Here is a 144,179-nt window from a genome sequence, read left to right on the forward strand (position 1 = left end):
CTAAGTTTAATGTTGTTCTGGGTCTCTGATAGCAAACTAGAAAATAAGTTATATAACTAGGGTTGCCAACTGTCTAATCACACAAACCCAAACACCCCTTCCCCGCGGCCCCATCCCTCTGCTCACTTCAGCCCCCCTGCCTCTGTCACTCGGTCTCCTCCACCCTCACTCATTTTCACTGGGCTGGGGCAGGGGGTTGGCGTGTGGGATAGGGTCAGCCTCTGGGCTGGGGGAGCTGCAGAGTTGGCATTCGGGGAGGGGGCAGCGTGCAGGGGACCTCCTGGCTGTGCCTCCTACGAGCCGCTCCTGTTCATGTCACCGCTTCCGGGAGTGGCACGGAGCCAGGGCAGGTAGGGAGCCTGCCTTAGCCCCACTGCACTGACGGACTTTTAGCGACCTAAAATCTCCCCGTTTGGCTTCAGTAGCCACCAGGAGATCGAGCCCGATTCCAGGAGACTCCCGGCCAAACCGGGAGGGTTGGCAACCCTATATATAACACGTTTATGATTTTGTAAATTCAGACTTGGTGGATGTGTGGGCACATCACTGCCCTCTGTTGGAAGGAAGCTAGCAGAGGGGTTTGGTTTTGAAACTAGCAAGCTGTACTTCACATTCCCTGCAGTGTATCTTTGGCCATGGGCTTGCAGCATTCCAAACTGTAGATGGATTTTGCCTCCCTGCTCCTGATGTTTTAGTGTCTTTCCACTTATTAGCTCATGTTGTTAATTTCTCATAGGAGGAGGAGGATTTCCCATCCTTTATTCATCAGCCTGACCCAGCAAACTTTCTCCCTCTCCCTAAAAGAGCTCCCTTGATTAAGTCGTTCCTACTTCATGGAACCTCCTGGGGAGGAAACGCTGCCAGGTTTAATGAGCAGAAATGGCAGGCAACGTCAGACTATATTGGCCTCCTGAAAGGATCTCATTTCACCTTCATTTCATCATTTGTCTGTTGCAGACGAGCTTGTTTAGGGTTGCATCTGATTTTTAAGTACGACATTTTCTGCAGCATGGTTATGAATGTGCAGAGGTGTGGGGGTGGGAGGCCGACTCACGAGAGAAACACCACGGTTTCTGGGGATGTTTAACACTCACCCCACCCCCCTTTGTCTCTTTTGATGTGCTGCTGTTGGGAAAGCCTTGCCCATGTTCTGTTCCTCCTTCGCCCAAGGCCACCCGCACTCCAGTAATCATAGGAGGTTTTAAAAAGACCTGATTCTGGGCAACAAGAAATCATGATTATGGAAATTTGAATGTCTCATTCAGTAATCAGAACATGTATTTATCCACCACCTGTTCAGAATGCTCTCTACAAGCTGCCCGTGTGTGAGCTAAAGGAAATTTAAACTGAATATTACTTAAAATGTGCTTGCTCTGAGATAAATGACTATGTAAAACTGGCACCTTCACACTTACCATCATAATTTTTGTTTATTTGCACACGAATAGCATGAAATAAAAGTCCCTGTCTTGTCCAAAAGGAGCATATGGTCTAAATTAGGTTGATAACATAAAAATGATTACATAACAAGGGGTCTTATACAGTAGATAGATTAGATTCTGTTTTTTAATATAGGTGGGGCTGGTAGCGAAGTCAATTATCAAGGTTTTAATGACACTTCCTATTATTAGACCCTGTTTTCAGCTGCTTATAATTTTGCCAACCTCAGTTAACCAATTGAGCTGGTATTTTCCATGCTGGGTGTCTGCCTAAGGCTGGACGTTTTTGGAAAGATTCATCCAAAACAGTTCAGCCATTTCCGAGAATGAGGGTAGGAATTTTTTTTTTTTTTGCAATGTGTTTTAAAAAACAAACAAACTCTGCCTTTCACTTGAAAAGCCCTAGCGTTCCCATGATAAGTCTTTTGCTGTTCCTGTGAACGTTGGCCAAAACTTGGCTGTTTATAAACCTTTGCAAAATCTCAGTTTGCACATGCTCACTAGAGACTTCTTAGAGTTTAGCAATTAAAATCTCCAAAGATTCTGTGGACCCTGGGCATGCTCCATCCTCTTACAGCTCCTAGTGCTGACCCGACTGCTCATGCACCATCCCCACAGAGCAAGTAGGCATGCCCCATCCCTGGGTGTGGGAGCTGAGAAGGACTTTCCCTGTCATTTCTGCTTTGGAACAGCGGGGAGCTGGACACTGGAACAGTTAGCAGTGAGCCTGTCTCACCTGTGCTCTCAGTGACCCTCCAGGCAACATGAATGAGGAAGCTAGTGATTAGGAATAGGCTGGTAACTTTGTCTCTGTCCCATATGACATCGAGGAAACTGGTAACAGAATACTGTCTAGTTCTGGGGTCTACATTTTAAAAAGGATGTTAAAAAAATCAGAGACTTTACCATAAACAACCACAAAAAGTGGAGATAGGGTTGGAGAGCATGCCTTACAGTGGGAGATTTAGGAAGCTCAATCTCTTTAATTTCTGAAAAAGAAGATTGAGAGGTGACTTGGTTACAATGTCTTAATATCTTCATGGGGAGAAGATACTGTGTACTAAAGGGCTCGTTAATCTAGCGGAGAAAGGGAGAACAAGAACCAATAGCTGGAAGCTGAAACCAGACACATTCAAATGAGAAATTAGGCACAAATTTTTAACTGTGAGGGTGACTAACCATTGGAACAAACTACCCAGGGCAGTGGTAGATTTTTTTGGAAGTTATGCTTTAGCCAAACCCAAGTTACTGGGCTGAAATATAGGGGTAACTGGGTGAAAATTAATAGCCTGTGACACAGGAGGTCAGATTAGGTAATCTAATAGTCCCTTCTGACTTTAAAATTTATGAATTATTTGTATTACAGTGGCTCCTAAAAGCCCCAACCAAAATTGGTATTCCTCTGTCTTAGGTGCTGTACACGCCCCGATAAGAGAGAGTGTGTGTACCCCAAAAAGACAAATAGACAAGACCAACAGAATTTGGGAGGAAAGGGAACTTTCTTATCCCCGTTTTATATATGGGGAAACTGAAGCATGGAAGTTAAGTGAGTTGCCAGGGCCTAGAATAGAGCCAGGACCTGAGCCCTGATTTTGTAGGTTCCATTCTAGAGCCTTAACCACAAGATTCAAAGCATCTTGGGAGGCAGCGTCTGAATATGTTGGCCTATGCAATCAGGGTTGTTTCATTAGGATTGCTTATGAACACCCGTCTCTCTGTGCACTGGTTTGGTGGTGTTGGGCTGCTGGACTTAATTTATTTCCCCCTCTCTCAAAGAAAAATCCCATAGAACCATTTTTGGTTTTGAAAGCAAATTACATGATGAATGCTGGGGAGTTTCTTTTTCTACAGATAAGAATGCTGAGATTTTTTTTTTTTTTTTTTTTTGCTGTCTCTTTCCTTCATATTTACGTACTGCACCGTAGACGCTTCACTGGAAATTTAGAGTAATTTTCTTTAACAGAAGCGTTGCTGCTTAGACATCTTTGCGGCATTGCATTGCCATTCTCTCCACTTTTATTATGGAAGACATTTGAAGCGAGCGGGACTTTGGCCTATGTGTCTGCTTTGCCTTAATTGCTGCCCATGTCGACCATCCCCTTCTTAAATCCTAATCCTTTGTGTCATCCCAACTGGTGTAACATGGCAATGATTCGTAGTGGTGCAAAAAGTGGATTATGACTTCAGGTGAGGAGGAACAAACAGTGAGAGAGGAACTTAAAAATCCAAAGATCCTGTTCTCTCTAAATAGCTCCTTGAATCTGAGCTGCGCATGTGGGTGGAGTTGTTTCTTTGTGAAAGCCTTTTCCAGGCTTTTCCAGCTGGCACTTGGTGACTGACAAATCCTAGAATTAGATCTAAGCTAATGGGTTTCTTTAGATGTTCTCTGTTCTCTACATCATCTGTTCTCCCCATCATCGTCTCCTCTATCCTCCTGCACCTCAGGTGCATAAGGTGTCCACCAGTTTCCACCATTTATTTCGGTCTTGTGCTGGTCTGTTCAGGCTTCTGAGTGTCATGTTGATGAATTTGGCTTCTGTCCCTATTGTTCTGCATAATGCTTCTCTAGGTCTCCCTCTTTTTCTCTTCCTAGATGGGGTTCATATTATCACTCAAAGTGGAAATCATCCTTAAAGTGCAGTAGCCCTGGCACTACCACCCGCTGTAGCTGTGGTGCAGGAGCATAGAATACTGTCCTGGGGAGAGAGACAGCTGGGAAGAGGGCTTGGAATCTGCCTGAAGGGGGCACTTGGAAGGCAGATAGAGAAGGAGGTGAAAAGAGACGGTGCTCAGGTGAGCAGGGGATTGTCCAGAGGAAGCTGGACTGTGAAGGGCTGTGTGCAAGGAGCCCAGCCGTGAAGTTGACTGTTGGGACACTGACAGAAGAAATACAGTTTGGGTGTCTGGCTGTAGCTATCTGGGTGAAGAGCTGTTATTCGCAGGTGGACCTGCTGGAAAAAGGCGCGCTCATTGCGGTGTCACAGCAAAGGAGCATCCCCAGCTGGAGTGAGAGGCAAGCAGGACAGCTGGGGTGAAACTGGACTTTGCAGCCAGGCAGAGGAGGAGTTGATTCCCTCGTGGGGCCACACAGTGTGGTGTTGAAAAAACGTCTTTGATTGTGATGGTAATTTACAGTTTTATTACTTTCCTGAACAATATATTATTCTATTATTTATATTATTTTATTATTCCTGCCAAGTTTCTAGGTTTTTCCTTTATAAAGTTTAACCTTTTAAGGAGGACGTACTACTTGGTAATACCATGGTAACTCTCTTCTGCTTCCCTCTTCTGCTCTCATCTTGGGGCCATGATGCCTCCCTTCTTTTCTTATGCCAGATGTCCCCCCTCTCTTATTGAGATTACCACCTGGTAATCTAAGTGGCGAAAGCGCTTGGGGAAAATTTAAACTAGATTGGGGGATATACTGTAGGGAACCATTCTGTGTTAGGAGTGGAAGGACTAGACAACCTTACAGACCTTGTCCCAGTTGGATTCCGTGAAACCATTGCTCTGTGATATTTCTTCTGCAAGGAGCTAATGGTTTGTTCATATTCTTCAGATTTTTTTTTTTAAATGCCTTTCATAGTGTGGGATCAAAGTCTTTCATTTGCTCTCTATTCTGCAATAAGGGAAGCAGATTTTAATTATGTTTTATCCATTCCACTCACTGGGTGGAAACTAAATGGATTGTTTGCTTGCGATGTGTACAGTGTCTCATTCTTGAATAATGAAGGACGCAGCAAACACTCTCTGTTTCTAGCTCTATTTTGAAGTGTTCTGCTAAGAAATAGTAATATGCTGGGTGACCTGTATGTTCAACTGAAGCATAAACATTCCAGACCACGAGAGCTAGAGAGCAAGCGTAGGTAATGGATCCAGGCGGTTATGTTGCCAGTTGTGTGTGAAATTGTTAGCATTCGCCCAGCAAACTTTCTGCTCTTGAGAGCTTTAATGTCTTGCTTTCTCCAGCTTTATGTTGGACTTTAATTGCTCCTAATGGTGCTAGATATTTCAGAGACAGGAGCACTAGATATCCCTTAGCTCTGACCTTGTTTGGGATCTCCTATGGGGACCATACTAGCTTTGGACAGCCCAGGAGCCCACTTAGCTGCATCCCTTGGCAAGATGCCAATGTGCATAAAACGGGAACTGGCTGTGGCATCTGTACTCTTTGTCATGGATGAATGGCCCATAGAGGCTACAGATCCCCTCTCACCGTGACTTGCATCTTGATCATGCCTGCGTTCAGCTCAGATTGAGGTGGGTGGAGCAGTGCATCCTGGGAACTGTAGTTTCCAGAGGGTGGATATCGGTATTAAAGCTCTTGGAGGGCGCATTGTATGATATCTGTATGTACCTGTAAGCTATTGGAGGGTGCATTGTAAATACCTGAGTAGTAGCAATTTTTTTGTCTAGAGTGGGAGAGTGAGGAAAAAACCTTGAGCTACAGAATCCAGTGCTGTACGATGTAAAAATGTCAGGCAGATGGATGAGAAAAATAAAAAGCAACTTGAAGCTGTTTGTTTTTGTTTGTTTGTTTGTTAAAGCGGAACGTGCCTTGCAGGAGAGAGAGAACAGATGGGAAGGAAAGGGAGGGGTGTCGCAAGTGTGTACAATAACCTGGAAAAGGTGAGTTTGAAGAGTGGAGTGGGAGAAGGCTTTGTGATCAAGAAGTGGGAAGATGTTTTCCTGCATAGGGGAGGGGCAGCCTCAGAGTAAGCCAAGAAAATGGAGGGGGATTATGAGAGTGGGAGTGAAGGAGAGGAGAAGAAGAGGGAATAAGAGCAGACAATTGCAGTAGTTAAACATCCTGTCCTATGATGCTGTAGTGTGGAAGTAATTGTCTCTTTCTTTTTCCCCTGCTGAACCCTGGGAACGTAGAAGGTTCCAGTACTGATTGGTCCAGAGAATTCCGAGCCTGTCACCCGCTGCGGGAGAAAAAAAGTCCGTCCATGTACATAACCTAGATGCTGCTGTTTTTAATTTCCACGTCTGACTTGTTTTTGTTGGAGCAGCAAATCATCGAGGCTGTAAAGAAAAGGTGCTTAGGGTCGCAGCTGGATTCTCGGGGCTTGTGATCGTGTAGGGGTGGAAGGCAGATAGATAGCTGAGTCGAGTGCAGAGGTGGTGAACGCAATCAAGGTAAGACCCTAGATGGGCTTTGCTCTAAACGGTGCTGCTGCTCTGGCAGCTGATGAAGATGGCCCAAGAAAGCGTCTTCCTGTGGGAGAGGGTTTCACAACTATTCTGGGGGAGAAGGGCCACAAAAACTGTCCTGTGAATTCAGTCATTATACTCTACATCAGACTTCCTGCAGAGCATGGAAGGACTCCTCTGGGAACTCTTCCTCTTCCACATCACTCTCAAATCCCCAAGTGCGGAGGTCATCTCTCCCTTTCAGACAAGGAGGGGCTGGGTGTGATGCTCTCCAGCACCACCTGCTGCTGTGTGGACTGGAGGGGTCACTTGAGAGCAAGTCTCTCATTGTGCATGCACTCGCTGAGCTGACTGGCTTCTCCGCACCTCCACGCCCTGCTGGCCAGGGAAGTGAGGTATTGAGTTTGGATATCCCTCATGGTGGCGTTTTTAAATTTCTCTGTCGTTGAGATCAGCTAAACCCATTCTCATGTCCACCTTCTGAATGTGAGTGACCTAGATGCTAAGGTTCTGTAGTCTCTGGCTTCTAGTTGCTAAGCTCTGTAACCTTGTACCTGAATCTGAGTAATGGGGATCTGCTTGCTCAGGGGGAAGCTTGTTTTTCTCTCTGTAGAGTAATTCTTCCATGAACATGATGCTCGCTGAGCTTCTTTGCTGCAAACATCTGTCATTTGCCTTTCTCCTTTGGACAATGGAGGCGAGGCGCTTGGTTAAAGGTTGACACTGGTGTGAATGACAGATGTCTGTAAACATTGTCTCTGCAGTGTGTGCAATTCCTTTCTGGTTTTGTGCCAAACATAGCCCCCGTTTGCCTAGCAAAACAACAGAGAATAAAGACTGGAGCAGCAAGAGAAACGTAACTTGAATGTCTTTTTAAAACTTTTGTTTCACAATGTTTTTGTAAAGCTGAATATCTCTTCTCCCTCCCTCCCTTCCCCAAGATTCCTATAATCTTTAAAGACCTTTGGGAATGCCGCCACCTCAAACAGTAACACATCAAAAGAGTAGCAGTAGGACTGTGGAGTTCAAATATGTAGTATCCAGATGGTGTAGGGAGTTCACAGGGCTCTGAGACTGTGCCCTGGGAACAGATACTGTCTTGCTGAGAGACCATCTGACAGGCTTTCTTTCTTAGCTGAGTTTTCACATCTTACAGGTGACCTGAAAATCTTTTTATAACCCCCCCCCCCCCCCCAAACTTAAAAATCCCAAGACTAGTAACAGCCGCAGTGTGTGCATAAACATCCCAGTGTGTTTGGAAAATGTTTCATTTGTCTTCGTGGACACTTAAAGCACACAAGCAGAAGAAGGGATTTAGGTTCTGGCTGTCTCTGTAAGGGAAAGTGCAGAACCCTGAATTCTGTTCTGGGCAAGTGAGTGAGTGCACACGTGGTGGACTTTGTGGACTGACTTAGAAGTTCTTACTCTGGTTCCTAGTGAATGAGTTTCCACATCACACAAACCTCTCTGCTACTGGCACCAGTCATCAGCCAGGGAACCCAAGGAAAATGTGGGCAGTAGAGAATGCACTATCTTCTCCTTCTTAGTAGGCAGTTCTTCCTCATTGAGGTTGAGACAGATTTGCCTGTTTCATATCTAGGGTGAACCCATTGATGTCAGTGGGTTATGTTTAAAGGAATGAATTTGGTCTATTAATATTAAATTATGCAACTAAGGCTTCCTTCCATCACTGTAGCACAGGGGTTGGCAACCTTCAGCATGTGGTCCACCACGGTAATCCGCTGGTGGGCCGCGAGACATTTTGTTTACATTGACCGTCCGCAGGCACGGCCCCCTGCATGGGCCTGCGGACGGTCAACGTCCACAAAATGTCTCGCGGCCCACCAGTGGATCACCCTGGTGGGCCGTGGGCCGAAGGTTCCTGACTCCTGCTGTAGCATCTGATTAAATACATTCAGAACATCAGTTCCTTCCACAAAACTCTGAAGCACCCCTCCCCTCCAGGTTAAAGCCAGTTGTACTTCATAGGAAACAAATACAGCTGCTTTACTTCCCAGGCCAAGTGCCTAAGGCTGTTTTGCGATTTGGTTGTTAAGCAAAGACCTGCAGAGGAGGAAATCCTGCATTGTGCCTACAAGTGGCAAGACGTGGATTCAGCCTCATTTTCAGCGGTAGTAAATTCTATAGACAAGGACTGTCTTCTGAAACTGCCTGGCAGCCTGCAGGTTCGAGCCTGGGAGTCCCCATCACTTCCACTGCCCTGCACTGTCCATTGGTTTTTATTAATTATTTGTGTTCTGGTAGCACCTTGAGGCCCCGCTCAAAATCGGGGCCTTGTGCGAAGTGCTTTGCAAACATAAAGACAGATGCAGTCCCTGCCCCAAAGGACTTGCAATCTGTATTCACAGGCAGATGAGCAATATAAATGCAAAATGCTAAAGGTACAAAGCTGCCTAGTTGCATTTCTGTTTGTTTGGAGTTTTTGCTTTCTCTTGTTTTTTAGTTTCCCCCAAACCCGTTCCCCCTTCCCCTCTCTTCTTAGGAGCCCACGCCAACTTTGCTGCTCTGTTTCTGACACAAAGTGCTCCCTTTTCACCCTGTCCACTCCCACAGTAATAGCTCCTCTCCATTTCTCTCTTTGATAGCTAGAGCTTTAAAATCAGGATCTGGAAATAGGACCAGTACTGGGGAAGCAGCCAGGAAAGAGTGCTGAGCATGTACTCTGTCCCTCTGCTTGGCTGAGCAGGCAGCTGCATATCAATCTGTTGTTTCTAGGTGGACCTCAGGGTCAGCCTGAAGTAGTGTCTTGCACTAGTCCACTCTAAATAAGAAGAGCACAGATTGATGGCCAGGGATGATCCCTCATCTAAGAGCTAAGACATTAGATGATGATTTAAAAAAAAAAAAAATCAACCCTGGGGACTGCTGCTTTTCGGACCATGAGCCAAGAAGAATCCGCAAGAATCCTGAGGTGATGCAGGCCACATGCTTGCTCTCAAGGAAGAATTCACCATCTAAAGAATCGGATTGATTCTCCCTGCCTGCCAATATCATCCTGACCTCTTCCTGGATTCATCTTTCATCTACAGGATCATCTGTGCATGATTGGTGATGATGAGCCCTGTAGTTGGGCTATAGTATGTTGATGGCACTGTACCCCATAATATCTTATGGTCTCCCCCAGCAGCCTTCTTGATCTGACCTAGAGAAGTCAACTTTGTCCACCCCTGCTGAGTCCTTCAGGCAGGTCAGCAGCACCTCATGGTCAACGATGTATAAGGCTGTCAAGAGAGAGAACAATGTTAGTGTAGACATTTGATCTCCATTCATAGCCCTGAAAGGAGACTGTCCAGCAGTCTCTGTTCCATATCCTCCAGATCTTGAAACAGACTAGAAGGGACTGTGGTATCCAAAGCACTATGATGAAAGGCATAATGGTCTAAATCAGCTTATCTGTATTCAGTTTTCTTTTGCATATGGGGCTGAAGTTGGAGGAGAGATTCGTTTGGAAATGAATTTATGTACAGTCTTCTCCATCTCCGGATACTGATCCATTACATCAGAGTCCATCCCCTTGCAAGGCTATGCCGTGATCCAGCCGATGAAAGGCCCATCAATATTGAAGTAGATTAAAACTTTTATTAGAAAATATTTCAAATTATAAAACACATAAATTGTTGAATGCATATCCCAAATACCCCCAGCCATGTCACTTCATGTGCATTAAAAACGATATAACCATGAATAGGGAAAAAATGTATGAACCGATGATTGCCCACAGAATGTGGGGTAATGTTTCATTCTCATCGCTGCATATCCAGCATACTACATTTGATCTTAGCCGGAAGGCTGAGAAGCCGCATGTAGGCTGTATTGTCATGTCACTGCAGTTACAAGGCAGAACCTTACTGATTTGCACTAATGACTGGGAGAGCCACTATAGGATTGGGGTCATTTAAGAGCTAGGAAAAAGCCAGCACCTGCTACTTGTTGCCATAGTTATTTCCTTTTCTGAATACAGGGGATGACTATGGTAACTTCAGATTTAAAAATTTTATTAAGATGTTGATTAAAAAAAAGTGAACAGAGTTTGAGCATAGAAGTTTCTGGTTATCAGGGAATAACGTACAGATTATCAAGGGTGCTAAATTTGGTTTAAAATCGGGTGGCATAAGGAATACATAATCTGCAGTATCCTAGATTGGGAGTAAAAAATTGATGGGTCAAAGTACAGGCATTGAGATATGAGGGAATGAAGTTCATGGAGTGGCTATGTTCAGGTGTGGAGTATAATGAGTGGATATGATGATGAGGATGGATTGACCCTCATTTGGTGAGATTTAATGTTCAGGGAGCTTATGGTTCCAGTTCATATGATCCAACGGAGGAGGTCTCTTGGTCCCTTTCTCGTAGTGGGAGAACGATGTCACTCTGGCTCACGCCTCCTGGTACTGTCGGTGGCCGGTGATGTGCTTGATGTAGATGTCCCTGGATCATCGGATATTGTCTGAGACCATGAGGTGCCGCATGAGCCCAATTTGTCCCTTCAAGTTAGGCACCCAAATCACTAGTCACTTCTGAAAACTTTGGACTAACATTTTTTTAAAAAAAGAAGTAATGCACCTTTTTAAAGCTTACAGTGCAGATACTTTTGCAGACTGCTGGTCAAATAGCTGCTTAAGGCTGTATGCACATACATGGATACATACAGTGTTCTTTGCTTGTTACCAGGGTATATATTATGCAGTGAATATTGAGTTAAGTTCATCAGCTTTGCTTAAATGTTGAGATATTTTCATAGAATATCAGGGTTGGAAGGGACCTCTGGAGGTCATCTAGTCCAACCCTCTGCTCATAGCAGGACCAATCCCCAACCCTTTTTTTTTTTTTTGGCCCCCTCAAGGATTGAACTCACAACCCTGGGTTTAGCAGGCCAATGCTCAAACCACTGAGCTATCCCTCCCCCTTGTCAAGAACTCCTGATTGTGATCTAGAAATCTGCCTGGAGGACTCTGCAAAGATCTTTTCAATTTGAAAAAGAAAACATGGCTCTTAAGGTTCCAGATTTGCAATCACGCTGTAGTCTTATGCAGATGGAAATCTGCCATGTCTTGTGTTTTGCCAAGAGAAAGAGGGGCTAAGTTTACCTTGTGTTTACTTGGGAGAGTTCTTTCTTTGTAGCAGGAAGGCCAAGCGCTCTATTGAACTTGGGAGCTATTTATCTGCGAGTGAGAGAGAAATGAAGTGGGGGGAGCCTTTATAAGCAGTTGTCAGTCTTGTCACCAGAGTCCAACATCAGCCACCAGACCAAAGATCGAAGCTCCTGCTTTGCTTTTCTCCTGTCAGAGTACAGGGGCAGGGCTGGGACCGTGTGAAAGGCTGTGAGTATGGAACGTATTAGTGAAAGTAGCCTCTCGAGAGTGCCTCTTCGATTGGTATGGGGTGAGGGAGATGAAGATGCTCTGGCTCTGATTTATGTGCTGCAGTACCATATTTGGTATATCAGAAGTGTCAAAAGCCTGTGTGTAGGAGGGTGAAGGCAGGATGTGGATGGCCCTGATGCGCAGCATTGTTACCGTTTTTTAACAAAAGGAAATGCCGTACAAAGCAAAAGTGTCAGCTGCTACACAGCAATCCAAGCCGCACTGGAGCAGGGTTATTAAAGGGCATTTGTATCAAATCTCTCTCTGCTTACCTGCTACGAACCGGGGAGATTGTTTGCATCCGCAGCATGTGTAAGATGGAGTCATGAATTGAGTTTGGGGAAAACTGATACAAAGAGGTACTGTAAGTTGTTGGGCTCAATGCAACAATTGGTAGGGGAAATTCTCTGGCATGTGCTATGCAGGAGGTCAGACTAGCTGGTCCCTCGTGGCCTTGAAATCTATGAAAGAAGTACTCAGATTATTTTGTGACAGGAAATAGCTGAGAAATCAGGTTTATTTGGTTATCAGTTACCACTTAATGGGTGTATTGTTCTGTAAAGGGAGTTGACAAGCTAGAGGAGTTCACTTTTGAACTAGACGATTGAGCATGGAGCTGGGAATATGGAGCCCTGGGTTCTATTCCTGACTAGCTATCTAAGGTTTTATAACCTCCCATCTCCATGGTATCTGGATAAGACACAGATGTAAATGCCATACACCTCTACCCCGATATAACGCTGTCCTCGGGAGCCAAAAAATCTTACTGCGTTATAGGTGAAACCGCGTTATATTGAACTTGCTTTGATCCACCGGAGCACGCAGCCTCCTCCTCCCCCCCGGAGCACTGCTTTACCGCGTTATATCTGAATTCGTGTTATATCGGGTCACGTTATATCGAGGTAGAGGTGTATTTGTGCGCAGTGTAATGATTGCTTACTTCTTCTAACGCTTATCAGTTCTTCCCCTGTAGCTCTCAAAGTGCATTACAAAGTGGGTGAGTCTCCTTACCCCTCATTTCATGGGGGGGGGGGGAATACGGTTTGGTGAAGTGACTTACCCAGGGTTACACAGCAAGTCAGTGGCAGAACTGGGGACTAAGCCAACTCTCCCGACTCCTAGTTCTGTGCCTTTTGCTGGACCATGCTGTCTCTGTAACTGGGCACATTGCTCTTTCATAAGGCTTGTGATCCTCTGACTAAAAATGTTCATTAGTTTTTTTACTGGTCTAACTATGGCAGTGAGAGGGATTGGGCTGGGCATCAAAACTTACCACATGGCCAGTTGGCATCCAGCATGCGAACCGTCTTTTCCGGCTGGGTTGGTATTTAGTACTAAAGCTCTACATTCCCCTTCAACACTCCGGTTTGTTAAGAAATAAACAGGACTGTGTGCTCTGTCCCAGAGCTCTCTGCATCATGTCACCCACTGAATTACAATTCACTCTGGGCCTGATCCTGCGAGCTGCACAGTGTTCTCCGCTGCCATTTCAAGTCATTGGGAATTGAGTGCACTCAGCACTGCAGGATGGTGTCAGGAGAATTCCAGGCCGTCCTTTTGCCTTCGCTAGTCCCTTCTTACCCAGGGGTTTTGCCCTCTAGCACGTGGGAGTGTTCGGGCTTGGAAGAGACTGTCTCATTTGATGGATCTCTTTGCTGTTTGGAGACTTGGGAGCCATGCTTTCCAGCCAACATGCTAATAGCTTCCCTTGCACAATGCCTCCAAGCATTGGGTAATACGTTTCTAAGTACATGTGGTTTTGTTTGTGTTTTTATTTTAAAGGAGAGGAACCCTTGGGAGCAGCGCTCAAAACAAAAAGAAAATGAGCGCGGGAGCCGGTGTATTCATAGCATAGCTCTGCACAAAGGAGCAGAACCTAAGGAGGTAACTTATGAATGAGCACTGCAGAGTTGATTTAATCAGGGTCTCAGCTTATATTTTCCTTTTTTTCCTATAATAAACACGGAGTTTTTATATTACATACAAAGAAAAACTATGTTAAAAGAACATGAAGGTTGCCAGCTCATCTACTGAATTCAAATTGCCTGTGCACCCTTAATTCAGCCCCCTTGTGCATATGCATTATGACACAGACCTTAATTACATGATCACATACAATTAATATACTAGTCAGAAATGGCTGAAACTCCAAAATCAACTCAGCTGGAATGGAAAATTTTAGCTTAAATGTTTAAAGTTTGGCAGAGTTGTAAACAACTGAAAACTAGGTCTTAGTAAGGTTGCCCAGCACTTCCCACTGTAATAGAGAGTGCTGCCAGCGCCACCTGTTTTAGGATAAACTTTTCCAAAGCGCTTAAGTGACTTAGGAGGAGTGTAATTCCCAGTGGAAGTAAACTGGATTTAAGCTACTTAAGTCACTCAGGAACTCTGGAAAAATGTACCCATAATGCCTTTCATCTAGAAGGATCTCACCCCCAAGCCTACTACTGACGTAGATAAACTATGTAAGGGTCATTCCATCGGCCGCTGAAAGGCAGCCATCACTGTAGTGGAATGTGGTGAAAATTTTGCTCCATCTGTGTTACTCTCCACTTCCCCTTCTAAAAACAGGTGGGTAAATTCCCTCCCCCTCCCCCCCACCAGTGAAAGTTGCAAGTGGAATTTTTGTCAGATACAATGTAACTACTCAAGTTGGAATTTGGACAGTACGCTGGGGTTCACGCCCCTGCTTTTCATAGATTCATAGATTCAAGGACTGGAAGTGTGAGTCTTCATTCATGGCTATAAAGTGTTTTCAGCTCTTCAGATGAAAGGTGCTTGAAACAAGGTAGCATGGTCTTCTATTAGCCCATTTCAACTATCCCCATATTGACTGGGTACATGTCATCTCAGGACGGGGTAGATTCATAGATTCTAGGACTGGAAGGGACCTCGAGAGGTCATCGAGTCCAGTCCCCTGCCCGCATGGCAGGACCAAATACTGTCTAGACCATCCCTGATAGACATTTATCTAACCTACTCTTAAATATCTCCAGAGATGGAGATTCCACAACCTCCCTAGGCAATTTATTCCAGTGTTTAACCACCCTGACAGTTAGGAACTTTTTCCTAATGTCCAACCTAGACCTCCCTTGCTGCAGTTTAAGCCCATTTTGTGAAAATTTGGGTGAGATTAATGGTCTGTGATAGGAAGTCAGACTAGGTGATCTAATGCTCCCTTGTGGCCTTAAACTCTACGTGATTCTATGCACATCACTGTGATATCTTCAATGACAAGCAATCAGATCAGGGCCTTGCTTTTACTTATCCCCAAAATGGCATCTCCAGGAGTATTGTGCATCTGCATGCCATCCATGGGCCATCTGTTTGATACATTCTCAGGGAGTGGAATGTCTTCTACTGACTCATCAACAGGGCTGGCAATTTTCTTGAGCAAATCCGTCCCTGAACAAACCAGGCCTGATTGTGAGTGGCTTACGGGATCGTGGTAATATAGCCATAATGGCTTCCTTTCAAGTAACATTTCCTTGAACCTAATAGTTCACTTCTACGCCCACCGCCATCTTTGCCTCTTTTTGTTTTCCCCCTTGCTCAAGGGAAAGAGTAAATGCTTTTTGTTTTATTCCAGGGTAGCCCTGGCGCTCCGTTCTTGTGAGAGCTATGCTGACTTTGAGTTCAAAGATGTGACTTCTTTGAGGCCAGATTGTGGTCTTCCATCTCTCCTCATAGTTAAAAATGAATAAGAAAATACTTCCTCACAAAAGAGGGAAAGAGCATGCTGTGTAAAGTGAAAGGGAATAAATCTTGCCTCTGGCTAAGGAGAGACCCACCTCACAGAATTTCAAGTGGAAATCTTGCTTGTTTGGCAAAGGTTTTATTTTTAAGCACCTTGTATGTTGTTCTAGTAGACAGAAAACACTTCTTTAAACTGACACTGGCTGAGATCCAACCCCCGATGTACCCCAGAGTGCTCACAATACAATTCTACCGCGGGTAGAGTACAGAACTGGGAGTTGGAAGTTGTGGGTTCTGATCCTGGTTCTGGCACAGATAACTGATGGAGAGTCTGTACGCTAATTATCATCCGCTCTAAGGGTCTGATCCTGCAAACGCTATTGAGTGCAGTAATTACTTCCATGAGGAGTTCCACTGACGGAGATAGTCCTGCTCATGGTGATAATCACTCTGCTGGGTAGGAAGTGTTTTCAGGTTCAGGCCTTAAGAACTACAACAAACAGGGAGTGAGGAGGACAGGTAGGGAAGAGGCCAATATGAAAGCTTCTCAACTGGGCACATAGGGCACGTGTCTAGCAATTTTGTCTAAATTCTTATGTTTATTCTTAATATTTTATATATTCAAATATAATTTTGGAACAAATATTTGTCTATAAAAGTCCCTGCCCTGAAGAGCTTATGATACCAGATTATGAGTAACATGTGAAGGGTGGAGGGAGAGCTCTAGAATCAAATACTTATTGTGTTTATATACCCGGATTAATACCTTTGCAAAGTAAAAAGTTATAGCTAGAAAAATAAAGTGTCAGCTATTCCCCATTTGCCTTCTCAATGTAGCCATCATTAACTAGCCTGATTTCTGATAGTTGTTGCAAGATGCATGAGTGCTGAGGACTGACGGACAGGAGAGAGAGAGGATTTTTCAAAATGTAGGTGTTCCCTCCCTTTAAATCTGGTTATCCCCAGCAAAGTAACTTTGCTCCAGACATGTGAAATCCAGAGCTGGTTGACACTGTGGCGGCTAAGTCAGTAGTGGAGGATATGACCAAACTTGGGTTCATCAAGAATTTTAACCAGGGACTGGTCAATCAGAGTTGCAATGTATTCGTGTGTGTCTGTAAATCTCTCCCCATCTGATACACATTTCTCAGTAATGTATTTATTGTATATCTTTTTAAAAGCTCCTATTTTGACGTGACCCAACAGACAAAGAATGGTTTTCCTGACTGCCCAGCATGCAGTTATTAGCTAGCTTAGGTTGCTTCTTCTAGGTGACATCACCTGTGCCTACAGCCAGTGTCATTGGTGTGAGTGAGCGAGTGCCAGCCCAGGTAGCTCTTGCAGCAGTGGGAAGTCTCATATGGTGTTTGCAAAATACAGAAGAGCAAATCTGATATGGAATGAAATACTTTATTTTCAAGTATTAAAAATCCAGGGAATGGGAGGGTGGGTGGATGGATGTATGGATGTTGGGAGAGGTGTGTGAAGACATACGTGCTGTCTTTCCTCCAAAAAAGTTTGATTACATCTTAAAAAACAGCTAAAATTGCAGTAATCTTCTGACAAGTCAAAGTACAGTAAATCCAGGGACTTCAGATTACAATACAATCACATGTAATGGATCACGTACACTTGCGCACTCCTGCACCACTTTACAGGCTGGCTGTTCATCAGACAAAAGCCACGTGTCTTTCTTTTCCATCAGAAAACCGAACAAACACTAAACACCCAGCAAACCTACACTTGAAATCAGTACTGAAGTGGGGAAATGTTTTTTTCCAAATCTAATTAGTAATCTGATGATTGGACCATTCTTCAGCAGCTCCATCTTAACAATAAAGAAACTTCAGACTGTACTTGGCAGAAGCTTTTATACATAATTTAGATCATAATTAGGTGCATTAGCACACTTTATATGGCTCTCGGGGGACCAGAAAGTCTAGGTGCACTGGTTAATTTCTTTCTTTCCTGATTGTTTACTGCTCTTGGGAGATTTCACTTGGAGTCCAGATGCCACTGGCTGAATCCTCAACCTTCATGTGACTGCATTTAGAGTTGAGTTGCAAGTCTTTGGATAAGCAGGTAGTATCTGGAGAGCAATTAACCTGGTGGGAGGGTTTATCTCCAGGGAGAATGTGCCAGAGGGAGTACAGAATACTTGGAAAGAAGGAGAGATGAGATAATGGAACAAAAGTAAGGGCCTGATCTGGCATGTTGCAGAGTTTCCTCCACAAGTAGTGACTTAATTGGGAGGTGAGGATGCTTAGAATGCCTAGTGAGCGGTGTACATTTTATCTAAAATCATAAGCTCTTATCAGAAAGAGCTGTATTTAGGAGTATGAAGTATCGCTCCAGGTAATTTTGCTTAAGCAGTTAAACATAAGCAATCCTGATTTTTAAAAAGCTGCCGGAAAGCTTTCCAGCACTCCATCAGAATGGTCTATCATATATCCATCAGTTTGCTTTGATGTTTGGTCATGAATCCGCTCCCGCTTTGTCGTGTAATCTCTCCCTTGAAAGAAGAGCCTGTTACTGCTTTTGTAAACAATTGTTTTTACTCAGTTAGTTCAGAATATCACCTCTTAAAAGTTTGGAAGTAACATTTCTAGCCTTTTCAATCACTCCTTTGGCGACATGCATAACCCCCCTTCCATGTTCATTGTATATTTTTATATTAAATATGCAAAAGTGTAAGTTAATTTAACATCATAATTATTAGTAGTATAGTAAGGTCTAGAAGCCTTGCTGAGATCAGGGCCCCATTGTGCCAGGTGCTGTACATACAGACAGACACAGATTGTCCCTGACTCAAAGAGTTTATAATCTAAAAAGACAAGCCGGGCAAAGGGCTGGAGGAAGGAAGTATTATCTCTATTTTATAGCTGGGAAAAAATCTAATGACTTGCACAAGGTCACACATGGAGACTGTGGTTGAGCCAGGTATTGAACCCAGATCTCCTGAGTCCCAGCCCAGTGCCTTAAACACAGAACCAGCTGTTCTTACATTAGGGTTACAAATTTAAATGCACAAAAGTTAGGAAACAAGTTAAATTTGTGATAACATAAACATGCCCACACTGCACATCCTGTATACTTAGGGTCCAGCAAAACAAACCGATCTCTGGCATATAACAACATAATTAACTTTGCCCAAGGTTGCAAAATCTACTTTGATTTGACTTCAGTGGCAAAACTTTCGTGACTGTTCTGTCTCAGCATTGTGAAAAGCCTTAGAAGGCTGATGCCGTATTGTTGTGATAGTGGCCTGCAGCCTTCCTTTGTGCTGTGATCCTGTCAATTCTCCCAAGCTGGGTAGGCCTGGTCTGTACTGGGATGGGAGACTGTAAAATCAAACCAGTGTGTAGTAGTTCTTGTGTTTGTATAGACCCAGATTCTGCCACCCTTGCTCATACTTGAGTAGTACCTTGCTGTACAAGTAGTCCCATTGCTTTCCGTAGGGTTATTGGCAGAGTAACATACTACTTTGCAGGAGTAGGCGTGATGGAATGTTTCCTGCACCGTGCTATTCTTTCTGAATTTGTGTGACATTATAGGTGCTGGGCTGCTTCTCGCATGGAATATGAAAAAGACTTTGATACTTGAAGTTGGTGAAAAATCCCTTGGCAATTACGATAGCACAGAGGCAGTGGTGTTTTGGGGTGGAGTGTATTAACTGCAGTGTCTGAGCCAAATTCTACTTCCAGTAGTTACATGCGCTCTGTCTACATTCCTCCTTCAGCTCCAACTGGACATGGTAGCTGCTGGCTCCTGTTAAACAGCAGCTACGTTTCAGTTCAGAGGTGGCTGCACTTCAGGGATGGAAGAAGCTAACTCTGCTTTGGGAGCTTTCAGGAGGAAGGACACTTCCTCACCCCAGGACAGGTTAGGTTTAACATGCATTGTATGGATCTTTCAAAACATGCAGGGGCACCAAACCCAGGCATGGAGTAGCTAGGTGGTGATGGGGAGCTATGGGAGTCTCGCCCTAGCTGGGCAGTTTGAGCTGCAGAAGTGAACCTTGTGGTCTTCAAAAGTTTGTCTCCTTCAAACACTCACCCCTCAAAAAAAAAAAAGGGGGGGGGGGACAATGGATTGGGACTCTAGGTTTAGATCTGCAGGCAGTTGTAATCTCAATGCCTGGCTCTAGTTTTAAGATCAATTTGGAGGGAGGGGGGGAGAGAAAAGCTTTCATTATGGGGTTGCTAATCTTTTCTTTATGCTCCTGAATAGACCCTCCTCCCTCTCTCTAGAACAGGGGTAGGCAACCTATGGCGGCACGCGAGCTGATTTTCAGTGGCACTCACGCTGCCCGGGTCCTGGCCACCGGTTCGGGGGCTCTGCATTTTAATTTAATTTTAAATGAAGCTTCTTAAACATTTTTAAAACCTTCTTTACTTTACATACAACAATAGTTTAGTTATATATTATAGACTTATAGAAAGAGACCTTCTAAAAACGTTAAAATGTATTACTGGCATGCGAAACCTTAAATTAGAGTGAATAAATGAAGACTCGGCACACCACTTCTGAAAGGTTGCCGACCCCTGCTCTAGAAGCAAACTAGTTTCCCTGGGCTTGATCTGGCTAGCAGACTGTATCTATCAAGCACCGTGCTGCCCACTTTCCCTCCTGTCAATGGTAAGGGGGAGTGCGCATGTGCAATGCCCTAGAGCTGTGTTACTGAACAACCGGTCCATGGTCTGGCGCCAGTCCCTGAGATCTCCCTGACACAGTTTAGGAAGGCAGCAAGCCGGTTCCTGGTATCAAAAAGGTTGAGAAACGCTGCCCTAGAGCTTCACTGAGTCACCACTTCCCCATAAATGCAAAATCGCAGTTTTCCCCCCTGTAGTTTGAATCTTTCTTTCTATTCTGCTCGTGTTGCCAGTACATGTGGGTTTCTCTTCATATCTCTCCACTACGATGTCTGTCATAGAATCATAGAATCCTAGAATATCAGGGTTGGAAGGGACCTCAGGAGGTCATCTAGTCCAACCCCCTGCTCAAAGCAGGACCAATTCCCAACTAAATCATCCCAGCCAGGGCTTTGTCAAGCCGGGCCTTAAAAACCTCCAAGGAAGGAGACTCCACCACCTCCCTAGGTAACGCATTCCAGTGCTTCACCACCCTCCTAGTGAAATAGTGTTTCCTAATATCCAACCTAGACCTCCCCCACTGCAACGTGAGACCATTGCTCCTTGTTCTGTCATCTGCCACCATTGAGAACAGCCGAGTTCCATCCTCTTTGGAACCCCCCTTCAGGTAGTTGAAGGCTGCTATCAAATCCCCCCTCATTCTTCTCTTCTGGAGACTAAACAATCCCAGTTCCCTCAGCCTCTCCTCATAAGTCATGCGCTCCAGACCCCTAATCATTTTTGTTGCCCTCCGCTGGACTCTTTCCAATTTTTGCACATCCTTCTTGTAGTGTGGGGCCCAAAACTGGACACAGTACTCCAGATGAGGCCTCACCAATGTCGAATAAAGGGGAACGATCACGTCCCTCGATCTGCTGGCAATGCCCCTACTTATACGGCCCAAAATGCCGTTAGCCTTCTTGGCAACAAGAGCACACTGTTGACTCATATCCAGCTTCTCGTCCACTGTGACCCCTAGGTCCTTTTCTGCAGAACTGCTACCTAGCCATTCGGTCCCTAGTCTGTAGCTGTGCATAGGATTCTTCCGTCCTAAGTGCAGGACTCTGCACTTGTCCTTGTTGAACCCCATCAGGTTTCTTTTGGCCCAATCCTCTAATTTGTCTAGGTCCCTCTGTATCCGATCCCTACCCTCTAGTGTATCTACCACGCCTCCCAGTTTAGTGTCATCGGCCAACTTGCAGAGAGTGCAGTCCACACCATCCTCCAGATCATTAATAAAGATATTAAACAAAACCGGCCCCAGGACCGACCCTTGGGGCACTCTGCTTGAAACCGGCTGCCAACTAGACATGGAGCCATTGATCACTACCCGTTGAGCCCGACGATCTAGCCAGCTTTCTATCCACCTTACAGTCCATTCATCCAGCCCATACTTCTTTAACTTGGCAGCAAGAATACTGTGGGAGACCGTATCAAAAGCTTTGCTAAAGTCAAGGAATAACACATCCACTGCTTTCCCCTCATCCACAGAGCCAGTTATCTCATCATAGAAGGCAATTAGGTTAGTCAGGCATGACTTCCCCTTGGTGAATCCAGGCTGACTGTTCCTGATCACTTTCCTCTCCTCTAAGTGTTTCATAATTGATTCCTTGAGGACCTGCTCCATGATTTTTCCAGGGACTGAGGTGAGGCTGACTGGCCTATAGTTCCCCGGATCCTCCTCCTTCCCTTTTTTAAAGATGGGCACTACATTAGCCTTTTTCCAGTCATCCGGGACCTCCCCCGATCGCCATGAGTTTTCAAAAATAATGGCTAATGGCTCTGCAATCTCATCCGCCAACTCCTTTAGCACCCTCGGATGCAGCGCATCCGGCCCCATGGACTTGTGCACGTCCAGTTTTTCTAAATAGTCCCGAACCACTTCTTTCTCCACAGAGGGCTGGTCACCTTCTCCCCATATTGTGCTGCCCAGTGCAGCAGTCTGGGAGCTGACCTTGTTTGTGAAGACAGAGGCAAAAAAATCATTGAGTACATTAGCTTTTTCCACATCCTCGGTCACTAGGTTGCCTCCCTCATTCAGTAAGGGGCCCACACTTTCCTTGACTTTCTTCTTGTTGCTAACATACCTGAAGAAACCCTTCTTGTTACTCTTAACATCTCTTGCTAGCTGCAACTCCAAGTGTGATTTGGCCTTCCTGATTTCACTCCTGCATGCCTGAGCAGTATTTTTATACTCCTCCCTGGTCATTTGTCCAATCTTCCACTTCTTGTAAGCTTCTTTTTTGCGTTTAAGATCAGCAAGGATTTCACTGTTTAGCCAAGCTGGTCGCCTGCCATATTTACTATTCTTTCTACACATTGGGATGGTTTGTTCCTGCAACCGCAATAAGGATTCTTTAAAATACAGCCAGCTCTCCTGGACCCCTTTCCCCGTCATGTTATTCTCCCAGGGGATCCTGCCCATCTGTTCCCTGAGGGAGTCAAAGTCTGCTTTTCTGAAGTCCAGGGTCCGTATTCTGCTGCTCTCCTTTCTTCCTTGTGTCAGGATCCTGAACTCGACCATCTCATAGTCACTGCCTCCCAGGTTCCCATCCACTTTTGCTTCCCCTACTAATTCTTCCCTGTTTGTGAGCAGCAGGTCAAGAAAAGCTCTGCCCCTAGTTGGTTCCTCCAGCACTTGCACCAGGAAATTGTCCCCTACACTTTCCAAAAACTTCCTGGATTGTCTGTGCACCGCTGTATTGCTCTCCCAGCAGATATCAGGGTGATTAAAGTCTCCCATGAGAACCAGGGCCTGCGATCTAGCAACTTCTGCTAGTTGCCAGAAGAAAGCCTCGTCCACCTCATCCCCCTGGTCTGGTGGTCTATAGCAGACTCCGACCACGACATCACCCTTGTTGCTCACACTTCTCAACTTTATCCAGAGACACTCAGGTTTTTCTGCAGTTTCATACCAGAGCTCTGAGCAGTCATACTCCTCTCTTACATACAACGCAACTCCCCCACCTTTTCTGCCCTGCCTGTCCTTCCTGAACAGTTTATATCCATCCATGATAGTACTCCAGTCATGTGAGTTATCCCACCAAGTCTCTGTTATTCCAATCGCATCATAGTTCCCTGACTGTGCCAGGACTTCCAGTTCTCCCTGCTTGTTTCCCAGGCTTCTTGCATTTGTGTATAGGCACTTAAGATAACTCACTGATCGTCCCTCTTTCTCAGTATGAGACAGGAGTCCTCCCCTCTTGCGCTCTCCTGCTTGTGCTTCATCCCAGGATCCCATTTCCCCACTTACCTCAGGGCTTTGGTCTCCTTCCCCCGGTGAACCTAGTTTAAAGCCCTCCTCACTAGGTTAGCCAGCCTGCTGGCGAAGATGCTCTTCCCTCTCTTCGTTAGGTGGAGCCCGTCCCTGCCCAGCACTCCTTCTTGGAACACCATCCCATGGTCGAAGAATCCAAAGCCGCCTCTCCGACACCACCTGCGTAGCCATTCGTTGACTTCCACGATTCGACGGTCTCTACCCAGGCCTTTTCCTTGCACAGGGAGGATGGACGAGAACACCACTTGCGCCTCAAACTCCTTTATCCTTCTTCCCAGAGCCACGTAGTCTGCAGTGATCCGCTCAAGGTCATTCTTGGCAGTATCATTGGTGCCCACATGGAGAAGCAGGAAGGGGTAGTGATCCGAGGGCTTGATGAGTCTCGGCAGTCTCTCCGTCACATCGTGTATCCTAGCTCCTGGCAAGCAGCAGACCTCTCGGTTTTCCCAGTCGGGGCGGCAGATAGATGACTCAGTCCCCCTGAGGAGGGAGTCCCCGACCACCACCACCCTCCTCCTCCTCTTGGGAGTGGTGGTCGTGGAACCCCCATCCCTAGGACAGTGCATCTTTTGCCTTCCAATCGGTGGAGTCTCCTTCTGCTCCCTGTCCTTTTCTTATGGCCAGGGAGCCAATTCCTCTGGAGCCATTCACCTCTGCTCCTGGACTAGATGGGGAGTGCTGACTTGAGCCACGTACAGGGCTTTCTTATCACTTGCCACCAAGCATGATGCCCCCAGTGTGTCCCGATGCCAGCAACACTCGGAACCTGGACTCGAGGGGGCACTAGACAGGCAGGTGTCCAGATACGGCTACTCTTGCAGTTCTTTCTATATTGCTCCTCCTGGATTTAATTGTAGCCAGAGATGGGATGGGATGCGGTAGCCCTTTAACAGTGCACAGCACAGTAGGTTAGGACGGGAAGTGTGAAACCTAATGCAACCTGTTATCTAGTCAAGGGCCACAAGTGTCCTTGGTGCTGTACAGGGCATAAGGGAAGACCCTCTGTCCCTGTCGTGAGGAGCTTATAGACCAAACAGGCCATGTTTGGGCACAGAAACCCATTGGAGGGCTAGAGGATGGTGATTTCTGTTTGTCAAGCGTGAGCCTGAGCGGCCCAGGCCAGCGACGTAGCTTTCAAAATGGATTCTACAGGGGGAAGTTGGCTTAGTGGAATGTACCCCTTATGAAAATTATGCTAGTATAGTTAAAGGCCAGAGGTGATGAGGACCTTGGTTTTATATCTGGCCTGAAGAGAGTACTTCCAGCATGAAAGCTCCCCCATGCATCTGTTTGTGATGCTTCAGTGCTTAGTTGTGGGGAGGCATGTCAACAGCTGAATTGCCCAACACTCTTGATATCTGGGTTTCCATCCAAGCACTGAGCCGTTTTGCTTGCCAGATGAGTTGGAAACTCAGCCCACATGGCATGGCCGCAGCCATAGGTCTGTGTTTCTGAACTCAACTCCCCTGGTGTTATTTTGTTCAAAAAAAAGTTAAGCTGGAAGAGAACATCACCAGGCAGGCTGGTACAGGCTCTGCTGGGCTCACGTAGAAAGCTATAATAACAGGAGTACTTGTGGCACCTTAGAGACTAATGGAAGGGGCAAGATTAGGGTTGCCAACCCCCCAGGATTGTCCTGGAGTCTCCAGGAATCAAAGAGGAACCTTTAATGAAAGAGTACGTAATGTGATGAAATCTCCAGGAATTCAGCCAACCAAAGTTGGCAACCGTAGGCAAGATACCGCCCAGCTCTTGCTATTTGTAGCCAGTTCACAGGCAGCTTCCTCACTACCTGTGCAAAGCTCTGGTGAGCTCTGAGTATGTTGCAAGCAACCATTTCTCCTCGTTCCAGCTTCTCTGCCGGTTGCACCATCCTTGACCTCTTTGCTAGGAGCCCTGCTGCTTTACAGCGTTTGATCAGAACATACTTGGCCATTGAATTTGCTCACCCTTATTGGGGGTCTGTCTCTTTAACAACCCGCAGAGCTGCATGTGCGAAAATCCTGTCTTGACAAGTGTGTTTGGGTTATCGCTTCAGTCAGAAAACTTGGTGATCCATCCTGGGGCACGGCTCTGACCTCACTGTGATTTGGTCAAGGGACAGAGACAATAGCAGACACACTCCATAGCTGCTCTGGCGGTGCAGAGGGTTCTGTGAGCTACAACAAGATGATATAGGAAGAAGTCTTTGATTTTTGATTCCCTGACAATCCACCTTTACTAGACTTCATAATTGAGCTATTGATTAGCGGCTCATGTTTGTACCGAAACACTGGGATTGTTCAAACGACTGCTCAGTTGGAACTATTGGATTGCCTATGCCAAAGCGTTATTTGATTTGTACAGTTGTACTGTCAAGCTTGTAAAGTTAATAGTTGTGTTTAGTTTTCAGTCTCTGGATTGTGGTGTGGTAGCTCGTATATGTGCATCAATGCTCTCTCTGTGGGATGAAATCAATATTGCTTAACTGAGTGGCGTAGGCTCTATACTGCTAACTGCTAATAGAGATTCTCCTTTAGCTCAAGTGGGAGGAGCTGTGCTTTTGGAGCATGGACTTTTCTTGGTGTTCTGAGTGGCTCTGGATTTGCTTCAGTGCAGTCATGAGTGCTACATAGATCTGTATTGCAGAAGTTGAGAAATATAATACTGAGCAATTTAATTATTTTAATGCAGCATCTTCCATATATTGTGCATATTCCTTAGCTGTATGATCTGTTCACATGCCTGAGAACTGCCCAGTGCTGTTGTGTCCCCGTTAAATTACATGTGATGCTTCTCTGGGTAAATGCACAATATGGCTATCTATCTGCTTATGGCCTTGATATTCAAATGCAGCTCCTTATAAATTATAAATAAATTAAATAAATTAATGGAGATATCCTATCTCCTAGAACTGTAAGGGACCTTGAAAGAGTAGTGTGGAACTGCAACCTGAAATGCTTATGACACAAGCATCTCTGGATAAGCAACTAGTGAGATTGTTCAGGAGATCTTATCGGCTAATCAGTCTTCTTCTGAAACATACAATTGAAAGTATCACTTTACAGATGCGTTAAACGGGCATGAGGTGTGAATCCCTTCACTGAAATGGTGAGGAGGGCATGAAAAACACGAGTTGAGCAGAAAGAACAGGACTGTTCAGGCTTTCTGCGTGCCTAACTCCACGTCTCTACACACTCAGCTTCTGCGTTTTTTCAGGGGCTGGTGCTCCGATACCATGGTGATGGGCATGGTATAAGAACCTAAACAGAATGGAATTGGCGAGGCATACAGGCAGCGCGGTCTGTTCTCCTGGGAATGGAGATAGAGCTAGTTCCCTTTCTGAATAGGGTAGTAGGATACTGGTAAAATAATGTGCATTATTGCCCTCGACTGGATGAAGTCGAGGTGCCTGACTATGGGTATATGTACATGGGGATAACAAATCTGTAGCTGACCCTGGTCAGCTGACTCAGGCTCGTGCGGCTCAGGCTCCAGGGCTGAAAAATTGCTGTGTAGATATTCGGGCTCAGGCTGGAGCCTGAGCTCTGCGTCCCCCCTGTGTAGGTTCTGGCTCCAGTCTGAACCCAAATGTCTACACCGCCATTTTTAGTGCCGCGAGTCCGAGTCGGCTGACCTGGGCCAGCCGTGGCCGTGCCCGTGGGCTTTTATCCCCATGTAGACGTACCTAAAGTGGCTTAGGCTCTATGCTGCTAAGCGAGAGCAATCTGATTCTTACAGCTTTGCAATAAATTGACTAGGAAGGAGGAGACAGGAAGGGACCAGCTCAGATGTGGGGAGGGGGAGTTCTGAAACTGAGCCGGAGTGGGGGAGATAACACAGTCTGTGCTAGTGGCGACCAGGTCACAGTCGAAGAAGAGAGGATATTTTTTTTGAGCTCATCTTTGAAATGATTAATGAGCTGATGAGGGAGTAGAGCTGCTGCAGGGGTCAGCATCTGCACAGAAGAAGGCTCTTGCACCAGGAGTGGCAAGGGTGCGTGGAGGGACAGAGGAGTCTAGTGCTGCACTGGTGGAGGGGGATGGCAGGGGAAGAGGAGAGATCTATGAGGTGGAATGGGCTGAGTTCCTGGGAAGGTTTTAAAAGCAAGGAGAGTAGTGTGGAACTGCAACCTGAAATGAACAGGCAGCCCAGTGGAGTTTTCTGAGGGATGGGGAAAGTGTAGGAGGGAGAGAGGCAGCATTTTGCAGTGACTAGTGTCTAGCTAGCAGGGACTTTTGTGGTTCTCTGTGACCCCTCCAACAGATGCTGCTGCAGGAGACAGCCTGCGAATTAACAAGGCCCTGTGACCTGTAGGGCACATTAGAGCTAAGTTATGCAGCAAGCCTTCATCTTCCCCAGTCTGTTCAGCAGAGCTGTACAGTAACTCCTCGCTTAACGTTGTGGTTATGTTCCTGAAAAATGCTACTTTAAGCGAAACGATGTTAAGCAAATTCAATATCCCCATAAGAATTAATGTAAATGGGGATGGGGGGGGGGGTCAGGTTCTAGGGAAATTTTTTATCAAAGGACCACACACACACACACACACACACACACACACACACACACACAGTATAAGCTTTAAACAAACAATTTAATACTGCACACAGCAATGATGATTGTGAAGCTTGGTTGAGGTGGTGGAGTCAGAGGGTAGAAGAGGGTGGGATATTTCCCAGGGAATGCCTTACTGCTAAATGATGAACTGACACTCGGCTGAGCCCTCAAGGGTTAAAACATTGTTGTTAATGTAGCCTCACACTCTACAAGGCAGCACAAATGGAGGGAGGGGAGACAGCATGGCAGAGAGACTCACTGTGTGTGTGTGTGTGTGTGTGTGTGTGTGTGTGTGTGTGTGTGTGTGTGAGAGAGAGAGAGACAGAGGCCTGGTCTACACTGGGGGGGGGGGGGGGAATTGATCTAAGTTACGCAACTTCAGCTACGTGAATAACGTAGCTGAAGTCAACGTACTTAGATCTACCACGGTGAGTCAACTGCTGCCACTCCCCCGTCGACTCTGCCTGCATATCTCGCCGAGCTGGAGTACAGGAGTCGATGGGAGAGCACTTGGAGATTGATTTATCGCGACTAGACACGATAAATCGATCCCTGCTGGATCGATTGCTGCCCACTGATCCGGCTGGTAGTGAAGACATACCCAGAGAGAGAGACGCGCGTTGCCTATTTAAGTACGCTGACCGCACTCTAAGTACACAGCCTTTTTAAGTAGATCAGCAAGTTGAGACAGCAGCTGCTGCCAGAAAGCTCCCTCCGTCCTGAGCCCTGTCGTGTCCCCCCCGCTCTGTGGAGATGGGGTACAGCAGCAGGGGGTGAGGGACACCCTGACATTAGCATCCCTCTTCCCCCTCCCCCCCCCCCGTGCAAAGCAAGCAGGAGGCTCCTGGGAGCAGCTCCAAGGCAGTGGTGGGGAGAGAGAGCTGAACTGCCCGGCAATTGATAGTCTGCTGGGTGGCTGCAGCACAGGGAACTCAGGGGAGCTGATGGGGGGGGGGGGCTGCCAGTCCATCCTGGTTCCAAGCCCCCACGACTAGCTCCAGTGGGCTGCTCTTCCTGCAAGCAGTGGACAAAGCAGGCGGTTGCCAAACAATGTTATAAGGGAGCATTGCGCAATTTTAAATGAGCATGTTCTCCAATTAATCAGCACCGTAACAACGAAACAACGTTAACCGGGATGACGTTAAGTGAGAAGTTACTGTACCTAATTATGCATTAGAACGGGAATTATATAGCAGTGTTAATTACTAAACTATTTGATAACCTTTGGTTTTGTGGAGATAATCTAAAAACGCACCACAAAGTAGAGCCATTAGTGTTTGCATTGCGGCAGCGGGACATCACTCCTGCGAGACTATTGGAGACATGCACAGAGGGAGGAGCCCTCTTATTCTGCAGGGCCTGCTGGGGAAGCAAGCAGCATGCAAAAGGGACTGAGACGCTCTTGCATGGGGCTAGATGCAGGCTCCCAAATTGTGGGGGGGTTGTGCTGCACTAGTGGGCTTAGGAGCTCCATGTTGTACCTGGCTGTCCAGTTCCAAGGCCATGCAGGAATGGAGCTCCAGGTGGCAGCCCGTTCCAACCTACAAGCTTTCATTTGCTCCCTTCTGAACTATGTCTTCTTCTGCCCTGCTTTTCACTGAGAAAGGCCTGGTTTGGCAGGCTCCTGTCACCCCTACTGCTCCAAATTGCCAAGCACCTCCTTGTCCCCCTTCCAGCCATGCAGGAACAGGCACAAGAAACATGCTCAGCTCCCTTGTGTGGAGGAGTAAGGCAACTAGCTGAGAAGCTGGGAGAGGCCAGCAAAATGGACCAAAACACCTAAGTATGTGGCTTAGACTTGCAATGGATAAAATGACACAAGTATCTATGTATGAGGAGCTAAATTTAGTATCGAGGACGCTCCAGTCATGGATCTATCTGCCTGGAGCTGAGACCACTAACTGTATAAAATTAGTGGTGTATATGATTTGATTTAGTTGGGGTTGGTCCTGCTTTGAGCAGGGAGTTGGACTAGATGACCTCCTGAGGTCTCTTCCAACCCTAATCTTCTATGATTCTATGGCTGGGGAAAGGAGCAAAGCCACCAAACGCATTGTCTTCTGCAACCTCCTGTAAATCAGGGTGAGACTCAAGTGATCTTGAAAGCCCTTTTGAGTGCCTTGGATGGGAGGCTCTATATAAATCCAGTTCTTGCTGGTTAAGGCTGACCATCTGAATGAGAGAGGGAAGTATTAGTCCCGTTTTTCAGCTCCAGAAGTCTTGCCCCTATGCATCTCTTCCCCATCTCAGAGCTCCAATCTCCAGCTTTTCCAGGTTAAAATCCCATTTAAAGAATCATCTTCCACAAGGGCCACAAATACTAGCCCACTTTAGTCTAAGGACCTCTCAACTCTTATTTGTGCATGTTTTTTAGATTGTGAGCCCCTTGCAAAAACAGGAAGAGAGAGAGACTGTCTTGCCAATTACAAGACTAGACCAAGTAAGAAAACCTCACCCTCTGCTTTGAACTCTTCTCCAGGGTGTGTATTAGGAGCTATAGATTTTTGTCTCGTATTGATTTTGGGAAGACAAAAGTTACAGTAAATTTACAAGAAAATGAAGCTGAGATTAGCTTTTGAATTTGTATAAGCTCAATACTTCCATTGTTACTGGAAAGCATAATAGCTGAATTCCCTGGTTGTCTTGTGACCTAATAACTGAGTGGGGGAGGTGTTCGGGGGGTAGGGTTAGCAAGTTAAAGAAGTACAAATTCTACAATATATTCATCCATTGAAAGAGAGCATCTAACCCTTTCTTGAACCATAGTAAAGGAAGATGGTTCACAAACAGCTGTACCATGTGAGGGGCTGTAGTCCAGTGGTTAGAGCAGGGAAATGGGAATGAGAACTCATGTTTTATTTTCCGGTTTCTCCACTGCTTCACCTGGGGCGTAACCTGGTAATAGAACTCTTTAATACTACTTATGTATGTACCTCAGCAGTGTAATAAGGTAAACTTACTACCTGTAAATCTCTTCGCAGTCCTCCATGAAAAATTATAGGTAAGTGCAGATTATTAGTATTACTTTATCCTACTATAGAATCCTTGAAGTAAGAGATGGAAAAGAGAGACCGTATTGGTCTAGTCCATCCCTTCTCCAGGTGGCTATGTGTATAATTGTTAACTAATGTATTATCTCTAATGCTTTTCCTAGTCTAGTTTCCAATAATCTTAGAGGCAGATCTTCCATCTCTTCCTTTGGGATTCTATAGTCCAAGGATCTCGCTGTCAGCATAAATAATATCCAAGTTGTTGGGTCAGGCATGTTCAGTCTTTCAAATTGCCTTGGCAGCCTCCTTCCTTTATTTTTACCTAAAAGGTAAAAATATTCTCAAGAGTGAACAGGTTGTCATTGGTAATCCCAGAGATGTGCTGCTGATAACCTTGTCTTCATCTTGAGTTCTTGGCTGTCTGTAGGCTATTGGCTTTCATGCCTTTGCTAAGAGTGCCAGTACAATTACTCAAAGGCACCTGCGGCTGTTAAAAGTTTAAATGAAGATATTAGTGCCAGGTATCTCATTGCTAAACACATACATTTGAATTTTGAAAAGCTGCATTTTCCTATTAGGTCTGAATAGTGTCTCACATTTGCCAATTTTGCATCTACTGGGTGGATCATAGCTCTTTATTAGTAGCCATTACGCTCTTCCATATCAAACTTATTGCCTTGCAAGTGTGAAAAAATTGTTTAAGATAGTTGGTTCTATGAATAGTAAATAGGTAGGTCTAGTGGAATGAACACAGGACTGCGTGCCAAGAATGCCAGGGTTCTAATCCAAGAGCTGTCGCTGACTTCTTCAGTGTCCTTGGGTAAGTCACTTTACCCCGTGCCTCAGTTTCCCCATCTGTAAAATTGAGTTAGTGCTTATCTCCATTCCTTTCAGGGTTAGTGAGGACTGATTAGTTACACTTATAAAGCACTTTGAAGGTGGGATACGATGTAAATGCTAAGTTTTATTTTATTTTTTGTGTTCGTTAAAACTTTTCTGCTTTATATTTTGAATCACACACAGTGGAAATAAACTTGATCATAACTGGTACAAATCTGTTAGGTCCCATCCACCCTGCTGTGCTGGGGCCAAGGCAGGATTGTTGCCCATGTTACATTTTTAAAGTGTTTTATCTAATTTAGTCTTCAAAGTGTCGAGTGATGTTTTATTTTTCACTTTTCTCAGCTCTCTTCATTGCTTCAAGCGGGAAGGGTTATTTTTAGGCCTTCAGAAGTAATTGGACATTGAGCACCATATAGAGCAGTGGTTCTCAGCCCTTGGGGGTACGCAGAGGTCTTCCTGTGGTACATCAACTCATCTAAATATTTGCCTAATTTTACAACAGACTACATAAAAAGCACTAGCGAAGTCAGTACAAACTATACTCCTGGGGGAATTCTGCAAAAAATAAAAATAAAAATCCTGCACACAATATTTTAAAATTCTGCATATTTTATTTGTCAAAATAACACAATATAATCACACCAGTTTCAATTATTTTTGATCATTTATATCAAAATACCTGTCAGCAAGTATGTCTGTAACAATACAGATGACAAAAAAGATTGAGGAAATGTTTTTTGACAAATAGATTCCTTACTTGACATATTAATGCAGAATTCTGAGTAATAATTCATTTAAACTAAAGTACAGAACTGCATTTCCCGCACCCCTCAGAAGCAGTGCAAAGGCTTGGGGGAGTCCGGGGTAGAGGGAAGTAAATTGCTGGGAAGGAGCCTGGATGTGAACTTGGAGGGTTGTTGGGGATGGGTGGGAAAAGTATGGAACAGGTGTGGGGGTTTTTTGGGGGGGGGGAAGCGGGGAGGGATTGTTAGTGAGCTTCCCCCATGCAGACTCTGGCTGACCCCTAGCCTCTCCCATTCAGTCAGGCACATCTGCCCCTGTCCCCATGTGTTCCTGCACCCCCATGTGTCCTTGCACCCCCTGTCCATGTGTCCCTTCCCCCCCACTCAGGCACCCACTCCCCACATCCTTGTGTCCTCGCACCTCCTCCTCCATCCCCATGTGTCTCTGTGCCCCCACCCAGCCACTTCCTTGTCCCTATGTGTCCCTGTACCCCGTCCCCATGTGTCTCTGTGCTGCTACCCCCTGTCCGTGTCCCTGTACCACCTCTCCCTGTCCCCCTCCCCCTGGATCCTCTCCCCCTGTCCCCATGTGTCTCTGCACCTCCCTCCCCCATGTGACGCTGTGCCTCCACTCCCATTCAGCCCCTGCCCCAGTCTGTCCTCCCCCACTAGCCCTTATGAGACCCTATCTGATCCCCCCAGCACCCCACACTGTCTGTCTCTCCATAGCCTCTGTCTCCTGCCCTGGCCTGCGGTGAAGAAGGCACTGCAGGCTCTCTCTCTCTTCCCCCGCTGGCAGGGAGCTGCTGCTTTGTTCTAGCACCACAGCACTCTCTGGTGGGCAAAGTCAGAACTACAGAAGTTATTTTCTGCTGGGAGCTGCTGCTGTTCTTGCATCATACTACCCTCTGGTGGGCAAAAGGTGGAACTGCAGCAACATTTCGGCAGAAGCTTTTTTCTGCACAAAAAAATTAAAATATGCAGGGCTCAGTAATTCTGCGTGTGCGCAGTAGCTCAGAATTCCACCAGGAGTAAAACTAAAATTGCATACAGACAATGACTTATTTATACTGCTCTATATACTATACACTGAAATGTAAGTACAATATTTATATTCCAGTCAATTTATTTTATAATTGTATGGTAAAAATGAGAACGTTAGCAATTTTTCACTAATAGCATGCTGTGACACTTTTTTTTGTATTTTTATATCTGATTTTGTAAGCAAGTAGTTTTTAAGTGAGGTGAAACTTGGGGTATACAACACAAATCAGACTCCTGAAAGGGGTACAGTGGTCTGGAAAGGTTGAGAGCCACTGATATAGAGTTCTCATTATTTTTGGAAAGCCAAAAAAGCTTGTGCCATGTTACTGGCCCGCAATGCTATGACAGGATGTATTGATTTTTATCAGCGCTTGGATAGTTTCTCTCTCTCTCTCTCTCTCACACACACACCTACACACACACACACGTACACGTACACGTTTTGATGTGCAGATCGTAGGGTTTGTTTTCACTGCCACAGTTAACTTGAGTTACTCCTTTTGAGTTGCTCCTCTTGAGTGAGCCTAACTCAAGTGACAGTGGCCACAAAGAGGGTATGTCTACATTGCACTCGAAGGTATGATTGCTGCCCGGACTAGCATACCTGCTGTAGCTTTAATCTAGCTAGTATGGCTAACAACAGCAGTAAAGATGCTGTGTTATGGGTGTCCGCACACGCTGCATAAGCCCCCGCAGGAACCTGGGTATGTAATCACTTTGCTAGCCCACAATGAAGCCTGTGATGCTGTCTTCACTGCTATTTTTAGCTGTGCTAGCTAGATTAAAGCTAGGGCAATTGTCTGTCTGTGCTGCAGTCACACCTTCAGTTTCAGTGTAGACGTATCCTGTGAAAAAACCCTCAGGCAATACAGAGTGATTGGGTTAGCAGCTGGTGAGTTGTGCTAACTGGAGCCGTAGCCTGTCGCTGTGTCCGCATGCATCACTACCTTGAGCGTCAGCAACACTGCAGCTTCAACCCATATCTCCTGACGGGTCAGTTTTGAAGCACCTCTTAAAACGAGCTAGAGATTGTGTGTGGATGAGCGCTGGGTTAGGGGCAATAAGTGCATTATACCTTGAGCTGACTGCTGGACGACAAGCCCATCGAGATGAAGGCTGGCCTTGTGGTTCAGGCACTGGACTGAAACTCAGGAGATCTTGGTTCTGCTCCTGGTTCTGCCACAGACTCCTTGTGTGACCTTGGATTCCATGGCTCAGCAAACTCTCTCTCACTTCCTGTTTTATCTATTTAGATGGTAAGATCTCTGGGAGAAGGATTCTTGTGTACGGTGTCTCACTGATCTCAGCTGGAGCCACTAGGCAGTACCGTAATACAAATAATTTCTAGCTGAATGTCAAGGGGAGCAGCAGGAGACCTGCCACGCAGGATACTCTACAGCTGGCTCCGATTTTAAAAGCCCAACCAGCAAACATTGCACATGTGATTTAGTTAGCGTGTTGTCTCTCTCCCATCCCTTCACTCCTCCCCCTAGCACAAGTCTGATTTCAAAGGCTAGAACATCCTGTCACCTGGGTGTTTGTTTCAGAATGGTAGCGTCTTTTGTGTCTAGTTTGAAGGCCATTATATAAAATTAGCTTGCTGCTCCGAGCCGGCTGATATTCACTCTGTACTAGGGCTCTTACAAAGCCCTTGATGGTGATTTTACTTGATGGACTCTTATTTAAGCTCTGAGGTACAGGGTAGAGAATGGAAGACTAATCATCTCCAAGATTGCTTCCACACCGAATAGCAAAATTGGGTGGGCTTTTGGCAGCTTTCCTGCTTGCCTTGCACCTAGGTGATTCTTTGAAACCTCTAGTGAGCATTTTCCAGGCAGACCCACTGGCAGAAAGGGAGGGGTTGTTGTTTTTTTCTTCAGTAAACTTGCTGATGATACAAACTTGCTGGGGAGGGATGGGAAGAGGGATGTGTGGTTCTGACAGTGAGCTTCAATTCTAAAGCATATTCAGATCTGCTAAGCAACAGCATTGACAAGTCTAAATCTGATATTGAGTAATGTAGAGTGACACATTGGGAGCAAAAAAAACCCAAACCCAGCACAACTCAGACAATGACTGGAATGGAAATAGAACATAAATGTTGCAAAGGACCTTGGAAGAAAGACAAGGAGGCGCCTCTCCGCAGAAAAAAACACTGAAAAAGTGTATAGGAGAACCAGGATATAGAACAAGAGCTGGGGGACAGCAGGGCAGGCGGATGCTGGGGTTGTCTCATGGCATTAGCGTCTTCACGTTTGGACCCTTTGTGGATGTCTGTATTAGGAGAGATTGAAAAGATGAATGCTGTGTCATTCGGAGAGGAGATGAACAAGAGGTGGGATGACAAATGTATTTAAGATAGAAAACAATTTAGCGAAGGTAAATTGAGAGCATCCTCATTGTTATTGTTCATTTGTATTTGTAGTGCCTTGACTAGACCCAGCCGTACTGTGCTAGTTGCGGTATAAACACAACAGTATTTAGAATAAGGGGGCATGCAATGAAATAAGGAGACTGATGCTTCTCAGGGGTACACGGGATTGTGAGGCACCTCACTACCACCTGCTTTTAGAGTGAGAAAGTCTTCTCTGTGCCTGCTGAGGATCAGCTCCCTGACTCCACCAGCATCTGGACTAGATGACCTCCTGAGGTCTCTTCCAACCCTAATATTCTATGATTCTGTGATCTGGCAGCACAAGAATTGCCCTCCAGGCCTGTGCAGGCCTCGCTCTCTCTATACAGGCCAGTGACCGGCACAAGTCCTGAGCCATCCCTCTGGGGCACCCAGCCCCTGTTCCGCAGAAAAGTCACAGAATCACTACTCCCCAAGGAATAGTAACCGCCAGCTTATTATTGTAACTCGTGATCACCATGCCTCATAATACGCAGCTCTTAGATACATTATAGTGACAACAAGAATACGTTTATTATCGAAGAACAGAGATTCAGCTGATCGTAAGAATATTGGAAACAAATAGTTACATAGAAAACAAAATCGTAACATACTTTCTAGAGCCTAAACTTAACTCACAAGATATTCCCGAAGTCCTTTCCCCAGCATTTTCAACCAAGAGGGCTAAGAGCCCCTTTTTGTAAGATCAAACCTGCTGGAAGCTTGTCTTCACAGATTGAAGCAGGCCAGAGCATCCCTCTACACTCCCAGATATGCCAGACTAGACCTTTGATCTTCACCTCTAAACAGGATTCCCACCTCCTCCTGCTGTTTACCTCTTCCTGTTAATTTGCTTCTGACGTCTCCACCAGCTCTTCATTATTAGCCGTATGCTAATTGTCTTATTTTGTAAGATGCATAATACCTTTAAGTGACCTACCTTTAACTGCAAGGCCTAGATAATATAATTTTCAGCATATATACATTGTTCCTCACATATTTTCCCTATATATATCTCACAATGATTGTGACCACCAATGGGGGACAGATGTTCATAAGAGACCTTACATGACATTCTGTTGGTTAAACCCAGGGGAGCTCAGTATCTCTGTGCCCTCTGCCAATTGGCATCAAGCGGTCTTTGGGTCACAGAGGCAACACATTTGAAACTGACATAAGGAAATGACTTGTGCTTAGTACAAAAGATTAACTGTGGAACTCACTGCCACAAGAAGTTACTGCGGACAGGTGCTTATCAGAACTGAAAAAAGTTTAGACATTTTTATGGATAACAAAATGTCCACAGTTGCATCAGATACATTAAAAAATGTAAAAGAAAGAAACCCTCATGCTTCAAGTTATAAGCCAACTACTAAGTGCTTGGGGTCAGAAAGAAACTTTTTCTCAGCAAGTTACTCCATAATTGTCCTCTGAAAGGTTTTTTGCAGCAAAAGTAGCTGGTACTGATCACGATCAGTGACACAGGATACTTGGCTCTTTGGGCCAGGGCCTGTCTTTTTGTTCTGTTTGTACAGTACCTGGCACAGTGGGGTCCTGGTCCAGGACTAGGGACCCTGGATACTATGATAATACAAATAATGTATAATAATAATAGATGGAGTGTTAGTTTGATCCAGTCTGGTAGTTCCTGTATTCTCTTGTTAGATTCTCAATACAAATATCAAACAGGATTGTGATTTTTTGTTTATCTTAATGACTTTATAGCAAATCTGTTGCAACTTAGCGACTTCATGGCTGTCGTGTATGGTATGGCCACTTGGAACTTCATGGTGCCACTGGGCATATAACTTGTATCCTTCTAGTCCATGATCACAGGCATCTACCACCTGAGTTATGGAAAAGGCTCATTTTGTTGTCAGCAGTACAGGGCTTCAGACATGCACTCAAGCAATTTGGAGTCTCTGCATTTGAGAGCAGCAGTTCACCTACATTCTGGCGGGTTCGTTACAATGTTAATAAATAGCTGTGACACTGGGATTGTGCAGGTTCCATTACTTGATACTTGCACGCTGATTGTTACGTGTTCACGACTACCAGAAATAAAAACATGCCGGGGATAATTGTGCTGAGACTGATCTGTAGGATTTGAAGCATGAGTGACGCATAGTAACTGAAATGCACCGACTGTCGATAGCCCTAATCACCTTGTGCTTTTATCTTCTTGGGAAGTACAAAGTAAACAGGGTCAGGATGACTCAGCACTTGAGTGGGAGACTTCAAAGGAACACCTAGGTGCTGCAGGAAGTGGCAATGGTGAGTCACTAAGTGCTGTGCGGTGGATTATGCCACTGGAGGGTCTGTCTGTTGAGGAAGGAGGATTATTCATTGTTTTCTCTAAGGCAACACTGAAAGGCCCCAGTCAGAACTGAGGCCCTATTGTGCTGGTAATTGTACAAACACCAGTGGAAGACAATCCCTGCTCTAAAAGGTGTAGGCAGGCAGGATGGCCTAGTGGATAGAGCACTGGACTGGGGCTTGGGGGGCATGGGGTCTATTTCTGGTTCTGCCAGTGGCCTGCTGGGTGACCTTAAGAAGTCATTTCATCCTGTGCCTCATCTCCCCATCTGTAAAATGGGGAAAATGATACTGACGTCCTTTGTCAATCACTTTGAGATCTACAGATCTACCAGTATTATAAATAAATTATTATAAATTAAAAACAGTCTAAATGATTCACTTGTAATGAGTAAAGATTGCATAATCTAAGAGATACAGAGCTTAATTCTCATAAGAACGGCCATACTGAGTCAGAACAATGGTCAGTTTAGCCCAGTATCCTGTCTTCTGACAATGACTGGAGCCAGATGCTTCAGAGGCAATGAACAGAACAGGACAATTATCAGGTAATCCATCCCCTGTCGTCCAGTCCCAGCTTCTGGCAGTCAGAGGTTTAGGGACATCCAGAGCATGGGTTTGCATCTCTGATCATCTTGGCTTAATAGACGTTCATGGACCTACCCTCCAAAATTCTCCACTCCATGGCGAGTGGAAGGAGGGTTGCAAGGCTTCCTGATTCGGGGTCTCCCAATCTCGGTGAAAGTTACACCCCAGCCAGGTGACAGGACAAACATTAGAAATGGGATAATCAAAGAGAAATTCTTTCGGAACAGACCACAAGGTTTGCACGTTTCTTGTGAGGGTTTTTTATTTACTCAAGAAATAGTGTCAATCAAAACATTTATAGAACGGCCTGCACGGCAATATTGAGGCTAAAAGCTCGGTTAGATGGCATCATGAGGCAATCAGCCATCCAATCACCCTGCATTCTTTCCCCAGGAATTTCCGATGCTCTGAGATATTAAAGGATTTGGCAAGAGAAATTTTCCACTTCTTTTTTTCTGTTTACCTGAAGCACTTTGCAGTGTGAGCAGGTAAAGCAGCAGTTATTTAGAAGCAGAGGTGAGCTGGTTCAGGGCTTGAGTGAGATTGCTGTGTATTTGTGTTGTGGTAGGGCTCAGAGGCACCAGCTGGGATTGTGGCCACATTGTGTTAGGTGCTGCATGTGTACATCCAAAGACATGGTTCCTGACATGAGATACTTACCGTCTGAGAAGACAAGTGACATTTACAAAGTTGTAAAATAATTATAAGTAGATAAAGCAACTACCAGCCACCCCATGTACTCCTCAAGCCATCAGCACCTGGCTGAACTATTATAAGCAGAGATGGGTCTTGAGGTGAGCGTGATAGCCGTATGGATCAGTCCTTGGAGGACATCCTGTGCATAAATGGGGCAGCACTAGAGAAGCTGGCGTCATTGACAGAGCAGAGGAGGCAGAAGTGATGCAGTAAAAATCAAGAGCAGACAGGTGGGGAGGGGGCAGATTTGTGACGGGAAGGACAAAAGCTTCACATTGATGTACTGAAATGGGAGGAATCTGTGGTGGGATTCAGATAGCAGGGTCTGAGGAGTGGAGGTGTGTTGATGTGGCCAAGGGATGGACAAGGAAGATCATCTTAGCAGCTGCATTTCATATGGATGCTCTTGTATCTTGCAGATGCTCATTATAAATTCTGTTTATGCCACGGGGCGTTTACTAATCTGTGAAACTGATACAGTTTTAATAGACAAAGACATTTTGAGTACAGCACATCTGCTTTGTGATGCCATGAAGCAGTCTCCATGCTGCAGTGCCACTGGTTGAATTGTTTCTTAATGCCCCCCTTTTTTTAGACCACATATTTTAATCCTAAAAAGTACTTGACAGTCAAAGTTGCCCATGGTTTGCAATGGCTAAGTAATCCCGTCTTACTGTCAGAACATAAGAACGGCCATAGTGGGTCAGATCAAAGGTCCATCTAGCCCAGTATCCTGTCTTCAGAGAGTGGTCGGAGCGAGATGCTTCAGAGAGAATGAACAGGGCAGTTATCGAGTGATCCATCCCCTGTCACCCATTCCCAGCTTCTGGCAAACAGAGGCTAGGGACACTTCAGAACACAGTTTTGGATCCCTGCCCATCCTGGCTAATAGCCATTGATGGACCTACCCTCCATTAACTTATCTAGTTGTTTTTTGAACCCTGTTATAGTCTTGGCCTTCACAACATCGTCTGGCAAAGGGTTCTAAAGGTTCACTGTGCATTATGTGGAGAAATACTTCCTTTTGTTCATTTGAAACCTGCTGCCTATTAATTTCATTTGGTGACCCCTAGTTCTTGTGTTATGAGAAGGAGCAAATAACACTTCCTTGTTTACTTTCTCCACACCAGTCATGATTTTATAGACCTCTGTCATATCCTTCCTTAGTCGTCTCTTTTCCAAGCTGAAAAGTTCCAGTCTTATTAATCTCTCCTCAGACGGAAGCTGTTCCATACCCCTAATCATTTTTGTTGCCCTTTCTGGTACTTTTCCAATTCCAATATATCTTTTTTGAGATGAGGTGAGCAGATCTGTATGCAGTATTCCAGATGTGGGCGTACCATTGATTTATAGTAGGGTAGCCAATTTTGGTTGGATGTATTCCTGGAGGTTTCATCACATGACATAATCTTTAATTGAAGATTAATCTTTAATTCCTGGAGACTCCAGGATGATCCTGGAGGATTGGCAACCGTAGTTTATATAGAGGCAATATGATATTTTCTGTTCAATCTGTCCCTTTCTTAATGATGCCCAACATTCTGTTCGCTTTTTTGATTGCTGCTGCACATTGAGTGGATATTTTCAGAGAACTATCCACAATGTCTCCAAGATTCATAGATTCTAGGACTGGAAGGGACCTCGAGAGGTCATCGAGTCCATTCCCCTGCCCGCATGGCAGGACCAAATACTGTCTAGACCATCCCTGATAGACATTTATCTAACCTACTCTTAAATATCTCCAGAGATGGAGATTCCACAACCTCCCTAGGCAGTTTATTCCAGTGTTTAACCACCCTGACAGTTAGGAACTTTTTCTCTTTCTTGAGTGGTAACAGCTAATTTAGACCCCATCATTTTATATGTGTAGTTGGGATTATGTTTTCCAATGTGCATTACTTTGCATTTATCCACTCTGAATTTCATCTGCCATTTTGTTGCGCAGTCACCCAGTTTTGTGAGATCCCTTTGTAACGCTTCACGGTCTGTTCTGGACTTAACCATCTTGAGTAGTTTTGTATCTTCTGCAAGCTACAGGAGCATCCATATGAAATGCAGCTGCTAAGATGTCTGGAGGCATATACAGACTGTGACTTAGGGTCCAAAGCCCAGTAACGTCAGTGGGAGGCTTTCCATTTATTTCAGTGGTTATCGGCTCAGGCTTCTGGAGCAGAAGGGGAGTGATGCTCCGAGAAAGCTGGGAGGCACTGGTTTATTTCCTGTGTAAGATGTTTGGTCTTCTCCAGGAGCACCCTATAACTAAAATGTGCAATGTGCTTTGGGAAGGAAAGGATACTTCTCATAGTGACCCACTAGGTTAGAATAGATTTCTTTAAACAACTTTCACTTCAGGCTTGTGGGCATGTCTGTGCTATGCCAAGAACATTTGCTTTTATTTAGTATAAGTGGGATTGGACAAGGGAGCAGTTAAATTGAGGGTCACCTCTGGTGGGTCTCTCAGCGGGCAGCTGAACTCAGAGCTCATAGGAGGTTGAATCAGGAGTATCTGATCAGAACGGTTGGATTCTCCTCCTCAAATGGTGCCTGAGGCAGTGCGAGCATGAGGGAGAGCAGACTGATCTAGACCATGTTACAAAGGGCCTGTGGGAAGTAAGTTTGGACACACTCCCATTGCCCGTGGGCAGGGTTCATCTCACAGAAAGCACCTGGCCTAACTACACCCTTGTTAGCAGTCTCAGCAGAGAGACGATGGACTGAATGGTAAAGGTGGCTAAGGGCTGAACTAACCTCCTGCCCTAAAGTTGGTTCCTCCAAACTGGGCATTGAGGTCTGTTGGTGGTGATGGTTTAACCAATTGTTGTTAACCTGGGCTGAGGCTAAAATCTCCTCCTCCCACCCATTCCACCTAAGGGCAGGAAGAACAAATTTTTGTGCACTGCCAAAGATACTGGCACCAAATTCAGCAAAGGGGCAGAATTTGCTCTTAATGCAAGAATGCATAGGCCATACTATCCATGTGATGGGGGTGGGCTATAGTGAAACACACAACTGGCCCAGATCAGAACAAGAAATGAAGAATTTAGTGAAAAATATCTCTCGCTCGCTCGCTCTCATTTTCACCACTGGACGTTGCCCTTTGTTTTCTGTTGTTCTGGATCTGGGCCAGAGATTAATATCTCCTGTGCTACTCCTGCCTGGGCTGTACCAGCTGTATGGCGAAGTAGAGAACTTCCCTCTTTAGCACTGTCAGTTTCCAGGCACTAGAAATTGTCTAGCATGTTTTTAAAGTGAAACTTAGTGTCATTATGAAGTCGGCTATCGTACAACCGTCAAATTCGCCCAGGGTTGCTTCTAAAGCTCTGTCATTTGATTTCCTGTTCTGGGATTAGCAATGTAGTGTAATTTTGTGTCCAGAAGCTGTTTCCACCCTCAGTTCTGCAGAGCATAAAAGGATTTTCTTTTATGCTGTTATTTCTTTGTGCACAAAAATGTTTCTGGGCTTGCAGCTGTAAGAAAAAATAAATATAAAAAAAAAAGAGTGGTTTATTAACACAATTGTTTTAATGCATTCTTGTAAATCCTAAAGAGCTGTATATGTGAAGCAGTGTATTGGGAAATCTATGGAAAAGACCTGAGTGGGAAAGGAGCTTTGTCAAACTGGTCAAATGGGCCACTTCACCTTGAGTGGTCCCTTGAAATATGTGTTAACTTCTTATGGTAAATAATCCATTCCACCTTGTATTTAGCTATGACACTCTGAGTACCTTTCCCTGACCTGAGGAAGAGCTCTGTGTAGCTCGAAAGCTTGTCTCTCTCACCAACAGAAATCGAGCCAATAAAAGATATTACTGCACCCACCTTGTCTCTCTGGTCAAATAATGTCAGTTGACCGCCTGTTATTTAACCACGGTCAAATATTGTCAAATACTCCAGCAACAATGCCCTGAGGTAGGCAGCGACCTACTTTTTGATTGCATCATGGTGCCATTCTTTCATATATTTTTTTTTTAGCACTTCATTTCATTGTTTCACATTTTTCTGAGTTAAAATAACGCTAAGTCGTTATTTTTTTGTAATTACACATAAGTCTCTAGCTAAGGCCAAGTCTTTTGGAGACCATAAAGACACTCTCTTCTTTGTTACTGTTGTTACTGTTCTAATTTATTAATGCATTAAAATATTTGACATTATTTGACAAGTCAAATGCCCAACCCTATAGGAAAGTAACTGAAACACAGGAATCAAGCTACTGGAAAATGCACATTGAAGGAAGGATGGTCTTGTGGTTAGGGCACTTAGATATGGGTTGAATTCCCAACTTTGTCAGACTTTCTGTGGGGCCTTGAGCAAGTTACTTAGCTTTGCTGTACCTTGGTTCCCTATCTGTAAAATGGTGCTAATGACACTTACAGCTCAAAGGTGGTCATAAGGATAAATTTAATTAATGTTTGTAAGATGATTAGATATTACCTTGATGAGGGGAAAGTGCCTGGAAGAACTTATGAGGTTGCGCTTCACCACTGAAAACTGGGGGAAGAGAGGGTCTCTGAAATGACTTCTACTAGAGACTCTTGATTCCCACTTTTGCAGACACCAAGTACTTCTCTGTCCAGGGTCAGATTTCCCCCCTTCCATAGTAAAACCCATGTAATCTGCACAGAGAGACCATGTTGCACCCTGCCCCTCTTTCATCACTCCCACCAGTGACTTCCTAGCAATGCATGGTACCTGGGACATCCCCTGGCCACAGTGCCCCCAGGGATCTGCAGGCTGTGGTACCTTTAGTGAAGACTCCCATGCAGTAGAAGGAATGATATTGTCTCTCCAGCTCCGCCCAGTGTTGGAGCTACCCACACATGCAGTCCCTGTCCCTTCCTCCTGCGTGGATCCCAAATTTACAGGAAAACCTTTTGTAGCATCATAAGGGAGAAGCGGTGCCTTGGTACCAGCTGCTCACTATTCAGTGTGGGAAGGATGAGATCTCTGCGTGGAGGGACCCTTCTGAATGTATATATTGGGAAAGGGTGGGCAGGGCAGGTATGACTTAGTTGTGAGATCTGAATTTATTAAATGCCTCCTGCTTTGGTTGAAAACTGGGTCATGATAGAGGGGGGGGGGGAAATATGGCTGCACCTCGTCCCCTGAAGTTACAGATTACTAGGCTTTTGTCTGTTGCACAGGTAGCAGTGTTGATCTTAGCCTGGGAGAATTTACTCTGTACTTACTAGCTCCTGAGATGGCTCAAATCCATGGTGATGATCCCTGAGGCCATAGCATGTAAGTCACTTCAGAATGAATTTTCCATCTGCTCTTCTTTAAGCAGAACTTGCATGCTGGGCGACTTTCCAAATGTACCTTAAAGCACACACCAAATAGGTTTACTCTCCTTGTTCAGCTGCAAAGGAAAATCCTCGAATGCCTGTATTTGCCAACAGATCGCAGATTTGGGATGTAATCTTTTCTTTGAGAGCCCTGTGAATGTATTTGTCACACAAGCTCCTAAACCTAAATACAGAGGTGGGTGAGCATATTTCCTTCCTGTGGTTACACTCCAGCCAGTTGTCTTCTTCCCCAAGAGGTAGAGGAAGAAGGTGTATTTCTTAATTTAGGAGCAATATAGAAGTTTTTGATTTTTCTGTCTTCTCTTTAAAAAAAATAAAGTAATGTTAGTGCTGGTGAATGATACCATATTGACAGCCTTGGAGATGGAAGCCATATATTCAGGTTAGAACAAGTAGAGCGGAGGCGGTGCCAATGAATGCTGCCAGCACGAGGTACTTCAGTACCAACCACGAGAGGTTCACATCAGCCTTGTCTGAACAAGAAGGAAGTTTGTTCATGCGCCATGGCTCATTAAGTATGTGGCTGATAGTAGCAGTTGTGGTGATGGAGGTTGCAATTTGCTTTATACCTGGAGTAGAATAAATTGTATAATTCAGCATTTTTTGCAGAGCAGCAATGAAATTCCATGGTGGATTGGTTAGTCGAGAGTAGATAAACAGAAATAGGCGAGAGGTGGAGAAGACGGAGATGGGTGTGCAGCAGAAGAGTGTTTGGGTATGTAACAGTAGCTCAGATCTAGTAGAGGAAGGAGCCATGTAGATTGTTCCTTCTGGAAGGTTTGGTACATTCCCTTGGGATTAGGTCAGTTGATCTCCCTGTGTTCCATTGATCTATTCAATAGAGAGTTATGTCTAATGGCAATTCAAGATCTGCTTTCCCTGAAGAGCTTGAAGTTTCCAGAGTTCATTTCAGAAATGTGTTCGGAGAAGAATGATGTCTCATTAACAATGTGTGAGGGTAAAGGGGGAAAGGGAGATGTGTCAAAGACCAGGTGTGTGCAAGGGTCAAGTATGTGCAGGTGGAACTTGGCGACTTTGAATAGCCATGAGCAATGATGATGGCTTTCCACCAGTACCTGAGCATAAAACTGTCCTAGTACATGGAACTAGAATTCAGAAGCAGAGGGAACTGCATTTGACTATGTGTTCCTTGTGCTTTAAAAATAAGCAAATTGGGAAAATATCTGTGGATCAGGTCCAAGAAAGGTGCGGCAGTGAAATAGGCCAACAATTTAGTTTTATAGCCTAGTACTGCAGGCCAAAGAACTTCCCAGGAAAGAGATCTTTGTAACTGAGAGAAGCCTTTTTAAAGCAAAGCTATCCCCAATATAATAGAAATGACAAAGTAGGTTGACTGGTGAGAGGTGGTGGGGAATGTTTGCAGGAATAATCATTTGAGGAGATCAACAATTAGGGAGGGTTATCACCATTACACCTTCTGATCCCTTGAGAAATTTACCTGCCCTTTTGTGTAATTAGGTGTGTCAAGTACCAGTTGTTACCTTAAAATGGGAACATGCCTTTTCTCTAGACAGGATTCTAGAGCAGTTCTTTGGAGTCAGATTGTGTTGTCTGTGGAGTTAAATGAATTAATACATTCTTCCTGTTCAAGGATCCCCTTTCTGAAGGGGAAGCAACAGTCTCTTACCTGGACAAAAAAAAAAACTGGAAGCTCTCATCCTAAAACCACCAGATTAGGCTTTTTCTTTTCTTTTTTCTTTTTTAAATCCTAACAACAAATGTGTGTCTTAATAAAACCAAAAGGAATGTCCAGCTGCATCTATCCGGTGGGGGATAAAACCTTTGGTAAGGAAGAGCAGCCTGAAAGTGTGTCTAACATGCTTTCATTATCACTAGCACATATTTCAGACTGACAGTCGATAGTTTTAACTGATCCCAAACCACATGTGTTGCATTTAAAATACCTCCCCAAACTTTTTTAGTTTCTGTCATGTGGCCTTGGAGTTAGCATCAACAGAAACAGCTGAAGTTTCAGGTTTCTAAATGCACAGAGTTCTTTTACTCTCATGCTTCATGTTTTAGGACAGGGGAGGGTGGGCTTGGTTGATTTGTTCTGTGTAAACAGAATTTACGGAATGGGGAGCCGCTGGAAGGAGCAGGAGGCAGAAAAGTTGTAAGCAATCATCGTCAAGGGTAGTGGGCCAGAGTGTAGCATTTCCTTGATACTAGTGCTGTTTTAGGGTCCTAGTCCTGCCTCTTTGCCACAGGATTCGGCCCTTAAGTGCTCTGTCTGTTTATGATGGAACCTCACTAATTATGTTTAGATCCAGGGCAATTTAATGAAGATTGCTTTTAGCAAACTGTGGGGATGACTCCAGCCCCTGAGACGTCAAGCTTTCCTCTGGCCATTCCAGGAGCACCAGGCACTGACTCCCCACACAGGGCCCCCTTTTTTGTTTTGGTACTTCAGTGGCTCCCATCACCATGGTATTTGAGGGCCTCGTGGTCTTTAATGTATTTATCCTTCCAACCCTCTCATGATGCAGCACTGTGCTATTATCCCCATTGTACAGATGGGAAACTGAGGCACAGGAGAGACTCGGTGACTCTCCCAAGGTCACGCAGGAGATCTGCGTTGTAGCACGGACCCTGACATTCACAAAGCCCTTAAATAGAGCTGCTTGAATGTGCTTCTGTAGCTGCTGCTGTTGAGTTTGGGAGACGGTGCCTTACGTGCTCCTGTGGCTCGGCTCTGTCTCCCAAAGGGGAGGAGAAAATAAGATAATCCTAGTTCATAGACTGTTACTGGGTTAACCACCGTAAGATGTTCTGGAAACTGAACTCCAGGCCTCTGGGGCCAGCAGGAGTGCGGGCCAGAAGAGCGGCAAGAGGTGTTGACAGGACTCTGATTGAAGTTAGTTGTGGCACAGATAAAACCTGATGACAAAGGGGAGAGGGGCAGCAATGGGACTGAAGGCTAGAGACCTCCAAGGAAACCCAGAGTGTGGCAGGAACTCTCTTTGTAGTATTTCTTTTGTCATGCCCATCACCATGGCAGACAGCACTCCCCCTTTCTGAACTGGCACTGAACCAATGCTCTAGAATAATACCAGGGGGTTCTGTGCCGCTGGAGGTGCCAGATTTCTGATGCAAGGTCCTGTAGTGCTTGTCACAAGAGTTAGGAGTGGTGACCTATTACAGTCTGCATACCTGAAATTCCACCTCTAGTTTCGAGTGGTGTACGTGGCCACAGCTCCACTGACCTCAATTGAGGCTGTGGATCTGCCTCAATGTTCTTCACTTCCCATCCTAAACATTTTGTCACCCCTGTTTAAATGGCTGCTAGCGCTCATCCCAGAGACAGCTGCATTTCAGTGATGGAAAGAGCAACACATGGAAGTTTGGAGAGTGCTTCTGAAGCTTGGAGGCTGAGGTGCTGTATTTATGTGAGTTGGTGCTAATGGCCATGAGTCACTCTTTCCTATGGCAAATGGAAGCGTTTTTAAAATAACGAGTTTAAATAAACTTTAAAAACTTTTTTTGCCTTTAGTTAATCATTTGCTTCGTACATTTGCGCATAATGAAATCTTTCTGGTCGGTAATACATAGCGACAGCAATGTGGCCCCGGGGCACAATGAAAGGATCCTGTTGTTATCAGTGCTCTCTGTGCATGACTGACAGCCTCATGCAGAAAAATGGGAGATTTGCATTCACTGCCAGCCCTCCACCTCAGCACATACAAATGGAAGCTGGTGTGCAGGGAATGTTATTAAAATGTTCTGCTAGGAGAGCCAAGGCCTCCCACACAGATTGTACTTACCAGGAAGCAAGAAAGCTGATTTAACCTTTTCCTGACCTTTTAGCCCTTTTATCCTTCCAGCCTTTTGAGATTTCCGCTGATGCCCTTTGCTGGGCAGCATTATGAATTTGTGATGTCCCTTGATTTTCCACTGTCCTTGCTGCTTGTTCAGCTTCTAAGTGTTGCTGGTAGGGGCTGGGGAGGATTCCCATTTAATCATTAGCACAACAGGTGCCCTAGTGATGAAAATAGGTTTAGGAATTGTGGCTGTATTATCAGGAGGGATTATTCCCCCACACACACACACCCACACACACACTTTTAATGATGGTTTGGCTGGTTAAGATCTGAATTCTCGATTGATTTTTCTGGTGGATGCTAACGTTCTAAACTGAAAATTACTCCTGATTTCTCTCCTACCCACACCCTGCCAAAGTGATGTCTCTCTTTACAAATTAATAAGTTATAAATAAATAGGATATCTCCATTAATTTATATTTATCTCCTAGAACTGGAAGGGACCTTGAAAGGTCATTGAGTCCAGCCCCCTGCCTTCACTAGCAGGACCAAGTACTGATTTTGCCCCAGATCCCTAAGTGGCCCCCCTCAAGGATTGAACTCACAACCCTGGGTTTAGCAGGCCAATGCTCAAACCACTGAGCTATCCCTCCCCCCTACCTTTCTGCCAGTTGGATCAGTTTGGGACAAGCTCTCCTTGTGCCTTTATTTCTTCTTTGTTAAATGCCCACGAATGTACTGGAGCTTTAAATGGGCTCGGTGAGATATTAGTTGGTCATCTTCAGCACTGGAGAGTAGACTCTTGTAATGTTTTATCTATTGCCAGTGCAGCCTTTCATAGACTTCTGGTCAGAAGGGACCATTATGATCATCTAGTCTGACCTCCTGCACAACGCAGGCCACAGAATCTCACCCACCCACTCCTGTAACAAACCCCTGACCCATGTCTGAGCTATTGAAGTCCTCAACTTGTGGTTTAAAGACTTCAAGATGCAGAGAATCCTTCAGCAAGTGACCCATGCCCCACACTGCAGAGGAAGGCAAAAAAAACCCCAGGGCCTCTGCCAATCTGCCCTGGAGGAAAATTCCTCCCAAACCCCAAATATGGCGATCAGCTAAACCCTGAGCATGTGGGCAAGACTCACCAGCCAGCATCCAGGAAAGAATTCTCTGTAGTAACTCAGATCCCACCCCATCTAACATCCCATCACAGGCCATTGGGCATATTTACCGCTAATAGTCAAAGATCAATTAATTGCCAAAATTAGGCTATCCCATCATCCCATCCCCTCCATAAATTTATCAGGCTTAGTCTAGTGGATGAACTTAGTACCAAAGACAGTAAATAAAATTCCAACTAACGCTACGAGGATTGATGTGTGACTCCCTAATCTTGGCACAGTTGCATTTTCATAATGGCCATAGGGCCATTGATAAAGCAGTTCATAAAAGTGCTATAGTATGTTTTATTTATTTGCATTGTGGTGTCACCTAGGAGCCCCTGTCACAGACCAAAACCTGATTGTTCTAGGCGCTGTACAAACACAGAACAAAAAGCTGGCATATATTTTGTGTGTCTGCTTATTAGTAGCAACTCTGTCTACTGGATGCCAGCTAGGACTTGCTGAAACAGGTTGCTGGCTGGCTGGCTAATGAAATTGGATTACTACTTTTTATTGTGGGAATTGCTTGAGAAACATCTCAAATCTTCCCCTTGTTTAGGTAATCACGGAAGATTTGTTTTCACTGGTGTCTAAACTTGTGTATCTTGGGCCAAATTCAAATTGGTGGAAGTTAGTGACATTTCACCAAGAGTGACGATGGTCCCTTATGATTGATTGAGTTTGATCAGAGCAATTTTAAGATCCCACAGGTTGAAAGTTTGCCCTTTACAATGTAAAGGTGAATATCAAATCAATAATTCAATATAGCATGTCTTTATGACCCTCATCCTCATGATCATGTCTTTTTATGGTTTGTTTGCTCCTTATGATAAATAATACTCTTTATACAGAATCCTAAGAACATCCATCATATATGGAAAACACAAATCAGTTATTTAATTCCCCACCCCAGGCATATTTTATAAGGCCAACTGAATTCAGACAAAAGGTGGTCATAGGAAAGTAGGGGTTGCCAGTGCAGCAAGTTGAAGGTATATCATGCATGCCTGCATTTGGTCATAAGTAAAATTAGGCTGACCACATAAAGCTAGTCCCCCAAGTGTTGCTTGTCCAAATCGCAAATCCTTCATGCAATTGTATAAGATGATCAGTTTTTAATTCAGATGGGGCCCAAGACTAGAATGGGGTATTTTGACTCAAATATGTGGTGGTAGTAATAATTTGTAAATCTGTAGTGCCATTTATCTAAGGATCACAACATGCCATAAAAAGATGGGTTACTATTAGTATCTCCATTTTTACAGGTGGGGAACTGAGGCATGTAAAGTTTAAGTGACTTGTCCAGCGTGTCACAGCGAGTCAGTGGCAGAGACAGGAATAGAAAATCTGATTTATTGACTGCTATTCTCTGTTCTGACTGCTGGACCATGCAGCTTTTATCAAGTCCTTTGATAGAACTGCCCTGCAGAAAGCTATGCATGTCTAATGAATCCTGTCAGTTCCTCAGGTTTGTAAGTACCACACAAGGAGGTGTCAGACATTCAATAGTGAATCAGAATGCCGATGATTTTGACTGTACAGCTCCTTTTAGTAAATGTCTTTGTTGTTTTATAGCTTAGTAAGGTGTCATTTTTGCCTTGTCTGACTCTATTGTTCTTTTGTAGGCATGGCAGAGTATCAACAGGGCAGAGGTGATGAGAGAGACTGATGCTTATCCAAGTCTCTTCCAGCTTGTTTTCAACTATGGCTGTTGATTCTGCATATTCATTGGATGGTAATACAGGATGTCAAGAGCAGCAGTAAGAGGTCGACTTGATCCCATTGTGTTTTTGTCGCCATGACAACACCACACTACTAGCAACAGCCAGTTAACCAGCGATCAAGGGAGGAGTTCGATGATTGATTCTAATTGGACCAAAAGTTGCATTTGCAACAAAAAGGCTGGAGGCAGCCATCGTCACGACAAGACGATGAAATTTCCATTCTATTGGCCCCTTATTAAGCAGGCACAATAACATTTTCTTTCAGAGACTTGCTAATAAAAACTGTTTTGGTTATGGCTACTGATCCAACGTGATTGGGCGCGCACCGACTCTCAGACTCATGACTGGGTATACCATGTTGCGGAATGGGGGAGTGGGGAATGGCGGCCAACCCTGGGTGTTACGATGGTCCAGTCGGATCCGGCTCACCTGGCTTAGCTTTACCCTGTTCATCATCCTCGTCTTCTTCCCCCTCATCGCCCACTACTACTTGACCACCATTGATGATGCGGATGATGCCGGCAAGCGCATCTTCGGCCCCCGCACCGGAAATGAGCTGTGTGAGGTGAAGCATGTCCAGGACCTGTGCCGCATCCGTGAGTCAGTCAGCGAGGAGCTGCTCCAGCTGGAGGCCAAACGACAGGAGCTCAACAGCGAGATCGCCAAGTTGAACCTGAAAATCGAAGCCTGCAAGAAGAGCATAGAAAACGCCAAGCAGGATCTCCTGCAGCTGAAGAATGTCATCAGCCAGACTGAGCATTCCTACAAAGAACTGATGGCTCAGAACCAGCCAAAGCTCTCCTTGCCAATCCGGCTGCTGCCAGACAAAGATGAAGCTAACTTGCCTTTGCCAAAATCCAACAGGAACTGCAGGCTGCACAACTGCTTTGATTACTCACGCTGCCCACTGACATCTGGCTTCCCAGTGTATGTCTACAACAGTGATCAGTACCCTTTTGGTAGCTCTTTAGACCCTTTAATTAAGCAAGCCTTTGAGGCAACTGTCAGAACTAATGTTTATGTTACTGAAAATGCAAACATTGCTTGTGTGTATATAATTTTAGTGGGGGAAATGCAAGAGCCCATAATGCCAAAACCTACTGAACTAGAGCAACAGTTGCACTCTTTGCCATATTGGAGGACTGATGGACACAACCATCTCATCATTAATTTATCGAGGAAATCGGAAACTCAGAACTTCATCTATAACATCAGCACAGGGCGTGCCATGATTGCCCAATCCACCTTTTATGATGTACAGTATCGGCCAGGTTTTGATATGGTGGTATCGCCTCTAGTCCATGCAATGTCCGAACCCAACTTCCTAGAGATCCCACCCCAGGTGCCAGTAAAGCGAAAGTACCTATTCAGTTTCCAGGGAGAGAAAATAGAGTCTCTTCGATCCAGCTTGCAAGAGGTTCGTTCGTTTGAAGAGGAAATCGAAGGCAATGCCCCAGCTGACTATGATGATCGGATCATTACCACCTTGAAGGCTGTCCAAGACAGTAAGTTGGACTTTGTCTTGGTGGAATTTACTTGTAAGAACCAGCCTAAGGCAAGTCTGCCCACTGAGTGGGCCCTTTGTGGAGAAAGGGATGACAGATTAGAGCTACTGAAGCTATCTACTTTTGCACTGATAATCACACCAGGGGACACCCATCTATTGATCTCTGCTGGGTGTACCATGAGACTCTTTGAGGCTCTGGAAGTCGGAGCCATCCCAGTGATTCTTGGAGAGCAAGTTCAGCTGCCCTATCATGATGTGATCCGGTGGAACGAGGCAGCCTTAATCATACCAAAGCCACGTATCACAGAAGTGCACTTTCTTCTGAGAAGCATTTCTGACAACGATCTCCTTACCATGAGGAGGCAGGGCCGCTTCTTGTGGGAGACCTACTTCTCCACCTCTGACAACGTGTTCAGCACAGTCTTAGCCATCATAAGGACTCGAATTCAAATCCCGGCTGCTCCTATTCGAGAAGAAACTGCAGTGGAGATTCCTCACCGCTCTGGCAAAGCTGCTGGTACTGACCCCAACATGGCAGACAATGGTGACTTAGACCTGGGGCCTGTGGAAACAGAACCACCTTACGCATCTCCCAAATACCTTCGCAATTTTACTCTCACAGCAATGGATATCTACAGGAATTGGAATTCAGCTCCAGGGCCTTTCCACCTCTTTCCACACACACCCTTTGATCCCGTTTTACCTTCAGAAGCTAAGTTCCTTGGGTCTGGGACTGGATTTCGACCAATTGGAGGAGGAGCAGGTGGTTCTGGGAAAGAGTTCCAAGCTGCCTTGGGTGGCAATGTCCCAAGGGAGCAGTTCACAGTAGTCATGTTAACCTACGAGCGGGAGGAAGTGTTAATGAACTCCCTAGAGAGACTCAATGGACTCCCTTACTTAAATAAAGTTGTAGTAGTGTGGAACTCCCCCAAACTTCCGTCCGAAGACCTCTTGTGGCCAGACATTGGTGTCCCAATCATGGTAAGAAATACCCAAATGCTTAATTTGGTTTGACATTTTTACAGTGGGAAATAACGTAGACATTTTTATCAGTTCTGTAACTTGGCGCGTCTGCCTAGTCATCCAACGTTGTGCTGAAGTTTGTTGTTATACTGTGGGCTTCAAACTGCTGTCAGGACCAGGATTTTCAAGAATAGGAGAGCCTAAAGTTAGGCTCCCGAATAAGTGACCTGCTTTCCAAAGTGCCGAGTACCTAGTGGCTCCCATTGAAGTAAATGGAAGATGCTGGGTGTTTGGCACCTTTTGGAAAAACAAGTTGCATATACAGGAGCCTAAATAGGAATTTAGGAGCCTGAAGTTAAATTCCTGTTTTTGAAGATCTTTCCTCCAGCTGTTTGTTCATCACCGCTGTTGTTTGAATCAGTCATGCTTAGAGGACAAATAAAAGAATAATGCTTTACAAATGTTAATTTAAAAAAGAGGGGGAGGGGGAGGAAGATGGCACTTAAATGCACAAACTAAATGTGGGTTTTGTGCCAGGGCAGTTCTGAATGTAATAGCACTTTAGAGTGATGAGGGCATTATGCTGCATGCAAAAAGATTCATTGATTTAATATTGATTTTATTATTATTTCTGACAAATCCTGCTGCATGTGTTTAAAAACCTTTAAGGTCCAGGCAGAATAAGGAGAGAAAATTGCTCAGATAATTGCAAAATAAGCTTTCACATTAGTCCTCTCCAGTGCTTGCATTTTGGGAAATTCTTGCAACAGTTCTGCTTAAGTGTTAACCCTTTCATAGCTGGGCAGTGGGGGGTGGAAATTTTTCTCTTTTGACTTGCTAATGGGTGTCATTTGTGAAAGAAAAAATGTTTTTCTCTGGATCAACCTCTTTTCTATATTATTCCTGCCATTTTTCTCTCCTTGCAAATATTATTTTATTTATTACTGATGCAGTGCCAGAGGCCTGTTTGCACTTTACAGACCATTAGAGGACAGGGATCCTGGTGTGACAGATTTACAGTCTAAGGGTACGTCTATACTTACCTCCGGGTCCGGCGGTAAGCAATCGATCTTCTGGGATCGATCCCGGAAGTGCTCGCCGTCGACGCCGGTACTCCTGCTCCGCGAGAGGAGTACGTGGAGTCGACGGGGGAGCCTGCCTGCCGCGTCTGGACCCTCGGTAAATTCGAACTAAGGTACTTCGACTTCAGCTACGTTATTCACGTAGCTGAAGTTGCGTAGCTTAGTTCGAAGTGGGGGGTTAGTGTGGACCAGGCCTAAGGCAGTGGTCATCAATCAGTCGATTGCGATCGACTGGTCGATCCTAGAGGATCTCCCAGTCAATCGTGATCTCCGGCGGTGCAGCGTGGCTGCCGCTATAGCAGACTCCCTGCCTACCCCGGCCCCACGCCACTTGTGGAAGTGGCCAGCGTGGCCGGGGGGACAGGGGTCTCCCTCCACGCATTGCCCCTGCCTGCAAGCACCGCCCCTGCAGCTCCCATTGGCCGGGAGAGCTGCGGGGGCGGTGCTTGCAGAGAGGGGCAGCATGTGGCACCAATTGCCACACACACACACACCCCCCGCAGGGGCACGTTGGCCCCTTCTGGGAGCAATGTGGGGCCGGGGTAAGCAGGGAGCCTGCCTTAGCCTCTCTGCGCCCACCACCGACTGGGAACCGCCGGAGGTAAGTGCTGCCTGGCGGGAGGCCGCACCCCAGTCCTGAGCCCCCTCCCAGAGCCAGCACGCTATACCCCCTTCTGCACCCTGAACCCCCTCCTGCATCCCAAGCCCCAGCCCTGACCCCCCTCCCAGAGCCAGAACCCCAAACTCTCTCCTGCACCCCAACACTCTGCCCCAGCCCTGACCCCCCTCCCAGAGCCAGCACCCCATACCCTCTCCTGCACCCCAACACTGCCCCAGCCAGAGCCCCCGCCTGGACCCAAACTTCCTCCCAGAGCCCGCACCCCCTTCCGCACCCCAATCCCCTGTCCTAGCCCAGAGCCCCCTCCTGCACCCAAACTCTCTCCTAGAGCTTGCACCCCTCACCCCCTCCCAAACCCCTACCCCAGCCCGGTGAAAGTGAGTGAGGGTGGGGGAGAGCGAGCGATGGAGAGAGGGCAGGGGATGGAGCGAGCAGGACGGGGCTTTGGGGAAGGGGCGGGGCCTTGGCTAAGGGGCGGGGTAGATCCTGGGTTGCCCTTAGATTCAAAAAGTAATCTTAGGCGTAAAAAGGTTGGAGACCTGTGGTCTAAGGAGTAAAATGTTCATAAATCCTTTTTGAAAATGTACCTTATATACTTAGGGGCCTGAGGGCTTGTCGAGAGGAACAGTTAGGCTATGTCTACACTACGCATCTTTTAGCGACACCAGCCGTGCTGCTACAGCTGTGCCACTAAAAGGTGTGCAGTGTAGCCACTCTTTGTCGGCAGGAGAGAGCTCTCCTGCCGACAAAAGAAATTCCGCCCCCAACGAGCGGCGGTAGCTTTGTCGGCAGGAGAGCGTCCCTGTTCGCACCAGCGCTTTTCGTCTATAAAACTTCTGTCGTTCGGCGGCGGGGGGCTTCACATCCCTGAACGGCAAAAGTTTTACCGACGAAAGTCCAGTGTAGACAAAGCCTTAAGGCTTGGCTACACTTGCAAGTCAGAGCGCACTAAAGCCACCCAGTGTGCTCTAACTCACTCCCCGTCCACACTGGAAAGGCATGTAGAGCGCTCTGACTCCGTGGCTAGAGCGCTCCTGGTACTCCACCTCGGCGAGAGGAATAACGTCTGATGCGTCTTGGCTGAGACGCCCCAGCGTCAATGTGAATGAGGTGTTGCATTACTGTGCTCTGATTGACTTTCAGAAACGTCCCATAATCCCCTTAAGTCAAGTGGCCACTCTTATTGTTGTTTTGAACTCGGCTGTAGGAATGCGGATATGCCCTTTCAAAGCTCCGTTTCTGACAGCCGGCATGCTTATCTGCTCCAAGAAAAAGCAGACATTACTTAGGAATGTTGCTTGCTGTCAGTGTGAGAGAGAGAGAAGGGGGAGAGGGGGGTCTGAACTTACCAGAGAGCATGCTGACACACTCTCAGCACCCCAAAAACCCACTCTCTCTCCCCCTACATACACACAACACACTCCCTGTCACACTCCACCCCACCCCCCGCATTTGAAAAGCACGTTGCAGCCACTTGAACGCTGGGATAGTTGCCCATAATACACCGCTCCCAATGCCGCTGCAAGTGTCGCAAATGTGGCCACGCCAGTGCGCTTGCAGCTGTCAGTGTGGACAGACTGCAGCGCTTTCCCTACTGCGCTCTCCAAAGGCTGGTTTAACTCAAAGCGCTCTACATCTGCAAGTGTAGCCAAGCCCTTAGTTTGCAGAGAGCTGGGGGTTGAATCTACCCCGCAGTAGCTTGCCATAGGCTGCGTGAACCCTGCTGACATTCATTAACAGTTTGTTAATGGGCTTTGATGTAGTCATTTCAAAGAGGACTAGATCAGAGCCCATTAACAAACTGTTAAGGAGCATCAGCAGGGTCCACATGGGCTGTCAGTTCGTGCAGGCTAATGTGGGGTAGATTCACACTCCAGCTTGCCACACATCTATTGTTCATGTACACGAGCCTTAAGTCTCATTGAAAGTCAATGGGACTCTTAATAGTGTGTAAACTTAAGTACGTGTGTAAGGCCAGGTCTACACTAAAAAGTTACGTCAACCCAGCAACATCACTCGGGGTGTGAAAATCCCCCGGGTAGATGGCGCTAGGAAGAATTCTTCTGTTGTCCTAGTTACCACCTCTCAAGGAGGTGGATGAGCTACAATGACAGGAGAACCCCTCTTGTCGCTGCAGTGAGTGGCTACGCTGAAGCGCTACAGCTGCAGTGCCGCTCTAGCAGTTTCAGTATAGACATAGCCGAAGTCTTTGGAGGAGGAGGCCATAAATTAGAAGAATATTTTTGTTTCAGAGTAGCAGCCGTGTTAGTCTGTATCCGCAAAAAGAACAGGATGCATCCGAAGAAGTGGGCTGTAGCCCACGAAAGCTTATGCTCTAATAAATTTGTTAGTCTCTAAGGTGCCACAAGTACTCCTGTTCTTTTTGAAGAATATTTTTGAACTTCTTAGCCAGTCTGTTTCCTGACTTCATATTTAACTCACATTGGGAGTCTGTCACAGTAGTTAGCTTTATAAAATCCCCCTTCTTCTGTGGGGCTAATGAAATAAGAGCATAAACCCAGCCAGCTAGCTGGAATTGAATCTCAGACGTTAAAGGTGGAGGAGGAGGGGAGAACCTATCAAGATGTATAGTTCATCCCTTTACAAGGGAAGAATATCCAAGAATATTGGATTTTCAGTTTATGAAGCAGCGTAGAAATTCTTTACTGCGGTCTATTGAGCATATAGCCCAGTAAATTCAGAGAACCAAGAATTGGCCTTAATTTAAATTACAGGTAGAAAATTGTGGTTTTTAAAATGTCTCTCTTCCAATGCAAGCAATTACTAGCACTGTATGACTGCTAGGAACAGAGCAATAATGCAGCTGTGCCAAAGCGATCACTGATCAAAGCACCTAAAACCAGAAGGCTATTGAAGTAAAGTAAATTACAGTGTAATGAGACAGAATGCAGCATGCCTAGTATATCCTGGGCTGAAAGTCTAGCCACTGATAACCTTGAACTAGAAGTCAATGGGTCAGCACATATTACAGGATGAAGGAAAGCATCCTGAAACCTGTGCATGCAGTGCAGATAATTGGTAATGTTTGCTTCCATGTTGTGTTTTGTCACAATTGGTTGGGAGATCCTTCCCTCCCAAATGATCCCAAAATCTCACCAGTAGTGCTGCTAGAGCAGAGTAAATAATTGATGGTGAATAATTTGCTGTGATATTTTCTGCTTGCAGGAAGAAGTTGCCATGTCCTTGAATTTATTCTGTCATTTATTTTTTTTCCTGTATGGTTTGATCACAAACAGTTCATTGAGTATTTGATACGTGGTGTTTGAGCTGTACTGCTTAGCTGTGGTTGGTCTCACAAAGTCACGTGGTATAATTTGTTTCCCAGTGGAGTGTAATTTACAATCAAGAGCAAGGCTTGAAGGAGCCTCTGGGGCTTTGAATCTTTCATGGAGAGGGAGAAGGTAAACAAAGTTAAGAAACACATTTTACTTTTAAACCTCTTCCTTTCTCTCTGAGCCATATATTCCATGTCTGAAGCAACATTCCTAGAAAAATCTGGCTACTGTGAGGTCTATAGGCTGTGTGCAGAGCTGAAATTATATTTTTACCTAGTCTCAGTCATAGAGAGTAGGGGTGTATGCACTGTATGTTCCCATTTGGAAAGGATGTGAGCAGATCCCCATGTAATTTAAGTGTGTCTGTGCAAGGGCTCTGGTGGGGACTTGAGAGATTGAGCCCTCTCGCATGTCAAAATAGTTCCCCATCCCATGTAAAAATATCATGTAAGAATTCTCATGTATGTGAGTGTAAAATATGCTTCCTTCGAGCATTTGTATGAGTAGAACTGTGAATTCGCAGAATTTTCATTGAAAGTGAACTTGGAGGGGTGTGAATTTGCCGTTGCAAATGCGTCTAAAAATTTGATTATATTCAAACATTTTTCTGCATTGTTTTCCCAGCTCTGGATATCATGCTGTCTTTAGCATTAGGCGTTATCCAGCAAATTTGTCTGATTCATTTGGCTAAAGCCTAGTTTGCAAGAGGGATTAAATCTTTCTGGCAGCCATCAGCACTGATTCAGCTCTACTGCATTAGCAATGTTGGGACCCCTAGTGTAGACAGCTCCTGCAGTTGCCACAATTTTTAACACCATGTCAGTTGCACTTAGCCACAGAGAATGCAACTGCTATTTCTCTGCTTCGGGAAAAAGGGGAAAAAATAAACATATTCAAATTAGATCTCCTTTATTGGGAGACACGGATCATTCCTCTGACTTTAGGTAAGGAGCAGCCACTCTGTGCCATTCAGTTAACTCCTTAAACAGGGACAAGTAAATAACTTTTCTTACAGGTGGAACAAAAGCTAAGAACACAGGAGAGAGAGAGATTGATGATGAGTTAGCTTTCACGTTCTATCCATGCCCCACATTCATGGGTGTGCGCACACATCCTGAAAAGATTCCCTAACGCAGAAAAAGAATTTGTCATTAAGGACACAGTATTGCCGAGGTTGTAGAGGAGGTTCCCAACTTCCCCTTTCAGGATCTCCCCTCTCAGGAATCCCTAAACAGTGAACGGCAAGGAATAACATTCCCTGCTTTGCAATTCCCTGAGAGCCCTTTTCACCCAGACAAGTACAGGTTAAGGGGGAAAAAATAAACCATCTCAAAAAGACAGGCCACCCACCCAACCCTTGCAAATAGTAATAAAAACCAGGGAGTCAACCTGAACCTGAGATCTGATTCAGAGAGGTTTTTTAAGGGAACCCTGTTATGCCAAGTAGAGGACTGCCCATGGAAGGAAATTAAAACTCCCAGAACACCTCCCTCCCCTCTCCGTCTCCTCCCAGTTCCGTCTGAGTGCTATTGTCCATCAACTCAGGCCTCAGACTTGGTGGGTGAGACAGGCGAAGTGTGGAACACTGGACCTTTTGTTTTCACTTGAGGCAGTAAGGCTCCACTGCACTTTGTTTCTGGCTTTGTGTCCCTGGCACTGAAGTTCCTCCCTGCTGCCACCACAGGGTAAGTTATTCTGTTATGCTGGGGGGAGGGGCACCTGGAGGGGAGAGGCCTGAAGGAAGTAGGGGCTGGGGTTGAAGGAGGGACTCTGGGGGGCCTGAATGAAGGAAGGGAGTGGACTGAGGGGGCTAGGGAAGGGAGTTCAGTCTGAAGGGGTTGGGGTTCTGTAGCAGTTCTTGTATGACTAATGACCCCATTGTCACTTCACCTCTCTGGCTGGGCCTAGAACATCTCCCCGCTGCCCACTATGCAAGAGGAGGTTTTTTCCACAATAGAATTATCGCATATTGCTTGATATATATGTGTGTGTGTGTGTGTGTATATATATATATATATGTATATATATACACTCTCTCTCTCTCTTTCTCTCTCTCTTTTAAGATTTGCAGTTCCATGGTGTAGAATCTTCTATTGTTAAAATAGGCAAAGAAATATTAGGGGGGGGGGAACCCTAAGGCCTATTGCTGTCCTTTGTTACTTCTTTGGGTTCCTTTATTTCAATGTCAAGTACTTAATAACTTTCTCTTTCATTCTTAATCTTACAAGACTGTTGGAATGTTTTCAGTTGCATTAAATCTTTGAACTGATTGGCTTATACAAGTAGAACCAACTAAACACAGTCCTTTGCTCTTGCCCTACTGCTGGCCCAATTGCAGAATCATTCCCAGCCCCAAACTGAGGCTGTTCCTACCTAGTCCCTGAGGTGTGTCCTTGAGAACTGTCCCCACAGGAACATAGGCCCTAACTCCATTTTCCTTCCACTGATGACCACGATACACTGGGGATATGACCATCAGGCTACACATTCAAACGGAAGACAGCCTTCAAGCAACTATGGGTAAGATTAAAAAAAAAAAAAAATCCTGTGAGGAAATTCTTTTCATTAAACTGGACCAAGAATTTCTACTTGTAAAGGTGGTAATTGCAGGATTGTTATGATGGGAATACACGCATCAGATTTAGAGCGGCACATACAAAGACATCGCCCAGATGTTACTCAAGAGAAGCAAGCCACAAGTGAGACAAGTTCACATGATGATGATGATAATCCTAACCTTCTGTGCAAAAGAATTAATCTGCCCTTAAACCAATGTACTCTAGATTCTATGTTGAAAAGCGAGGTGATAAAAGTGAAGATTGTGTCTACTTCGCCTGAAGCTTGCCTTGAATTAGTAACAGTGAATGGTAGACCTTTTAAGTTGATGCAAGTTTCAGGCTTCTGAAGAATTCTTAACTCTCTTCTTGAAGGTTTTGGCAATAAACTGTTAATAAATGCTGAAAATATTCAAGACAAATTTATTGCCCTTGCATCCTGAATATATCACGAAATTAAGCAGGCGGTCAAGGGCAAGTTTATTTCTTTGAAAGTTGATTGTGTTACTTGTTTTGGTAGATCTGTTCAGGAGTTAATATGCTGTATATTACAGATGGAAAACTTATTTTGCGCACACTTGTTATGAAGCAGATCCCTGAGAGGCACACTTCTGAACACCTGAAGGCATTGATAATCATAAGCTGTAATAGAATTTATCTGAAGCAGATCTATAGCGTTACCACTGATAATGCCGCTACTACTATGGTCAAACCTGACAAGTGTGTGATTGCAAATCAGGAAGGAGAGTGGGGAAAAAAGATGAATCTGATAACGAGAGTGAAGAGGAAGAGGAAAATAATGAGGACTTTCTTGTGGAAAAGAGACTCCAGGAGATGTTACACAACAGGACCAGTTTCAGGTGACTGAAGAGAGAGAATTCAACATGGCTGGTGGTGTTGCTGTTCTTCATGGAGCCTGCTGTTCTGCTCATAGCTTGCAACTTGCTGGTGAGGATGCTATGAAAGAACGCTTTGTGAACCATACAGATGGAAAAGCATATCTAGTTTGCAAAAGGCTTAGGACCCCAGCAGTTATGGTGATTATGAAAATGCATAATTTAAAGAAGCCAATCCTAGATTGTCAAACTAGATGGCATTCCACATGTGATATGCTTGAAAGACTCAGAGAACTCAAGGATTTTTGTGAGGATATGGCAGCCACTTCTGCAAACCAAGACCTTTATATGAGTGATGGGAAATGGAAGGCCACCAAAAGTATTATGGCAGCACTAATGCCTGCTAAATTAAAAACAAAGGCATTTCAATGAGAAGAACTTACTCTGAGTGATTTTTACAGAGCCTGGCTAAAATGCTGACTAGACACATCAAAGTTGTTTTCTTTGCCTTTTACTGAATCACTTTTCACCTCAATGAAGATCCATGAGAAAATGTTGTTGGACAGTGATGCATTTCGATCCTGCATTTACCTGGACCTCATCTGCTTCTCTCAGATGAGGACAAAGAAAAAGTTAAAATTCATCCACCTAATATGGGCTAATTGGGAATTACTACAATCTGATATTCCAAATGATGAACTGACCGATTTTCAGTCAGACATGTTTGGACAGTCAGGTGATGACCTTAAGCATGTGAGAAGTCCAAGAGACAAATTTTGGTCAAAGTAAGGTCCTTCCTGGATTCTTTTATTGATAAGCCTCATCTCAATAAAAGTGAAAGTATTCTTCACTACTGGGAGCAACAAAGAATGAGACCTGAACTATATAAATTGGCATGCATCTGACGAAGTGAGTATTCACCCACGAAAGCTCATGCTCCAATACGTCTGTTAGTCTATAAGGTGCCACAGGACTCTTCGCTGCTTTTACAGATCCAGACTAACACGGCTACCCCTCTGATGTTGTGTTTGCTGTTCTTGCTGCGCAAGTCAGTGTAGAAAGGGCATTTTCTGGGCTGAAATATGACTGACAGAGTTCTGGAAGATGTTGTACTAGTGCATGCAAATAACTTGCTTAAAAAAATAACTTTTCTACAGTGAGAGAAATATTTATCATTGTAATCTTTTGCTAGTGTTTACACTGCAAGCATACAAGTGTGTGACATTAATCTGCAGGAAATGTATCTGAACTGGTTCAAAGTGGTTGAACTGGTTACCAGACCACCATTCTAACTTAGTGTCTGAACCAGAACCAAACTAGAGAATTAAGAAATACTGAAGAACCTGAACTGGAACTGAACCAAAATTTTTAACGGTTCAACTCTTGCTCCAGACCAGACCATCTGCGTACTCAATGCCTTGAACTGATCCTCTTTTTCTGATCACTAGAACACCTTCACACTCTTTGGTAGCATTGTATATGAAAATTAATATAGACTGGATACTGAACAAACCAAGCAAGTGGTGTTTGCAATGTTTCAAATGTGGTCCTCCAATATTGGCACATGCTCTGGCTTGCGTAATCCAGCTCTGCTCACCACATATCTCCCAGATCTCAAGCAGGTTGCAAAGGCTGTTTTCTGTCCAAGAACATGGCGGAGAGGAAAATAGAGATGGACTTCAGTTCCCCTTTCTCTTCCAGTGTGCTGTTAATTCTGAAAAATTAAAAGACATGGAACACATTGGATTGAGCAGGCATTAATTAGCCTTCCGAAAAGAATGGTCACTGTTTGCTTTAGAAAGGGGTGGTTAGCCAGTTTTGGAGATCCCCAGGTTTTGGTGGGCTAACCCCAAAGGCCCAAATATAAATGAAAATGATGGTTAAACCTTGGACTAGCTTGCAGACAAACAGCCACCAATTCTCTAAGGCAGCAATTAAGTGATCGATTTCCCCTTTGGAAGTATACTTGAAACCAGAGGACCAGAATTTAAGATGGGAAAGCAGAGTATGACTTGCAGCCTTCTCAGTTAAACTTTTTACCCCATTGTTTCTCAACCTGTGAATCATGACCCCCAGTGGGGGTTGTGAAAGGCAAGCAGGGAGGCCACCAGGTGTTGACAATTTTATTACAATATAAAACAAAGAATGTGTCATTCCCTCCACTCCTTGCACATCCTTATTCTCAAGTTCCAGTATTCTCTGTCAACCTGTGAAACATACAAAATTATATAGGCTTATCGTTATCCTTGATTTTTTTTTATAGTAAATGTTAAGGGGGTCGTGAAAATGTTTTACTTTGAATAAGGAGTCGCCAACGTGAAAAGGTAGAAAAACACTTTTACCCTAGTGTATTAACAGCCTCAAGGATCTTACCTCACCAAAGGTCATTGGAGAACCAAGCAGCCCATCTCAAAATTCCTGAAAGAGTAAAGTTGCCCCTGCTTTGTTAATCACCTTGCTGTGTTATTGAGTTTAACAGTAATCTCTGGTGGGCTCCAAATAATGTTGGTTTCAATTATTTTTTTATTTTATTTTAATTTTGGTCATTAGAAACCTACTTGGATTGCAGCAACTGGTTCACTGCGAGTTGACTCCTGTTGGTCTGATCTTCTATGAGGGAATACTTCAGCGATGTATCTTGAGAGGAGTACTTGAATGGCTAGAACCTTTCACCTCTTGGTTATCAGTTCCAATCCAGACCAGGCCATTAGCAATAGTAATTTTCTAACCATTTGATGGCTGCTTAGTGGTCTGTGTGAAAGGCTTAGATCAGTGGTTTTCAGCCTGTGGTCTGTGGACCTCTGGGGTCCACACACTATGCCTAAGATTTCCAAAGGGATCCACAGCTCCATTTGACATTTTTAAGGGGTCCGCAAATGAAAAAAAGATTTGAAAACTACTGGCTTAGACTCAGTCCAGTTCCCATTGGCCAGGTACCTACATTATTATTTATGTATTAAAATAGTATTAATCATGTTTGTTATAGTAGTGCTGAAAGACCAACCAAGAATGGGCCCACATTGTGCTAGGTGCTGTACAAACAGAGTTCAGGGCAGGGACTGTCCACTAAAACTTACAATCTAAATAAACGAGACAGGCACAGGGCAGGGGTGGGGCAGAACACACAAGCAGAGTAAACAATGATGGCAGCCATAGAACCTCACGATTTTTGGAGGTGGGGGCTAGCTAGGAGGCTTCTAGAGGTTCTAACCCTATTGTTCTGGGCACCGTAGAGATAGAGTAAAAGGCAGATATGCTCTGAAGAGCTTACAGTCTACATTCTGCGCCCCTCTAAAAGTTTGGTTGTGTTACCACGTGTGGATTTTGGGCCAGGTCCATCTCTGTCACCGACAATATCTACAACCCTCTACTCTGTTCAGAGCCAGTTTAGCGTAGCACCTCTCCATGTGCCACAGCAGTGACTGGTAGAGCCCTGCAGTGGGAAAGGGATCCCGCAGGACCTGCTGCCATAATAGCGGGAGCATGTAAAATGTACTTTGTTGCAGGCAGGATTGGGTGGGCAAAAAACACAGACTGCGGTAATTTGCGGGAAAACTCTAAATCTTTTTAAATAAAGGTTTAGATACTTAAATTTAAACAAAAGATAGAAAGAGGTTTGATGTCTATTATGACAGGAGTTAAAGTATTTTTTTACATGGTTTAAGAAAGATTTGTTTTCTTCTTTGAGTGGTAAAAATTTGTGTCTGAATTTTGTTATAAAAATACATTAACAGACTTTTTTTGTTTGTTTTTTTAGTAGCATGAGGGAACCTGTCTCGTGGGATTTGCAGGATCTAAGGTTTTTGCGGGTGAGAGCGGGATAAAAATGCAAGAAACAATGCAGGAGCGAGGTATGGCGGGGTGGGACAGAAGCGGGATTAGGCCCATGTACTAATATTTTTGCAAATTACTCACTCGTTCTCTGAGATTATACCCTGATCATAAATAGCTTTTAACGCCCGTCTCTTCTTGTGAATTTCCAGCCCCTCCCCTCCCCCCCAAGGAATGATCAGCATTGTGCAGACTGGTCCTATTCATAGTAGAGCGGCGGCTATCCTAGTGCGACAGCATTCTTCTTTCCCCTCTTCCTCTTGGGTTTTTGTGTGCACTTGTAGGCATTTATGAGCAATTTAGCTGCGTTCACTGCTGATGCCAGCTACTGTAGCTCTTGTCAGTGACTAATCCTTTCCCTCAGCTTTGTTATAGAATAAGTAGCTAGCTTTGATCTGTGCACCTAGTTCCAGTGGCATAATGTCCTTTTCCCTCTGGCTCAGTGGCTGGCCTGGAAAATGTATTCAGTTTAGATGCTAGTTTAAAAAGAAATAATCCCCTGACAATTTCTAATCCAGAGGCGTCACTACAACGACAAATCTATCTGCTTGGTCACATTGACCCTCGCAATGGCACTTGTTAAACTGTAGGGGGAAAGATTTCCAAACCTCTTATTCAGAGAATCCCTGTGCCAATGCTGCATACTATACAGTGCAGTTGTTGTAATACTGACATTTTATACCTACAGCACAATTCTGCCACAAGGATATTAAAGTGCTTTGCAAATTACATATAGGCAACACCACCGCCTATGTTGTACAACAAGGATGGATGCAGATTTTGGCCAAGAACAAAAGGGGTGAAACTTTACTTCTTTAGCTGCCATGATGTCTTTCATGGACAGACCTCACCTAACCTTGCGGAGTGTCTCTCTACTCTGGAAAAATGGCTGTAGAACTGGCCTTGTAGGGTTCCGTGTTCATCTTTCAGTGACTCCAGATCAAACATGCTTCTTTGACAAGTAAGATGCCAGCCCTGCAAACTCAACCGGGGTATGAGACGGATGTGCTCTTACTGGCTTGCACATCATCACTAGTAACTCTTACCAAAGTGAAGTGTGTTATATAGGCCAATTGAGGTGAGGAACTTAAAGTAAAATAACTCAGTCTAGGTCAGTCACAGTGAGTCAATGACAGAAGTGTTCCAGGAGTCCTGATTGCACTATTAGGTCAGTTTTTTGACTGTATCACCTTTAGACTTCTTTGTAGCCTTGCATAAATACCCAGCTAAGTCCCTGATTCAGCAAAGTACTTAAACGCATGACTAACTTGAAGCATGTATGTAATCTCATTGAGTTTGCTGGGACTGCTCCCATGCTGAAAGTTAGATGTGTGCTTAAGTACTTTGCTCAACCAGGGCCTTAAACTGGGCTTTTGCCCTCCTGCTTTGGAAAAGCTGATCCCACCCTCTGAATGAAACTAGTTTTAATCTGTTTCTTGTTCATGTGTGAGAAATCAAAGCCCAGTAGAATGTGTGAAGAAAGAGGTTGTGTAAACATAGAGTACCTTTCCATTCCTTGGAGGTAGGGCAGTGATGTCAAAGGGTTATTTGAGTTTTATTCCCAGCTTTGCCACTCTCACCCTGCAAGATCTCGAGCAAGTAACTTAAAGCACAGCTTTACTCCAAAAAGTGGTTTTGTAATAACACCTGTAGGCCAGAAGCCTTATTATTTCTATTAGTGTGTGATCAGGAAAGAGCCCAGCTTATGTGCCAGATCCCAGGCTGCACGAGCAGGGTTGGTAGTTGGGAAAACTAGCTTTTCGCTTGTAAACTGAGCAGTTGTGGTCTAGAGTCACTTACGGAACATGGACTAGACAATGCCTTTTTTAAATTGTCATTTCGGAGTAGATCCGCACTTGTACCTCTCCTTTACCCATTTGTAAAATGGGGATAATACCCTTTCCCTACTTCTGCAGAGGTGTGGTCCTTGCTTAAAAGTTTGTAAAGACCTTGAGATCATCTGATGAAAGGCAGTCTAGAAATGAGTAGCATTATTACCTTTACATTTGTCTGTTCCTTTGTTGTGTACAGCGCTACCAGCTGCACACTGAGAGAACACAGTGCTGCCATATACATCAGATTAATTCCTCTCAAATCCCCATTAGTTTACTGTCTTGATTTATTTTTAAAGGCTCCACAGTGGACAAGGAAGAAACAAAGCAGACACTTACTCTACCTGAGCTGCAAAAGTCCAGGTGCTTGTCACTACAGGGCTTAAGGAAATGGGCAGTGAGGCATGAATGTACACTGATAATTTAACAAGCTGCACTGACGTTTTAGGGATACATCCACTGAGCATTAAGCCAAATGTCCTTCAGCATCCCAGTGCTGCTGCCTAAAATCAGCACTTAATTCTCTTGCATGCCATATGCTCTTTTTGGATATCTTTGCATAGACACGTATGTGTATATTACTGTAGTTTTGGTTCTCAGAAATCTGACTTGAAATTGAACTGCAGCTAACAGGATCGGTAACCCAGAGGGGAGTAATAATTGCTGAGATGGTGCAAAAGGAGTACTGGGGAGGAAGACTTCATGGCAGGTTCTTGCATATAAATCCAGACATTCTCTCACATGTGGAAGCCTAGTGTTTGTACTTAGGAAGTAGTAGCAAGTGTCGGGTCCCTGGGGAGTAATGTGCAGTCTGGCATCCAGTATTAAAGGCTATATAGTCTTTATATTTTAAAAGCAGTCTCTGCTCTTGCGCACAATATATCACAATTGCTTGCTATAGAACAGGAGAGGCACTGTAGGAAATTAAACTTGAATCGGAGTAGGGGCAGAAACCGCATTGTTTACCCTCTGCCGGATGTTGTACTGTTTTAGAGATTGTGTGTGTGTGTGTGTGTGTGTATGCATATTTAAACAGCTAGAGGACATTTTACACCCTTCGGTGAACATATGCAATGGAATGTGGAACAAAGGCCTAATCTGTGTGTGCATTTGCTCCATCTTTTCTCCCCTCCCTTTCCCCACTCATCTTCTCTGTCTCCTCTGCCTGCCCAGTTTTTTTTACTGCAGCTAGGTGTGGCGACACCCAAAGCATGTTCTGAGGCAGGGTGGTCTTGTGGCTAAGGCACAGGTCTGGGATGTCTGGGGTTCCCCTCCCACCCTTACCACAGACGTCTGTGGGCAAGTCATTATAGACAAGAGGTGTGAATGGTGCTTTACACATTGTGTAAAGACGCAGTCCCTGTCCAAAGATGATTAAATATGATACAATACAAGGAACAATGGACAACCTTCTACCGGGGTTGCCATGGCCTGGGATGGGTCTGAGGATGAGCTATCAGTCCCTGTAAAAAGAATGTTCCAAATGGCCAGCATAACACACAGCCTCTGACCACCAAACTCCTCCTACTTGCCTTCTCATGGCAGAGATGTTCCAAACAAAAAGTGGGAGGGAAAGGGAGGGTGAAAGGCAAATGCCTGATGCCTTAAAACCAGGCTGCTGAGGGCAGGTGGGGCCAGTTAGCCATGGCCGGCAAGTCACCGAGGAGAAGGAAAACTCCAGTTTAAACTCTCTCGAGATGAGAGAGAATGTTTAGAGTTCTGGGCAGTGGCAGTACTGTGATGGAGCTCTGGAGAGACCAACGAAAACTCCTGAGAACCAACTGAATGGCATAGGACTCCAAGAGGGGGCAAGCAGCTCCGAAGCTGCAGGTCTGGCTGGCAAGGCCTGACAAGACACCTAGATCATGGCACTAGGTGACCCACTGGATCTTTGTTCTTTTCAGCTTGCACTTCACTGGCAAGAGTAGTTAGCTCTTTTAAGGGATGGCTAGTCCGGTCTGTGTCACCCCACCAGGGACGCTCACAAATGGTGGGAGAACTGTTCAGCCTTTGGGTGGGAGTTCATCTGTCTCAAACCTGACAGCCCCAGGCCAGTAGGATGGCCAATGCCCGGTTGTCTCCATAGAGTTGGGGAGAATAGCCCAAAAGGTGAATCACCAGACAAAAAAAATAGATTTGTGAAACAAAGGCTTAACAAATCTTTGCAAGTTGCTACTCTTTGTGCTGTCCTTACCAAGTGAAGGCATGGAGTTGGCTGAGATGATGGTCTGAAGAAACACCGATACACGCTCTGGCCTCCTGCACCCGTGCTGCCTGAGAACTGGGTCCTGGAATCATAGAATCATAGAATATCAGGGTTGGAAGGGACCTCAGGAGGTCATCTAGTCCAACCCCCTGCTCAAAGCAGGACCAATTCCCAACTAAATCATCCCAGCCAGGGCTTTGTCAAGCCGGGCCTTAAAAACCTCCAAGGAAGGAGATTCCACCACCTCCCTAGGTAACCCGTTTCAGTGCTTCACCACCCTCCTAGTGAAATAGTGTTTCCTAATATCCAACCTAGACCTCCCCCACTGCAACTTGAGACCATTGCTCCTTGTTCTGTCATCTGCCACCACTGAGAACAGCCGAGCTCCATCCTCTTTGGAACCCCCCCTCAGGTAGTTGAAAGCAGCTATCAAATCCCCCCTCATTCTTCTCTTCTGGAGACTAAACAATCCCAGTTCCCTCAGCCTCTCCTCATAAGTCATGTGCTCCAGCCCCCTAATCATTTTTGTTGCCCTCCACTGGACTCTTTCCAATTTTTCCACATCCTTCTTGTAGTGTGGGGCCCAAAACTGGACACAGTACTCCAGATGAGGCCTCACCAATGTCGAATAAAGGGGAACGATCACATTCCTCGATCAGCTGGCAATGCCCCTACTTATACAGCCCAAAATGCCGTTAGCCTTCTTGGCAACAAGAGCACACTGTTGACTCATATCCAGCTTCTCGTCCACTGTGACCCCTAGGTCCTTTTCTGCAGAACTGCTACCTAGCCATTCGGTCCCTAGTCTGTAGCAGTGCATGGGATTCTTCCGTCCTAAGTGCAGGACTCTACACTTGTCCTTGTTGAACCTCATCAGGTTTTTTTTGGCCCAATCCTCTAATTTGTCTAGGTCCCTCTGTATCCGATCCCTACCCTCTAGTGTATCTACCACGCCTCCCAGTTTAGTGTCATCTGCAAACTTGCTGAGAGTGCAGTCCACACCATCCTTCAGATCATTAATAAAGATATTAAACAAAACCGGCCCCAGGACCGACCCTTGGGGCACTCCGCTTGAAACCGGCTGCCAACTAGACATGGAGCCATTGATCACTACCCGTTGAGCCCGACGATCTAGCCAGCTTTCTATCCACCTTACAGTCCATTCATCCAGCCCATACTTCTTTAACTTGGCAGCAAGAATACTGTGGGAGACCGTATCAAAAGCTTTGCTAAAGTCAAGGAATAACACATCCACTGCTTTCCCCTCATCCACAGAGCCAGTTATCTCATCATAGAAGGCAATTAGGTTAGTCAGGCACGACTTCCCCTTGGTGAATCCATGCTGACTGTTCCTGATCACTTTCCTCTCCTCTAAGTGTTTCATAATTGATTCCTTGAGGACTTGCTCCATGATTTTTCCAGGGACTGAGGTGAGGCTGACTGGCCTGTAGTTCCCCGGATCCTCCTTCTTCCCTTTTTTAAAGATGGGCACTACATTAGCCTTTTTCCAGTCATCCGGGACCTCCCCCAATCGCCATGAGTTTTCAAAAATAATGGCTAATGGCTCTGCAATCTCATCCGCCAACTCCTTTAGCACTCTCGGATGCAGCACATCCGGCCCCATGGACTTGTGCACGTCCAGTTTTTCTAAATAGTCCCGAACCACTTCTTTCTCCACAGAGGGCTGGTCACCTTCTCCCCATACTGTGCTGCCCAGTGCAGCAGTCTGGGAGCTGACCTTGTTCATGAAGACAGAGGCAAAAAAATCATTGAGTACTTTTCCACATCCTCGGTCACTAGGTTGCCTCCCTCATTCAGTAAGGGGCCCACACTTTCCTTGACTTTCTTCTTGTTGCTAACATACCTGAAGAAACCCTTCTTGTTACTCTTAACATCTCTTGCTAGCTGCAACTCCAAGTGTGATTTGGCCTTCCTGATTTCACTCCTGCATGCCTGAGCAATATTTTTATACTCCTCCCTGGTCATTTGTCCAATCTTCCACTTCTTGTAAGCTTCTTTTTTGCGTTTAAGATCAGCAATGATTTCACTGTTTAGCCAAGCTGGTCGCCTGCCATATTTACTATTCTTTTTACACATCGGGATGGTTTGTTCCTGCAACCGCAATAAGGATTCTTTAAAATACAGCCAGCTCTCCTGGACCCCTTTGCCCTTCATAAACAACAAGGAGTCTGGTGGCACCTTAAAGACTAACAGATTTATTTGGGCATAAGCTTTCGTGGGTAAAAACCTCACTTCTTCGGATCATTCAAGGTGAAGTTGCATGTTAACATCCCTGAAGTCATAGGACTACAAGGGGAGCTTAAATTCATAACTTTGCTAGACACTCAAAAAACTAAAAATCATGGTCTTAATAAAGACACTGGATTTATGGCTTATTACAACAGTGTCTTTAAGACCATGACTTTTAGTTTTTTGAGTGTCTAGCAAAGTTATGAATTTAAGCTCCCCTTGTAGTCCTGACTACAAGCATGTTAACAGGCCACTTCACCTTCACACATGCCTTCCCCCATCCTGAAAACCTCAGGGGGGAGAGACAGGCAAGGGGGGGGGGGGCCGCAATCAAAGTTGTGACTCAAAGGGGGGGGCTCAAAAAGTGTGAAAACCTCTGTGATAAACTGTCTGTTCCATCTTGCACTTAGCTGTGATGCCCCGAGTACTTTTCCCAGAACTGAAGAAGAGCTCTGTGTAGCTCGAAAGCTTGTCTCTCTCTCACCAACAGAAGTTGGTCCAATAGAAGAGAGAATTATAGATAGCTGTCAAATACCGGAACCCATTTTAGGAAAGAAGCAGTTGGGTTTTAGAAAAGGAAAAGAGAGCACAAGATGCTATGTTCATTGCTAGACAATTAGTGGAAAAGAAGCTGGAGGGAAATCTTTTGCCTGGATGGGCCTTACTTGAGTTGGAGAGAGCATTCAACAGAGTACCTAGACAACTGCTACGATTCTCTGAGATAGTGGAGGACCTTGCCCAGATGGTGATGGCCTTGTCTGAGGATTCCATGACACAGGTACGGACGCCCCTCAGCAAAACAGAAGGTTTTGAAGTGAAGGTTGGGCTCCACCAGGGATCGGTGCTTAGTCTATTACTAATCATAATTGTGATGGACTTCATAAGTAAGCAAATCCAAATGGAAGGTGGTACAAAGTTGATCTCTGCAGATAATATTGCACTAATGGCCATTGGGGAGGAAACTTTGGTCCAGACAGCGGATGCCTGGAACAGAGAACTAACAAACTATGGCTTCAAAATGAATAAAGAGAAGACTGGAGTTATGTGGGTGACTCACAGGGAACCAAAACATTGAGGGCCAGCACCTAAATCAGCTCTCTGTGTTTAAATACTTTGGGGGTTGGTTGGTGGCAAATGGAGAAATCGACAGAGAACTGCAAATAAAGCTTTTGGGCACGCGGGAAGTCTGGCCCAAAGTAAGTGGAGTAATTTCTGATAAATGGACATCCAGGCTACTTAAGGGACAACTATACAAAACCATGGTAAGACCAGCTCTTCTGCCCAGATCAGAGACATGGGCAACCAGAGAGAGACACTTGAGAAGACTTGAAGCCATTGAAATAAGATGTTTGAGGGCAGTAAGGGCGGTGATATTGCTGGGCCATGTGTGGAATGAAGTCATTAACAGTGAGACCAACATTGGTGGCATCTGAGAGAAGCTGCAAGAGAGGAGGCTGAGATGGTATGGGCATATATGAAGGATGGATGAAGGGAGTCCTGTTAAGAAAGCATTTGAGACTAGAGTTTGCAAGCAGAAAACAAGAGAACAGCCAAGAAAACGGTCGACTGCATACAGGACAGAGTGGATATGGAGTAAAAGTTGGACAGGCCAGCTTGGAAAAGAGTGATCCGACCCCAGCCTGCTGGATAAAAGGAAAAAAGAAGACAAGGAAAGATGGACAGTCCCGAAGGCAAAGGAGAAGGAGGGAGGTTTATGTGCACTAAAAACATGATGTACATTGCTCATTCTTTTTGATGCTGTTAGTTTGCCTTGGGAGCATTGGTTATAGTTAGGATGAAATTATATAAACCCTCCATAAAAGCCACACTTTCAAAGGAGGTGAGGGGGGAGGGATAGCTCAGTGGTTTGAGCATTGGCCTGCTAAACCCAGGGTTGTGAGTTCAGTCCTTGAGGGGGCCACTTAGGGATCTGGGGCAAAATCAGTACTTGGTCCTGCTAGTGAAGGCAGGGGGCTGGACTTGATGACCTTTCAGGGTCCCTTCCAGCTCTATGAGATAGGTATATCTCCATATATTATGCCTGCATACAGGATTGGGGAGGAATTTTTGGGGTAGGGGATGGAGAAGTGGAGCATGTGGGAGGTACTTGGCAACGATACAAAAGGGATGTGAAGGGGAAAGGAACTAGCAGATGCAGGGCTCAAGCAGGAGATGAGAAGAGAGGCGCAGAGAGGTGTGTAGCACCTGGAAGTTGAGGATATGGAGTTTGAATTCAATTCAAAGCCAGTGAAGGGATTTAATCACCCTGTGCTTGGTCTACTCCTCTGTAGAATGGGGCTAATAGTAGCCTCCTGGGACTATGTGGAGGTTAGTTAACATGTTAAATGCTTTGAGATCCTTGGATGGAAGATGCTTTTGTGGTGTTTGTTTCCCAGATCTGTTTGCACACTGGCTGGCAATGACTGTGGCATGACACCCATGATAGTGTTTACCTCCTGGGCTCTGGCTCTCTTACCCAAATGATATCTGTCTGTGCCTCACTGAGAAGACAGATGGATGCTCTCCCTCTTGTTCTTGATGAATGTCTTTTCTCCAGTTTTTCTTGAAATAATACTCCTCTCTTTGTTAACAATAAGGCATGAGAAATCTCCTGCCACCCTGTGAATACAGAGCAGTCCCTTTTTCCCCCCAAAGGAACATTCACTTCCTTTCTTTCCTTAACTTGGGAGGAGGGAATCATACTACACAAAACTTAATCAACAGAGAGGTGATTAAGTAGCTTGATTCAGAAGCAAGGGCTTGTACATCCCATGCTGCTGTGGCTTTAAAGCTAGTTAGGAATTGTCCACACGTGCTGCAACAACACTTCTGATTGCAGTGTAGACATACCACTAGTTTGGGATGAGAGAGTTTAGAAGGAGCCGGATATATTACTGGCTTGACAGGCTTTATTAACTTATGTGGTTAATGCAGCAATTCAGACCATACTCCTTTATAATAAGCTACTGACCTTTCTCTTCTCTGTTCTGAATTCAGGTGATCGAATGGGGATAGGTTTCAAAACATGGGAAATACTGGGTTGGATTTTTAGCACTGGAGATGATTCTTAGTCAATAGGGAATTTTTTTTCCAATTAAAATTGTATTTGGTTTAACTGTGAGATTCATTATTTCAAGCACAGTGGGGTACTAACCTCCAAGCCATTCCATGTGTTGTGGCAAAGTTACTTTAATGAGTTTAATCATCCCAAACAGCTACCCCTTTGTTAATAAATGTCGTATCCCATGTTAAGTGGCATTTGTTCTCCCGTTTTTAAAGTGGATTCCAAAAAATGTTTAAATGTCCCAGTTAATATTTGCAGTGTTGTTGTAGATGTGTTGGTCCCAGGATATTAGAGAGACAAGGTGAGTGAGAGTGTTTTATTGGACCAACATTTGTTGGAGAGAGAGAGACAAGCTTTCGAGCTACTCAGAACTCTTCTTCAGGTCTCAGTAGACCCATACCCGAAGAAGAGCTCTGTGCAGCTCTAAAGCTTGTCTCTTTCACCAATGGAAGTTGGTCCAATAAAAGATACTACCCCACCCACCTTGTCCCCCAGTTAATATTAAAAGCCTCCAGGTCAACTTAATTTGGGAAAAAAGTAGACACACCCCACTGCAATCTCATGGCTCCATAAGTCTGATCAAGGTCTTCTGCCGCTCCCCCTATCTGTCTGTTTGAATGGAGGAGCAGGAGGTATTTGGAGTGCAACACTAAATTAAGAGCTGTACTTGCAGTGAGACCTGCAAAGGAAAATCTTCTCTCTAAACAGAATGAAAATCCCTTGAGATGCATTGAAGCAAAATGGGGCTCGTACCCCTGTTCGTTATAAGCTGGTTCCACTATGTCTAGCAATATGACTTATTGATATAGGGTGTTTGCTGAGCCGAGGTGGTGTGATTGGTGAAACTGCCTTTCTCATTTATTTGATCAAGATCTGGAGCGCTGTTCTGACCTCTCATATTTGAGCTGATGGAAATAGCTTCCTTCCATTTGCTGCCCTCATCCATATTGTAAAGCAGAAGATAAAATACTGATTAAGGAAGCGTGGTAAGCATTTGCTAGTCCCCTTCTCCTAATGTTTCATACGGGAGCCCACATCAGTAGATCATGCACTGAGAATGGACTTTCTGGCAGAAAACAGTCTATTCATTCTATCCAGACTCTTCAAACCCTTTCAGTGAGATCTTACCTCTTTTACTGAAGGAGGCTCCCAAAGAGCTTTACAGTCTTAACAAACTTAGCGGTCAGAGTCAAGTGATACTGTTGAGTGCTTTGTATCAGCTCATTGTTGGCCCCAGAATTTTGTACAGAATTTAAACCTTAATCAAGCCTATATCCTCTTTCACACGCCATCCATTAGAAAATAAGACCCTCCAGTTGTGAACTTGATGTGCTATTGTCTTCCTGAGTTTGCAGAGAGCCTGGGAAACAGCAACGAGAGCTGTGAACTGCCTCCAACTCCATTATTTATAGTGCTATGATAATTCTGAAACCTAACAATTATACACCCAAAGTGTCAGTATTATTAAATTTTAGGTGGAACTCGTGTGAAGTACCAGTCCTTTTTTTCCTTCATTCTCTGATTCACAGTCAAGTTGATTTGCAACTTACACACAAAGATCATTTTATACACCACCGAAGTACAAGCTCTTCTAGAATGTGACAATGCAACTTGAACAATGAACAGTAACATTAGGCAACAGTTTAGGATGGAAAGTGAAGAATATCTTAAACAACTGGAATAGCAAAGGGAATTCAGCTAGCAGAATGTAAACAAAATAGTTTTAAATTTGGTCAGGACACTCTAAGATCTTTGTTGCAAGTGATCAGAAACTCATGTCTCACCAAAGACAGCACCTCCTGCAGCACAGTGATTCCGACCACCATGCTGGGGCATCGATTCAGCATTGGCTCAATGGGAAGAGTGCTCCCTACTGTATTGCCACTAAAAGCTAAAACCCTACCAGAGCAAGGCATGACGCTGCACGCGCTTCTCCCCGAGGGAGAGGATGGGAGAACAAACAGGTGACAAGTGTAATCACATTGCTTAATGCACTACTGGAAAGTGCTCGGCTATTATGGTGATGAGTACCATATAAGACGCTATATAGAATCGAATAGCTAGGAGGTCTCCCATTCAAGAACTTACCCAGCTGAGGCAGCTTAGTTGGTGAGCTCTAACACAGTCACAGCACGAGATTGTGCGGGTGTTGGCCATAGACGTATGTCAGCTTTCTTTGTGCCTCCCCCAAAACAATAACCCGAACACATTCAACTGGTGAAATGTACCCAATTTAACAAATTTAAAATAATTGCATCTGCTCTGCCAAAGGTTTTATTTTACTGCTGCTGTGGAAATCCTGCTGTACAGATACCTAGTAACGGAGAAGGAGCCTGCCGAAGAAATAATTGCACAGTAGTACCGAGGATTTGCACTGAAGAAAGCCTCTGGTGATTAAACAGCAGGGCAGTCAGCCAAAGAGCCCATTGTGGAAAATATAAGCTCTGCCTGACTTAGTGAACAGGGGCAAGATGTTTCAAATCACCACCCGGGAAGGCAGCCACTTGACGAACCGTTCCCGGCTCTTCCCCCCCCAACCTCCACCTCGCTTTGGCTGTCCCTTTCACGTGCAAGTGCCATTGCTTTAAAACTGACATTGCTGTGACCGTGCCTTTAATGCCAATAAATGAGTATTGCACGGCAGCTGACGGCTTGGCTGAAACCAGTTCTCCTAAAGAGGAGAGCGTACCTCAGGGGTACTGCTAAACTACCAGGCTAATTTTTACATGCCCTCTCTTACACAGATGAGATGTGACAGTGTCTCCCAGGTACACCCAGGAGTGCTCAGTGCATTTTCAGCCAGATTTCTTTGTGTAATTTGCGGGCCAGCAATGTGCCTTTTTCAATGGAAGAGACTGTCTAGGACGGAGTATGGCAGAAAGGGATCTAGGGGTTATAGTGGACCACAAGCTAAATATGAGTCAACAGTGTGATGCTGTTGCAAAAAAAGCAAACATGATTCTGGGATGTATTAACAGGTGTGTTGTGAGCAAGACACGAGAAGTCATTCTTCCGCTCTACTCTGCTCTGGTTAGGCCTCAGCTGGAGTATTGTGTCCAGTTCTGGGCACCGCATTTCAAGAAAGATGTGGAGAAATTGGAGAGGGTCCAGAGAAGAGCAACAAGAATGATTAAAGGTCTTGAGAACATGACCTATGAAGGAAGGCTGAAAGAACTGGGTTTGTTTAGTTTGGAAAAGAGAAGACTGAGAGGGGACATGATAGCAGTTTTCAGGTATCTAAAAGGGTATCATAAGGAGGAGGGAGAAAACTTGTTCACCTTAGCCTCTAAGGATAGAACAAGAAGCAATGGGCTTAAACTGCAGCAAGGGAGGTTTAGGTTGGACATTAGGAAAAAGTTCCTAACTGTCAGGGTGGTTAAACACTGGAATAAATTGCCTAGGGAGGTTGTGGAATCTCCATCTCTGGAGATATTTAAGAGTAAGTTAGGTAAATGTCTATCAGCGATGGTTTAGACAGTATTTGGTCCTGCCATGAGGGCAGGGGACTGGACTCGATGACCTCTCGAGGTCCTTTCCAGTCCTAGAATCTATGAATGAAGCTAGAAGTGCATGAACTTGTCTGATAGGAGGTTTATTCTCAGGAGTGAAGTGCTAACAAGGACCTGAACTTTGGTTCTTAAAACATTTATTTTAGGGGTAGCTGTGTTAGTCTGTATCCACAAAAACAACGAGGGGTCTGGTGGCACCTTAAAGATTTATTTGGGCATAAGCTTTCGTGGGTAAAAAAAACCCACTTCTTTAGATGCATCTGATGAAGTGGGTTTTTTTTTTACCCACAAAAGCTTATACCCAAATAAATCTGTTAGTCTTTAAGGTGCCACCGGACTCCTCATTTTAACTTGGTGTTTTTAGAGTTTTAAATAATCATAAGCCTGTGCAATTACATAGTACCTTTATCTACTGTGGTATCTAGGTACTTATACATAAGGCTAAGATTTAGTCATGGGTATTTTTAATAGAAGTCATGGACAATAAACAAAAATTCATGTCCATGACTTAGATTTAGTCAGGGGTACTTTTACTATAAGTTGCTCCTGGGGCCGCAGGGTGCAGCTGCTACTCTGGGTGGGGGGAAGCCCAGGGCGCTGCTGCTTCTTGGTGTATGTGTGGTGGGGAGAGTGGCGCACCACTACTGCTCTAGTGGCCCCCAGGGTCAGCCGCACCAGCCGCGGCTTGGGCAGCCCCCGGGACACTCCTACAGTAGCCAGTGCGGCTGGCCTTGGGGCTGCCCCAGTTGCTCAGGCGGCCCTAGGATCAGCCGCACCAGCAGCTGTGGAAGTCATGGAGGTCCCGGAAAGTCACAGAATCTGTGACTTCCATGACAGACTCACAGCCTAACTTATGTGGCCCCACTGCTGTTGTATCTTAGCACCTTACAGTCGTTAATGTATTTACTGTCACAACGCCCCTGTGAGGTAAGCATTATCCACATGTCAGAGAAGGAGAACTGAGGCACAGAGACTTTGATAAGGTGAAGCAGGGACTTGAACGTGGGTCTCCAGAGTTCTAGGCTGGCTCCCAAACCAATGCACCATTCTGCCTCTGTGTGAGAATTAAAGCTTTCATAGATTCATAGATTCTAGGACTGGAAGGGACCTCGAGAGGTCATCGAGTCCAGTCCCCTGCCCGCATGGCAGGACCAAATACTGTCTAGACCATCCCTGATAGACATTTATCTAACCTACTCTTAAATATCTCCAGAGATGGAGATTCCACAACCTCCCTAGGCAATTTATTCCAGTGTTTAACCACCCTGACAGTTAGGAACTTTTTCCTAATGTCCAACCTAGACCTCCCTTGCTGCAGTTTAAGCCCATTGCTTCTTGTTCTGTCCTTAGACGCTAAGGTGAACAAGTTTTCTCCCTCCTCCTTATGACACCCTTTTAGATACCTGAAAACTGCTATCAGTCCTTATCAGTTCCTTTAGTTCCTCAGTCTATATAGGCTGAGACTAAGATACACAATATAGGAACATAGGAATGGCCTGAGTGGATCAGACTAGTGCTCCATCTAATCTGGCAGTCTGTCTCTGACACTGGCCAATATCACCTGCTTCAGGGGAAGGGACAAGAAATCCTATAATAGGCAGTTCTGGGATGTGTCTTCCTCCGAATCCCCAGTAACTAGATCTGGCGCATGTCCTGAAGCAGGATGGTTTCTATCCCTTTCCAACCTCTTAGTTAATTTTTTTTTTTTAAATAACCCATTATAACTCTGGAAAGTCTTGTTATCCATATAATTGTCCAATGCTTTTTTGTATCCCTCCAAGCTCTTGATGTCAGTGATATCAGGTGGCAGAGAGTTCCACAGGTTAATTGTGCATTGTGTGAACAAGTGTTTTTAATCACTTGGTGTCCCTAGCCTCTGTTTGCCAGAAGCTTGGAATGAGCGACGGGATGGATCACTTGATGATTACCTGTTCTGTTCATTCCCTCTGGGGCACCTGGCACTGGCCACTGTCAGAAGACAGGATACTGGGCTAGATGGACCCTTGGTCTGACCCAGTAGGGCCATTCTTATGTTCTTATCAGTTTTGAATTTGCCCCCTTTCAGTTTCAATTACTGTACTGTGGGGAAAGATGAATACAAGTTCCTGATCTACCTTCTCAATACTACTCATTATTTGCACAAAGGGTGACCAGACAGCAAGTGTGAAAAATCGGGCCAGGGGGTGGGTGGGTAATAGGACCCTATATAAGAAAAAGACTCAAATATCGGGACTGTCCCTATAAAATCGGGACATCTGGTCACCCTATTAGCACAGTACAGAAAATACAAGACAACAGATATCTATATAGTGCTGTTCAGCACATAATCCCTCACCAGCCCGATCTGTGCTGTACGTGTTAAAGTGCAAGAGAAGAAAAGATGTACAGAGAGAGAGGACACCGCGGAAAAGAAAATTCAGCCTTGGAACGGATTTTAAAATGTAAATAAAAGCCATAGTGAGTCAGAAAAATGACCCAGGTCTAATGTTTGTTTCTGCTTCGTGTCCTAGGGCTCTGCCCCTCCAGAAGAATAAGACCCAAGCTCTTAGAGTTCCGCCTAACATTTATGAGCCTGTTGCTTTGTCATTTTAAGCTAATTGGTGCTGCATTATAGGGCATTAAATGAAATTTTTCTGTGTCAAGGACTTTGCAGCTATTCTTAGAAAGAGTCTGAAAGGCCCACATCCCTGTTATCTAGGGCCAACCTTTGACAGGTCCTTCAATAAATTGCTTGTATCTGAGGATCTTGGACTACTTGATAAATATTAATCAAGCTTCACAACAGTACTATGAATTAAGTGAGGGACCTGTAAGGACTGTTTCATTCACTACTAACATGCAGCTGCTTCTGGGGAGGAACATAAACCGCACACTAACACTGCACAATTGCTTAGAACATGAAACAAGACTACTGTGTCCAAAATAACAACTTGATCTTCTGAAAATTATCATAAAATCTTTTAATGACCACAAGTCATAAAGACCTCTGGACTTCATCGTATCTGCCATAACTACCTACAAATATTTTGAGAGGTAAAGGGGGAGATTTAGTAGTTGAGGTGGCATAGCCAGGAGCAATGGCTTGAAACCAAAAGGGAAAATTTAAGTTTGACCCAGATCCACAAAAAATATTTAGGTGCCTAAATCCTAGATTTAGGTGCTGCTGCAATCCACAAAACCCCTGCTCGGCTGCCGCCTAAGCAGGTAGGTGCCTAAATTCACTCGGCACCTAAATTTTCAGGGTACAAGTTCCCTAGACACCTAAGTTTCTGCCTGTGGGCATGTGCACGGCTGCCAAACTCCCTGGACACCTATTTTCCACCTAAGCCCCCGTGTATTCCACAAGCCAAGGGAAATTAAGTGTCCTACCCATCTCACTGCGAGGCACCTACCAGATTGGGTTCCAGTCACTGTCAAGGAGATGGTGCTTCCTTTAACTTTTAGCTTAGTGGTTAGAGCACTCACCTGCAATGTGGGAGACTCAGGCTCAATTCCCCCCTTTACCAGCTGGAGAGAGACGATTTGAACAGGGGTCTCCCACCTCTGAGATGAGCGCCCGAATCCCTGAGCTAGGGGCTGTTCTGATGTCAGGTTCCCCCCATCATTCCTGTTGAAGCTGTTCCACTTAGGATAAATAGGCATTGGGTCAGAGAGAGAGAATGACTATAGCCCAGTAGTTAGGGCATCCACTCAGAAGTGGGAGACTCAGGCTCCAGGCCCTGACTCTCTAACTATTTATACAAAGTGGAACAAATTCAACAGTAGAGACTGGCTAGCTTAGGTGGCTTGCAGCCTGGTGTGCTGGCTTTCCTATTCTTAGGTGCCCGTGTCTCTCCATGCATTGTATAAACCATCTAGGAGCCTAATTCAGGCTTTGTGGATCCCGCTGTTGCAGTGATTTTCTAGATGCCTAAAAATTAGGCATTTCAACACTTAGCATCACAATACTGAAGTCCTTTTGGGAATCGGTGCCACCGTTTTTCACAGAGTGTGCTCTGAGGCAGGTATTTACGGTACTGTCACTGGAGAGTAGTATAGAGGAAACTCTTGCTTCATGCAAAATGTTGAACTAGAAGACCCATACAGCCTCTTCTAAGGGGTTCCTAGAGGAGCGGTGAACAATGAGATACCTGGAGCATTACAGCTTAAGTCAACATCTGGTAACAGCAGAATCAAAATACTTCCATTGCATCAGCAAACAGCCACAGACCCACTGTATAAGAGTGAATGTTTCTGGTTACTCAGACCCTTTATGAGGGATATGAATATCTCTGTGTAAGTGTGTCTGTACCTCCATTTCCACAGATATTCTCACACACCCTAGTGATGGAAGTGCAGGCTGCTTCTGATAGCACCTCCACTGTGACCTGAAGGGACTACCTCTAAGGTTGAGAGGGTAATTCACTCTCCATGGACTGTTCAGTTTTTGAATAGCAAGACTACAAGCCAAGGTTCCCGGTGTGGTGGTGGATTTGTGATGCAGACATATGTCTGCTAGCAGCTTGATACAGAGCACCAACTTGTTTCGCCTACTTCACCACGTGGCCCTCAGAAGTTAATGCCTTGGAAGTTGCTGACCTCCAAACTAGTGACCTAGATGTGAAAAATTTCTCATGCTGTTACCCAAACCCTGCACTGTGCAGTCTCCCCTCCTTAGATGTATTGTTCAAGGTGATCATCATTTTTAAGGCAGGCTCTTGTCCTATAATGATTGGTAACCATGCACTTTATTGGTTTTAATGTCACTCAACACCATAATAAGTGCTAGCTGAAGGCTTAACTCCGGAAGAGACTCATCAAGTACAGTAGACCTTAGGGAAAATTGTCAAAAATGCTAGTGGCATTGTCACTGGGTAGCTGGTGCCTTGAAAGAGAGTCAGGGCTCAGTCTACTCTTGAGGAGCTACTTTAAAAGACGCTACTGAGTGGTAAGGCACAGACCTCTTCCTCAAGGCTGTGACCTTCGCTTTCCCAAGTTGGTGTATAGAGGGTGCATGCTTGAGGGCATTGCTTCATCACAGAGGGGCTCGTTCCTTGTAAGTAGGTCATCACAGGCAGTCTGGGCCCTGCTTCCACCTACGGGGGCCAGCTACCCTGTGACAGGGATTTAGGAGTACAGGTCCCAATTGGAAGTCATTGGACCTGGAAGACCTAAGAAGCCAATGGCAAAACATCATCCTAAAGTTGTCCTGAGAAGCCAAAGAATGGTAAAGTAAATGTAATCAGGCAGCTACTGCAATGAAATTCCTGAACGGGGGGGTGGGGGGGGAGGGAGGCACAAACCATTAGCCTCTTGAATTTAAAATTAAACATGCTGGATTCCTCCTCTCCTTCCTGTTTCTTTTGAGATGCTCAACAGCTGCATCCATATGGAAATGAGTAATAATCATTTTTATTCCTCTTGCAAGCTGTTCTCTCATCTTTAAGACTGGCAACCCACTGATACTGGTAAGGTAGTTTAAAGGCAGCATGAGTTTTACACACATCATGAGCATAGACACAATATCAGACTAAGGGTTTCTCGCTAGTGTCATGTTGTGTGGAGTTGATTTCATTGGGGGATAATTTATGGGGGTTTTATGTTGCATTATTTAATTATGCATATTTCTGAAATACATCTGTTTTGCCAATTCATATGCAGTATATGCTGTTTCTGATTATCTTTATAGCTAACTTCGGTGTCAATAAAACTCTCCTTCAAACCTGGGAGGTGCACTGCTAAGATAGTCCACTAATCCTGTTAATTCAAATCTTCAGAGATGGGTCTGGGTTGGAGGTGGCTGAGCACAGCAACAAAAAAAAAAAGTTAATTCTAGCCATAATGGTTCCAGGGCATGAGAAGAGCTTTTATAAATATTTCCAGGGGAAAAGGAAGCACTAGGGGACACACAGGTCTATTAATAAATGAGAAGTTGGATAATGGTGATCCTCAACACTGTGCTCAATAAGAAAAATATAGAAAAAGCATGAAGACTTACTAAAAGTAGCTATTGTTGAGCAGGTAAGGGAGTACTCTGACAGTCTGAACATGTACAAATCAGGCGGCCCAGATTCCAGAGAGATGAGCATGATATAAATGCCTAACTGGACAGACCTCCTAGGGAATTAGCTAACAAATTTACTCTGCCACTAAAAATTACTTTTGAAAAATCTAACGACAACCAGAGCTGTAGGAAAGCAAATGTGGTACCCAAATTCCAAAATGAAAGGAAAACTTGTCCAGACCAATACACTGCATCGCATATGCGGGACCTGCTGTCAATGACAAGCTACCAAAATGCCTGCATACCTGGTGGCAAATAGAGAAGGCTTTTAAGATGCCGCTTAGATGGAGGTTGGTGGAGAAGAGCACTCTAAAAAGGAAGTCTCTAATGCAGACTGGCCAGTAGCCCAACGGGCTGCAGCCTGGATGGTGACTCAGGAGAGGTGAAAAAGGGGAGGTGATGTTGCAGATAAATAACTTGGAAAGTAGTCCCATGTTCTAGGCAGTGATCTGTTTCAAGGCAAGTAAGGAAAGCAGGTAAGGACCCATGCAAAAGAAAAAAAGATTTGTATGCGAGAATTGACACGTAGCAGGTTTATGCTAAAGAACAGTGGAGAGTTACTGGGAGATTGGAAAAAGCAACAGAGGGTCCTGTGGCACCTTTAAGACTAACAGAAGTATTGGGAGCATAAGCTTTCGTGGGTAAGAACCTCACTTCTTCAGATGCAAGTCATCTTGCATCTGAAGAAGTGAGGTTCTTACCCACGAAAGCTTATGCTCCCAATACTTCTGTTAGTCTTAAAGGTGCCACAGGACCCTCTGTTGCTTTTTACAGATTCAGACTAACACGGCTACCCCTCTGATGGGAGATTGGAGGAAATCAAATGTAGTGCCTTAATGTGCCTCTGAATATATCACCATGTGTGCCAAGACTTACCAGTTCCTTCATGTTCTGATTTATAGGGCTGTCTCTTCTTGTATAGATTATAGAACTGTAGATTGAACTGATGAACTGAATCTGCTTTTCAATGCTGCAGTGCCCAAGCCAGACCCAAATCTTGGCCATTGGGAGCTGGGTGAACCTCACTCTTAAGCAGATTGGAGGTTGGGTTTTTTTGGCAATAAGGAGCAGCCTTGCAAAATTCGGCTCACTTTATGGCAGCCACTTTGTTGTTAATTTTGGAGAGGTAAGTGAGCATCATTCTTCCTTTCATTAGCACAATTTTCAGTAAGGTAGGGCGAGTAGATTTTGGACTTGGGCCAGCTGTAGTGGAGATGATTTTGCGAGGCTTTTGTAGGTTATCTGGGGTTGTCCAGGAACTATTATCAAAGGTTAAAAGCCAGTGACCAAGAGCACTGTTTTCAAAAACAGAGAGCAGAGTATCTCTAAAAGAAGCCTGCCATCATGGCCTCAACCACATGATTTGCATGGAAGTCTGAAAGATTAATCATTAAAGGATTGGGAAACATGCCTTATCGTGAAAGAGTCAAGGAGCTCAGTCTATTTACGTTATCAAAGAGAAGGTTAAAGGGTGTCTTGATCACAGTCTAAAAGTACCTAAGTGGAGAACAGAAACCGATAATAGAGGGCTCTTCAGTCTAGTAGTTTAAGGTATATAACAAGATTCAAAGGCTGGAAGCTGAAGATAGATTCATAGATTCCAAGGCCGGAAGGGACCATCTGTCTGACCCACTGTATAACACAGGCCAGAGAACTTCCCCATAATAATTCCTAGAGCAGATCTTTCACAAAAACCTCCAATCTTCCTAGACAAATTCAGATTAGAAATAGGATGCAGATTTTTAACAGTGAGGGTAGTTAACCATTGGAGCAATTTAACAAGGATTGTGATGGATTAACAAGAATCAGGATTGGATGTTTTACTAAACAATATGCTCTAGTTCAAACAGGAATTAATTCAGGGAAGTTCTATGGCCTGTGTTTTGCAGGAGGTCAGACTAGTTTAACACAGTGGTCTCTTCTGGTCTTATAACTAGGGCCCTACCAAATTCATGGCTATGAAAAATGTGTCACGGACCGTGAAATCTGATCTCCCCTAGTGAAATCTGGTCTTTTGTGTGTTTTTATCCTATACTATACAGATTTCATGGGGGAGACCAGCGTTTCTCAAATTGGGGGTACTGACCCAAAAGGAAGTTGCAGACGGGTCACAAGGTTATTTTAGGGGTGTTGCGGTATTGCTACCCTTACTTCTGTGCTGCCTTCAGAGCTGGGCAGCTGGAGAGCAGCATCTGTTGGCCGGGTGCCCAGCTCTGAAGGCAGCACCCCGCCAGCAGCAGTGCAGAATTAAGGGTGGCAATACCATACCATGCCAGGCCATCCTTATTTCTGCGCTGCTGCTAGCGGCAGCTCTGCCTTCAGAGCTGGGCTCCTGGCCAGCAGCTGCTGCTCTCCAGCTGCCCAGCTCTGAAGGCAGTGCCACCACCAGCAGCAGCAAAGAAGTAAGGGTAGCAGTATCGGAACCCCCCACCCCAGAACACCTTTGCGACCCTGCCCCCAACTCCTTTTTGGGTCAGGACCCCTACAATTACAACACTGTGAAATTTCAGATTTAAATAGCTGAAATCATGAAATTTATGATTTTTAAAATCCTCTGACCGGGAAATTGACCAAAATGGACCATGAATTTTATAGGGCCCTGCTTATAACCTGTGAAATCAACAACACATATGGGTTGTGAAAGGATTTCTATGGTACATGTATTCCTGGAATCTGTTCCTTTGGTGGCTGCTGGCATAGCTGTACCTTGCAACCCCCAGCATATGTAGACAAAGCTGCTCTAAGCTGTGGTAAGCACTAGAAACCAAAATAAGCTGCACAAAACATGGCTTTTTCTGCCTGCACTAGGGGTTTGTGCTGGTGAAGCTATCTTGATGACTGTATTTGGGGTGTAGATAAGGCTTTGGTCTAGTAAAGCTTGCCCTGAAAGCTGTGGAATGAGAGCTACATGAGTAAAGGGTTGTTTTGGGAGGAAGCTATTACGGGGTAGCGAGATCTGATCATAAAGGAATTTTGTCTGTTAACACAGCTCCTGCTCGTCTTTTGTGATTCATCGAACTCTGTGTATATCCAGAGATCTGTTGCAGAAGTTCCATCTCCAAGACTTTGAGCTTGGGGAAAACCTAATGAAAAGCTGATAGCTTCCATGTAGATCCTCTTCTGACCTCTTCAACACTCATCATGGTACAGTCCCAGCTTGGGAACTTTGCAGGCTGCCCACTTATGACAGTCCATTGTTCCTACTCATTTTTCTCCTGCTTGGTGCACACTGGTTCTGAAGGTCATCTCCTGAAGACTCGCACAGCCTCAAAGATGCCATTGTTTCTTGGGACTAACTGCTGTCACAGTAATGTGCATCCCCAGCTGGAGTTACAGGAAAAGGATTGCCAGTCTGCTGTAACACATCACTTTCATAGCAAGCATGGGGATTGGTCCTGCTTTGAGCAGGGGGTTGGACTAGATGACCTCCTGAGGTCCCTTCCAACCCTGATATTCTGTGATTCTAAGCAGGTGATAGGGTCAGAGACAATATAACCCGATGTGATTAATACTGTTTGCATGCGTGTGCTCGTTCACACATAGCCACCTAGATTCAATATGCCTTTCGATAGGTGCTGCAAATAGACCTTGGAAGTCACCAGTTGTAGGCTAGGGCAAGGACAGGGTTTGGAATCTCTAGACTAGAGGCTAGTTCATGGGAGTCATAAGTGTTGTCTTCCTAACTTTGCCACTGACTTGCTGGGTGACCTTTGAACAGCTTGCTTAACCTCTGCATCTGTAAAATGGCAATAGTGCAGACTTCACTGCAGTGATGGTGTCTTTCAGAAGACCATAAATAATCAGAAACGGATGTTTATAACAACACCTTCTTCCCAGAAATCACACTTAAACCTATACCAGAGGATCATTTCACCCACCACTGAAATGCCGTGTCTGCTGATGGGGAAAGCAGCAGCTGTTTAATGCTACCTAACACTTTAGGAACGGAAAAATGCCATATACAAACTGAAACTGCAATGGAATTTTTAGATACTGCTATTGGGGACCCTGTCTGTCTGTCCCTCCCCAGTTTATCATAAACTGAGAAGAACCACTGATTAGAACACACTCGTTTAACACACTCATTCTCTGAGTGCTTCCACACTAGGAAAAAACGAGTTTTGTTTTCTTACCATGTGTTAGCTAGGGAGGAGCCATGGGTTTACCTCAGTCTGTTAACACCTATGAGAACTACAGTTGCCTTGTCTTCACTAGGCTTGTCCCATGTGTTACTTACCATGCGTTAGCTAACGTGTGTGGTAGGAACACACTTCCCCCCCCCCCCCTCCCCCAATAAAGACAAGGGCTCAGTGGTGAAGCTCGCAGTGTCTTGTAGAGTTTGCTCTTTGGCAGTGCAGCACGCTATGCTGAGCTGTCAGGATTTCACCAAGGGCACAGCACTCTTCATGTTTTCACCGTCAAATTATACCTGACACTTCATTTAAAGCCCAAGTGTCAAACCTCACTACTGCAATGGAAGAATTGCACCAGGGCAATGATTTTCATGGATTTAGATTGGCATTGGTTTATTTGGTGTTATCGCTAGACAAATCCTGGATTCCTAACTTGACTTTGCCACGTCTGTGCACACTTATAAAGATCCATTTGGCTAACATATCTGTGAACGACAGAAGAAGCAAATTCATATTATTAAAATAGTTTGCTTAGCATTGTGGGTTTGTGTGTTACGGAGTGAAGTACATGTACTGCCTGCTGGCCATTGAAAAGATCAGAAACTTGTAACGTGTCTCAGCAGTTTGACACATCCTAACTAGTTGACTGTCAAGAACCACATTCATCCACTGAGTTTGCAAAATGTTTGTGTCGGATTAAGAGTTTGGAGCCAGGGTTTGCTGGGATTTCAGTCGGACACTGCCCTGGTTAATTTAACTGGCAGCAAAGATGTTAAAAGCCAAACACAGAGACCGTTTTTCTAAATGGCTTATGACTAAAGCTGCAAGCAGCAAATTACAGGGAAATTCCTAGAGGAAGGACAAAAGTAATGGAAAAGGCAGCTAAAAGTCAAAAGTCAGGCAGAGTTTCATACCCATATAATATGTTTTTTCCATTTTGCATACGGATAGTGAGAACAGTGCATGTGCTTTGATAAATGTTTCGTATATAGCAGTTGCTGTTGGGGGTTGGTCTTCTGTTGAACTCAAATTCATCTTTCTTTTCACTAACTGGGTAACTGCATGACCCCCTTATCTCAACCCTCCCTAGATAACGGGTCGCAGTCGACTGAACCATTGTGTTGTCACAAAGCCCACGTTCTTTGGGCACAATCCAGCCAAGTGCTTCAGCACAAGCTTAATTTTAAGCAAGTGAGTAGCCCCATTGGTTTCATGGGCTTAAGTGCCTTGGTGGATGAGGATCTTTGCTGTGTTCTCATGTGACTTTGTGTTTAACTGTTGATAGATTGGAGAAGATGCAGAAAAGAGCCACAAAAATGCTTTGAGGGCAGGAGAAAATGCCTCCCAGTGAGAGACTTACAGAGCTCGATCTGTTTAGCCTGTCAAAAAGAAGATTGAGAGGTGACTTGATTATACTTAAGACTGCGAGTCTGTCAAGGAGGTCACGGATTCCGTGACTTTCCGGGACCTCCGTGACTTCTGCAGCGGCAGGTGCAGCTGACCTCGGGGCTGCTTGAGCAGCTCAGGTGGCCCCAGGGCCAACCGCACCAGCCGGTGCTGGGGCAGTCTCAGGCCACCGTGCCCCTCCCGCCCAGCAGCAGCAGGAGTTTAGATGTGGGAGGGGGTTCAGGGCTTAGGCAGGGGGTTGGGGTTCTGGGGGGGGGGTGAGGGCTCTGGGTGGCGCTTACCTCGGGGGCCCTCCCCAGAAGTGGCCAGTATGTGTGGCTCCTAGGTGGCAGTGTGACCAGGCGGCTCCATGTGCTGCCTCCGCCCGCAGGCGCCGCCCCCGCAGCTCCCATTGGACGTGGTTCCCGGCCAATGGGAGCTGCAGAGTGGGCGCTTGAGGTGGGGGCAGCGCATGGAGCCCCCCTGGCCGCGCCTCCACCTAGGGGCTGCAGGGACATGCGGGCCGCTTCCGGGAGCTTGCCAGCCTGCCAGCTCCCGCCCTCCCCCGCCAGCAGCAGCGGGGTTCCTGGGCCGCCCCCTCCCCAGCACCAGTGGGGGTCCCAGGCCACCCTCCCGTCAGAGCACCCACAGTGCCCCTGCCCCTCCCTCCGCCCCCAAGTACTCAAGTTTTAGTCAGGGTTATATAATACAAGTCATGGACAGGTCATGGGCCATGAATTACTGCCCATGACCTGTCCATGACTTTTACTAAAAATACCCATGACTAAAATGTAGCCTTAATTATACTGCATACATACCTTTGTGGGGAGAAGATACTGGGTACTAAAGGGCTCATTAATCTAGCGGAGAATGGCAGAACAAGAATCAATGGCTGGAAGCCGAAGCCAGACAAATTCAAATTAGAAATTCGGCACAGATTTTTAACAGGGAGGGTGACTAACCATTGGCACAAACTACCCAGGGATGTGGTGGATTTCCCATTTCTTGATGTCTTCAAATCAAGACTGGGTGCCTTTCTGGAAGAGCTGATTTAGCCAAACGCATGTTGTTGGCTCAATATGGGGTAACTGGGTGAAACTGAACGGCGTGTGAGATACAGGAGATCAGATTAGATGATTTAATGGGCCTTTCTGGCCTTAAACTTCATGAATCTATGAACTTTGCAGATCTTCATGATGTTTGTTCAACTGTAACATCCCATCCGTCTTTGTCAGTGTATTTATAAAGACATCCAGGCACCATTCTATCTGGCTGCCCCCTCTATTCACCCGCCTACACGATCCCCAGAATAGGGTTACATAATTAATATTAGGAAGGTGCTTTGGGATCCCCTGGTAGAAGGTGATCTAGAAGGGTAAAGTGGCATTTAGTTTTATTTGAGCTTTGGACTAAGCCAGGAAGAATTGCTAAATCTCACTTAATGTCATCTAAGGGAGAGACCTTGACTTTTTACCTTGCTGGTATAATAACTTCTCTTTTTTCATTAGGCCCGATAATCTACAGAGTACATTTGTACCGGTAATGTCCATTTCATGCCCGACAAATTCAGTGGGTTCTTTTTACAGTCCCTTTGGAATGTAAAAACCTTTCAGGAGATAGTATTTGATTCAGGGACTTTTTTTTTTATGTTAAAAAAAAAAAAATGTCCCTGAATCAAAAGACACCATTTTGGATCAAATTAGTCACTTGAGCTAGAGGAGAAATGTTTCCCCCAAGATACCTTTAGCTTTCTCCAAGGTTTTATTTTTCCATCTAATAATATATGATGTGTCCATTTCCCCAGCCCATGGATGCGATGTATAAATTCAAAGTCAAAACTAGTATTGCCAGTATAGTAGTAATAGCTGACCCCTGTCAACCATCACAACAGATGTCAGGAGATGGGAAGCATCTTAGTCCAAGGTCAAGGTAAACTTGGGTTAAAAACAAATCTTGTGCTGTCCCCTGCAAGGCCAGCGAGCTCAGGCGCTGGAAGACCAGAGAGCAGAACAGCCAAGAATGTGTCCAAGTTCCAGTACTGCTCTAGGGACTGTCTACAAGAGCAACCCAGCCACTAGGATGAGGCAGCTCCAGAGCTGTTGTGTGTCTCTGTTGATTTTTTGTATTGCTTTTCTTATCACTGGGGGTTTAATAACTTTCTGTGCTCTATCAAACCCAGTGAGCAAAGCCTACTCCTAACCCCCAACCTCCTCCTCATAATGTGAGTTCCCTCTGCCCCCTAAATCAAGGACTGCAATGCTGTTAAATGGCAGCTTGTCAGGCAGGCGACCCACAGGGAATGACTCCGGGAGCAGGTTTAATTTGGGATCTTGGGTGAATGCATGTGGCACCATCATTCTGCTCTGCTCACACCATTCATGTGTCCGCATGTCAAGAGAACTGGTAGGTCTCATTTGAGATCTACCAGCCTTGGCTGTGCCTGTCTAAACACAAATTACCAAGTTTACTTCAGATCCCTTGAAATTGTAGGGAAAATTGAGGTTTGGCATCTGAAAATGCAAAATGGCAGGAGAGAGAGAGGGGGATATTTTTTAATTAATCTTCTAGGAACATACTTTGAAGGAGTGATTGTGAAAAAACCCTAATTACGCAGTGTTGCCTTTGCTCTAAAGTAGACAGGTAGAAGGTGCAGGACTATCAGCTCTGGAGACTGAAGTCCTTCGTTTAATTACAGAACAAGTTTAGCATGGGCAGCAGCAGCGCCAGCTTCCCCCCATGGCCAATCATGCCTGTTTCCAGAGGGACAAACTCCATGGCATTCATTGTGGACCTTGTAGGCTGCCCACAAGGGTTCCAACTACTGTGGTGCATTGGTGATGTAGATGCTTAGCCACTAGGCAATGGATTTACCCACTCACGTTTCACACAAGCCACTGAATGGCCAACAGATGGCAGTAGGCCAGATCCTGAACTGCTGTAAATAAGGACAGTTCCATTGAAAACAAGGGATCTGGGTAAATAAGTTTAAATTACGTCCAGCTTTGGCTGGATTTGAACTGGTGACCTAGAAGGTGTTTATATTGCTTTACCAGTTCTCTGAGCCCCCCGTTCCCCTGGCAGCAGCCTTTTACTGTAACTGGAACAAGAGTTTAAATCAGTGATTCTCAACCTATTTATCATTGTGTTACTTGGACCACAGGTTGAGAACCACAGCGCGCCCTCCCCCCAACCCAACCCTCCCAGACCTCTATGCCTAGCACCTCCCACCCAGAGACCCCTCCACTGGGCAGGGGGCCAGGAAGCTGGGAACGCCGCCCCTGTCACACGGCCTGGTGGTCTTTAGCACACAGCTGGGCTGCAGCTGTGTGCTAATTGGGTCGCATGTGGCCCACCGGCCACGGGTTGAGAACCTCTGATTTAAATGGAGTGCACTAAAGCTAATCTGTTTATCCCACTGAAGCTACCAATTTCAGATACATTCAGCAGGATCCATTTCAATTTCTCAGTTGGTGATATTTGTGTTACACTGTTCAGTAAGCTTACAGGAGAACAGCTGAATCAATAAACAGTGCAGGTCGTTTCCTTAGAATGTATTGATTCACAAGCTGCTTGCATCTTAAACACTCCCAAATAAAAACTTTTTCCTCATTATAAACAATATGCACAACCTGTATTAAATGCAAAAGCATTGTTAATGCAATGTTTGAACAGTTAAATACTTGAAAATCAGGAAGTGTAAAGATTTAAGCTTGAATGTGCAATCTGAACTCTGCCTTCTTGCAAATACGCAGTGGTGGTGTAGCCATGTTGGTCTCAGGATATTAGAGATAAGGATAAGGCAGGTGATGTAATATCTTTTACTGGACCACCTTCTGTTGGTGAGAGAGCCACGCTTTCGAGCATACACAGTGCTCTCCCTGAGGGCTGAAGCCTCATGGAAGGAATTGCTGGCTTACAAATTCAAACCGGTTTTAAAAATTCTTTAGAGCTGGGTCAAACCCCAGATCCCAACAGCTTCACACTTTGGGGAACAGAAGATCTGGATACAAACTTTGCATCTTGCCCCTGTCTTGATGCTGAGTGGAACGAAACCCCCAGATCTGAATAGTGGAACGAAACCCCCAGATCTGAATAGCCTTTAACATTGGGGATACTAAAAAATCTAGATCTAATGTATGCCCACCTTCCAAGCAATGGAAGGACGTGGCTGCATTTGGTAAAGGCCCCATCAATGAGCTCCTGGAGCAATGCCCTGGCCGGAAGTTCAGCCCTGCCACCTTCCAGCTGCTGGGAAGAGGAAGGGTGTTGAGACTTTTACCAGGATGCTCTTGGATCCTCTTCTGGGGCCTTTGTCTTTCACATCAGCCTCTGGTTAGTAGGTCTGATAAGTGTGAAGTTCCATCCATTGTTTCCTTATGGAAAGGAGAAGAAACTTCTCTCTGCCTCATGCTGCTCTTCCTCCCTTTTCCCTTCATCTGTCCATTGCCTACTTAGCTTGTAAGCTCCTCAGGGCAAAGACCTTGTCCATAAAATACCTAATACAGTCTTGATGCTATAGAGATAAGTAATTTAAAGAGTGTTTCACTGTGGTCTCAATCTAATTCCCACTAAAGTCAATGAAAAGTCTTCTGTAGGCTTGAAGAGATCAGGCTTTATAATGATAATAAATTCCATTGTATGTGGGAGAGACAGTGTGTCAGAGCACTCTCCTCCCCACCAAAATTATATTGGCAGGGTTGTTAGTTACTTAGACACAGTCGATGCAAGTAAAGAGCTGCAGAGAGGAAGAAAATATTCTTTAAGAAGTCACCGATGGCCAGGATTTTCTTACGAGATATGATGAGGGGAAATGATGCATATTGCAAAAATGCAGCATGACATCCGTTAGGGAATGAAACCCATTTTGTATTGTTGAATAGACGTACGGAATGATGAATAGCTCCCAACTGAATACAAGACTGTAATTTACTGGAGGGGCTCTCGCCGATGTTATAAACTGTGAAACCTCCTCTCCAGCCGTTTTTACAATAGCTGCACAATCCTGACACTGACTTAAGTCTTTAGCAATCCATGGAGAGCTGGTGTGCAAGGCAAACGAAGCTGTTAGAATGCAAACAGGAAGAAGGAGTCCGCAGCATGGAGGAGGAAGGAAGCTTACTGAGGCTTTTAGCATTCACATCATAAAGTTGTGACCCTGTAAATGCAATAATACATCGGATGATAAATTATAATAGGGCTGGAGATGGGAGTTAATAGCTCTCAATGAAACAGACAGAATGGTTGTTTTTCTCTGCAGCCACTCCTCTCCCTCGGGTATCCGATTTTTCTGAACGACTGACTGCATAGCTCAGGCTTTTCTCTGCATGTAATTTTATTGAGTCTCTTCCGGTGACTGCAGTCCTTCGTGCCGAATTCCGTTAAAGCAAGGGCTCTGACGCGATTAGGTGACCCACTGAGCAGCAGGGAAGTGTCAACTGACAGTTTCATCCTGGAACATCCACTTGCTCCTGTCGGCCTAAAGTGCTGGCTCTCCTCTGAGAAGTGACTCTGTTCAAGTGGTATCTTGTGCATGTGGAGAGTCACGTCGTCTTACTCCTGTGACTAAAATACATTTTTGCTCCTGCTGTCCCTGCAGAGCCAACCCAGCTAAGGGAGAGTGACCTGGACCCTTCTCCTCGTGCATCAGCGGCAGAATTGTTTGCTCAGGACAGTTACAGGGCCAGTCAGTGATGCTGCAAAGGAAATGTCTCAATCCTTCCTGTCACCCAGAGCCATACCCAGGGGTCATCCTTGACTCCTCCCCCTCTCTTGCCCCGCACACCCAGGCCACCACCACTTCTTCCTCAGTAACATTTCTAGGATTGCCCTTTTTGTCCCAGACCACACGGCTCAAACTCTTCTCACGGTTCTTGTGGTCTCCCATTGTGACTATGGCAGCCTCCTACTCTCTGGCCTTGCTGACGCCCAGTCCACGTATCCTCCTTGTCCTTTGTTATGACCATGTCAGCCCCCTTTTGCAATCTTCAATCAGCTCCTCATTTCCACTGCATCATGTTCAAACCCTAAGTCCTTCACCGCCCACCTCTCCTGCTTATCAGCTCTTTTCTCTTACCAAGCCACCGCACCAGTGACCGTGCCATCCTCGCGCACCCAACTGTCCATTTCTTCCATGCTGCTCCCTATGCTTGGAACACCCTCGCTGGCTTAGTCTAAAACCACTACCCTCCTCCAGACCCTTCGACTGTGATTCGTGTAGGAAACTGCCGTCTGATGTAGTCCGCTGATAGAAGACTGCTTGGTGATCTCATCTGTTGTATCCGTTTAACTAGGACTGAAATAAACACAAATACTATCATCATTTTGTCACTTCTCCACCTTGGAAAAAATCCGTCTTCCCATATTGTGTGTCTGTCTGTGGTTGGTATTCTCCGATGTGAACTAATTGAATAGGCAGCCCCTCTATTGTGTGAATGCTGCCTGCTCAGCTGTGGCCTTGATACACTCCAACTTATAGTTGCGTAATTTATTCACTCTCTGCAATAAATTGTTTGTGCTTTTGATGGATCTTTCGTGAAATATTTTAATGCATTCCTGTTGGACGTTCTATTTTTTTTCCAGTCGCTATTGATGAAAGAGAGCACTAACGCTGGCTTTACATGGGACATTAATCACACCAGCTGTCACCCAGATCCCTGATACAAATATTTTCCACTGTTAATGGTTTCAGTGTGGTTTTTTTATATGATCAGATGTAATCTTATTTAATGGAGTTTGATTGCTACAATGCTGTATTCTTTGCAGACTTTTTTTTTTAAAAAAAAAAGCCTGGGGAGATCGTTTAGAGGAGAGCAACAGAAATTATTAAAGGGCTGGAGAGATTTATCTAGGAGGAAAGACCTAAAAGAACTGAATTAGGTATAGCTTGACTAGGCTAGGGGTGAATAACGAAGAATCTTGGAGGCGGGGTCATGTTTGAAAGTGTAATCAACCAAGAAGCGGGAGGAATTGAATATGGTTTCAGAAGTGTATGGCTAGGAGTAATGGGATAAATATAAAAAAGGGAAATTTTAGGATGAATATGTGGAGAAACTTCCTGAAAATGAGATGTATTGGATTTGATCCTCTTACAGGGAAGTGATGGATGCTTCATCCCACAGTATGTTTAAGATCCGACTGGACAAAGCACAGGAAAATATATTGCAAAATCAGTCCTTCACTAGCCATGGTATAGCCTAGCTGTCCTCGCAGACGTTTTTCTCGTCTCTAATTTCAGTCATTCTGTTACTTTTATAGATGATCAGGAAATTGACAGGAAACAATGAGTAAAATGTTGGGCTCAGTATAACCTCAGCTGGTGTAAATTGGCTCCATCTGACTTCAGGGGAGTTAATCTGATTTACTGATGTGCCCCTTGATGTGGAGTAACTCCGGTGGCCAAGTGAGACAGGTTGGAATCTGTAATTCAAGGAGCTGGAATTCACTGAATTCAGTGTGGGAGCAGAAACCTTTTTTTTTTTTTGGTGAGGTACTGGGGCCGAACGGCAGTATAGAAACGTGGCCTTCTAACTGCAGCTGCTGGAATGGCTTGCCCCTGTCTCTAAAGCTATGTTACGTCAGTCTGGCAAGCGCCTAGCTATAATTGTTGTGTGTTTGTTAGGTTGTCCGCACAGAAAAGAACAGTCTGAACAACAGGTTCCTGCCATGGGATGAGATCGAGACAGAGGCCATTCTGTCTATCGACGACGATGCCCACCTTCGCCATGACGAGATCATGTTTGGGTTCCGGTGAGTGGCGTAAAGTCTGTGCGTGTGTGGTTGGTTGGGGTCGTGGGGACTGGGCCGTATACAATCAAGCCATGTTCCATTCAGATCCACACTCTGAAGTGTGTTTAAAGCCAGGAACTGGAGTCAGGAGAAGTATGATTCTATTCCTGGTTCTGCTACTGATTTCCTTGGTCACTTTGACCAGAGTTTTGAAACTTGGGTGCCTAAAGTTAGACACTTAAAATTCATTTCTGGCCCCGAAATAATGGGCCTAATTTTCAGAAATGCTGAGCACGTGCAGCTCTCATTGCTTTCAGTGGGCATTGCAATTGTTCAGTGCTTTGGAAAAGTCAGGCACTCTCATTTCAAAATGTTAGGCTTCACCTTTTTGAGGGCAGTTTCCCCATCTCTAATATGGAGACAGTCATATTTCCGTATCTCAGAGGGATGCGGCGGGCTTAATGACTAATCATAAAGTGCTTGGAGATCCCTGGCTGAAAGGTGCTATAAATACAAAGTCTGTATTTATTTTTAGACAGGAAAACAATGTTAAGAGAACTTTAATAGGGTTACAGAGAGTCTTGTGGCACCTTTAAGACTAACAGATGTATTGGAGCATAAGCTTTCATGGGTGAATACCCATTTCGTCAGACGCATGCGTATTCACCCACAAAAGCTTATGCTCCAATACATCTGTTAGACTTAAAGGTGCCACAAGACTCTCTGTTGCTTTTTACAGATCCAGACTAACACGGCTACCCCTCTGATATTTAATAGGGTTACAAAGTCAAGCACACAAATGTCAGGAAATGCCACAATTAAGGTTGCCTGTGCAATTATTATAATTACATGATCACATACTGCTTTTTCCACAAGAAAAGGTCCCCGCAGTTTTTTAACGTGGACAAAATAACATATTTTTCTCTAGTCCTGTTCTCAGAAATGTCTAAACCGTTCTGGAGGAAAGTTTCAGCCCAAATAGTTTGGCAAAGTTATAAGCAACTAAAAACAGGGTCTTATAATGGGAAGTGTTGGGTAGCCTTAAAAACATCTGGTGCTACTAGCCCTACCCATCATTACTGTTATCATCACCTGTTCAGCATTTAGACCTGACCAAAACCCCCTAAATTAAAATACTTCTAAATAACTGACTTAATGTGCCTGAATGAGTTAAGTTGAAGGTTCTTGACTGTGACAGTAAAGTTTCCATTTGGGTGCTTCAGGAGTTGATAACAGGGTAGATGCCTTTTGCTCCTATGCTGCGGGGTCAAATCCAGCTCAGGTGGGAAGTGACAAACTAATGGTTGGTCAGCAGCCTCTGTGAAGTGAGTTGATGGTCTATACTGTGCCATGGTGTTCACATCTCTCATACACCCCCTCAAATTGTCCCCCTCGTCGATAAAGTCAGCAGAGTTCCCGGATTGAATGGACCAAGGGATTTAAACTCCCCCTCCCATGCTTAGAGGTTAGCCTGTCCAGGTGTGGGGCTAAGTTCCCTGTAAGCTGCGCGGCCACGCAGCAGCCTATTTAGCACCGTGCAGGTGCTCAGGGAACCTGTCCAGCCCGGCCCTGCTGTGGTCGGGGGAGGGGCGGCCTGGACCTGCCGCAGCCAGGGGTGGGGCACACCTCCCCCGGCCCAAACCCAGCCCTGGCCTGGACCTGCTGCAGCCAGAGGTGCCTATCCCGCAGCCCCAGCCCTGGAGCTGCCACAGCGGGGAGAGGCACCTTTCCCCACCCAGCCCAGGTGCTGCTGGGGGGAGTCCTCTCTCCCCGCCATAGCTCCAGAGCACCCTCCTTTACCCCAAAACCCTCATCCCCAGCCCCACCCCAGAGCCCTCACCCCTTGCACCCCAGTCCTCTGCCCCATCCCTGAGCCCCTCATCCCCGGCCCCACCCCAGAGCCCACACCCCCAGCTGGAGCCTTCACACCCCTGCACCCCAACCCTCTGCCCCAGCCCTGAGCCCCTTCCCACACTCCAAACCCCTTGGCCCCACCCCATGAATTTTGTTATGTGCACCAATATGGAGGTGATGTGTGACACATCACCTCCACATTGGTGCACATAACAAAACTCATTCCGCACATGGGTGGGAAAAATTAGAGGGAACACTGGTGTGGGTGTGTCTACTGTTGACATTAGCTGCACCTATTTAATTTGGTCCGTAGGGGGTGGCAGCATAAAGACGGGCAGTCCCTCTGGGACCGCTTCCATGTAGGTGCTGATGGGGAAGCTGGGCCTATGCAGTCCGTTGAATGGATTATCCACCGGCTGCAGGATGGCAGCTTCAATTATGAAAGCCTGAAGAAGCATGGGGGTGGTGGGGGTGACGTCGCCTTGTTTGTGCTGCTGTCAGTGGTGGTGGAATTGTCAGTTTGACATATTGCCCTGACTCAGGGAATGCGTCCTTCCCTGCCAAGCGCTGCCGGCAGTCCTCCTGAATCTCTCCCCTCGCAGATCTCTTCTGCCTCTGGCACGTTGGCTGTGGCTGTATTAAATTTCACAGAACATCCTGTCATCCGCTTGTTGTTGTTATTGTCCCCGTCCCTCTCCTGCTTCAGCATCTAAACTTCCATCCGCTCTGCACTTGCAGAAGGTTTCCTGGTTGCAGAAGCAGTGAACTGGGGAGAGGGAGCGAGGCCAATCTCTGTTCCATCCGCTGATGAAATCTGGCTGTCAGAGCGGCTGTGGAAGCAGGTTCTAACTGAGTCTGAGCTGCCATCGTGGGAGGCTCTGGGGCTGCTCCTTCAACTTGTACAGCTAAAGAGCTCGTAAATACATGCCAAGAAGTGTGTTCCCAGGGCGGGGGCTGGCACAGCAGGCTAATGATGCCACTGCACGAGCTTGTGTCCCTAGCTTGGTTCTTGATTCCTCTGGCCAATAGGGGTTGCAGGCTGGGCAGCGGTCTCTCTTCACTAATCCAAGCGCTCAGTCAGCTAGCAGGGGGAAGGAGTTGAGCTCTCCTCTGTCACTAGGGTGTGTTGGCATGGTGATTGGGAGGCAGGTAAAAGGGCAACGTGCCAGGAATCCTAGAAGGGTCGCTTTGGGGGGTGAAACATGAGAGTGATTAAAGCCGGGGATCGGGAGCCAGGACTCCTGGGTAGAGGTCTCTTTGGGCCTAATTTTTAGGCCCCAACCAAACTCAAGTCCAGCTACCTGAACCTGAAAGGGTCGAGTCGTTTTCCAACCAGCCCTGACCTTTCCCGCCAAAACCCGAGTCAGCGCCGCCGCTTTCTGCCCGGGGTGGGGTTGGCTCTCTTCCTGCTGCCCTGGGGTTGGCTCAGCAGTGGCTGCATGCCCTGCTTCTGCCATCCACTGCCCCCCGCTGTGCTCCGGCGTGAGAGGCACGCTGACTCCTCGGCAAACTCTGCCTTACAACAGTACCTCATTAAAGCCTTGTTGATTAATGCTTCAGAGCCTTGAATGTAAGTTCATGGTGTTATAGTTCCCATCCCTCCTAAAAACACACATCTCCTGCAAAGACTGCCGGTGTTAATCCACCAGAGAGAGAGTGTGCGCTGAAAGTAAAAGATATCATTGCCTCGTAACCAGTGCCCAATAATTGTACTACTTGTCTAAACTGCAATGGATACCACAGATTATAAATTCTTAGGGCTAAGGACTGCGCCTTCCTCCACATAGTGTTCAGTAGGGAGCACGCAAATGGCAATTGTGTATATAATAAGCTAAGCTCCAGTGAACCCCTTAAAGGAATAAATATTAGACAGTTGTCTAAAGCCAAAGAATCCTTGATTTCCAGGGCTTGACTCCTGCTTGGGGGAAAAGCACCCCAGTAATGCAGAAGTAGAGAAGTTGGAATAAGTTAATAAGGGCATGAATAGTTCCTGCTCCAACTATTAAAAACTAAGTCATGTCAGATTAATAAAATCCTGCAAAAATAACTGCCTGGTGGAAGGAGTGTGACCAGAAAGGTCCTGACAGCTTTAATTATTCATGTCTTCATTACCAGGTTATATTGGAGTTCCATTAATTTAATTAGCAATGTTTACAATTAAAGCATCTTTGCCTCTTACTGTACTGGTAAACGTAACGAATGCCCAGGAGGCTTTGGCAGTGTCTCTGTTAGAACATCTGCTATTGCCCTGCAGCAATGATCTCTGTAACTCCCATCCTGACAGGGGAATATTGCGGGGGTGGGAACACTTGTACAATACACAGCAGAAGAAAATTAACACGTGTGGCCACACTGTGCTCCTAGGATGAAGGGAAAGCCCCTTTTTGCATTCAACAGAGACACGTTCTACCTAGACAAGAGGCACCAAGTTCCAGTTTGAAATACGTAATTTAGACTCTAACCGTTAACTAGACAAGATCAAATGACCCGAAAAGAGCCAAGCAGCCCTGCAACATAAAGCCAGGCTTATTTCCCAGGTTAGACATCGCACGCTGATGTTTTCCTTAATTATTCCTGACAGTTTTCCAATAATCCAGAGAGATTCCTCCTGGGGGGAGAGAGGTTCAAATGAGACTGGAATATTAAGTGCTTGCTTTCTCATATGTGACCGTTACCATTTAATCACATAAGGCTCATTCATGACCCCTCTTATGTGACTGTGCAAGGGAGAAAGGGGGTGTGAAGAGACCCCTTCCTCCCCTGCATGGCGAACCCACATGGCCAGAGGGGAGGAGGGGAGAGCAGATCCTGCCTGGCTGTTATGCACACTCCTGCACAGCTGGGTGGGGAGTTGGCAAAGCTCCAGTTTGTGTGGTGATAAATAACAATACTTAGCTGTGGTGCAGCACCTCCCATCTGCTAATATCCTGGTGTTTTTAGTGACTTTAGCCTTCCCCCAGCCCCTGGAGAGAGGTCAGCGTTACCCTCACTAGACAGATGAGGAAGCTGAGACATGGGGTGACCTGTTCAAGTTCACACAGAGGGGGTCTGTAGCAGAGCTGGGGACTCCCAGCCCTGTGCCTCAACCTCACACACGTGACCTTGACCCTCTCAGGGGAAAACATTTAGGAACAAAAATAGCTGAAAGGTTGATTTTATTTAATTTTTCATCCTGGGTTGATAAAACATCTTGACGTGAGTGATCTATGTTATGGTGGGGGCTTGGTAGCAAACAAAACCATTTCTGTTATAACCGGCTTTTCCTTGCTCATAACTTTCTGCACATTTCATTTGGCTTTTCGTTTTCCGTGCTTTCTCTTGTCCAGAAGGTACTTAGGGAGGTTGTTTTTGGTTTTGAAGTCTGGAAAATCTCCTGGGTCATTTACAAGTTAGGCGAGGTGGAAAAAAATATTCTTTCCATATGGAAAATCAAACCAAACCAGCCTCTTGCCCTGCTTGGAAAGGGCTGGACTGAGAAGCTTGTAAGTACCAGTACTGCTGGTACTGGAGAGCATCCATGGCCGAGCTTGGAAAAGTTGGTTGGATGATGATAAACTTGTATGTGATTGAAAGATCAGTTTTGAATGAGCTCAGAGTACAGCCAGTACCGTTATGTGTTAGATGTTCTTTGTAAAGCACTTTGAGATCCTTGGGGCAAAAGGAATTTTAGCCAGGGCCACTGTCTGTGGAGATTGCTCCGTGTAGTGTATCACCAGAGTTTCTTTAGCATTTAGAGCTGAATCTGGGAGCCAGGAGCCTTGGCATTCAGTTTACAGCCCTGTTATGTGATCTCAGGCGTGTTTCGTAGGATGGGATTTCCGAAAAGCACTCAGCATTACATAACTCTGCTCTCACTGCAGTCTGTGCTAAAACTCCCATAGACTCCAATGGAAGCAGGGTTAGACCGATGCTGCTTGTCCTTGAAAATTCCACCCTTAATCTCTGGATGCATCCGTTTTTGAATCTGTAAAATGGGGATAATGGGTGAACTCCTGGCCTAACTGGAGATTTGCCATTGACTGCGGTGGGGCCAGGATTTCGCCGAGTGCCTATTTCGTGGGGTTGTTTTATGGCCTGGGGATCCTTGGCTGACCATCCATACCTTCATTATTAGGTAGAGCCACACTACAGTTGTGGGTTGTGTGGTTCTTTTCACAGTTTGAGCATGCTGTGGTCTTGCCCCACTGAAGTTCTATCTTTACATTTGCAGAGTCTGGAGAGAGGCAAGGGACCGCATTGTTGGATTCCCTGGGCGATACCATGCGTGGGACATCCCCCATCAGTCCTGGCTCTATAACTCGAACTACTCTTGTGAACTGTCCATGGTGCTGACTGGTGCTGCCTTCTTTCATAAGGTAAGAGCTAGTGGTCAGAGAGAACCCAGTCTCAGTTCTCCTTGGCCAGCTCTCCGCTTTGCTTTTCCTTTTCAGAGTAGCCTGAGTTTTCGATTAAAGAAACTAGTGCCAGAATTGACCATTCCTTCTCTCTTGCGTCTCTGATTCTCAACATAAGCTTCATTAATCACCGCAAACCGAAGCCCTGCTGAGGAAAGGTTAATATCCGTGTCCCAGGAGATGCAGCTCATTTGAGGAAAGCTGCATAGAATGGCTCTGAGCTGAGGGAGAGAGACTGAGCATGTGGAGGGGCAGGGCTGGGAGCCAGGACTCCTGGGTTCTCCCCCCAGCTCTGGGAGGGGAGTGGGGAAGGGGCAGGGCTGGGAGCTGATTCAGTTGCAGCAATTCTCTTAGACGCTGTGATGCCAGCCATCAAAGTGTTCGGGTCTTCTCTGGGTTGGCTTAGTAATTTGTTAGTGCACTGACCTGCCAGGCAGGAGTCTGGGTTCAGATGCCCAGCCCTGGATTGTTGCTCCCAGTCCTTAGGAACCTGAGGAGTGTCCATAAGGGCTCACTGCTGTGACACCAACAACAATAGCTGACACACCTGTGTACTTAGCACCCTTTGCAATGGTGCCACAAGGCATTTCACTAATGAAAAAATAAGGTTGAAAGCTCCTAAATCTCATTGGTTTTAATGGGACTTAGGATTCCAAATCCCTTAGGCAGCTTGGAAATCACAGCCCCAGGTTCGCCCAGTGAAGAACAGCTAAAATTGGCAGCAACCCTATTTTTATGCATCCTGAGTGTGGCAAGGGGTAATAGGGTCACCACAGAAACTCTGGCTCCTGTGGTTACCAGATGTAAAAGAATCCTGAAGTGGGCTCAGAAGGTAGAAAGGTGATGGTTACGTTGATTTGTATCCGAGGCTACTGTTGTAAAAAGAGGGGAGGTTGGGGCCAGATGCCAAGAGCTCCATCAGGTGTTCAGAGCCTTCTTCCTTCCTCCCCATCTGGGGAAGACAGTGGAGAACAAAGAGACTATTTGTATCCTTTTGGGACAATGAGGGGCTAAAGGGCTCATCCTGAGCCATCATCCCTTGCTGGGGAGGGACCAAGATGCAGCAGAAACATTGTGTAGACTGACCAGCAAGATTTCCGGTGGCCAGATTGCCATAGAGTGGGGTCCAGGAGCTGCAGGTCTGTAACGGCAGCCATGGGGTGGCTTCGCGGCTACCCCATGAGTGAATGGAGCAGAACTTGTCTTAGAGATAAATCCTACCCCCAGCATTGTTCTGGGGAGCCTTTCCATTGACTTCAATGGGCTTTGGGTGAGGCCCATAGTTAGTATGTCACTAGCTGTCTTGGGTCTGTTTTACTGTTGAATGTTTGTTTGTTTCAGTACTACGCCTACCTGTATTCTTACGTGATGCCACAAGCCATCCGTGACATGGTAGATGAATACATCAACTGTGAGGATATTGCCATGAACTTTCTAGTCTCTCACATCACAAGGAAACCACCCATCAAGGTAAAGCAGTAGATGGGAACCTCGTACAGTGCTTCTGATTTCAGGAGAAATAGTTATTTATTCTGATCTGTTAGAAATGCACCTATCTTAGCTCTATGCATCTGGGCCCGGGGACTAACGTATCCAATAGTGAGAGTGAGACAGCCAGCCCCAAGGGACTTGCCACTGAATAAGGGAAACCAAACTTGCTCAGAATCCATGCCTTGCACAAAACCCTTCATAAATAGATGCACCTTGCAGCACGCAGTAGGGGTAGTCAAACTGGCTGGAACAGATCAGTGAGAAGCCACGCCTCAAGTCCCCTAGAGCTGGGGGACTGTTTGCACATCTCCCAGCTGCTCTCCACTGTAGGAACAGTTTGTCTCTGACACTGGCAGGATCCAGACCAGGGAGGGCTCAAGGGATCAGAGTCAATAGCTTTAATCCACTTCCTTCCCGAGAGACTCGATATGTGGTCTTGCACCTTCCTTTAAGTTACAGGCACAAGCAGGGGATGCAATTCCTTGTTGTTATTAGGGTCTGTAGAGTCCTGTATCGCCTTTAGGCCCATTTCTGCACCAAGCGCTGTATGTTCTGCCATCACAGGCCATCTGCAGTGGAGCGTGTCTCTGCGGAGCCTCTGGTGGCTCCTTCCTGTCTCATGATCCTAGGGTCTCGTTCTCCACTCGGGTGGAGAGAGGTAATGAGGCTACTGGGACCTGATTCCACTGTAGCAAAGTCCCAGAAAACAATGGGCCCTGCCCCTTGTGTAAGAGTGTTGGGTGTTCAAATTGAGACACATTAAAGGGGACTGATTTTCAGAGGGGGAAGGGGTGCTCAGCACTTTCTGAAAATCAGATGTTTCGTGATATCTCAGGTTGAGCACTCCAAAACAGAGGCACTCAAGATCACTAATTCCTCCTGAAAATGTAAGCATGTGTCTGCAGTCCCCAAAGGAGCAGAGAGTGTCAGTCTCAGTTCAGCCATCCGTCTCCCTTCGGGTTCAGTACCTATTGTTGTGGAAAATTGTCCACACTGTTGATTTTTGATCAGACAGCCTGAGGCTCCTTTATTGAGCAATCAAACATGCATGCATGGGGGAGTCAGCCAAGGCAGCCGAACCCCCCCGACAGATAAAATGCGAGAGATTATATAGGATAAAACCACAAAAATTACATATACTTCCTTAAAGTTTTACATCCATATAAGGAATAAAGCAAAACAAGTTTTCCTGTTTTTCTTAGTTTTGCCCTTTGCGGTTTCTTGCTCTGTCACCTGACATCTATTAATCATAGTCTGTTACAAAGGTTAATTCTACTTTTATAATTTCTACAGTTAGTTCTGCTTTTATGATTTCTGTCTACCCTTCTCCTTTTACTCTCCCCCCCTTTTCTCCTTCCTCCAGGCCACACATACAATTCACCTGACCCTACATACAGTTCACTTGACCAAAGTTTAGGCCTTAGAGTATTTTTCCTCCACACTATCATAGTATCTCAGCATCTTAATGCAATGAATGATGGCAAGGAACAATGAGGGGGTGAGAGGATGGGCAGATGCTTAGTATGTTGCATGCACTTCATAGGGCTCCCTTTCTATTCTGGCCTTGGAATCTAGGAATCTCTTTTGTTGTTAACTCGTTACCCGTTCCTTTAGAGCACAAGCAGGCATGGACTCTGGACACCGTTCTGTTCAATACCGGCTCTGCTCAGATATACAGACTTGAGCTTAGATTCTGCCATTCCAAGCTCCATGTACTGTAATCTGAAAAGACAAGCAGCATGAGCACAGTGCTGGAAGACTGGTCTCGCACTCTAATCCTAGGATTGCCGCTGTCTCACTTAACACCTTGGTGTCTCAATTTCAAAGCACTTATGCTAAGCAATAGCAGTGGCCAATGGGAAATAAGTCCAGCAAACACCGTAATATACCAAAACTTGTTTAGTTGTAGCCTTTGTAAAAGCTTGTGAGTTCTGAGTACCTAGCAACCAGTAACATTTTTGTTAAGTACCCAACCCTCCTCTAAAGCTTGGGGACTGACCTATTTTTAGTTCTCTCCCTGAAACATCCTCCCAAATCCCTCAACACAAAAAACCTTAACTAACCACTCTTTCAAAATCAAGAATTCCCTCTTAAAGCTACGTGCATTATATATAACGGAAGTCCCTGCAGCCCTTTCTCATTTGAGTTTACACGTTAGGCCTTTCAGGCTTTAGTTCCAACAGCATCACCTCTTGGTAAATTCACTGCAGGATGATAGTGAAGTCCCTTTTAAGGCTAGATTTTCTTTTAGGACTGTGGAAGGTAAAGAGCTGATAGAGTCTTTATTAGGCGGTGAGTCATGTGCTTTATGAATCCACACCTGCTTTGTTCCCAGCATTATTTACTTGGACTCCCAACAATCTCTGTGTTTTCTCCTTTTGTACGGAAGATTTCCCATCTGTTGTAGGAAACAGGGAAATTGTATAGTAATTCTCCCAGTGCAGGGGACCCTTCCTACTCTTGTCTTTCTGACACTGGATGGTTGTCAGCTATACTCTGTCTGATAATGATCAACAAGTCTTGATTGTTGCTTCGGCCTTTCAGATCAGCTGTGTAGCTAGATGATTTGGTAGGTGCTGGACCAGCTGCTTCATCTAGGAGGCATGGAGAGCTGCAGGGCATTCTGTCTCTCTGCATTAACAGCTGGGCTGCTTTGGGTTATGGCAACCGCTGGGCAGAGAAAGGTGATGGCTTGGAGACTAGTGTCTGTAGTGAGCTCCCACTGTACCTAGACTACATAGACTATGCTCATCCACTGCATGTCGACGTGTCCATCTCTCCTGGCATCTCTACTTTCACTTCCTCCTCCTACCTCCTGGAGCCTGAGCATCCCACTGATCTGAGCCCTTTGTTACCTCTTCCCATCTCCTCTTGGTGCCTTCTTCCATGCTGTCCCCTACGTTTGGAACAACCTCTTCCTTCAGGCCCCTCCTCGAAACATATATCCTGTCTTCCACAAAGCCCTTTGGAAATCACCTCTGCCAACAGATTCTTACCCCACCTCCTGCTCCCTGCGCCACTCTGTGTCTTAGCTCCACGGTCTGTATCTGAGCCCCTGGAAGAGCCTTGCATCAGATGCTGTGTGGTTGTCTTCATACATGAAGCATCAAACGCGCTGCTAGGACTTGGTAAGTGCTTGTCTGGGTGCGTGTGGGCTCCTGCCCCCATACCCAGCTATGATGCCATTTAGAGCTGACCAGGACGGAGAATCTGAGTTGAGGAGAAGGGGACCAGGCAGCAGAGATGCACTGGCAGGGGCACTGGGGGAAGGAAAGGGGAACAGAGGGGGGGGGGGAATGAAGAGCAAATGGTAGTGGCATGATTAGCATTTTCAAAAGCACTTACTGCAGCTAAAAATAGATTTTTCCCCCTTTCCTGACATTCCGAAGCCACGGCTGGGGATGCCAGATGGCTCGTATGGGATGAGCATGGGGAGGGGAGGGGTGCATATGAGATGGGCTCCCCAGTAAAGTCTGGTCCATGCTGTGCAAAAGTTGGAGGAAGTTACTAGCTGTGGGGTTTAATACAGGCCAGAAATGCTTCAGGGAACTTCCTTTCATGCTTTTCTGACACACGCTGCTTCCTTTTCACCCAGAGATGCTGGAGAGCAGGAAACAACGGGACAGCGGGAGGGAATCAAACATTTTAGAGCAGGAGTGGGCAAATTACGGCCCGGGGGCCGCATCCGGCCCTTCAGATGTTTTAATCCGGCCCTCGAGCTCCGCACGCTGCCCCCGCCCCAAGTGCCACCCCCGCAGCTCCTATTGGCCAGCAAACAAGGCCAATGGGAGCTGCAGGGGCAGCGCCTGCGGACGGGGCAGTGTGCAGAGCCGCCTGGCCGCGCCTCCACATAGGAGCCAGAGGAGGGACATGCCGCTGCTTCCGGGAGCTGCTTGAGGTAAGTGCTGCCTGGAGCCTGCACCTCTGACCTCCTGCGCCCCAGGCCTGATCCCCCTCCCGTCTTCCAAATCCCTCAGTCCCACCCTCCTGCACCCCAGAGCTCGCACCCCCAGACGGAGCCCTCACCCCCTCCCACACCCCAACCCCCAATTTTGTGAGCATTCATGGCCCACCATACAATTTCCATACCCAGATGTGGCCCTCGGGCCAAAAAGTTTGCCCACCCTTCTTTTAGAGCCGTCGAGGAAGACTTGGATTTCTCCTAGAAATAAGACAGAGGCTTGGAGTGAGACTGATCTCTCTTCCCCCTGCCCAAACTTTGTCTCCCAACCCTAAAGAGGATCTACTTTCTTCCTTACTTGCTCATGTTCCTTCCATATATTTCAGTCAGAGGGTCAGATTGCTGGGAGCCAGCTTGTCACAGGGAGAGGAGTTTCTTGCCTGTCAATGGCTTCTCTTTGAGCTGCCGTATTCTCTAATCTGGGATCTCTTTTTTGATGTAGGAAGGGCAGCGAGTGTCATTCCATAACCTGAGACTCTTTCCCAGCAGCATAACCCAGAGATTTCCTAGTAAGGATACTAGCTGTGTATCTTAAATCCTTATAGAGCCGTACTGCCAGAAAGACAGACTTTTCAGTGGTACATTGGGGGCTTTCCTGGTGGCAGGAATGGCTCCGAAATGTCTGTCTCTGATGGTGCGAGTATGATGGATTCCCCAGGAAAAGGACTGGAGAAATGAACTGAAATAAAACTTCCCATGAGCTCAGTGTGTGCCTTCTATCTAGGAAGTCTTCTACTGGCTTCCATTGGTGTAATGTCTGAATGCTTCCCCGGTTAATCAGATTGGTGGAGCAAGGTCCCTGGTGCACGTGTGTGTTTGGGGAGAGGTCAAATCAAATGGAATTGTAGCTCAGATTTTAAGGGAGCGAGGTAAACCGTGCCATACGATGAGCTGGCATGGCTGGTAGGGAGCTGGGTGTGTGTGTACTTGTGCTGCATTCTGTAGAGTCACAGATCAGAAGTAGTGATTCAGTATAACAGTGGGGTTAGTGCCTTTCACCTCCGGAGACCTAGAGTCCAATTATAGGTTTGGTCAGATGCGGAAATGAGCGTGGTGGGTCTCAGGCAGGTCCCTATTCACAGAGCTCTCCAACCACCATGTGAATTTACTGATAATTCAAGAGTGTATTGGGGAAGAAATATCAGTACTGTTGCAGGTTTGGATTGAGGAGCAGAGCTGTGTGGGGGAAGGGGTTGTGGGCCTCAGGACTGGAGGTGCTGTATGTGATGATGGAGGTGCTATGGCAGAGCCATTAGGGGATTCAAAGCTGGAATAGTAGAGGGATGTTGAGGATCAGGATTCAGTTGCATTGGGAGAGCTGTGCGGAGTGCCAGGGCTAGGATGTGGATGTGAGGGTGGAGGTACGTTGGCATGTGACCCATGTCAGGACTAACAGGAGATGCTGCAGTATTGAGACATTGTCTTAGCTAGGTGAGAGGAAGCCTGCCTAGCACTTACCCAGACTGTGCCTGCGTCTATCCTGGGCTGTTGGTCTCTCACGTCTCAAGCAGTGAACTCACCCATCATTAGTAAGAATAATCAAAGATGCCGAGCACAGTCGGTGTGTTACTGAGAGACTGTCAGGGTCAGTCACGTCAAGGCAGTGGTGGTGGGTCTCTGCTTGGAAATGGAAAAGAGAGCGAGCCTCTGGCATTCCTCAGGGACACATTTCCTTGGGGGGAAGACAGGCCTCCGAAGGATCCTTTCTGCAGTTAAATGCTCTTCCAAGGCAGTGGTGACCAAGTAGAGTGGACCCTTCACATCTCCCAGCATGACTCCGTGGAGCTGCGGCTAGCCATCTGCTAGCAGCTACAGCCCTTCCCTACTGCTGAATGTGGGAATGGAGGAAGATGGAATATTTATTCTGTGCTGGGTTTCCAGCAGCCACTTATCGTCTCTCCCTACCCACAGTCTTCATTTAGAAGCACAGGCATTGCTGCATTACCATATAGGATCAAACCAGGGATCTGTCTAGCCCAGGATCCTATCTCAAGTGTTTGCTACCAGCCACCTTCAGAGGAAGGTGCAGGAAGCCCTCTAGTGAGAGAGAATTTGCCCATAAGGGAAGTCTCTTCTTAACGCCCATCCGTTAGGGCTTGGTTTGTATCCTGAGGCATGAGGGTTTGTGTCAGATGGAAAATATACATGTCTGTGTTCTGTGTAATGTAACTAAATGTTCTCCCATTACCCAGATAAATGTCTAATCCTTTTCTCAACCCTGCTACGCGTTTGACCACGATGACATCTACTGGCAATGAGTTCCACAGATTGATTGTGCGCCATTTCATTGATGCCCCCTTGTTCTCCAGCAGAACCGAGTTTCCCTTCTCTGTACCTTTCATTCTGTATTGTGTATTGATCCATTCTCTAGCATGTGCCATGTTATTTGGGTCCTCTCTGAACTAAATAGCCCCAATCTCTTGTGCTTCATGGGCCAAGAGAGCATCGCATTCTAGTCTTAAAACTAATAACTGACAGGAAATGATGGTGGGCGAAAGGCCCCCAGGACATGCAGTAGGAAGAGTCAGTGTGAAGTTGTAGCACCTATCTGAAGCTGTCCCAACAGAGGCTGTGATACTGTCTCAGCTCCCAGGCTAAGCAGGTTAGGATCTGGTCAGTACTTGGATGGGAGACCTCAAAGGAAAGCCCAGTAGCTGAAGGAAGTGACGTTGATGATTCAGTCTGTGTACTGAATGCATGGCTTTCCTGAGGCTTGTGCTGCTGGAGGGAGGGTCTTTAGTGAGGTAGCAAGCCCAGGTCCTGATCATAGTGCTCAGCTAAAAGGTCTTGTTTGGGGCCATTAGAGAACCTGTTTTTCACATGAGTAGGGTTGTCATAAACTCCTCCCTTGGGTTTTCAGTTGGCAGCTGTATTCCTCTTCACTTCCTCTACTAGCCTTTCTGTGGCTGCAGCCTGCTGGGAAGCTGCTGTTGCACATCAGTGATTGCTGGATGCAAAGCTCTCTAGGGAGCTTTGGAGTAGTGTGTCAGATGATGCTGTTTGTTCCTCTGAATATAGCAGTAGGGATATGCTACCAACCACCTGACCAGGATGGTGATAGTGACTGTGAAATGCTCAGGGAGATTAGAGAAGCTATTCAAATAAAAAAATCAACAATAATGGGGGATTTCAATTATCCCCATATTGACTGGGTACATGTCACCTCAGCACGGGATGCAGAGATTAAGTTTCTTGAAGGCTAAAATGACTGCTTCTTGGAGTAACTAGTCCTGAAACCCACCAGAGGAGAGGCAATTCTTGATTTAGTCCTAAGTTGAGCACAGGATCTGGTCCAAGAGGTGAATATAGCTGGACTACTTGGTACTAGTGACCATAACATAATTAAATTTAACATCCCTGTGGCAGGAAAAACACCACAGCAGCCCAACACTGTAGCATTTAATTTCAGAAAGGGGAACAACACAAAAATGAGGAGGTTAGTTTAGTTAAACAGCAATTAAAAGGTACAGTGCCGAAAGTGAAATCCCTGCAAGTTGCCTGGAAACTTTTTAAAGACACTATAATAGAGGCTCAACTTAAATGCACCTCCCAAATTAAAAAACATAGTAAGAGAACCAAAAAGTGCCACCATGGCTAAACAACAAAGTAAAAGAAGCAGTGAGAAGCAAAAAGGCATCTTTTAAAAAGTGGAAGTTAAATCCTAGTGAGGAAAATAGAAAGAAGCATAAACTCTGGCAAATGAAGTGTAAAAATATAATTAGGAAGGCCAAGAAAGAATTTGAAGAACAGCTGGCCAAAGACTCAAAAAGTAATAGCAAAACAATTTTTTTAAGTACATCAGAAGCAGGAAGCTGCTAAACAACCAGTGGGGCCACTGGACGATCGAGGTGCTAAAGGAGCACTCAAGGACGATAAGGCCATTGTGGATAAACTAAATGAATTCTTTGCATCAGTCTTGATGGCTGAGGATGTGAGGGAGATTCCCAAACCCGAGCCATTCTTTTTAGGTAACAAATCTGAGGAACTGTCCCAGATTGAGGTGTCATTAGAGGAGGTTTGGGAACAAATTTTTAAAAAGGGCTCCAGAGGTGATGCCTGCAATTACAGGCCAGTAGACCTGACTTCAGTACTGCATAAACTGGTTGAAACTATAGTAAAGAACAAAATTGTCAGACACATAGATGAACATAATTTGTTGGGGAAGAGTCAACATGGTTTTTGTAAAGGGAAATCATGCCTCACCAAGCGACTATAATTCTTTGAGGGGGTCAAGAAGCATGTGGACTAGGGGGATCCAGTGGATATAACGTACTTAAATTTTCAGAAAGCCTTTGACAAGGTCCCTCACCAAAGGCTCTTAAGCTGTCATGGGATAAGAGGGAAGGTCCTCTCATGGATTGGTAACTGGTTAAAAGATAGGAAATAAAGGGTAGGAATAAGTGATCCCTTTTCAGAATCGAGAGAGGTAAATAGTGGTGTCCCCCAGGGGTCTGTACTGGGCCCAGTCCTATTCAACATATTCATAAATGATCTGGAAAAAGGGGTAAACAGTGAGGTGGCAAAATTTGTAGATGATACAAAACTACTCAAGATAGTTAAATCCCAGGCAGACTATGAAGAGTTGCAAAGGGACCTCACAAAACTGCGTGACTGGGCAACAAAATGGCAAATGAAATTCAATGTTGATAAATGCAAAGTAATGCACATTGGAAAACAGAATTCCAACTATACATATAAAATGATGGGGTCTAAATTAGCTTTTACCACTTAAGAAAGAGATCTTGTAGTCATTGGGGATAGTTCTCTGAAAACATCCACTCAGTCTGCAGCGGCAGTCAAAAAATCTAACAGAATGTAGGGAATCATTAAGAAAGGGATAAATAATAAGACAGAAAATATCATATTGCCTCTATATAAATCCATGGTACGCCTACATCTTGAATACAGCGTACAGATGTGGTCACCCCATCTAAAAAAAGATATACTGGACTTGGAAAAGGTTCAGAAAAGGGCAACAAAAATTATTAGGGGTATGGAACGGCTGCTGTATGAGGAGAGATTAATAAAACTGGGAATTTTCAGGTTGGAAATCGAGAGAGGTAAATAGTGGTGTCCCCCAGGGGTCTGTACTGGGCCCAGTCCTATTCAACATATTCATAAATGATCTGGAAAAAGGGGTAAACAGTGAGGTGGCAAAATTTGTAGATGATACAAAACTACTCAAGATAGTTAAATCCCAGGCAGACTATGAAGAGTTGCAAAGGGACCTCACAAAACTGCGTGACTGGGCAACAAAATGGCAAATGAAATTCAATGTTGATAAATGCAAAGTAATGCACATTGGAAAACAGAATTCCAACTATACATATAAAATGATGGGGTCTAAATTAGCTTTTACCACTTAAGAAAGAGATCTTGTAGTCATTGGGGATAGTTCTCTGAAAACATCCACTCAGTCTGCAGCGGCAGTCAAAAAATCTAACAGAATGTAGGGAATCATTAAGAAAGGGATAAATAATAAGACAGAAAATATCATATTGCCTCTATATAAATCCATGGTACGCCTACATCTTGAATACAGCGTACAGATCACCCCATCTAAAAAAAGATATACTGGACTTGGAAAAGGTTCAGAAAAGGGCAACAAAAATTATTAGGGGTATGGAACGGCTGCTGTATGAGGAGAGATTAATAAAACTGGGAATTTTCAGGTTGGAAAAGAGATGACAAATACGATAGACGTCTATAAAATCATGACTGGTGTGGAGAAGGTAAATAAGGAAGTGTTATTTACTCCTCATAACACAAGAACTAGGGGTCATCAAATGAAATTAATAGGCAGCAGGTTTAAAACAAACAAAAGGCAGTATTTCTTCACACAACGCAGAGTCAACCTGTGGAACTCTTTGCCAGGGGATGTTGTGAAGGCCAAGATTATAACAGCGTTCAAAAAAAGAACTAGATAAGTTCATGGATGGGCAGGGATGGTCACCCTACCCTCTGTTTGCCAGAAGCTTGGAATGAGCGACGGGATGGATCACTTGATGATTACCTGTTCTGTTCATTCCCTCTGGGACACCTGACATTGGCCACTGTCGGTAGACAGGACCCTGAGCTAGATGGACCTTTGGTCTGACCCAGTATGGCTGTTCTTATGTTCTTATGTTCTGTTCCCAGGTGACCTCGCGCTGGACCTTCCGCTGCCCTGGCTGCCCTCAGGCCCTTTCGCATGATGACTCGCACTTCCACGAGCGGCACAAGTGCATCAACTTCTTCGTTAAGGTGTACGGGTACATGCCCCTCCTGTACACCCAGTTTCGTGTGGATTCTGTCCTCTTCAAGACCCGCCTGCCCCATGACAAGACTAAATGCTTCAAATTCATTTAGGAGTGGGTTACTGAGGGGTCCCTTCAGCACTCTGGACCTGGGCGAGAGGCTGAGGGGTGGCAATCCTTGCCGGGTTCCGAGCGAGAAACGCCTCCAGTATGGGCAGCGATGCAAAGCAAAAGGAAAATCATGGATTCTAATCAATGATTTTTACCCACCCACCCCAGGGTAACTGCACCGAGTGAAATGGAACCGGACCATATGACCTGTGTGAAGACACTTGCTAGGATCATACACTGAGGAAATGGAGACTTTGGTTAGTAGCTCAGCTAGTCCGTTAGCCAAGGGCCACCATTTTTTAAATTCTTGTTATTTAAAATGAAAGTGTTTTAGATTTTCCGCGTGAGGCTTTTTTTTTTTTTAATAGCCTGCCAGTCTATCCTGTGGGGGGGGGGGGGGGCGGGGGACTGTGTAGGAGATAACATGCTGTGGAGGGGCCTGGCTCGGGAGGGGCAATTCCCAATCCCCAAGCCGCTCCTGTGTCTGTCGAATGTCCTCTGTGCTAACTCATTTCGGGGCGGGGGTACAGTCACTCTTGCTTTCCCCTCCCTGTTTTGATCGGCCCAAGTCCACGATCCGGTCCACGCAGCTGGCCGTGCTCCTCGGGTGTGATGCCACTGGTTTATCTTCCTCTCTGGCTACTGAGGCCTTTCAGGTGTCACATTGATGAGCTCCCCTCCCCCGTCAGACCCCCGCCACCCTCCCCACCCACCGCCTTCACGTCACAGCCCAGAGAGGGAAGAGCGGGGAGGGGGGTTCCAGAGGTTCCCTCCCCAACTGCCTTTCCCGTCTCCTAGCACCAGATTGACAAGGGGGCGTCATTCACCTGCCCTCCAGATGGCTTCAGCTGCTACACTCTGTCCAGGGGTTTGGTTACCACTGCACACACTCAACCTACACTTGACGTTCCGAGCCCAGTTCCTCTCCGCCCTGGTCTCACTCCTTTCCCTTCCTGCTCCTCACTGCTCGAACACTATTAACCTTCACCCACTCCGACAGCCTGGGATCCTATTTGGGGATCTTAAACATTGCTCCTGTGGTGACAATAACCAGGGTGGGTGTGTTCTGGGGCGATCCTGGGGCCCTGTGGTTTTCTGTAACCTGCTTAGTCGTAAAGGGAGCTTGGTTTAAATTCTCTCTATTTTGGCCTTTTAGCAAGGACATCAGGAATGTTCCCCATCCTTTAGGGGCCTCATTTGTTGGAGCTGGAGATCTGTGCCAAGAATGGCACAAGATTCGCTCCAGAGGGTCCATGGCGTCATCGTTAACTGAGTAAAAAAGGCAGGTGCTGCTCATTCAAAAAACTGGGGGGATGGTCACACGCACAAGCCAGGTGGGAGCAGCTTCTTCCCCAGGGTAGTTAAAGGGAGAGCTGGCCACTGCTTTGCTAGTAGGTGCATGGAGAGGCAGGCGGTGTTATAGGGTACGTCTACACTGGAATGAAAGGCCTGCAGCATGGCCAAGGCTGGCCCAGGTCAACTGACTGGGGCTTGTGGGGCTCAGGCTGCAGGGCTAAACATTGCTGTGTAGATGTTTGGGCTCAGGTGGGAGTCCAGGTTCTGGGATCCTCCCCTCTCGTGGGGTCCCAGAACTTGGGCTCCAGCCCAAGCCCAAACGTCTGCAGAGCAATTGTAGAGCCCGGCAGCCAGAGCCAGCTGGCCCAGGCTGGCTGTGGGTGTTTAATTGCTGGGTAGACGCAGTCATAGAGGCTGGATTCGGTGAGAGGCACCGGTGGTGGTGAGCAGGGCTTCCCACTGCCCTGCCCCTCAGAACTGCGGGCTCAGATTCAGTAGGACTTACTGCACTGCTCCTTTTGGGAATGTGTCAAATGCAGCTCTGGTCTTCCTGGGGCAGCAGGGAGAGAATAAGCCCTCTCTGAGCGTTACACAGCTTTAAACTGCCAGGAGGCCCTAAAGCGAAGTACCAGCAGGACTGGCTGCTTTACAAGCCCACACCTGCCATGATGTGCTCACTTGCCTACACCCCCCACGGCAGTCAGATAAGACTGTCGTGGGCTTCAGTGTTCCTGCCTTAAAATCTCCCCTCCTACACGCATGCACACATGCCACTGCCACAGCAGGGCTGTCTCACGCACACACACGCTGCCGCAGCAGGGCTGTTCCTCCTCCCCGGCTGCCTTCGGAGGGGATCGCACTGGGCTTTAAAACAAACTCCTCCTCCTGCAGAATTTGGGAGGGTCTCTTGAACCTCACTGTTTTGTCCACTCTGAGCCTGCTCATCCGTCCTCTGAAGCAAACTCCGTGGTGCTCTGTGATCCCGCCCTGGCTTTTGCACCCTTCTTGCTGCTGCGGTTTCCTTTTTTTGCTCCCTTGCCCTCGGCAGTGCGCTCGTTCATTTCCCATAATGCAAGAAAGGACTCCATAGTTCTCCTTTTCAGAACGACCGACTGGGCCACTTCAATTGTTCTACTTGTTTTTTAACGGCAGCCCGCAGAAGGTAAAGTAGCCGCGTCCCAGGAGCGCTCTCAGTATGTATTAATTGTCCCCAGTTGCCATCTAAAATCATTGTTAGTATTATCCTGTCATCTCCCTGACACTGATTCTTGCCAATGCTGGATCCAGATCTAAAGTGCCACCCCAACTACCAGAGTCACTCAGTCATGTGGAGCCAAACAGAGGGGTTTCCTGTTCCACTGCTGTGTTTCTATAGGTCCTTTGGGCAGGCCTGAAAGCCGCCAGCACCAGCCATGCCAAGACCTCCTTCCCCTTCCTTTCTGGGTACATTCCTTCCGACTGCTGGTACTGGGAAACACCCCTGCACATCCTGGTGCTCTTTAGAGGAGTTGTGCCTGCAGAACTGTGTATGAGAGTCATGCCACTGACCGTCAGCAAAACAGTGTCACTGCTGTCCACAAATACACCCAACAAAGCATCAGAGACCAAGATACCTTCCTCTTACTGTTAGTAACCAGAGCGTGTTGTTTATTATGGTAGATGCAAAGCTTTCAGGGGGAAATGTGACTGTGCCCCTTTAACAATAGGGTGCCTGTTTCCAAACTTTCCCGGTGGTTTTGGTTGTCTGGGTGAGGAACTGCCCACTTCTTAATTGCCCCCGATCAGTTTGTTGTTCCTGTTGCGATCTGCGATGTCACGGAATGGGAGCCTGTCGGAGGAAGGATCGATGACCCAGCACCTGCAAGATTAAAAGCAATGCCCATTTTTATGGAGTAATTCCCACATGCCCCTCTCTTCCCCGTCTCAGTCTAGCTATAGGTGTATTTGGCATATAATCAGTAAGGTAACTGACCTGGTACTTGAACTATTATTTTGATTGTCTTTAAAGCTGAGCACTATAGCCACATTTTCAGTAGCTTACATCAAGTCTCCAGTACATTTAGTTGAAAGGTACAGGATCAGCTGCGCATGGCTGTATTTCAGCTGATTGTCTATGTTGACCCCACAGAAAATCTGAGCCCCATGGTGGAAACTCGCCCGCTAGCTATCTACTGTGCGGGTAACTGCTACCCATCATGGCATTCTCCTGTTTCCCAGAGAGCAGAGGACATGTCACTTTGTATCTCTTCATGTTTCCAGCACCCTGGAGTGTAATGAGAGAAGATCGATTTTTTTTTTTTAATTTGTTTTTAGCCACAAAAATATCAGGCTATCGATACAAACCCTTTGAACAGTAACAGTCCTTAAAAATGCAACCAGTGGCCATTGATAGACCGTGAAGGAGCCTGTGGCATCACCTTTCTGCTCCCTCATGGTGCAGAAGTAGCACAAGACTGTTAGCAAATGTACCGGACTCCTCCTTGGCAGGAATGATCCTGAATCCCCATCCCTGCAGACAAGTCTTAAGCTCACCGAAAAGTATCGCAAACCTTTCTGCTCTTGTCTTCGTTAATTCTCCTCTCGTGAGGTCGGACCTAAAGAAGATGCTGTTGACAGCAGCATAGGTGTTTGTGTAGGATGTGGCTCCTCTTCCATCCCACGAAGATGTAGCTCACTCCCTCACGTCTCTCTCTTACACAACCCCGCAGGAAACAAGCAAGAATTTGAAATGGAGATGAATGCAGACTGTGGATTGCACTTTATAACAAAAATTGTAAAATATAAATATATATATATATATATATAAAAACTTGTGATCAAATTATTTTCAAAATCTTTGGGGCGATTTTATTATTCCAGTGATTTCATTATTTTCCAGGCCGAAATATACCAAGCTTGAAGAAGTGTGTAATAATCAAAGATGGGTGTGGCATTGATCTATTTGCATTGCTGGTGGGGGTTTTTTAAATGTTATTACTACTTTGCTGGTATTATCAGATCCACCAGCCAGGAGGCACGGCTGCCATTTGACACGCTGAGCCAGCGACCTGGTAGTTTTTCATGACAAGCAGCTGTGCTGCTCTTGCAAGCTGAAGCCTTAGAACAGGAATTCTGGCAGCTCAAATTCTAAAACTCTGTGGGTTGGTTTGTTACTGGATGTTTATTTCCAGCCGTGTTTTTTTGTTTTGGATTTTTAAGCCAGTCAAATGTATAAATTAAAGGTTGAAAACCAAACTGTTCTGGGCTTTCCCCACCCCAGTCCCATTCCCCCATCCTTCATCAGTGTTGCAAATGCTCTTTCCCTCCCAAATGGAGGAGCTCACTAGTATCTCGTTACAAGGCTGTAGCAGCTGTGCTCCCAGCTATGTTTTTTTGGTCTGGTTTATTGTGGTCCTACACAGCCAGGTGTGAAAGGAAGAGACTACAGGCTGCAGTGGCTGTATCTCCTTCCGCAGGTAATGGACCAATTTCATCCCTCTAACTCCCAGGGTGAATTGGGTCCCACTTGTCCACCTTGCCACTCTGTCCACTGTAAATCAGGTCGTTCTCCGTACTGCAAGGCAGCCTTGTAGCTTTGTTTCAGCAACTATCGCAACAAACTCACCCCAGTTAGGCAGGCCAGGAATGGTTGTAAACTTCTCCCTAATACTGACCATTGGTGCTGGTCAGTGCCAGACTAGTTGGTGCCTTTTCACCTGCAGAGCAGCATACGGTGAGGTCAGCCACCGTTTGGTTTTTGGGGACTGAGCCGGTGGTGCAGCATGAGGCAGTGCAAGGCCGGGAACATCAGGGTGAGCGTCGTTCTGCCAGCTTACCGCAACCTCTATTTCAACAGCTGCTATCAAGATGGGTGAGGGAGTCCGAATTAGTCAATCAGCTGCCTCGTTATATTTCAGGCAAAGCAAATTTCTCACCAAGCATGGTTAGTGGCTGGGGTACAAGCAGTCCAAAGCCAGCGTCTACTGGCGGGATGATACTCTGTCGCTCCAATCCTCCACTTCTCCCCTCTTTGGGCCGTAAGCAATGCAGGCCCTTTCTCTCTGCTCCTTAACATTGGAGTGGGCATTTGGGCCAGAGGGTGCCCTGGTGATAAAGTAAGGTCTTTCTCGTGTCACGTCTGTTGCTGTACATGTTCACTGTAAATAGCATCTTCTACTTCAGTGGAATCCAACTGACTGTATATTGTCCCTATATCATCTTTTTGGTTAACTCCCATTGTCCTCACAGCGGATCCCAAACTCTCCCCCGCACCCGGTGTTTGTGTTAACTGCTCTGTGAGCATCAGGTTTTAAATGGTTGTAAAATATTTAAAAAAAAAAAAAAGGAAGAAAAAGCCCCTCTGACACGAGCACAATATTCATATGTTGGATTTTTGTAAACGGATCAAATAAACGGAGAGTTTAACTTGAGAGTGTTTGCACGTCTTGCTCACTGATTGGGAAGGGCCAGTGGGCAGAAGGACAGGCACTCAGGGAGCTGCAGGTAAGGGGGAAACCCGAATGGCTCGCGTCTACTCACTATGGGCAACATCTGCCCCAAACCGACCAATCCGGGCACCTATTACAGGGCTTGGGAGGGTCAGCCTTGCAAGTGAGAGCACCCAATGGCTATTGCACCACCACTCAGGGGCTTGCTTGACCTGTGCTCCCATAGACATGCGTGGGAAGGCCAAACCAGGCTAAAGCAATTATCTCTAGTCTCTGTAGCAGAGACGTCATTCTGCGTTCAGGGCTTTTGCAGGGCAGGAGCTCACAGCGCAGGACTGTCCTGGTGAGGCCCCAGGTTGCCCCCTGACCGCTGAGCAGGAGGGATGGAGCAGAGGGAGGTGCTTTGTATCATGCTGTCCCTTGTAGACATTTTCTGCTGTACCCTCTCCTGTCACGATTCAGCATTTGTGCTGTCAGCCCCAAGCCAGGAGAGGTGACGGGACCGTGTGTGGGATGGGAAGAAAGCAGCAGTGAGCTCAGAAAGGGAGCAAACACCCCCCCACACACACACACACACCTCTGCACACCCTCCTGTTCAGAATATTGTACTGTTGCCTGGTGTCTCTGCCTTGCTGGGTCTCCCATTGGAGGAGCTGAGGGCAGAGAAGGTGCTGATTGGCTGGCTGTCCCATTGGCCAGTCAGAAAAGCTGGTGGCCCCAGTTAAGAGGCTGAGGAGTTAGTCTCTGGCTAAAAGCTGGGAGCTAGATGGGTCTGGGCAGGGAGCCATTAGCTGGGCTGGGCTGGGCCCGTGACAATTGCCCCAGCTGTACAGCCCTAGGCCAGCCCTGTGGGCCTCAGACATGGGTGAGGAGAGGTGCTTCTCTTCCATTTCTGAGGGAGACAAATGGGCACACGGGAGAGGCACATGCCACCTTCCTCCATGCGCCTCACTTGTCGAGGAGAAGAGATGTCTCATGAACATGCTGTTCCTGCCCTTCCAGGTGACACCAGAGGTTGGAGGAGCTTGTGTGGGAGGGGTATTGTGGGGTAGAGGACTAAGGGGAGCATGGTGTATATGGCTGGGTCCGTATCCTAACTCCTAGGTGTTTATCTAGCTCTCCAGTCTGCTGGGTAACCTTGGACCAATTATGTCAACTCCCTGTGCCTCAGTTTCCCTATTTGTAAAATGAGGATCATGATGCTGACCTCCTTTGTAAAGCACTTTGTCACCTGCTGCTGGAGAGTGCTAGAGAACAGCTCGGTGTATTATTTATTTATTGTTAGTGGGACGATTGCCCCTTCGCAGCTTGGCCGAGGGTAAAACTCCAACCTGGCTGTGACTATCTCCTGAGTTCAGGGGATTTTAGATCACGGGCGTCTTGGTGTCAGTGTGTCCCTTGCCCTGGCCCTCAGAGTTCCGGCTGTAACCACAAAGGAATGTAAATGCCATGGGGCTGCCAGCCGGCTCCTGCCCGTGTGCCACTGAGAGCTGGTGGGACAGTCTCCAATGCAACATGCTTTGCTGAGTTGCCACGGGGGGAGGATCATGGCTTTCTCTAGAGGTTGATTGTCCTCTGGGGATCTCCCCAGGGCGGGGAGAAGGGTGAAGAACCCCAGGAGCAGCAGAGGTGAGGCTTGGGGGTGCAGAATTGGGGGGGGGTGACAATTGATGTGGGGATTGGGAGGACTGGATCAATGTGGGCGACAGTTGCTGGGAAGGGGGGTGGGCAGCTCTGGGAGTGATGATAGCTGCCCCCCTGTCGCTAACCTGGCTTTTCAGTGGAGGTAGAAGTAGAAGGTAGAAGTAGATGTTTGCAGTTCAGGACCAATAACCTGGCCAAACTCAGGAGATTAGCCAAGACCGAAGTACTTTTGGGTGGGTGAAGGGAAAGGCTTGTGTCACTCTGCTTGACAACTGCCCGCCGGTCGGGGTGTACTGGGCCAGGACTCAGGCACAGTTCGGGAACAAGGTTACGCTCCCTTCTGAATGTTTTTCCATCCGCCCAGAGCAGCCGTTGCACTGTCAGGCTAGAATCACTTGAAAGAAAACAACACCAAGAAAAAGTCAAGAGGCCGAGAGATCGTACACCGTGCACGTCTCCTTTGTAATAGGCAGCAACCATAGTAGCTGTGCTCTCTGCAGGCCGGAGTACTTAGACATTTACAAGCGTAGTACACGGAAAACAGAGGCCTCCTGGTTTCATAGCGACCCACACCATGAGTCTGTGTCTAAAGCGTGGCACCTGCCAACTTGATCTGCACAGTGTGGCAATCCGGTCTCCTTCAGCACAGATTCTGAGCGCGTTTGTAGGAAGGGAAATGTTATTTCCTGCAGTACGTCGGGTGGGCGACTCTCACGCCTTCTCCCACACGGCATCCCAGGCATCTCTCCTGAAAGGTGGTGACACAACGGGCACGGCCCCACAGAACTCATAAAGTGAAGCCCGGGCCCTGATTCATTAGGGCTCAGTGAGCCGGAGGGCTGGTCGAGAGGAGCTGAACAAGTGCCTGGGTTACCCGAGGCAGCAGGGGCAATGCCACATGTTGGGTGATGGGCGTGCAAGCTAAGGCTTGGAACGGGGCTGAGCTGCCGTTCTGAGCCACCAAGCCAGATTTACGCTTCATCTGCCCCAGCTGGTGACCTCCCTGCCTTGAAGCCACCCTCCCTCCTGGTGCCAGCAGCCCCCTCCCTTTGCCTTGGGGCCTGACCCTGCAGAATGCTGGGCCCCCTCGCAGCACATGGGGCCTGATCCCACCCCACTGAAGTCTAGTTTTGCAATTGATTTGACTGGGCTACGTGATCAGGCTCATTGACTTCAATGGGAGCTTTCGGCCCCTTGGAATCCAGCCTTCACACCAATGCCCCAGCTCCCGTTCCCCTGCACGTGCTCAGTGGGGCTTAATGGGAACGCCAAATCCTGGTGGGGCTGTGTGCCAGCTTTGCGCCAGCGTCCGAAGCTAAAGGAACAGTCCTGGTACCTATGGACTGTTCCTTTCAACATACCAAAGAAGCAATGGCCAGAGCGGAGAGAGTGGTGGGGGAGCACGCGGGAGCTGCCATCCCAGCTGCTGCAGGCCACCTCTTCGAAACATTATTTTAAAAGCTGTGATTAAATACAGGAAACAAGGGGAGAAATCTGCTTGGTAGCCTCAATGCTGAGCCCCCTTCATTCCCACTGACGCCAATGGGAAGGGAGGGGGGTGCGCACCTTGCAGGATGGGGCCCTGGGATGGGGTCTATGAAAGGGTGAACTGGAGCTAGTGAGCTCGGTTAAAGAACCTGGTTGCACCTGGAGGGCGGCTCGGGCCTAGGGGAAGACGAAGCCCAGCTGGGTGGTGAGTACAAAGGGAGGAAGCAAAGTGGAGGAGGAGGCTGCAGGCATCAGTGCCAGGTTTGTAAAAATGGTTTTTGGGGGGAGGGGAGTGAAGCCCTGCACAGGGGTGTATGGGGCAGAGTCCCCGATACTTGGGAGTCCGAGGGTGAAGCCCTCCACGTAGGAGAGAAATGCCTGCTGAACCACCACCATACCTGGCCCATGGGCTTGCAGTGCTACTCACATTTGGCTCTGCCCTCGCCTCCCTCCCCAATGACCTCATGTATGAGTCATACCACTCAGATTGGGGGCAGCTGGGCAGGTAGCTCGGGCCCCTTCTTCTGAGTGCACCCCTGGCTCAGCCAGTGGTGCTGCTAGACTGGCTTTGAGGATTATCTGTGGGGCCTGGGGCCCATAGAACGCAGCCCCTGTGACTGCCGGGAGACAGCAGAAGAACTCTGCAGTCCCTCTCTGATTGGGCGTGAAGGAAGGGCCATGAGAGAGACTGCTCCCCCTGGGGCTTACAGTCCATCTGGACAGACCTGAAGGAAGGCCAAGGTAGGAAGAAGTCCACAGTGGTGATGTGGAGTCTGAGGGAGCAGGCCTTAGCTGCTTGCCATAAGGTCGCCGGACTGGACCCCAGAGGAGAGGGAGGGTCTTGGTTCCCCTGCCAGCCAGTGGGGAAGTTGGGGAGGAAATACCCTGATCCCCCGCCCCCGGGGAGAAGGACTGGTGAGTTTGGAGCCAGGCCTGCAGGGAGAAAGCCCTGAGAGGCAACACTCAGCACAAGAGCAGGCCGACGGCCCTGCAGAGCCCAGCCTGCTTTCAGCCACGGGGAGGTGCACGCATGGTAAGTCAATGCTTATATAGGCCCCACGGTGCCAATTCTGTGACTTGGGGATTGCTTCTATTGAAATCGATGGCAAAGCTCCCATTGACTTCAGTGGGAGCAGGATCGAGGCCTGGGTGGGCTGTGACATACCCAAAGTACAACCTAGACTAATGAATAGCCGTGTCACCCCAGCCCCCTCATCTAGGCTGCCCGTAGCACTGCTTTGCTGCAGTAGCCTCCATCATGTAAGTCACTCCCAGCTAGGTCTCAGCTGCAACCAGCCGCTTCACATTGGTTCTCGCTAGTCTGAATTACACTGCTGGGTGACCAACACACTCAGTCCTAGATGTTCCCCCAGAGCTGTATGTGCTGTACTGCCCAGCCCTCTCCTGGACAATACAATGTGTATAGATCAGTTCTTTCATCAATGGAAATAATAGGCACAGATCTTGTTACCTCAAATGGAGTTTCCCCAGATGCACTGGATTAGATAAAACAATAACACAAGTTTTTTAACTGCACCGAGAGAGCTTTTAAGTGAGTCCAAGTCATGAGGCATAAAAGTCAGAAACGGTTACCAGAAAAATACAGCTAAAATGCCACTGATGCCCAACATAACCATGTTAAATTCCAAGCACGGCTTTCTCACCGCGTTGCAGCACTCTCACTGACTGAAGACCTTTCTGTCAGGATCCCTCCCGCAGGGCAGTCTGCTTCCTTCGTCCTTCAGGTACCGTGAATGCCGTGGGCAGAGAGAAAGGGAAGGGTCTTTTGGGGTGTCTTCCCCTTCCTTTTTATAGCCCTGTCCTCCCTTTGAGAAATATTTCCAGCTGGGATTCAGGAGACAGGTCTATGGATGGGAACCCCTTTCTGTTTCTTTGCTAAGATGTAGATTTTTGGCAGGAAAGTTGGCCTGGGCAATAGAATGGCCGTTTAGCAAGTGGTAGCCCATTGGCCTTGTTTACACCTGGCTGAGGTGTCAGCTTGCCCTTGGTCGCAGAGGAATTGGTGCGGCCACTCCCCAGACTTAGAGAACGCGTTTTAGTGACACCAGCCAGTGGAATCTCATAACTTTCCATACACTGTGGTCACACACATTTTACCGAGACAATCATGACCAGCAATTTATGAGTTTCTCACATCATACATTGTACAAAGAGCTTTACAATAGTGTGCAAGGGGTGAATACAGGGGTACAGATGGTCACAGTGGGTAAGAATGGCAGGGGGTAGGACTTATTACCTTTGTTAACCTCCACCCTTGCTCAGAGCCAAAGTCCCCATGGAAAAGAACAAATAGCCAAGGGTGGGGAGAAGAAATCTCTCTGCAGAGCCTAGCGCCAGGACTCCAATTCCAGATATTCTGCAAACCTTAAGAAACCAGGCCAGTTGGGGTCTATTTCAGGAGTGTCCAGCAGGGGTCCTTGAGGCGCTACGTTATGGCCATTGACTTGCCTTTAATAAGATCCTTGATCGTAAATTGAAAATCGGCTACCTGAGCTGTGGCTTCTAAACAGCAGTGTTGGGGGCAGCGGAGTAGAAGCCCTCCCTTCCCAGCTGTGGGACTACAGGGAGAGCAAGAAGCCGTGGTTAGCAAAGGATGCTAACAGTCAGTCACCCAGCACAGCCCAGGAGAGGATGCGGGGGAGAGCAGCTGAGCTCTAGCAGCCATTTATGGCTTCCTGATTCTCTGCTGCTCCATCGTAAGCCCACTGGGGCTGGTTTACAACGGCAGAGCACAGCCTGGCTCAGCCCCCCCGGAGCCCCCTGTGCGAGGGGCTGCAAGGAGAGAGGTGTAGGAGCCAACCAAAACTGACTTGAGACATCTCTGTGCCGGGGGTATGGCTGGTGGGTGGGTTCCTTTCCCTTTGCGCCACCCGAGCTGGAAGCAGATCCCCTCCACTCCCAAAAAGAGGTATTGATTATGCTTCTTTTCCTTATCAACCTCCCGCCTTAACGTGTTGGCCTATAACTTCACCTTGAGGGCCCCAGTAGGAGTCTGGCTTTGTTCGTATAATTCACACACACACCCCCACACCCCCGGATTTACAAAGCTCAGAATTCAGTTGCTTGTTAGGTCGGGGTTAGAAATATCCTCTGTGGTTTTGGTTTGGTTTTCACTTGGCCCCTTTAGCCAGCCCTTCTCTCCACCCTCCCAGTCACTTTCTCAGGCCTATCACTCCAGAGTGCCCTCAGAACTGGCTGATCAAGTCCCCCTAGATACCCTGCTTGAAGGCACCTTGTTCAATAGCAACGAAGTCTAGTTCAAACAGATCCATTTTTTTGTTCTGCCTCTGGACCTACCCAGCATGCCGTGGTAATTGCTGCACCCTCTGTTCAGGCACAAACGCCTCCTTGTGCTCTCCAGGGTGCGGGAGGGAAGGCAGGCAAGCCGTTGTCTAGTGCTAGAGATCATGAACCATCTCATGGTGGTTATTTTGGCAAGACCAGGTTATTAACCCTGATGTCCTGGCCAATTTCCAGTTTAAATAATGGCGTATTTCCTATCTGAACTCCCTCTGTGGTTTTAATTGGATGCAGCACTGTGGTGTAGCTCTGTGGTCATTCAGATACTAATACTGTGCTTGTAAGAAAGGACTGCCTAACAGAGCCCTCAGTCAAGAGCGTAATTTCCTGTAGCCCAGAAAGGTCTGCCGAAGGTCTCTGATCACCTCACAGAGCAGACCTGCGTACTTTGCTGTAATATCAAATAAAACATCCTGTTATGAAACACCAACAGACCCCGGTTGCCAAGATCAAACCTGGGACCTCTGGAGCGAAATGCATGAGCCTCTCCTGCATGAGCTGAAAGCCACATGGCCCTTAGCTAAGGCTGTAGAGCAGACTCGTTAATCTCTCTTCACGTGGTCTCTCAGTGCCGCTAGATGGGACAGATACACACCCAGGAGGTGTGTGGGTCACAGCTACACTCTGAGAAATGGGGTGAACTTGACTGCTGTACGTAGTAGGCTGCAGCACAGATGTGCAGGCGTTAAATGCTTGTCATGTTCCACCCCAGAAATGGCTGAAGTTGTGGGCGAAGTGCTGTTTGTAAAGGGGCTTTGGGGAACGTGCTGAATTGGGTTCGAGCAAATGAAACACCTGCCACTGTACTGGTTCGCTGGGTGTCGCCCACCCTGCCTGCTGTTTGGAAGCTGGGAACTGTTGGAAGCAATTTCCTCTGCTGGTAAGGCTGTTGTGATCGTTTGGATTGACCTTGCTGAAGAAGGAGGAAGGGGTCGCTGGTTTGGCAGATCTTCTAATTACACTGAGCTGGTTACTGGCCTATTGCAAATGTGCCACTCTCTGTGCAATTTACTGCTCTGGAGGTATTTTAGCACTGAAAAAAAAATCAATGTCATTATCCCTTCTTTTTGTTGTTGTTTTATTTGTATTGCCATAGCATCTAGGAGCCCCAGCCAGGGCCAGGCCCGCACTGTGCTGGGTGCTGTTCACCCCCACAACAAAAAGCTGGTCCCTGCCCCAGGGAGCTTACAGTCTGAGGATACGGCAAGAGGCGGCAGATGGCTAAGAACAGACAGACGGGGAAGTGCAAGGAACCAGTGAGGCGATATTGGCCAGCACGACAGGCCGTGGGGTTTTTGGACAAACGGATGCATTTAAATACAACGCAGGGCTCCAGGCCTGCACAGAGGAGTCTGGCTGCACCAAATGGACAAAAGCACCAGGAGTGACTGACACACAACGTTTGCATATAACTGTATTTACTGCCCATCTGCACCACACATCAGCAACTCTTAAACAGAGCCCTGGGTGAGCAGACCCCCCCCCCCTTTCTAGTACAGGACTAGCCGTTGTGGGGTTCTAACTAGGGCTCGGTGATGCTGTACTGGCTTCTGGCAGGTAGGCTTAGGCCACTAGCTAGTGCTGTAGGGGCCCGGTTCACTTTTCAAACATTGCTTGTCAATATGTGCATGAATGTTCCAATGGAGAGCTGCGTGCCCAGGTGGGTAACTAACAGGTCAATGTAATTGGGTGATAAAGCAGACGAGATCAGCTTGGTTAACTCTAAAGAGGAGGACAAGTCCAAGGTTAATCTCCACCCTTGCAAACCACACTGAGGTCTAGAGTCTCTCGACTGGATCCTCTTTAGGGCCGAGGTTGTCTTCCTCCGTGTACATAAAGTGCACTGCACGCTGTTGGTGCTAGGAGTGTAACAAATCAATGGATCTGAGTCAGTGAGTTCACACTGGGAATAAGTAAGGGCTGAATTTGTTCCAAGGTGGCCGTGTTAATTTTAACACACCCATTTCTTAGGTTTGCTTTAAGCAAGTTGAAGAGTGTGTGTGTGCATGTGCGTGTGTGTGTGTGTGTGTGTGTGTGTGTGTGTGCACGCGCATGCATTTGGTCTGACCGTCTCCTTTTCACCAGGCTCATTCCCGTGAACTTTTGAAATCATCGCCCGCCAGTTGCTGGATCATGTAGTCTCCTCCTAATGGATAGGCGTCAGTTCTGCAACACTGACATAGAAAAGCAGCAATTGCTTTATGGAGTGGGAATAATAATAATCATAGACGTGTTGATGTTGAGCAGTGCAAGCTACTCCTCTGTCACGTTTCTATTAAACACTAAAAAAAAAAACCCCAGCAAAGCACAAGCAGCGGGGACGCCACAGAAACAACCTCTGGAGTTGCGACTGGTGACGAACCTTCCCTGCAGAGAGAAGCAATTTGTACAAAGGACAAATACAAAATAAAGAACAAGTTTCCCACTGGAGCAACGGCAAGTGCCAGCGATGATGAGATGAATTTGTAAACACAGAGTGAGGAGATTGATCAGAAGGAAAAGAAAGTAGCGAAGCTGCAACACTGGGTCCCCAGTGGTCTAGTCCCATTTCTGGGGTTTCTTATATTCCTGCCTCCTTGTTTGATCCTCACTTAGAACTGAAATAGCTTGTTTCTGCTCCCAGCAATGTCATTGCAATTTGCAGCATGGAACAGTGCTGTAACCCTGCGTGTACCTAATTGTGTGATGGTTTTTTTGTCCTGCTGGAGATGTGCAGGGGTAGGATTATTTTCTTGCCTTTGGGCAGGAAGCCATTAGAAATTAGAGCTACAGGTTTAGCTGAGATGCCCTTAGTGAAATATTAAATAGACCTCCCCCCACACACACACACTCAAAACGTTACAGTGCCCAGATAGAGGGAAGAGGAGAGAAAAATGCACTAAAAGGAAAGTAAATTCCAAACTGCAACAGTGTTGTTCATACGTTTGTGGCTAAAGCGAGGCACTGAAGTCAGGGTTTGAGCACCGAAATAGAGATATTCAGAGGTGAGGAGCACCTGTGACTCCCAGTGAAGTTGATGGCAGCTTTGCCTGAGTCAGGCTTGACCCCCGGTAAGGAACGGATTTTAAGCACGTTGGAGGATTTTGCCTGGCCGCCAGCAATGCCGTATCTACCACGGCACGCAATGCACTTTCTAAAGCCACGACTGGTTTAGTTACCAGCTTGCTGAGGACCTGCTCCCGCTGCAGTCAATGCTACCCCTCTCACGAATGCCAGTGCAAACAGGGTCAAGTCTTTAGAGACCGTTTCTCCCCACTGCCCTGTTGCTACCATTCAGACCACTTGGGGAGCTTTTTGCCAGCAGGCTCTGGGACGAAACTTTTGGCCACATGTTTTCGGTGGAGGGGCCCTGCCTGCGGAACTCCCTGCTCCTCTCTGGTCCATCAGCCGTGTTGATGCCTGATCGATCTGGCTGTGGGAAAGGGGAGAGCTTTCTCTCCCCTCCTGCTCCAGAGGCTCCAGACTGTTGAGTGGGTAAGTCTCTGCTATGCTACCCCTCCCCCACCTGTTGTGTGTGGGGGGGGTGTCTTTCTCCCACCCGGAGACTAACTCCTGGAACAGAACCTACTCTCCACGGGTGAGTGGGCTTCTCAAGCCCTGGTGGTGGTGACTCCTGCTTATGCAGGAATCTGCTGTCACTTGCTGCAGCTCCTCAATGAGCAGTGTCCAAAAACACGATATTCCTTCTGCCTGGCAGTGGTGAGGCTACGCCTAGCACACTGCATAAAGTTCTAGACTTCTCCAGTAACTGCATCCCAAAGGGGGGGCGAGTTACATCATTGACAGCTGGAGCATATTCACGTGTTGGAGGGAATGTGGAGACGAGCCCCTGATCGGTTCAGGGTTGGAGGAACTGGCTTATGCAGACAGACTGGTATTTGCAGAAAGCTTTGCATTTCCAAAATTCGTTACACACAGTGACTAACGAACCCTCGCTCACCATTAACTAAACCTTCTTTGTGAGTTAGGTAAATAGTAATTGTCTCCACTTTAAGGAAACGGAAACTGAGCTAGGAAGAGGTGAAGGCCCAAATTCTCCACGGTATTTAGGCCTCTAACCTCCATTAAAGTCAATGGGGGTCAGGCACCTGAACAGCTTTGCAGATCTAGGAAGAAGTGATTTGTCCAAGGCTATGCAACCAGTTGATGTCAGAATAGAACTCAGGATTCCCTGGCTCCCAGCCTTCTGTTCAGTCCATGCTGCACCTGCTAGAGAATAAAAGAACTAAACAGAGAGCTTGGATAATAGAAGTATAATAAGTTACATACATAGCTGTCATTTGTTTGGGGCCTGATTCATGGTTTGGGTTGGTAACGGTGATACAGTTCTAAATGAACTGCAAACGCACAGGGAAAAGAGCTGGCTGTACTTTTTGACAGTTCAATTAGCACATCTGCTCAGCGTGCAAAACAGCAAACAGAATTTTAGGTTGCATAAAGAAGGTGATAGAAAATACTGCAAATATTACAAGGCCACAATGTAAATCAGTGGTACCCCCTGAGCAAGAATACGGTGTTCAGTTCTGGTCACCCAATCTCAAAGAGAATGTAGCAGAAATATAAGGGGACAGAGACGAGCTAGAAAAAGATTAGAGGCCTGGGAAGATTTCTATGTGAGGAGAAATTTTAGAGAGATTTGGACTGTTTAGATTAGAGGGGTAACAAATAAGAGATGATAGATGTAAATGGAATAATGAATTGTAAAAAGAAGGCAAATCCAGGTGCTTAATTTACCCTCTCATAATATGAGGACAAGGAAACATCCACTGAAACTGTAAGGCAATAATCTTAAAAATGATAAAAGCAGATATTTGTTACTTAAAAAAAATCTTACCTGTGGAACTCATTGCCACTAGATACATTGAAGCCAAGAGCTAAGTAGGATTCAGAAAAAGGATTAAACATTTGTGTGGTTAATGAGAATTAGAGCTGTCGATTAATCGCAGTTAACTCACACGATTAACTCAAAAATAATAATCGTGATTTAAAAAATTAATCGCGATTAATCACCCAGATATAAATTTCAATTGGTATTCTATTGTGTTACATATTTTTGGATGTTTTTCTACATTTTCAAATATATCGATTTCAATTACAACACAGAATACAAAGTGTACAGTGCTCACTTTATTTTTTTTATTACAAATATTTGCACTGGAAAAATGATAAAAGAAATAGTAAAAAAAAATGAGGAGTCTTTGTGGCACCTTATTTTTCAATTCACCTCATACAAGTATTTTTCAATCCACCTCATACAACCTCTTTATCATGAAAGTGCAACTTACAAATGTAGTTTTTTTGTTACATAACTGCACTCAAAATCAAAACAATGTCAAACTTTAGAATCTACAAGTCCACTCAGTCCTACTTCTTGTTCAGCCAATTGCTAAGAGAAACAAGTTTGTTTACATTTCCGGGAGATAATGCTGCCCGCTTCTTAATTACAATGTCACCTGAAAGTGAGAACAGGCATTCGCATGTCACTGTTGTAGCTGGCGTTGCAAAATATTTACATGCCAGATGCACTAAAGATTCATATGCCTCTTCATGCTTTGTCCAGCCATCGTTCCAGAGGACATGCTTCCATGCTGAATATGCTCGTTAAAAAAATTATGCTTTAATTAAATTTGTCACTGAACTCCTTGGGGGAGAATTGTATGTCTCCTGCTCTGTTTTACCCTCATTCTGCCATATATAGCAGTCTTGGATGATGACCAGAATGTGCTGTTTGTTTTAAGAACACTTTCACTGCAAATTTGAAAAAGGCAAAGAAGATACCAATGTGAAATTTCTAAAGACAGCTACAGCACTCGCCCCAAAATTTAAGAATTTGAAGTGTCTTCCAAAATCTGAGAGGGACGAGGTGTGGAGCATGCTTTCAGAAGTCTTAAAAGAGCAACACTCTGATGCGGAAACTACAGAACCCGAACGACCAAAAAAGAAAATCAACCTTCTGCTCAGATAATGAAAATGAACATGCGTTGGTAAGGGATATATGAATCTTTAGTGCATCTGACATGTAAATATCTTGCGACACCGGCTCCAACAGTGCCATGCAAATGCCTGTTCTGACTTTCAGGTGACGTAAACAAGAAGCAGGCAGCATTGTCTTTTGCAAATGTAAACAAACTTGTTTGTCTGAGCGATTGGCTGAACAAGAAGTAGGACTGAGTGGACTTGTAGGCTCTTAAGTTTTATATTGTTTTATTTTTGAATGCAGATTTTTTTGTACATAATTCTACTTTTTAAGTTCAACTTTCATGATAGATTGCACTACAGTACTTGTATTAGGTGAACTGAAAAATACTATCCCTTGTTTTTTACAGTGCAAATATTTATAATCAAAAATAAAGTGAGCTCTGTACACTCTGTATTCTGTGTTTTAATTGAAATCAATATATTTTTAAAATGTAGAAAACATCCAAAAATATTTAAATAAATGGTAGTCTATTATTGTTTAACAGTGCGATTAATCGTGTGATTAATCATGATTAATTTTTTTAATTGTGCGATTAATTGCGATAAAAATTTGATCGCTTGACAGCCCTAATGAGACTGTACACCGTAACAATGGGTAAGGCTAAGAAAAATTGGAGGTGATAAACCCTCATGCTTCCTGGCATAAACTAACCTGGCATAAGCTATTAAGAAGAAAATTCCCTGATGTGGAGATTATTCCATAACTGTTGACTGTGGGATTTCTTACACCTTCCTCAGAAGCATTTGAGAACTGGCTAATACCAGAGGCAAGATAGCAGACTAGATGGACCCCCCGTCTGATCCAATATTACAGCTCCTCTGGCTATAAGGGAGCTAGAATAACCATTCATGTATTGGAAGGATGTAAACTTCCAGGAGGGAGAGGTCATCTTTCGATTTGTCCACTTACGAGTGATGGAATGAATCGAGAGGGTGAGGGACAGTGGGTTGGATGGCAGGAAAACTACCCAACCCCCACGAGAGCTGCAGGCAGTGGAATTGTCTCCCAAGGGGACGGTGAAAGCTCCATTGCTTGAGAGGTTCAAAACAGGACTGGACCAAGCCCTGAAGAATATCCTGCCAGCTGCCATCCTGTGCTGGCAAGGAGCTAGACAAGGAGATAGAAACAGCAAACCTAGTCAGTTTAACGTCCCTCCTGCTGGCATACGGAGCGACACATTTGCCTTGTTTCTATTTCCAAACAACATTCTTGTTCCGTTTAAATGTCCGTGGCTGACCCTGCAGCCTGTAGGCCAAATCTTGATCCCTCCCTTGCCAAATAGTTGCTCCAGTATCTGATGTGGCACATTTTAGTTTTCTCCGTCCCCTCTAAAAGGCAACCCGATTCCTAGCCATGCAGCAGCTGAGGAATGTAGTCCCATTCATTTCCTCTGGGCTACTTTCCACTGCCACCTGACTGTTGGAGCGTGGCCGTATTTACTATGCCTGGCTGCTTGTATTGTTTCCATCTCCAAAGTGGGACATACCATACAAAGAAGCCCTTGGCACTTTGTCAGTCCGAACCCTTCCCTACTAGAGCAAACGGGCATAGGAAAGTCCGGGCAATTGCAGCAAGCGACGCTAACTCTGAGTTTGCTTCTGAAGCCATGGTGGTGGCAAGAGATTCTTTCTTGACTCTTTATTCTAGTGGCTCATATGATTTGCAACTGGCAGCATGGAAAGTCTGTTTGCTTTGGAATTCACTGGGCATCTGGATTCATCTTCTCCCCCCCCCCCTCAGTTTCTGTCTATTCCAACCTCACTCTCTGTTTATATGGCCAGACGAAGCAGAACTTCCTTTCCAGTGAATTCAGCTTCTTACCGCTGAACTACAAAATAAAGTCTGACAGAGCCGTAGCGTTGCCAGGTGTCCAGTTTTCAACCGATCACCCAGTCGAAAAAGGACCCTCCCAGCCCAGTGAAAATGAGCTAGTGAGTGAAGGTGGAGGAGAGCGAGCGACGGAGGGATGGGGGATGGAGTGAGCGGGGCAGGGCCTCCGAGAAGGGGCGGGGCATGGGTGTTCAGTTTTGTTTGGTCAGAAAGTTGGCAGCCCTACAAGAGGACTTAGAGGGGAGGCCGGCTGCCTGGTGGGAACACCCCATTTGTGCATGTTTGTTTGGTGCCTAGCACAACATGGTGCCGACCTGACTGAGGCCCGTAGGTGCAACTGCGGTGCAGCTGTTGAATGCGAATGCCCAGCAGTGCACAACCATGGGGGGGGGGGGGGGAGGGTTCAGTGAATCCCGGGGCCCGTTGTGTAAACAGGCTGGGAGGGGGAGGTATTTGGTGAAGGGAGATAACAGAATCGGGTGACCAGATAGCAAGTATGAAAAATCGGGCAGGGGATTGGGGGGTAATAGACGCCTATATAAGACAAAGCCACGACTATCGGGACTGTGCCTATAAAATTGGGACATCTGGTCACCCTATAGCAGCAGCAGATGAGGGAGGAGGCTGGGAAGCCAGATTGAATCCGTACCAGAAGTTGTTGAAAACTGCTTCAAAACTCACCGGAGTCAATGGGGCCTAGTATTTAGGTGCCTAATTCTCACTGATTTCACTGGGGGCTAGATGCCTGTGGATCTGGGTTAAGCAGTCTTTGGACCTGATCCAAAGGGCCCAGCTAGTTCTGTCAGCAGCAGTTCAGAGTCCTCAAGTCCCAGTGAAGGTGTTTCCTGTTGTGTGAACTCCCTGCAATAGGTTCTCAATCCCAGAGTGAATTCTTATAACAAAGTAACTGCCCGGCCACAAACGGCTCCTCTGAAAATCAGCTCACCGCTATGCTCGCCCAAGGACAGCCAGGCTGCTGTGCCGAGGGAGGAAAGAGAAGGGATCTAGTACTCTGGGGAGCTTTTAAAAGGAGAGAGAGGAGAGAAAAAAATAGTTTTGCATTCCCTGTTTCCGGCTTCCCCCTCCCCCCATTTCTACTAGGACCTGATCTGCACAGTGGAAGGAGTGTAATGCACTTTGGGGGCTGGGGGATTAATTTTTAAAATTAAAAGCCTGGAAGAGCTATCCTCAGTCAGCACCAGGGTATGATTTGCCTGAGGGCAGTGGCAGAACCAGAAATGGAACCCAGGTCTAGTGGACGCCACGGTCTCTTGCTAGAAGAACACACTGTGCCCTCAAACCTTGCTGTAGTGAAGGGTAACCCTGGCGGCCCAGGCCTGCAATCTGGTGGCCTATTTGCATTGGAGAAATGAACCCAGTGTTGCCACAGGCTGAGTTTATGCCAAGATTTTTAGTATCCGTTTAATATCCAGTACATCCTCTGCTGACCTTGCAGGGTGACAGACTCCGTTTTAATGTGACTTTTCCATCTGTAACCACTATAATCTTCTTCATCAGGTAAAGCTTCCTATTGTGTCAAATAATTTTTACAGCTGTAACTCACGTGACCTTGGTGATACGAGCCATAATGTCACAGTTACTAGTTCAGCTTGAGGTTTTTCTTTCCTGGTGTGACTGTTCAGTACTGTGGGCTGGGAGTTTGGCAGGGGCAGGGGGACGAAGAGAAAGGAATGAAAGACTCTTAAAAATAGAATCCATGTAATTCACTCTTTCCTGATAGGAGAAAACAATGTTTTACTTTCCCCACCGACACAATAAAGAGTGCCCTCAATTTTCCATTTCAGCTGACACATTCCTTGATAAAAAGCAATTTAGCTGAAATTGTTCCTTGTGTTTCTGACAGTTAATGTCGTAAAACTAACCTTGTGAAAAGTTTAAATTTAAAACAAACAAACAAACCCCACCTTGTTATCTTTCCAAGGACCCAAAGCATGCTTGTGATCCAGACAAAGCCTATTACAGCAGTGGCTCTCAAACTTTTGTATTGGTGACCCCTTTCACATAGTAAACCTCTGAGTGCGACCCCCTTTATAAATTAAAACCACATTTTAATAGATTTAACACCATTATAAATGCTGGAGGCAAAGCGGGATTTGGGGTGGAGGTTGACAGCTCGCAACCCCCCATGTAATAACCTCGTGACCCCCTGAGGGGTCCCGACCCGCAGTTTGAGAACCCCTGTATTACAGCGTAAGGTAGACGGTATCCTTAGGGAGAGAGAACTAGAACAGCATTTACATTTAGGAAATTCTCCACAATGGAAGCAGGAGCTCCTTGGGGACTTCAGCCACTTGCTAATCTTCCTGTAACAAGCTCCGCTTCTTTTGTGGCAGGTCTATAAATTGGATAGCAAATTGGTTAAATTAAATGGGCTGAAACAAAAGGTCACTGTTGATGGCAACAGGTCCCAGTGAAGCGGTTGCACGAGTGGTGTCCCTCTGGTGTTGGAAATCAGGCCGTGGCTTTTCCGCTCTGTTAATGAGCTAGTTCAGGGCTGCGCCCGGAGCATTGCAACAATTTGTCTGATGACGTCCACCCTCGAGGTATTGTCAGGTGGCACTGGGGCATCTTGGGTGAGCTGTAAATACACCGGGGGATTCTCCTTTGAAGGGGCAGCTGGAATTTCAGTGCACACGGGGGAAAGTGTTATAGTTTAGGTCTAAAAATCCAAAGGTGGCCTGCGAGGGCTGTGAAATTAAGAAAAGGAAAATACAGGTGTGATATCAGGAAACCCTTCCCGTCCGTGAGAATCATGAGGCTGATTTATTATCTGCATTACAGGAACACCCAGCGGTCCCAACCCAGATAGCGGCTCCCATTGTGCCAGGAGCTGTACAGATGGTGCTTAAATCTTGTAAGAGATGGTCCCTGTTCTCCTTTCCTAGTCAGGTTCTGAGGCCTGCTATTGGGACATTGATGCCATTCCACCAATGGTACCAGCCTGCCTCACCCATCGGAGGCACTGAGAGACTAAGGGGAGGTTTTTTTTAATGTATTTTGGTGCCTACAGATGCAGATAGGCCCCTACTGGGATTTCAGTGGGAAATAGATGCTTTTGAAAAACCCACTAGGGCCTAAGTCTATCAGGGTATTTAGGCTCCTAACTCCCATTGATTTCAGTGGAAGTCAGGAGCCTAACTATCTTTTGAGTATCTGGGCCTAAGTGACTTGCTCAAGGCCAGGGAAGCCGATAGCCAAACCAGAAAGGGATCCCAGACCTTTTGAGTCCCAGTGCAGCACCTTCACCGAACATCCGTTCTTCCTTTCTGACTAGGCCTTTGGCCTGGTCTCCCCAAAGAGGTGATGGAAGCATTGAGAGACAGCGTTTCCAGAGGAGAGGACGTGGGAGTCAGGGGGCCTGGGTTCCGTTCCTGGCTCTGCCATTGATCGGCTGGGTAACCTTCAGCAGGTCACTTCACTTCTGTGTCTGCCTTGTCTGTGTAGGTTATGAGTTCTTCGGGGCAGAGACTGGCTGTGTGCACCTGGCCCACTAGGGCTCTGATCTCAGCTGGGGCTTCCAGTGGTCCTGTAATATGAACAGTAAACCCTGGAATAGGTGAGGGCAACAATGAACTAAATTACAGATAAATGGCGCCAACAGGACGCAGGGCGCGCCAGGACTCGGGGCTTCAGCCTCGCCAAGACTCAGGGTTCAACCATGTGGGAGGCATGTCGGGAGTGAAGTCTCTTGCCCCTGCGCGGGAAAGAAGCCATGAGTACCAGCCTGCCTCTGAAAGGGCTGAAGCGAGAGTTCTGGCACACCTCCCAGTTAATAATGGGGTCCAAATTAGCTGTTCCCACTCAAGGAAGAGATTTTTCGAGTCATGGTGACTACTTCTCTGAAAACATCTGCTCGATGAGCAGCAGCTGTGGAAACAGCTAAGAGAATGTTAGGAAGTATTCGGACAAGGACAGATAATAAAAGAGAGACAATCGTAAGTCAATCCCTGGTGTGCCCAAAGCGTGAATGCCGTTCTGGTGGCCCCGTCTCCCACAACACAGATTACAGCTGGAAAAGGGAGGGAGAAGAGCAACACAAGCGATGAGGGGGGTGGAACAGCTTCCACAGGAGGAGAGATTCAAAAGCCTGGGGCAGTTCAGCATACGTGTGTTCCAAAAAGAGGGAGAGAAGCTCATGGAGGACCAGTCCATCAAAGGCTGTTAGTGAAGAGGCCATGCTTTGCGGGTCCCGAGACCTCCAGCTGCCGGAAGTGGACGACGGGACGACTCAGTCAAAATTGCCCTTTTCTCTTCGTTCCATGGGGCGGCTCTGGCAAAGGCCACTGTCAGAAGAGAGGTTCCTGCAGCAGGAGGGGCACCGCTCTGAGCCAGTTTGGCCGTTCCCTTGAGGGGCCAGCTCCGGGATACCCAGGTAGGCTGTTTGTGCCTTCAGGCAGGTGATGTCACAGGCTGTCCTGCAGCTGAAGTGAAGTGCGCTGTGCGGTGGCAGTGAGAAGGGAGCTTGCAGTGGCGAGGGCTTTGCCAAGGGGCTTTCTTAGCGCAGCAGGCAGCGCGTCACTCTCATAATCTGGAGGTCCTGAATTTGTACCTCAGAGAAGGCCAACTGGGACTTTTTGCCATGGCCCTTGCCCCTTCTGGCTGACCATTCCCTGCAGTTAGCTGGAGTGCAGAGGTTCCTCTGCTGAGGTTTGCAAGGCTTGTCTGCTTGGGAGCAGGACCACACGTGTGAGCAGAAGCTGCCTGCTGTTTTCCTGTGGCTTCTGCCTGATGGTGTAGTGGTCAAGTTTGGGCATTTTCAGCACTGCGGCTGGGTTTGATTCCTGGTCAGAATAGGCTGGTTCCTGGAGGCTGCTTCTGTGCTGTGGCCAGTGTATTTGAGTTTCTTGTTTCTCTTTTTCAAGTGTCTCTTTCTTTTCTCCTTCTCCCTTCCTTCCTTTCAAACTCCATCCTCCAGGGCCTGGTCTGAAAGGGCCTTTAAACTGTCCTCTGGTGACTCCTCACCCTGCCACCCTGACAACATGTGCTTAGCTGGTCTCAAGCCTGCACGCAGAGGGCACTTTTGGCCGCCCTCCCCCTGGTGGTATAGTGGTCAGCATTCAGTGCTCTCATTGCCATAGCCTGAGTTCAATTCCTGATCAGGGAAGTTTTCCCTTTGCCGCCACCACCACTTTGGAGCTATGGGAGAGGCGTCTAAGCACAGCAAGATTGGGGAGCAGTTTGTCTTGCAACCCACCCAGGGAGATGCAATTCTTGATTTAGTCTTTAACCACGCCAACGGAAAGAAAGGGGATATTTGCAGCTTGCCAGAGTTTCTGTTCCTTTCTATTTTCTTCAGTAGGATTTGACTGCCAATGATTAGAGACCGCCTTTTTACCTCCAACCGCCTCTTTGACGGTGTTTAGCCATCGTGGCATTTTTTGGTCCTCCTACTGTTTTATTCTGTTTGGGGTATACATTTAGTTTGAACCTCTCTTGTGGTGCTTTAAAATAGTTTCTATCCAGCTTACAGGCATGTCACCCTTGTGACTGTTCCTTTTAATTTCTGTTTAACGAGCTTCCTCATTTTTGTGTATTTCCCCTTTTTGAAGTTAAATGCTACTGTGGTGAGCTTCTTTGGTATTTTCCCCACCAGAAGGATGTTAAATGTAATTACATTATGGTCACTATTTCTGAGTGGTTCTGCTATAATCACCATCCTGGTCAGGCGGTCGATAGTATAGTCTTCCTGCTCTACTCTTATTAGTCAAGCATGAAATTTCTAGCCATAGAGATTCTATGGTACAGTCAGGAAAAAGAAATTTTATGGTCTTTGTACATCAGGGTTTCAGCTTTTCTGGCAGCATTCATTAACATTCATTAACATTATTTTATCATTGAACTTCAGCAACTTGAAGACAATAAGAAGTCTGGACTTGTCAGACTCCCGCCTTCTAGCATCAGGCATTCGATGAGCTCTGTCAGTATGAAATGGGGGAAACTGGGGATCCCATTCAAATACATCAGGAAGCATCTTCTGGAGAAAGCTGATAATATTCTTCTCCTTTAGACCCTCAGCAGTACCCAAAAGGCAAAGGTGGTTTCGTTGAGATCCATTTTCTAAGTTATCCTGTTTTTCTTCCAGTTTGTCTAGTTTAAGTTTTAAGGAGGCAGTTTCTTCTTAAATGTCACTGGTTTCAATGGCAGCCGTTTGTAGCTTGTTTCCCAAAGTGGATCATTCAGGGTTTTATATCACATATGTCTTTAGAGAGGCCACAAATATCTTTTGAGCTAGAATCTAATCTGTCTGGGAGGAACTCTTTCAGTGCCGTGATATTCTGGGTGAGGCTCTGCTGTGGCCTGGTGGGCTCCGCCTTCAGCTGCTTAGATGGCTGGTTTTAGGCCTCTCATTTCCCCCCCCCCCCCCTCCACTGGAATCCATCTTCAATAGTTGGAAGTTTATTCAGAGAATTAATTTAAACTTTTATGACAAAAATGTATTGTCAATTTGCTAGGAAAGTAATTATTAGAGACGAATTAATATTTGGGGAGAGAAGCGGTCTGGGACTAGGCTGCCATCATTCTCACAGGTACCACGTGACCCTCTAGGCACACATTTGTAACAGTGATGGTGATTAACCATTGGAATAAATTACCAAGGGGAGTGGCAGATGTAGTAGGCTACCAACCTTTTTGGTGAAAATTGAAACAAAGAAGTCATTTAGCACTTCTGCCATTTCCACATTTTCTGTTATTGTCCCCCCTCCTCATTGAGTGATGGGCCTACCCTGTCCTTAGTCTTTCCCTTGCTTCTAATGTATTTGTTTTCTTGTTACCCTTTATGTCTCTAGCTAGTTTAATCTCGCTTGGTGCCTTGGCCTTTCAAATTTTGTCCCTACTTACTTGTGTTATTTGCTTATATTCATCTTTTGTAATTTGACCCAGCTTCCACTTTTTGTAGGACTCTTTTTTGAGGCTCAGATCACTGAAGATCTCCTGGTTAAGCCAGGGTGGTCTCTTGCCAGACTTCCTATCTTTCCTACGCGGTGAGAGAGTTTGCTCTTGTACCCTTAATAATGTCTCTTGGAAAAACTGCCAACTCTCTTGAACTGTTTTTCCCCTTACACTTGCTTCCCATGGGATCTTACCTACCAACTCCCTGAGTTTGCTAAAGCCTCGTTGCTGTGCCCTGAAGACAGTGGTGCAAGTGGAATCCATTTCTTACTGGTATGGGGAGCCCCACGGGGGAGGGGATGGGACACGTGACTCCTCCCCGCCCCACCCCCAGCCCAGGGCCCCCACGGTTTGCCCGTCCCCTCCCCATGATCCACCCCCCCTTACCTGGGGATGGAGGGGCTCTGTCCTCCTCCTGCTGCACCTTCGGAACCGCAGCGGCGAAAGGAGCAGAACGTGGGGCCGCCCGGCAACCCCACGCCCGCAGCTCCTCCCGCACCGCTGTATAGCCCCAGCCCTTGCCTGCAGGGTCTCTTCCGTCTGTACAGCAGGCCCGCCGGGAGGGGCAGCGGGGAAAGGAGCAGAATGCCGGCAGCTCCTCCGGCGGCTGTACCGCCCCCAGCCCTGTCCTCCAGCGGGGCTACTGTGCAGAGGGAGGAGACTCTGCGTGGAAGGGCTGGGGGCCAGGCTGGG

General features: G+C 46.2%; 1 protein-coding gene across 1 annotated transcript; it reads left to right on the forward strand.

The window, feature by feature from the left end:
- Positions 1-51,957: 51,957 nt before the first annotated feature.
- On the forward strand, positions 51,958-116,589 carry EXTL3 (exostosin like glycosyltransferase 3). Its single transcript, XM_065401846.1, has 5 exons — positions 51,958-54,192; positions 98,435-98,562; positions 104,606-104,750; positions 106,131-106,259; positions 116,380-116,589. Exons 1-5 carry the CDS (start codon positions 52,045-52,047, stop codon positions 116,587-116,589), a joined length of 2,760 nt encoding a protein of 919 aa, XP_065257918.1. The 5' UTR covers positions 51,958-52,044.
- Positions 116,590-144,179: the final 27,590 nt, after the last annotated feature.

This window comes from Emys orbicularis, chromosome 3, assembly GCF_028017835.1.
Source record: "Emys orbicularis isolate rEmyOrb1 chromosome 3, rEmyOrb1.hap1, whole genome shotgun sequence".
In the NCBI taxonomy this organism is placed as follows: Eukaryota; Metazoa; Chordata; order Testudines; family Emydidae; genus Emys; species Emys orbicularis.

What these genes read in the sequence shown, in the direction of transcription:
- EXTL3 (XM_065401846.1), top strand. Translation starts at nt 52,045, where the DNA reads ATGACTGGGTATACCATGTTGCGGAATGGGGGAGTGGGGAATGGCGGC. An exon ending in ACATTGGTGTCCCAATCATG is followed by an intron (nt 54,193 to 98,434) that starts GTAAGAAATACC and finishes TGTGTTTGTTAG; the next exon opens with GTTGTCCGCACAGAAAAGAA. An exon ending in GAGATCATGTTTGGGTTCCG is followed by an intron (nt 98,563 to 104,605) that starts GTGAGTGGCGTA and finishes TTACATTTGCAG; the next exon opens with AGTCTGGAGAGAGGCAAGGG.